Below are 140022 nucleotides of genomic sequence, written 5' to 3' on the forward strand. Positions count from 1 at the left end.
TTCATGCTACATTTTTAAATTTGCACTTCAAAATCCTTCAATGATTTAAGAATGTTTTGGTGAAGGAGTTCCAGATCCAAATGTTCGAACAGCTCTTAGATATTAGATCGGAGAAATAGATAACACCACACTTATGGGCTTTGAAGAGACTAATCGTGCCCATATAAAATTCAACAAACCAGATTTTCACACAAAAAAGTTCAGATGGTGATATCTTACCTCTGGGTATCTGAATAAAAGTCTCAGCAGGACTCTTCTCCCTTTCCAGTAGCAGCCTGAGGTTAATGGGTAACTATGATGGCAGTAGTGGTAGAATCCTGGGTGTCCTCTCACTAACATGCCACCGGAAAGAATACTTAATATAATAGTCAGTATTGTCTTATTTTATCAGTCCAAAGTGGACTCAGCATGCAAAGTTGAGCTTGTACAGCTTCCAGTCAACTGGACGTGCTTGGTCATTTCAACATTAACATGCTCATTCAGGATTCCAAGCTTCTTTATCAGAACTTGCATAGCCTGTAAACAGCTTTTCCATGCTCTATTACATCGATAACATTAACTTGATCAATCTGGAGTCTGAGCTGGTGAATTGTGTCTTGACCACATCCACAATTCATCAAAGAACAGCAATGATGCTGATCTTCCCTTCAAATGGCTTTAGCACATGGTAGCTTGGTATATAAGGTGACCCCACTTAAGTTTTTGGTTGAATTTCTGCAGTCGTTCTTCTCTTCTCAAAGGCTCTTGCCACTCTCATTTTGAATTGAAAAAGAGGATAAATTAGCATAGACTAAGGGAGAAAGGCAGCAGAGAAAAAAAATCAAAGTTAATATAATTGTCTGTGGATGTGAATGGAAAAGATAATACACTCCCTTTCTAGGAAGTATTTACAATTATGATATATTTTTATTTTATGATGTCAAATACTTGTCCTATTGATTCTGCTCCCGAATAATAATGGGGTGGTAACACCACAAAAATGGTGCAGAATGATTCACCATCCTATTCCCGCCAGAGTTCCTGCCTGAGTCAGCCAGTAAGCCCCTTTAATATACAGGTTAGATGTGACCCATATCAGACTGAGATTTCCATTGATAGTCCTAAAATGAACTGAACCCTGTGGCTAATATCACTGTGTCCAAAATGTAAGCGGGATGTTAGATATTTGCCTGACAGTCACTGTGATCTCCTGAATTAATTCTGATTGTCTTCAGAAATCAGAGAGGAATTTCTCATTTTTTGTTCCTTGAATTGACCTGGAGTTTTAAAAAATCTGCTTTTTTTGCCTTTCCCAGGAGATTACATGACTGCAGGATTGGGGGGAACATAAAGGGAGGCATGATACTTAGTTACGCCATGACTGTTCGAGACATGTTTGATGGACCAATCTCTCTTTTTCGGTTCATCTTTTTGTGTGAATCATAGAATAGTACTGCACAGAAGGAAGAAATTTGGCCCATTGAGTCTGTGCCAGCTCTTTCAAAGATCAGCCCAGTCAGTCAGACAGTCCCCCACTCTTTCCCCAGATCCATGCAATTTTTTTCTCCTTTAAGTATTTATCCAATTCCCTTTTGAAGGCTACTATATAATCTGTATCCACCACCCCATTCCAGTGCATTCCAAATCCTAACCACTCATTCTGTAAAAGTTTTCCTCATGTTGCCTCTAGTTTTTTGCCAATCCCCTTAAATCTGTGCCCGCTGTTTATCAACCCTTCGGCCATTGGAAACAGTATCTTTATCTACTCTATCTAAATCCTTCATGTTTTTAAACATCTCTATCAAATCCCCCCTTAGCCTTCTCTGCTCTAAAGTGAACAACCCCAGTTTTTCCAGTCTATCCATGTAACTGTAAATCCCTCATCCCTGGAACCATTCTAGTAAATCTCTTTTGTATGCATGTTCCTTCCTATTTATCTCATTTCTTTTATTATTTCACTGCTATTGGTTTCCTTCACTATGGGCCTTGGCCTTATACCTGGGTTTTCCAATAAATAGATTAAAAACGAGTGTTGCTTTTGCCAAAAATCCTACATGTATTGTTTCCAGTACTGGATGCAAAACTGCAATTGCTTGCAATGCACATCTTTGGCATCATACTCTCTGGTCCACAATTCATTGGCATCACAAGATGGTGATACCTGTCCATTTCAATTCATGCCTTCACTGTATGCCAACCTTGTTTGGCATTTATGGCATGGCTCAGATTTGAAGCTGTTTCCACTCATCTGTGCTCAACAGGTATATTCTAGATCCTTCAACAAAATTTGTTGCAGATATAGTTCAACATCTCAATGAAAGAAATAAAACAGAGGGAAGACTATAATTTAAGCCTGCTAACTTTTGGAATACTCTTTATTTATAATACAGTTGTGTGGAACTTGTCTATTGTCACTTTTTCTTTGTTTCCACCTCTGCAAAATAAATTCCTAAAAATCATCTGCAATAACCCACAGTTTGATACTGCACCTAAGAGCAAGTCAATGGGACTGAATCTGAGGGAATTGGCCATATACTTTATAAGAAAGAAATTGTAGGGCTATGAGGAAAGAGCAGACGAGTGGGACTAATTGGATAGCTCTTTGAAAGAGCCAGCACAGATATGATGGGCCAAATGGCCTCCTTCTGTGCTGTATGATTCTATGGCAATCTCAGTTTTACCAGAGGATGAAAACTAACATATTTCAAAAATAATTATTTTGGACGTGGCTATTCGGGGATTTTATTCTTAATGATGAAGATTTAAAAATGCTACCTTTCTTGTTCTGCTTGGTTGATGCTTAAACAAACGACCTAACAAAGAAATCAATATAAAATGAAATGAGCGCATTATTATTCTTCACTGTAATATTTCGATATTGCTTTAAATGTGTAATTTTTATGTTTATTAAATTAAGTTTATTGTTTGGTCATTTGTGCAACTTATAATTCCCTCAAGGGCATTTTTTCCACATGGGCAATGGATAGTTCAGAAACCAGTACTAGTTCAAATAGAAACTTTTTCTTTTACTTGAAGACAACAATTTTAACATTCCCATTTACTTTTAAGTTTTTTCTAATCAAAACACTTATTTTCTTTTGGAGTACAGATATTGGTATATTTTCAAATATTCCAGAAATAACCAGGGGCATAGGTTTAAAATAATTGGCAGGAGGATTAGGGGGGAATTGAGGTGTTTATTTTCATGCAGAGGGTGGTGGGGGTCTGGAACTCAATGCATGAAAGGGTAGTAGAGTCAGAAACCCTCACTACACTTAAAATATACTTGGATATGCACTTGAAGTGCCGTAACCTAAGGATCAAGAGCTGGAATGTGGGATCTGGCTGGATAACTCTTTTTTGGCCAGCACAGATTCAATGGGCAACATGGCCTCCTTCTGTGCTAAAAGGTTTCTATGTTTTTTAATAGTTTTCTTGAAATGTTTCCTTTCTCTGCTGAGATTTGGCCATGCGTGAGCCTCAGCTGTATATCTGCAGTCATATTTGGGATGACTCTGTAATTGTTATTCCTTCAGATTAATTTTTCACTTATATTCCCTTCCCACTCCCAGGGCTGGATTTTGTTCTCCCCCAGGTGTCGGGTTCCGTGGCGGGCGGCCTGAAGATGGCTGCGGATGAGGCCTACCAGGCTTCACGATGCCATGAGGGCCCAGCCCGATCCTCCCAGCGGCGGCGAGGCTCCGTGGTGGCCCCCTTCACAGCTGGGCGACAGAACCTCAATTAAAATATTCAAATCAATAACATGAATACATTTAAATAGATGTACCTGCGATCTTGAGGGCACGCCGCGATCTTCGGTGTGGCGGCCGGTACATCTACGCCTTCAAATTCCCGTCCGGGGAAACGCAGCGCCACACTGATGGGGAGGGGGGAGGAGGTAAGATTTTCGGTGCGGGGGTTGGGGGAACCAGGCCAAATAAATGTACTGGGTATCGGGGATGATGGAAGGGTTGACCTTTAAACTTTGTGCAGTTTGGGGTGGGAAGGTCAGATGTAAAAGGTAAGTGTTTTTGGGGGGAAGGGAAAATAGTTACTGTAGTTGTTATTGAGGCGTGAGAAAGGGGCGTTATAAATTTATTTATTTAATTTTGGGGTGTTACTTCTTCGAAAATTAAATGTGCCGGCAGGGCGGACTGCCTTTTAAAAATGGCACCAGCACCTGCGCACAGGCAGCTGGCGCCATTGCCGCGATGGACAGCCTGCTCCCTCCACGTGATTGGGTGGGGCAGGCTGCCTCGGTTATTTCAATGAGCCACCGCGCGGGAGATTGTGGCGGCTCTTTGTCGTGCAGACCGCACAGATGGGCCGCCATTTTTTGAGCTCACTGCCAAGATTGGTGGCGGGCTCTTAAAATCCAGCCCCCAGTTAATCCAGCCCTATCCTTAATCTACAATAATTAGCATCCATCAATGAGCAGACCTTCCTGACCTATAATAATCAGCATGCATTTTAGTTTAGTTTAGAGATACAGCACTGAAACAGGCCCTTCGGCCCACCGAGTCTGTGCCGACCATCAACCACCCATTTATACTAATCCTGCACTAATTCCATATTCCTACCACATCCCCACCTGTCCCTATATTTCCCTACCACCTACCTATACTAGGGGCAATTGCTAATGGCCAATTCACCTATCAACCTGCAAGTCTTTGGCATGTGGGAGGAAACCGGAGCACCCGGAGGAAACCCACGCAGACACAGGGAGAACTTGCAAACTCCACACAGGCAGTACCCAGAATTGAACCCGGGTCGCTGGAGCTGTGAGGCTGCGGTGCTAACCACTGCGCCACTGTGCCGCCCACGGATGCTGCCAGACCTGCTGAGTATTTCCAGCATTTCTTGTTTTTATTCTGTCATTCTTCTGTTTCTTTTTTAAATCCTTAATCTCATCAGTTAAGGAGATAGACTGCTGACCCTGTCATTCATCAGGGTCCCAGAAGCCCTGTAAAATAGTTCGCACTTCCAACAACTTGCAGGGCACAAAATGTTCGAGTTGAAGGGTGAAGGAAAAAATCTAACAAACAGGGTATGCAACTAAATGCCCCACTCCAGCAAGTTCTGGGTCATTGATCCATCAACAGCTCTTCTCAATTCTCTTCCATTTTCTTGCTTTCTCATTCCGAAATCGGTCTTTCGTCTTCTGTCTCTTTAGCATTTCAAGTAAAAGCATGTGGATTTCAGCAGATGCAAAATATGTAACTGTTTGATTTCCATTCACATATCTGGCATGGGCCTTGGATAACAACATGCAAATTGAAGCCTGTTAAAGAAGGCATGGATAATGTTTTGCAAAGTGTTACTCTTGCCTGTATTGTCTGTTGCTTCTTGCTATACATTTTAGTGTAATTTTTCTCACAGAAAGTTATCCTTCATTTTCATTTTCTTTCCCTCAGAAGGTAGGCAACCAAAAACATGCCTAACGATGAGGAACTAGCTAGTAATATGGTAATTTCCCAAACAATTTTGATGCACTGCCATAGAACTATTCTCATTCATGTACTCATCAACATGTATTGATTGAAATGAGATTTTAAGAGATAACTATCAGTATATGGAGTATGGAGCAAAAATGAAACCCCCACTGTTAGCTGTCAACACAGTAATGTCTTTACATGAATATTTATATGAGCAGTAACTCATGACTTAACCATACATTTCTAAAAGAATCTTTCGAGGTGTTAGAAATTGGTATCTGGTGATATATGATAGTTCTTTGGCAAGCAGATCAAAGGATCTCGACAAAACATGTCAGATAATCTTTAAAAGGATTGGAAAATATTCAATCATTGGACTTAATAACTAGTTTAGATCACATGGGGAGATTTCCTTTGTGTGCTAAGTATAGCAATATAGTAGACATGTCCTTTATAAAGAGATTTCTGGTTTTGTTACATATGATGTACAAAGGAACTCTTCTCCCTGTGGGATCAGGGAGATTAAACTGTCTCAAAATGTATGTCATAGATTTTCCAGAAACTTTTGAGGGCAATAAACTAAACTGCAAATAGCTTAAGTTTTGTGATTTTTAATCATTTTAACTAGCTACAAAACGTTGACCACTTCACAGTTTGACAGGAGGCAGAAGGAATTCCATATTACATGCTATAATGACATTTATCTCAACAGTTTCGCTACTTATGTTTAGTCATTTCATTAATACACAGTCCAGCCATTTCCTGTGCATAGCTCTAAAGCAACAACAAACTTTACAAAACACACAGGGTAATAACAAACAAAATACAATTTCTTTATAAAAACTACATATCTTTCATAAATATTCAGGCCTATGTACACAACTACTTTTCCCTATTAGTGCAATCTTTCCATCAGTTATAATTGCCATTAGCAGCATCTAAACCTTGTGGATAGAATGTATAACCACTACCAATATGTTTTGCTTCAGCATTAAGTTTTCTCATTTTGAGCCAACTGTATACTGATTACACAAATTGTTCATTTAGTAAATGCTTTATCCTTATTTTACACCATGTTCACAGCTTTGTTACTAGAACATAAAATGTGGCACTACTGTAGACTTGCAGATATAACCTAGTATCAACTGTGTCCCAATACTGAGCATGCTTTTCCAAGGCGCTACTGCCATGTAAAGATCATTTTAGCAGTAGGTCTTACAGTTAATATCATGCATAATTGTATGAGTACATCACCTCAGTGCAAGGACGATAACAGTTACATACACCACACTTCCTTGACGTTAAGTTAGAATGGTTCTGTGAAATGAACATAAGACAACAGGTTTTTTTTTTACTATGCGTTTTTACCGTCACGATACCCTTTGGAACATGGCAGTAGCTTAGTGTAATGACACAGTTCACAAGGGCAATACTGTATATCCTGCATTAAAAAAAAACAGCTTATGTCACGTTCCTACTTTATCGAGCAAATTTTGTATATAAAAAAAGGAAAACAAGTTGCCAACATCAAGAGTGAGCTAAAGCCATCAATCCAGCCCTATATACATCCTTTGGAAAGAGATTTATCTAGAAATAAATAATTACAAGTACTCTGGTTAAAAATATGACAAGCTACACAGGGCAACTTTTACACTGGGTCTGTCGTGTGCATGTGTGCAAACCTAGTCAGTAAATACCACAATAAAATCAAATTGTACGCTGCTTTCTGAACAGTGCCAGGGAGTAATGCACTTTTCTGTAGGGCCTAGCCACTTCCCAGCATTTTTGTTGCACGTTGGTTAGCTTCATCAATCCTGGTTTTATTGGATTCAGCCTAAAATTTTAAAAGAAAGCACACAATAATTTTGTAAAGGAGGAAAGGCAAATGAACTGTACATCACCTAAGGACAAAATATTGATATAAAAAATAATTAAACTGCAAGACACTGACACAAAATACCATTAGGATACATCAGAGCATAAGAAATAGGAACAGGAGGTAGGCACCCTCTTCGATTCAATGAGATCATCGCTAATCTTCTACCTTAACTCCACCCTACTGCACTATCAGCATATCCCTTAATTCTCCAAGTGCCAAAAATTTTATCGACCTCTGTGTTGAATATACTCAATGGCTGAACATCCACAGCTCTCTGGGCTAGAGAATTCCAAAGGTTCACAACCCTTTGAGTGGAGAAATTTCTCCTCATCTCAGTCCTAAATGGCCAACTCCTTATTCTGAGTCTGTGACCCCATGTTCTAGATTCCCCAGCTAGTGGGGACTTTCTCTCAGCATCTACCCAACACTCGCTATTAAAAGAATTCAATCTCAACCTTTTCACAATGCACCCAAGTCTTCCTATACAGCAGAGGTATGCTGATAAAAGCAAAATATCCAATTCACTCAATCTTTCCCAAAAAGCCAACACTGCAGAGTATATGAAGATTAAATCTGTGCCAAAACAAATGCTTTATGCAAACAACTGATTCCCAAGTAAGCGCTAGATAGAAAATGTTCAACTAACAGAATATAAGTGCTTCTAATGCTAATGTAATGGTAAGTCTCAGAGGTGCAGCACACTGGAGGACTCCTGGGTAGCATTATTGAGCAGTGAGGGACATAGCATTTGTCCCTATGCAAGTGTGCAGATGTTTCACTGTTCCTTGCTGCAGGCCAAGGGTTGCTAACCCTCCAGGGTTGTCCTGGTGTCTCCAGGAATTAAAGATTAATCTCCTGAACACTGCTACGAGAAACCTCAGGAGAAAAAAAAACATAGGAACATTAACAAATGGTGTGGATTTTTAAAATTCTCTTTTTGTTTATTAGTTACAAAAATATTGGAAATGATGGGGGGTGGGGGGCGGAATCAAGGCTGTTTGACTGGGTAGGGAGGTCGGTCATGTTATGAAACCTCCAATAAGTCCAACCAAAGTTGGCAACGCTACTGCACACACCCACATGTGTGGTTTTAGTAGCTTTAATAACGTGGGGTCATCTGGGTTACAGGGCCATGCTAATACAATATGCTAGGTCAGGACCCAAAGAGTAGAGGGACTATCACCTCCAGACAGCTGAAATTTAGGAGCAGACAGGTAAATGATGACAGGAATATTCCCATTTCTTGTTAGTTTGTGTTTCTGATTGGCATTTCCTGTGTATGGGTCTGATCAAAAGAACCCATTGTTCCATAGTTCAGCTATTGAGCATTCAGTTCCCTTTCAATTCAGAGATTAGGCAAATTGTTGCTTGTTCATCAGGGATTAAAGGGATCAGCAACAAAACCATTATGGAGATAACAGAAGTCTAATCTAAGGAAGTGGGGTGGTGGCAGGGGGCGGGTGGCGTGGGGGCGATGTGATTAATAATAAAATGGTTTCTAAACATTAAAATTGTCAAATGTTAACAAACTTTGGGAGTGATAGTCGCCCTGCGATAATTTCAGTGAGAAAGTCAGTGTGGATTTTGTGTTTTGTACTCGCACTAAACTTTTCACTAATGTTATCAACCGGGGACTTTCACTCCTCTGTTCTTCCAATAACTATATATTACACATCCTGTTTAAGCACCTAGAGGCATTGAATCAGGAGGTCTAGTTATGCAATTGCGTCAGCATGGCTATTTATGGAGTGCGAATGATGGAAATAGTGCCTTTATCTCCTAGATGATCTCACGTGTCATGATTTTCCTATCTTCATTGGAATTAGGTTATTTTAAACTCTCTACAAATCAGCTGACAATATATCCAGCAACATTTATAATCTAAATACAGGAAGAATCATCTGCCACATGATTTAGGTAGATTCCCACAGTTGAAAATTCATACAATATACATTTTACTATAGGTTGTAAGTGCAAATAGGTTCAAAACAAATTTTTTTTGTTTTCAACTGTATTTTTCTTGTGAAAGTTACTTGTTGCCACGGACCTTCCTTTGGAAATTGGGAAAGTTGACAGGTCACGACTCCAACTCCTGCTGTCCATGGGGCTTAATGAACAACCCACAGGGGGTTAAAATGAACCAATGTCTTTGTTTCTGTCTTCTCATCACCACCTCCGTCCAATATTGTAACTCGCCACAGAATGGGGTGCCATTTACTGGTTTGGCATAGGACTGGTAATATTTGTGAATGGTGTCTGGTAACATGATTTCAAACTGGCCAAATGTGAGGGAGGTTTTCTCTTGTGGGCGCTACTTCCTACCTTATTTACAGTGTTAACATGGGATGACACATCTATTTATTACTTAATAATAGGACAGTATGAATTTCCAAACTTTAAGTCTAACACATTATAACATTTATCAGAAAATAGTTTCACAAATATGCCAAAATACATTTTAAACCAAAGAACACCGATAGTTCAGAAATAGTAATAGAATGTAATATTCACCCCAAATATCTTAAAAATTGATTTGCTAATAATCTTACCTTCTCCATAATCCTATCAATCTGGCGGTTCTGTGTATCAATTTCATTGCCCATGTCAAGTGCCATGTGGCGAAGATTGCCAATGATACCACCAACTTGCTCTAAATTGTCATCCATCTCATTTTCTCGGGCATCATTTGTTACCCTGTGTCAGAGGAAGATTTCTTTAAAAAATATTATTTGATTCATTTGCTATAGTCTGGACTATACAACATAGAAATTAAATTAAACAGCAAAACACCTCTATTAAGATTGGACAGAGGAATGCAATATCTGTTTGTTAGGTAAACTTTCACTGTTAACAGTAGTTTCTATTTTACCAAACTGAATGAAATTAAACATTACACAGCCCTTGTTTAGGCATTTCCAAGGGGGGGAAACTGCATACCAATGCTCCCAGTCAGGTATGACATTCGCAAATAATGCACCTTGGGAACTGTAGACACAGTTTTCCGTCCATTTGACACTGGGGTTGGCAACAGCTCCAACCTTTATCGGCTGGTTCTCAGACAACTCTGCAAATTTTAAACTGAAGTAAACGGTCAATACTCAGATCTTATTCTTCAAAATAAAGTACGTTGACTATCTAGAGGAAATGTTTTAGCTCGATTTGCAGCATGTATAGAAGAAATTAAGATATTATTGCTTGGAAAAGAATGTGAACCTGAAGAAGCAACAGATCCTTATTGGTTACAAAAGTTTTATTTCATAGTTGATATCACTGTCTATTTAAATATCTTGAACAGATAGCTACAAGGACAGGGAACCATAGTCCTCCTAATTTTTGAAGAAGGGCTCTCTTTCAAGTGAAAATTGGAGTTATTTGAAAAAGGTTCAGGGAGGTTGTTTTGGCACATTTTTCCACTGCTTAAAGAATTACGAAAAAGACAAATCATCAATTCAATAGATTTTTTAAAAATGCAATACCTAAAATGAAAGAAGCCTTTGCTAGTTGATTTCAAGAATTTAGAAAGGCAAAAGAAACACTAAATTTTATATTAAGACCTTTTGAGTCAGATCCACGTCATTGAAATTTTCAGCATTTATGTTTTATATTCTTAAAGACGCCAGAAAAAGTTAGACAATTGTCTGTCTACAGCATCAGATAGCTGCATAATGCTCATTAGATTCTTGATAAATAATGTTATCACATTAATTTGTGCTATTCCTCTACTCCATCTTTTAAAATTTTATCTTTTTTTGTCTTGCGGCTCCAGTTTGTATTTTAGGTAAATTTCTTAATAAAGGCTCTTCATGTAAAAAGGGTTGCCGACTCCTGCTTTAATGTAATATGTCACACTTATTCTATGTCATTCTCAAGATGAAGAGTCGTGACTGGTTTGCAATACAGTGGAATGAAAGCTGGAAAACTATGAGTTCATTGCTGCCCTCAGAGATCTGTGAACCTGGGTTCTCTGAGGTCGCATAAGCAATATGTCTTGACCTTGACCTCATTAGAATTTACACGGTAACATTTCAGGGAGCACAGAAAACCATATCATGTTGGTGTTTAAGGCAACTCAGTCTGCTGTCAGAAATTTATGTTCAGTGATGCTATCACCTCACCAGCCTCTCAACTTCCATGCACACCAATTCTTCCAAAATTCCACTCCTGTCCCTTACTAAGTCCTGCTTCCCATTGCCCTTGTCCTCACCAACTTCCACTGTTCCTTGTCACCAATGCATTGAATCCTATTCTTATCTACAACCAACTCCTCCCCACCCCACCCCCCACCCCACCCAACCCTGTCATGGTCTGGTCCCTCCATGCCTCTGCTTTCTCCTCCAGACTGAAATATCAACACTTGTTTCAGCTCCAGCCTCATGGGAAGACTCGCTCCCGCACCAGTATAGTTTATTTTCCACCTCAATTTCTCACAGCAGACATTGGACGAGTTACCAGCGCCAATTGAACCATACTCCATGAGTTACTACCTTCAAGATAAAGAACAAGAGAAAACGCTTCAGAGATCAAACTCCTGAAATAGCAGAAACATCTGGGGTTTACCCGCCGTACTGAATATGATTTCCCCCTTCCATCTGTCATCGTAATTAGCCAAAATACTACTACTAGCTACAACATAATTTGTCCTAATGTTAGTGTTAACTGTACAGTTACCCCCGCGACTTTTAAGATTATAAATCTCCTATACTTACTGGTATTGTTTGCATATCTTTTTGTATATAAAAGAAATGTACTTCAGTGGCTATGATCTCTAATTCCATTGTATTGCTTTGGTGTCCTTGTGAAAATTGTAGATGTTATTTCACAGGCATGCAGTGACACACAACAGTCAGTAGACGCATCAAATACTGGAAAAGCTACCAGTGGGCAACAGGATATCTCAATAGTGATAATGAGTTCTAAGCTTTCTGCTCCCTGTGCACAGCTACAAGTCTTTTCCATTGGTAAAAAGTCACAGCTCACATTCACAGACAAGCTTTCCCCTTCGTCTAATGACCAAAATTTTGTATCTCATGACTTAGGGCTGTGGTAGAAATCCAATTAATAACACATCTTTAGACTTGCGAATTCTGTGTTCAAACAGCTGATCTCACCTGCGAATAAATCCCCCACTGATAGCCATCTGCTCACGCTCATCCATCACGCGAGCAGGCTGACTGGCCACGACCCCATCTTGGTTATTTCCCCAGGCCTTTTTGTAAGCATCACTCGACTTGAGTCTGCACAAGTAGAACAGCACATCATAAGGCAGATACCAAAACTGTGGTGCAAAGCAGAATATCTTACATTCAAATTTGTAACTGCATCAGGCAGATGAATATTTTTAGAAATAATAATATACCGATATATCATCGTTCAGAAAAAATGTCTCCATGGCTGCAGCAAACACACATTACACTTTCCAGTGCACAACAGTTCACATAAGAATAATTGTCTCCATTATTATTAGCATGGAGATTAATGAAACTTTGGATTATTACACAAAACAACACATACAACACAAGCAGACAGAAAAAAAGACTGCCAAATTCAGCATGGACATAACATGACAGAATTCGGACTGTCCTGTTGAGAATACTTTAGGGTGAGCATGAAGTTTTTTTTAAGTACTAAAATGTAACCCCCCTCCCCTCGATCATTAAAAACAATGGAGGTATTTGATATCAGGAACCAGGTGGCCAGTAGCTATCAAAATAGCTTGACAAGCAGTAAGATCAGAAACATGATGTCGCTTATATTTTTTTTCCGACCAAATCTACCAATGTCATGTTGAAAGTTTTGTATTATGTTTAAAATCCTGGCTGCATTTCGGAATAATATATCGGTACTTGTACTACATTAGCCACATATCAATGCCTGATGTACACGCCCTTGTGAACGAACACACAAACTGAGGACACACGTACAGTGGAACAAATGCAAGAGCAAAAGAGAAAGCAATCAGTGGAATGTCAGGATCAGAAGGGAAAGCATGGGATAAATCCTTGCACCTTGTTCATGCTTTGGACCCGAGGCATGAAAAGGAAATAGGAAGCACATTCAGGCAGCTCCTCTACCATATTGATTTATTTGCATACAATGCACCAGCAGTAAGGGCACTAATGATTGGCTAAGCACACAGTTAGAATGGATCTCTGATAGTCAAATAATAGTGGGAAGTTCTAAAATCTGAACCAAAGAAATTAGTCGATAGCAAGCTGTAAAAGAAAATCAGGATTCGCAAAATTAGTGCGCATTCTATATGAATGTAAAGACCCATTCTCATCCGTGCAGTCTATAACATATAAATCACGGCATTGCTGCAGTGTCAGGCCTCTGAGATGTGCAGTATGTACTGTATTAATCACGTGAGAAAGTGACCCTATGTATAAAATCCTTTTTAATTCTTCTCAGCCATCTAAGCAGAGATTCTGACAGCAAAGGGACTATTCATGCTTGAATACTATTGGGCTGAAATTGAACTTGGGAGGGCACACAAAACAGGTAATATTGCATCTGTCACCTGTTGAAGAGGAGAAAATCAGTAGCAAGTCATCCAGGAGACTCCCTTGGCTTCCTAAAGCAGGCAGCTGAAGAATTGTTAATCGGATCGATGGAGCTAACTGTTAAATATTTCCTTCAGCAGTCAGTGAACTTGTTTTTCACATTAATGTGTTTTCATGGAACTTAAAAAAAAAGACCCCACTTTTACTTTGACAAGACAATGCTGTACCTCTATCATGTAATGTACAGTAGGCTGATTCTAAGTTTGCAGGTCAAACTTGTGTTTATGCCACAATGCATTTAAAAGTGGTGCCACCCCATAACTGGTGGACACTTTCAAAATCATTCACCACTGCGCCAAATCAGGGACACTGAATTTCCCACTAAACCTGCAACTTCTATTCTGAAACCACCATGGAGAGTAACAAATGGCAACTGTATTCACCAAGGAAGTGATCAAAATCTGGAATGAGTTGCCATGAAGGGTGGCTGAGGACAGCACCCAGGACTCATTTATCGAACAAATGCTGGACTGGGAAGACAGTGGGGATTAGCATTTCGGAGGGATGGAGTGAAGGGCTTTTATCAGTTCAACCAATTGTATGGATCTTGTGAAATTTTGTTTAAATAGAAATTAATTGGTGACTGCTGATTCTGGGTCTATAATTTATGTTTTGTGACGTGACTTGTTTTTATAATAGTATACAAATGTTAATAAAACATTTTTTTAATTAAATTTTATAATGCCAATGCTTGATTTTCATTTTCCACAACAGCTAAAATGGATTAAAACTGTTGCAGTTAGTTATGGAAGTGACCATAGCTATTTACCATGCAAAGAAGATCTCTTTTGAAAAGTTTTAACATCTATTTTTGAACCTTATTGCTGCAAATATCGAAAATGGGCAAAAGCAAAATACTGTGGATACTGGAAATCTGAAATAAAAACAGGAAATGCTGCAAATACTCAGCAGGTCAGGCAGCTTCTGTGGAGAGAGAAACAGAGTTAATGTTTCAGGCTAATGACCTTTCATCAGAACTGGAAAAAGTTAGAGAGGTGTTGAATGATTTTGAAAAGTTAGGGGCGGCACAGTGGCGCAGTGATTAGCACCGCTGCCTCACAGCTCCAGTGGCTCAGGTTCAATTCTGGGTACTGCCTGTGTGGAGTTTGCAAGTTCCCCCCGTGTCTGCGTGGGTTTTTGCCGGGTACTCCGGTTTCCTCCCACCACCAAAAGACTTGCAGGTTGATTGGTAAATTGGCCATTATAAATTGCCTCTAGTATAGGTAGGTGGTAGGGGAATATAGGGACAGGTGGGGATGTGGTAGGAATATGGTATTAGTGTAGGATTAGTATAAACGGGTGGTTGATGGTCGGCACAGACTCGGTGGGCTGAAGGGCCTGTTTCAGTGCTGTATCTCTAAATAAATAAATAAAGGTGACAGGTTTAAAGCAAGTACAGAAACGAACAGGGAAACATACACTCCACAGATACTGCCAGACTTGCTGAGTATTTACAAAATTTTCTGCTTTTATTTCAAATTTCCAGCATCTGCAGTATTTTGCTTTTACATCAGTGTTTAATTCAGTGCCACTTCTTTTCCAGCAGTGCCCACCTTGAAGAGGTTCTGCTGTCCTTTCTGACGAGATTTCCATTTGTCTCTTTTATCTTGTTCACCTTCATTGCTTTCTGTTTCCCTTCTCATGTTTGCATTTAATCTCTCCTGTTTTCCACCCTATCACAGGCCCTCCCTTTTGTTCCATCTTCCTCTCCCTCGCTTTCCCTACCTCTGTACTTGTTTTAAACCTGTCACATCTCCAACTTGTTCCAGCTCTGATGCAAGGTCAACAACCTGAAACGTCAACTCTGTTTCTCTCCCCACAGATGCTGCCTGACCTGCTGAGTATTTCCAGCATTTTTGTTTTGATTCAAAAACGGACATGTTTTGTTAAAAAGTAAACCACTGGAAGTAACATGGTGTAAGTACAAGCCTTTTGAAAATGGGCCCTTTCTTCATCAGCATTGAAATAATGTCAGTGGGAATTGTGCTGTTGGTATACAGCAAGCATCATCATCAAGCAAAAGTGGCACAGAAATGGTGCATTTTATTTTAAAGAATTATGCAACATTAACTTTTTGCACTTCTAAAGGGGCCACTGGAATGGCCACAAACAAGGCCAAGACCCAAATATGCCTTTCACTGGCGCTTCCAGGATAGACTTGTGTAAGCGGAGCCCCTTCCCACTCCTACAAGCCCCCTAACATAAGTCAGCAGAGATCCCACTAAGGCAAGAGTGCCTACATCCATTCCTCAGTCGGGACCTGGCATAGCGTCAGCTGAGGAATGCCTGATCAGAACGGACAGGCTTCCCTGACACTGAAAAGAAGTGGGATCCCACCTGGGTTCGGATCAGGGCCTGGACTCCCAAAGATCAGGTCGGGAAAAACATCTTTAATACTGCTGGCAAACTTTGAAAAAGATGAAAAATGCAAATTTGTTGCTGTTGTTATTGCATATATTTCGGGATTTGTGTTTGGAAGTTACAAACTTTCCGACTGATCCACAGCTTACTGCACATGCTCAGACCCTGTATCATCACCTGCTGTTAAGTCTGCTGCATTACATACATACAAGAACACACTCAGGCATTAAACAAATTAGTCTAATATACATGCTGGGGGAACAAGATTATTGTTTCACAAAATGGTGCTGAATACTGACTACAAAAGAACGCACGTTGACTGATTTATGTCAAAATTTCTGCCTGTGCTTGGCTAAAATCATGTTCAGACTGTTTCATATTATATCATGCTTTCAGGGAGGTTGAATTAACCATATTCTTTTCACATGCTTTTGTTTTTGATTTTCCCCCAAAGCAACAGGTGACGTTTAATAGCAATAATGAACCCAGTTGTGTTACGCATTAAAATGGATCTCAACATGCTGAAAATCCATAACAGCACACAATTCATTCATTACTGCTTAACTGAACATGTTGACATCACACACTATCACCCACATCACATGACACATAAAATAGGTCATTGTTGAACAGATCTGTCGACTGATAACAAGCTGAGTGTGTTCTGGTAATACGCTATTATTTAGATATTAACATCTTTAGATTATAGCTTGATATCTGTACAATGAGCATGCTTGGGCATCGCTTACATAGGTGACATCAAGAGTGGAGGGTTTCCACTGCAGCATACCTGATTTCTCTATGCGTTAAATTGTTCGGATAGTCTACACTATGAAATGGATGCCTTTAAACTGTATCATTTCTCTGCATGCCACACACTCATCCTGCCACTAATGCCAAGCGTGGATGAGCTGTACAAGGCTTAATTTGAGCCTTGGATGCCCAGATGCTTAGGCAGGCAGGCAGGCAGGCAAGCAGACACCACCTACTTGTTACATGGACAGGCACAAAGACCACAGAATTTTCCTAGATCTGTCAAATTCTTTTCTGCTTCTTTCATGTCCTTATTGATTTGGTCCATTCCTTCCTCGATGCGTTCCAGTTGTTCTGATTAAACACAAGATTTTTTTTTTGTTTATAAATCCCCACACAATGAAGCAGATGAGAAAGAAAGGACAAAAAAAAAAGAAAGACAATTCAAAAGGAACACTTCAGACATTCACTTTGACAGCTGGACACCACACATCAGAGCCAGCACCCAGTACCTACTTGTTACAAGGACATATGAAAAGGCCACAGCATTTCCCTAAATCTTTTAAAGTTTTCTCAGCTTCCTTCATGTCTTGGTTGATATGGTTCATGCCATCTTCCACACGATCAAGTTGTTCTGGTCAGGATAAAGGGATGATAGCAGTGGAATGAATTTTGGTTTGCATTGACCATGAATAATGACCATGTAGACTAAGTTATGAAGGCAGAGAAAAGTTTGCTAATTTGATGCATTGCTACTGTTGTATGCATACTGAATGCTGGACCAAAATATTTCTTTTTGATACACCTAGAAAGGAAAGTAATTATCCCATCATTTGATGTCATGATGGTATTGAATTGTCGATGGTAACAGTCTAAAACCTAAACATACCGGCAGAGGGAAAAAAAATCAAATCTTCAAAAAATGTCTTTACTCTTCAATAAGGAACTATACTTTCCCTCTCCTCTTGATAGATGTCAGCTGTAGCTCAGTGGGTAGCCCTCTTGCCTCTGAGTCAGAAGGTCGTGGGGTACGAGTCCCACTCTGGAGACTTGAGTACAATATCTGGGCTGACACTCCAGTACTGAGGAAGTGCTGCACTGTCATAGGTGCTGTCTTTTGGATGAGAGGTTAAACCGAGGCCCCATGTGCTCTCTCAAGTGGATGTAAAAGATCCCATGGCACTATTCGAAGAAGAGCAGGGGAGTTAATCCCCAGTCTCTGGACCAATAATTATCCCTAAACCATCATCACAAAAACAGATTATCTGGCCATTATCACATTGCTGTTTGTCTGACCTTGCTGCGTGCAAATTGGCTGCTGCATTTCCTACATTACAACAGTGATTACATTTTAGAAGCATTATATTGGTGATAAAGCACTTTGGGACATCCTGAGGTTGCTTATATAAATGCAACTCTTTCTTTTAAAAAATACACTATTAAGGAGTGGTTTTCAAACTTAACTGTGTAGGAGGGGTCACTGCAAATATTGACACATGCCTAGGATTGACCTCTCCTATTTTCTAAAATACAGAGTCAGCTATTAAAAGGGAAACTGCACTGTCATTATGGAAAATCTTTTTCTTACACAGTAACAGAAATAATGTCAACAAATCCAGGAAAATACAGTACTCCGAGAAACTTCTGGACTCACTCAGATCACCTCAAAAGCCCCTTGCAGTTTGAAACCTATGATGTTAGGTGATGGAAATTTTACAGAAAAGTGGAGCAATCGCAAGATATGACCAACTCTCCCAGTGCTCCAAATGAAAGGGGTATTCTTTCCAATTGATTTTCTTTATGGCTGTTAACAAAAGTATTCCTCAATAGTAAATATCTGGAAGATGAAAATAAAACAGAAATGCAAATAGCCAAATGGATCTGTAGTTAGCTGAGCATCTGAGATCGCTCAGTTAGACCATTCTAACTGAGGAACACAAAACCCAAGTTTACCCACCGTCAGCAGAGCTGAGAAGTATTTTCAAAACGAACTCTTTGTAACAAATTTAACCATCAGCGGTTCATTGAAGCACAAGAAAGTATGATAACAGAACACATTGGCTATGTTGATCGATCAGCCAATGGGTGTCTTGATTTCTTAGCTTAATGAGTTGCAAGTGCCCGGGCAATCACCTGATACATGTATTTAAAAAGTCGTAACAGTCTGTGCAAGCAATGTGCAGACTAAAGGAGATTAAATCCACTGATCCCGAGTGCAGTAAATCTATAAGCACCTCTTGTATTCATTGCAGAAAGGAACAGAGCAGAAGTGGCTGGATGGGAGCAAGATTAAATCTTACAATAATGATCAGCATCCTTCCTCAAAATCTATTATTCTTGCAAAATTATTCTAGAGAACACTATGCTATGTAGTACTGAAACATATTTAAAACTGAATGGGTATTTACTTCATTATCAGATTAGTTTCAAAAAGCTATAAAATGAGTCCCCAATAAATAAAAATGAATTGCACCTCTACCAGAATCAAAGTCCCATCGAAGGTTACTCAGCATGTTTAATTTTTTTTATCTTGCAACACACAATAATGCCAAAGCTGCACCAGAACATTGAACTGTACATTCAATAATTTTTGTTGACATTTCAGGTTTACGCTGCACAAATTTTTACTCCCTTATCTCAACAAAAAATATGATTGTCTTTGTGATTGTGATAATGGAATTTTACGCAATGCAGCTTTAATATTTCTGTAACTGTTATTCCTTCTAGTTCTTTCTTCCTCCCACTCCATTTCCTTGCCTCTGCACTTGCTTAAAACCTGTCACTTCCTGAATTTTATCCAGTTCTTACAAAAGGTCATAGAGTCGTAATCATTACAGCACTGAGGGACGTCATTCAGCCCAATGACCTGACACGTTAACTCTGTTTCTCTCTCCGCAGATGCTGCCTGACCTGCTGAGCATTTTCTGTTTTTATTTACTATTGGACAGCTTGTTTCCTTACATTACCAAAGTTACTACACTTTAAAAGAATTTAATTAGCTAGGAATCACTTTGGGATATCATGAGGAAACTAAAGGTGGTCTATAAATGTTCTCTTTCTTTCTTTCCTGTGCTCTCTCTCAACAGGACCTTTAATTACTTTATTTTTTTTAATTTTTAATTTTAGAGATACAGCACTGAAACAGGCCCTTCGGTCCACCGAGTCTGTGCCGACCAACAAGCACCCATTTATACTAACCCTACAGTAATCCCATATTCCCTACCACCTACCTACACTAGGGGCAATTTACAACGGCCAATTTACCTATCACCTGCAAGTCTTTGGCTGTGGGAGGAAACCGGAGCACCCGGCAAAAACCCACGCGGTCACAGGGAGAACTTGCAAACTCCGCACAGGCAGTACCCAGAATCGAACCCGGATCCCTGGAGCTGTGAGGCTGCGCTGCTAACCACTGCGCCACTGTGCTGCCCATTAAATTAAATAATTTCATTTATTAATTAATTGAATTCAAATTCCACCAGCTGCCATGGTGGGATTTGAACCCAAGTCCCCAGGGCTTTAGCCTGGGCTACTGCTTTACTAGTTCAGTGACATTACCACTACACCACCATTCTCCCCAACTCTGAACTCTGAACTGTAAATTACAATGTGAAACAAGTATTTTACCAGTTTTGAAAAATTAGAAATGTATGGCTTAATAATGTCATATCAAATCAACTTGTTAAAAAAAATTAGCTCTGCCTTATTCATTCCTAAGAACACGATGCATGTTTTGTGATTAAGTATCTTCTTTGAATTAGACTCAGGTCGAATAGTTTCATGAAAAAGTTTAACAGCTGTAGACTGGAGTTACTGCCTTAAATTATTCCCATTTTGCATTCTGCATGATAATTGATCTGGCACATTTTGCCTTTACTGCTGCAAGGCTTGCTCACTGGGTGTCAATGACACCATTGGGTTTAGAGTGCTATTTGCATTGCTGAGTGATGAGGTGTTACAGTTTCATACACACACTTGACATTTGGTTTCATTGTTGTGGGTGCTTGGTGCTGGACTAGATTTGCTTTTATAATTGGTACTATTTTCATTTGAATTCTGGTGAGTCCAACTCCTTCACCTTCACCAACTGTACTGCATTCATTGGGTGACTACATGCCATTACAGCCACTCATAACTCCTTTGCAGAATTAGAGAGCTCAACATGAGGGAGCAAGAGAGAGAGAACAGGAGGTGGTCCTTCACTGATTTCCCAGCTAACAACTGTAGGGGAGGAAGTGCTGAAGATCAGTGACGTTTCGGTCTCTCTTGCCATCGGAGATGGGGACCTCCCAGCTACCTATTGACAATTAAATACCAGCAACCCATATTTCATACAACACTCAGTCACGTTGACTTGATTTCCATAGCGAGTGAAATACGATCATCCTCATAATAATAGGTTGCAATATACTTACCTTGCAAGTACTAATTCCTGTCTTTTCTCTCTGCCAGGACCTTCAGGCATTAAGCAGGCCTTCATGGACCTTGCAGATGACAATTCCTCAGAGCAGCTGATTCCTTCTGAGGGTGCACTGTCAAAGGATTCATGCTTACCATGCACCAGCTCAGATACCCGCACTTTGATGGGACTGTAAGGCAGGTAGTTGGGTTTTCACTTGGTGACTCACAATTCACAAGTGAGTAAGAGCAGACGGTAAAGCTCTGGAGACTCTGTCCGAGGGCACAGCCCTCTCCAAGCTCTGCTCAGATAGACCCAGATACTGTTCGCGGGGGTCTTTCCATGAAAAGCATATTCATTGAGCAGCAGCAGAGAATCTAATCTACTGACAGGCCTTCCAAGGGCACCCCTGATCTGTCCACACAAACTGAAACACAGCTTCAGTATGCTGATGGCTTGCTTGATCACACATCTGGTGGTCATATGGCATTCATTATAGTGCTATGGGCTTCACTGTTAGGGTTTCAGACAGGTGTCATCAACCAAGTTTAAAGTATGTATCCCTTGTCTCGTAATAGCCATCCCTTAAGTCACTTGCAGGTGCAAAGGCATCAAAGAGCTTGCATCTGCTACAGGATGAATGCAACATGGCAGCTCCACACACACCTGCATAAATATTTATTTGTAGTTGCACACCAGCAGCACATTGATGGAGTGAAAGCCCCTGTGGGTTGATGAATACTCCCGGGTGATCTGGTAGTGCTCAGATTGCCAACGTGTGCACTTAATGATGCACCTGTGGGAAGCCAGCCAGAGATACAAACTCAAATGTCCGCTCATTCTGACTGGTGTCATCGCAGGCAAAGATCAGATAATTGCTGGCCCTGGCACACAACCCATCAGTCACCTGCCTTATGCATTTGCACGTCGCCAGCTGGAAGATCTGGGATATGTCTCTGGCAGAGTTCTGGAAGGACCCGGAGGCAAAACAATGTTGAGGGCAGTGGTCACTTTGACAATCAGTGGTATCCATGGCCACCAGGTCCAGCAGGCAGCAGATCTTTTTCTAGCAGGCTTCAGGCATCTGCCACAACCTGAAGAGACACCTCCTGAGGCACTGTTGTCAGAGTCATAGAGTTATACAGCACAGAAACAGGCCCTTCAGCCCATCGTGTCCATGCTGGCCATCAAGCACCTATCTATTCTAATCCCATTTTCCAGCACTTAGCCCATAACCTTATATGCTATGGCATTTCAAGTGCTCATCTAAATATTTGTTAAATGTTGTGAGGGTTTCTGCCTCTACCACCCCTTCAGTCAGTGTGTTCCAGATTTCAACCACCCTCTGGGTGAAAATTTTTTTCCTCAAATCCCCTCTAAACCTCCTGCCCCTTACCTTAAATCTGTGCCCCCTGGTTATTGACCTCTCCACTAAGGGAAAAGTTTCTTCCTATCTATCCTATCAATGCCCCTCATAATTTTGTATACCTCAATCAAGTCCCACCTCAACCTTCTCTGCTCTAAGGAAAGCAACCCTAGCCTATCCAGTCTCTCTTCAGAGCTGAAATGCTCCAGCCCAAGAAACATCCTGGTGAATCTCCTCTGCACCCTCTCCAGTGCAATCACATCCTTCCTATCGTGTGGCGACCAGAACTGTACACAGTGCTTCAGCTGTGGCCTATCTAGCATTTTCTACAGCTCCATCATAACCTCCCTGCCCTTATATTCTATGCCTCGGCTAATAAAGGCAAGTATCGCATATGCCTTCCTAACCACTTTATCTACCTTGCTGCTGCTGCCAGTACAGAATGGACAAGTACACCAAGGTCCCACTGATCCTCTGTACTTCCTTGGATCCTACCATCCATTGTATATTCCCTTGCCTTGTTCACACTTCTCAGGATTAAACTCCATTTGCCACTGCTCCGCCCATCTTACCAGCCCATCTATATCGTCCTGTAATCTAAAGCTTTCCTCCTCACTATCTACGACACCACCAATTTTCATGTTGCAATATGTCATGTAGAAAGTAACCTCTCAGCAAAAGAATTGTGAACAAACCTTTTCCTACTAGTAGGTAAGAATGCAGCCGTGAGTACTAAGTATTTCTTGTAGTATTTCCTTGAGTTTTAATGTGCCAACACCCACACCCTCCAATTTCCATTGTGTTCCCAACTTACCTTCACTGGCAAGTTTCAAGAATCCTCGGAAACCCATGGAAAGGATGATAAAATTAAAACTGTGTTGAAAAATCCCTCCGATTACCATCTGTTCATAGGCAAACCACCTCTCCCAAAGGGCTTGTGCGCAACCAGCCTAAGGTGCTCGAGTTAAAATATGGAAGTCATTGGGCTGCAACTGACTTCCCAACATGCTCACATTGTTGCCAGGTTTAACTGCACCCTAAACTCATTTGCTCCTCCAGGTTAAAATTCCCCTCAATGTCTTTCAGAAGTTCGGACAAGGAGTCCTGGGAGTGTGTTAATATTTGGAGAGGCTCTTCTGATTGTGTTAATATTTGCAGTGGGTCCTCCACACAATTAAGTTTGAAATTCACCGTTGTAACCACCAATCACAAACAAACCAAGAGTTCTGTATTTCTTCCTCGTTACCCTTTGAAATTTCTTCTTTATCTCATTTAACAGAAAGAAAATATTCAGTTACTTGAGGTGCTCAAAAGTTGAAAGACAATGGGCTGGACTTTCCCTCTAGGGGCAGGAAACAGAGGTTGGGCCTGTTTTTTTAAAAATTCATTTGTGGGATGTGGGTGTCACTGACTAGGCCAGCAATTATTGCCCATCCCTAAATTCCCTTGAACTGAGTGGCTTGCTAGGCCATTTCAGAGGGCTATTAAGAGTCAACCACATTGCTGTGGGTCTGGAGTCACATGTAGGCCAGACCAGGTAAGGATGTCAGATTTCCTTCCCTAAAGGACATCATGGAACCAGATGGGTTTTTACAACAATCAACAATGGTCTCATGGTCAGACTAGCTTTTTAATTACAGATTTATTTATTGAATTCAAATTTCACCATCTGCCATGATGGGATTCGAACACATGTCCCCAGAGCGTTAGCCTGGGCTCTGAATTACTAGTCCAGTGACACTAACACCATGCCACTGCCTCCCTTTTCCGGGTGCCGAACCTGCCCCTGGGGGTGGGGCAACAGTCACACGCTGTGATTGTCATGGGGGAGCCCCCTTAATTGGCCTGGAGACAGGTTAAGGACAGTAGGGGAGCTCTTGAAGCTAGAGGGCCAATCAAAGGCTTTCCAGCTTGAGAGGAACAGCAGGCTGTAATGGAAGGACATCGATGACTGAGGTCATCTTGGTTTTGGATTGAAGTCGGCATAGGTTGGAACAGCAGGCATCTCAAAGCACTGGAGAAGTACCTCCAGTGCTGCATCTGTGAGATCATCCAAATCCGGTGGCAAGAAAGGCGGTCTAACAGCAGCATCCTCTCCCAAGCCAACCTGCCCAGCATTGGGGCACTAATAACCCAAAACCATCTCCGCCGGGCAGGACATTTCGTTCGCATGTCCAACATCAGACTCCCAAAGCAGCTGTTCTACTCAGAACTGAGTCGCGGCAGGAGACTCCCGGGAGGACTGTGGAAACAATTCAGAGATGTCCTCAAAGAAGAGATCAAACATGCTCGTCAACTCGTGTGTGTCCCTGGCCCGTGACCATCCTAGATGGTGAAAGCTCATTTGGGAAGGCATTGAACGCCTCGAGGGACTTTGTCAGGAACGTGCGGAGGTGAAGTCGAGGCATTGGAGGGAGGGTACAAACCTCCAAACTACTCATCTACCTGACCCTGCAAGTATCACCTGCCCCTCAGAGTCTGCAGATCACGCATTGGACTTATCAGCCATCTCAGAACCCATCGAACCAGAGTGGAAGCACATCATCCTTAATCCCGAGGAACTGCCTTAGAAGGTGAATGGTAGGTAAGTAAGAGAGAAGGCGCTTCAAGGTGGAGACGCCCTCTCTCCAACTTTTTTATATCTTTAATTAAAAAATGGCTTTTGCAGCCTGGCCACCACTGGGAGGAGGTGGGGAGCTTCTCTACAGGGTGGCCTGTGACTGCTCCTGCACCCAAGAAGGCAGGGAGGGCCTCTAGGCCTGTCTGGAACGCTATCCCACCACCCCCCCTCCACCACCACCTCCCCCCCCACCCCACCCCCACCCCCCGGCAGTTAAATTGTTCCCCACTGTCTCCGGGAACCTTGAGGCCAACTGAAAAATCCCAGTCAGTCTCCTGTAATTGGCCTCAATTAGGCTCTTAATGAGCCTGATCGGATAACCACTGCATGTGGGCAAGTAGCCCACTGGCTGGCAGGGATGTCTCAAGCTCCGGCCCTCACCCCCCTTGACCCCCTCAGATCCTGGCCCATTTATTTTGAAAATGTACTCTACAGGCTCACAGTGCTTTATCTGGGAGTTTGATAGTTTGGTGATTGTTGCCAATAATCACTCCAACTTGCTGCAAATGTAAGAGTTTGTAAGGGAGTGGGTTGGCGATATGATATGAGTCTTGCACACTGAGTGTTATCCAACTCTGTTGTCTCCTGCTTGAACAAAAGCCATTTGAAATCCATGCAAGTCTTCAGAAAAGAAAATACAGTCTTGGAAGCTGTTCTCTTTTTAATGTGACAGATTGTGATGCCATAAAAAAAAACATTCCAAGATACAGAATATACAGTGCAGGTCACAGGAAGGCAAAATAAGAAACAACATTGGTTCAAAGAAAAAAGCTATGAAACACCAGAAATAACACTTTGGTTCCTGTTGCACCTGAAATTTTGGGTGCAAATTTACACCTTTTCAGTCATGGTGTTCTGTGGTATTTAGCATGGGCGCCAATGAGTGTTAATGAGAGAGGTGGCATTTCGGTGGGTGTAGCTCAGGGATGTATGCAGTAGGAAGTGAGGTTGAAAGCGGGTGGGAGGTGTATGTTGCAAGAGATACAAGCAAGCGGTTGCAGATGGCCTCATGCATGATCAAGACAGATGAGAGTAGAGAGGCCATGAGAGATGGGGAGGTTGAGTAGGTGACCGTGAACATGGGTAAGGGAGTTTATATGAAGGGAACAATTTAGTCAGGACAGGAGAACAGTGAACTCAGAAGAGAGAGCAGGGAGGGTTGACATGGGTATCGCTACCAGCAACTATAAGTGGGAAAGCCGCTTTGATTCCCCCCCCACTTAAAATGCAATTGGGATCTCATTGAACTGTTCAAGTTCATGATACTCCACCAGTGTTTGGGTGATTGCCTCACCAGCCCTGAAGAACCATGCAGATTAAAATCCAAAATGGTATGAATGGGTCAGGATCTGAACAGGTAATTAACCTCTGGTTTTTAAATGCCCACATGCCCAGTTTTTGGGTAAAGTGAACATTGACCCATTATTCTTGCATCAACTGCCCCGCCTTCTAGACCCTTTCTGCTGCTGGAAGCTAAAAGCAAAATACTGTGGATGTTGGAGATCTGAAATATTTGTATTTCCTCATATTAGTGAATCTGCAGTGTACCCTCTCTCAAGCCTTAATATCCTTCCTACAGTCTGGAGCCCGATAGTTTGATGTTTCCTGAGAATGACCTGCGATGACTGATTTGAACATTCGAACTGTTGGCTTCAACTTGGTCTGTCTCTGCAGCAGTAGATTTTTAAGTTTCCCCTTGGGAGATATCTCCTGGAAAACTTGATACTCACCCCTTTACCTATACATTGCAAGAGATGGGATGCTGGTGTTCTTCCATTTGGCTGCTGGAAATTTGGCAGAGAAAGCTATAGAAATTTTCAGAAAAATTATGTTTTTCCGCAGGTTATCTGCCAAAGTTATTTCGGACGAGTTGAAGAACCCGCTCAGTGTGAATAATTTTATTAGTATTGGTAACACTGCCTAACAACTTGTACTGCACAGACACTTTAGGCCTGATTTTAGCCCATTCACTTACACAGAGTTAAAATTGAGCTCACTTCATGGGTTTGAATTTAAGGGAATAATTTTGACTTTGTGCAATAGTGTAAAACAGATGATAGTGAATCAGCAGCCTGTTTTACATCTTTCCTGCTTTTTACTACTCAATTGCATAAAGTTAAAATTACCCCCTCAAGTAGTTGGTCTTTTAAAAAAAATAAATGCTTTACAGATTTCAAGAGAATTCAAAACATAAAATTTCAAAGGACCCATTGCAGGATTTAATATCACACATTGAAATGTTTCAAGCTTACCTCCTTGTTCGTCCAACATAACCAAAGTCCTGATACCAGCATCTTTACTCTATTCTCCAAACAATTGGATCAAGGTGGAGGAAAGGATAGAAAGAGAAAATCAGTTAGCCAACAAAAATGTTTCAGAACGTCAAAAGGCCAATAGAAAATCTTGGTTAAAAAGCAGAGTTTGTGGTTTAAACCCTGAAATGAATGATGGAGACATACCATGTTATAATGCATTTAATATTAGGTATCTTTACTTAACTACATTTATGACATTGGCCGGAATTTTACGCCTACCCCCAAAGAGCGGGAAGGTAGTGGGGGTGGGGGAGGGACCTAAAATGGAGCGGGACACTCGGGGGCCCCTTCCTGACCCACTCCTGCCTCCGCCACCACCCTATGCAGGGCGGCGGTGGCGGAAAATGGCTCGCCCGTCCCAGTTCAATCAAGGCCCTTAAGTGGCCACTTAACAGCCACTTTAAGGCCTCCGCCCGCTGCCACGGGGACTTTACCCGTGGCTGGTCAGGTGGCCCAGACCTGAGAGGAGCAGCCTGACAAAAGCAGGCGGCTCTCTGACAGCCTGGGGGGGCCCTCATCATCTGGCACCCTGTGCCCAATGGAGGGCCACCCCCGCTGCCCCAACCACCCCCTCCCCCCCCCCTCTCCGTCCTCTCCAATCGACCACTCTTGCCTCGCCGGGCCCCAACCGATCGCCTCTGGCGAGGCATCAAAAACTTACCTTCGTTCCGGGCTCGCCGACATCTTCTTTACAGTGGCTGGGTTGCAGTCCCAGCAGTGGCCACTGCTCCCGGTAGCGCTGCTGGGACTAAGAGCTGCCGGCCCGCTGATTGGCCAGCAGCCCCATTAGGCGAGACTTCCTGCCTCAAGCGGGTGGGAGTCCCGCCTCAGACCAATTAAAAGCTGGGGAACCGCAAAATGCGGATCGGATCACCAGGCCATGCGGAGGTGGGTTCGCCACTGACTTTTCAGTCGGTGGACAGTTCCCGTCCGCCGAGGGAAAAATCCCGGCCACTGTCTTGTTGAGTCTGAAAGAGATTTGTAATGCAGTTGCTCTGATTATGACTTTATAATTATGTTACCAAACTTACATAGAATAAAGAAATGGAAAGATTGACAAAGCTGTAATAGGAACAATTTCTGATCATATACATAAAAAAATCCACGTAATATAAGAATTTATCTTACAATTAATAAAGTGACATCGATTTTGAAAGATAAACCAAGGAAAAACTAGGCATTTTGAAATTCATGGGACGCAGCACTGATGTATATTTATAATATTACGAGTATCCTTCATTTAGTTATACATTTGCGTTAATGAGAATTAAAAGGATAAGTTGCAGACAGATTTGCAACACAAGCATTTAAAATACAACAGCAATAGTTGTTATTATTTGAAGCATAATGCTCTTGGGGAACAGATTCAAACGGAACTGCGCTGGACACTATACTGGGTTGGGCAACTTTTTGCCAATGAGGGTGTCCACTTGAAATAGGCATTGAGTTCTTTAAATGTGCAGAATCCTGAATGTGAAATTCAGATATAAAATGGTGGATTCTGAACCGTGCATGCCCCGCTTAGATGTACCAGGCATTTGAGTAGCCTAACCTATGGCCCTTAAAGGACTGCTAGAGAACAGTCAAGAAAAAAGGCCCAGGAAAGTTTCAGTTTTTATTTATGCTAGGTCCACCAGCAAACCTCTGGCCCGTTGCCAGCACATTTGTGTTCCCCGCCCTCTCCCCGTCTGGAATCCTATCCCCGCTAACCTCCTCCCCCGCCGAGACCTGGCAGGCAGCTCAGCACAGGACTAGGACGATTTCCTGCCCTCCCTGGTCGATAAGCTGCAGCGGGGCACCCAACTGGAAGCTATAGGTTGCCAGAAGCATTTATAGATCAAATTTGTAGCACAGAATTTTACATCACAGAAACAGTCCGTGCAATTCAACAAGTTTGCACCAGTGTTTTTCCCCCAAATCTGATCTGACTCCCTTCATCACTTCCCCATATCCTGTAATAGTCCTCCATTCCAAGCAATTATTTCATTCCCTTTTCAAAGGATTTGTTCAAATTTGCTTCAACAATAATTTGTAGCAATGAATTCCAGACTTATGTCCCCTTAATTTCTTTTTGTGATCGTCTTAAATTTGTGCCCTTTCATTACAGGTATCAGGGGAACATGACTATTTCATTTTCATTTCCACACCAAGTGATTCATAATGTCCTTGTGAATGTCCCTAAGGATATTAGGACATCTCCCCTAACATTACTCACGGGAAGACACAAGCTCACCTGTGCAGGCTTGCTCGTGCATTTATGAAATTAGATGTCTGTTGAAGTGTTACAGCTCTGCTGAATGAAAGAATACTATTGAAAATGATTCCTAAACCATCACTTTACAGTTTAAAATATAAGAACAGTAGTAGCTAACATTTCGTGTAGCAACTCGGCATCATAGAATCATAGAATGTTACAGCACAGGAGGCCATTCAGCCCCTCCTGCCTGTGCTGGAAAGAGCTATCCAGTTAGTCCCATTCCCCTGCTCTATCACGAAAGCCCTGCAATTTTCAACCCTTCAAGTATTTCCAATTCCCTTTTGAAAGTTACTATTGAACCTGCCCTTTCAGGCAGTGCATTTCACCTCATAATATCCAGCTGTATAAAAAACCTCTCCTCATCTTACCGTTAGGTCTTTTGTCAATTACCTTAAATCTGTGTCCTCTGGTGACTGACCCTTCTTCAAATGGAAATTGCTTCTCCTTACTTACTCTAAAGAAACCCTTCATGATTTTGAACACTATTTTCTTAATGGCAACCAAATATTGAGGGACTACAATGCTATTAATTTGCCTCATTTTTTAAAACTACGGAGCAGTAAGCAATATTTTCAATCATTTAATATGTTACGTTAAAATAAAATTTGAGAGCACTGAGATTTAACTTGAATCACATGATCTGATTGTAGCAGCTTTGACACCCGTTGCTGGCAGAAATTAAAATAAAATGCTCCTAAACAGATTAAAACCAACAGTATGAATCAATGGTACATATTAGGATTATCATGTGTTTCAGTGTTTTAAAAACTTAGGGGGCAATTTTCTTCAGGTACCTCAGGCACGAAAGAGTCTACAAGGTGGCAAAGATGGGTCTTGAGCTGAAATGGCAGTTTAACCCATGTTTCGCGCAAGATAAAGGCCTGCTCAGGTCAGGAAAAAAAAACCCAACCCGAACCTGACAGAACCACATCGGACTCAAGCCCGAACCGGCCCGAGTCCCTCCATTTTTTCCCGCGCTCGACCCGGCCCGAGCCCGACCCGACCACCGGAATATTCATTTTACCTACCTTCCGATTCCGAATCTGTTTTTCACTTTTTCAGTTTGTGCAGACAAGCAACAAAAGAGTCGTTCACTGCGCAGACTCAGATTGTCCCTCCTTGACGTCCCGGACTCCCAGCTCAGGTAGGCTTTTCAACTTTTGACACTTATGAAACTCAACTTCCCAGCAGAGCAAAAGGTAATGCTGTGGGACTGTGTCCGACCCAGACCCAGTCCGAGCCCAACCCGAGCCCGAAATCCAGACCCAGAAGAACGACGCGACCCGACCAGACCCCGACACATGTCATCGGGTCCTGTCGGATTCGGGTCGGGTAGCAGGCCTTTAGCGCAAGATATCATCTTGGTAAAGGATTTGGTAAAGGAACAGCCACCCAGAAGATCATTAAGGGGCTGATTTTCGCATAAATTGCCTGCTAACTCTCGTTAAGGAGGCTGCACGGCATTTTGGTGGCAAACACTTGACCTAATGCAATCTCCTAACAGCTGATTGGGAGTAAGCCGGTCATTGCTGAGGATATTGTGTGCTACTTAAAGATATATCACCTTTCACTGTTTTCTGCTGGAGGTTTTAAGAGGATTTTGAAGTACATCTGGAGACTTTCTGGGACACTTTGTCAAGACGTCACCAACATTCTGTCAACATATTTTCTGAAAATTTGCTGAGGACTTCACCTAAAATGCGTAAGTGCTGAGCTACTCTCCCTTATTGGACAACTTATCGGGATCACCAGGCAAAAGGGAGTGCTTGGTCATGGGCATCTTGCTAGGGGCCTCCCTTGGTCTGGACAAGGAAGGCGAGGAGGAGATGAGGCCAGGCAGAGCAGCTCTAGCTGCTGCAGGAGTTAGGGACAGGAGGGTAAGGTAGACTCCTTCTGCCCTCCAGGTATGGGATATTCTTCCTCCTCTCGACATCCTCCACTAGAATCTCCAGTGCTCCATATGAGAACCTGTCCACCCTCTCACTCAGTCCCTGAGCCATCCCGAAACCTGACACTGTACATCAGCCAGACCACTCCACTTCTTCAGTGGAAGTGGGTAAGTAGAGCCCACAATGACTATGCCTAATTAGAGTTAATGTTTCAGGTCAGTGACCCTTCTTCAGAAGGGTCCAGTTCTGAAGAAGGGTCACTGACCTGAAACGTTAACTCTGCTTCTCTCTCCACAGATGCTGCCAGACCTGCTGAGTATTTCCAGCAATTCTTGTTTTTATTTCAGATTTCCAGCATCCGCAGTATTTTGCTTTTATTAACCCTTTTAAACTGGACACAATGCTCCAAATATCCTTTCACAGATGAGGTGGTACCAATATTTGCCTAGTTTTACACAGAACAGCATCCCATTAACTTCTTCAATAATTGGTCTTTAAATTTTACCCAAATGCTTTCCTTATTCATGCTACCTAAATGTCAGAATTTTAATGTACATACCCTTACATTTATGTCTATCAAGATTCATTAACAACTTACCTCATTCACTTAATTGGTCAAGATCCTTTGGAATTCAATCAATTTGACTTAACCCCATCTTCAGGCAACTTAGCTCAGTGTCACAGTTAATCTGATAATATTATTCCATAGCAAGTACCTTCTATATATTATTCATGAACAGCAGAATAAACTCTTGAAAAGCTCTAATAGATCCACTCAGAGCTTTCCCATTTACTGCCATCTTTTGTGCTTTTTAATTATTTTCCGCCTCCTCTATCATTTTCAACCAATATTCTTCCTCTCCTCTGCTGAAGGCATTGCCTCTTTGCTGTGTTAAGCCTCAATCAGCATTGATCATCCGCCAGGCACCTTGTCCAAGGGGTTATTGTTCATGTGTAAGTCAAGTGAGTGCTGGCAGTCTATTTACCCATGAAGGGCTTCACAACTGAATCTGGTCCTCTCCTTGTCCTCACTCACCCAGAGCTCACACCTCTAGCAGGGGCTAGTAGACAGTGATCAGTAGCCGGGATTTTGTCTGATATGACTTTCTCTAACCCAGGGTTATGCCAGTTGTAGACCCCCTACCACTAACTTGACTGATTTAGCTAACTTAACACAGACCAGGAATTGAACATGGAACCTCCCAGGCCTACATGACTCAGTTACTCACTGGCGTGAGATACTGTGCCAATGGGGAGTCCAGCTTCTGTTGCTGACTAAGTTTTCAATCATAATTGTGTAAAATGCATTTGAGCTGTTTCTTTCTACTGTCGACAGCAACCCCTAAACCCGAGACCTCCACCACCTAGAATGACAAAGGTGGCAGGTGCATGGGGGACACCATCACCTCCAAGTTCCCCTCCAAGTCACACACTATCCTGACTTGGACATGTATCTGCTATTCTTTTGTAGTCACTGGGTCAAACTCCTGGAACTCCCAACCTAACAGTATTGCATCAGCACTTTCACCACACGGACTAAACTGGTTCAAGAAGGAGGCCCACCACATTTCTAAGAGCAACTGGGGATGGGCAATAAATGTCAGTCTTGCCAGTGACACCTGCATCCCAAAGAATGATTTGAAAAAATGCCTCACTCTATTTTCTAACATTTAGATAACATCCAGTATAATAGGTATAATTCCTCTATTTATAGTGTTTTAAAAATATTACCCACTGCGCTTTTAAAAAAATTTCCTTCCTCATTTCATTAAGGATTGTAGACTGTATACCATCTAGAAGAGTGAGGGGAGACTTGATTGAAGTCTATGATTTTATATAAGATCCTGAACGATCTTGACAAGGTGAATGTGGAAAGGATGTTTCCTCTTGTGGGTGAGTCCAGAACTAGGGGGCACCGTTTTAAAATTAGGGGTCGCCCTTTTAGGACAGAGATGAGGAGAAATTTTTTCTCTCAGAGGGTTCTGCGACTTTGGAACTCTTTGTCTCAGAAGGTGGTGGATGCGGGGTTATTGAATATTCTTAAGGCGGAGGTAGATAGATTCTTGTTAGGTAAGAGAATCAAAGGTTATCGGGGGTAGATCGGAGTGTGGAATTCGAGGCACAAAAAGATCAGCCATGATCTTATTGAATGGTGGAGCAGGCCTGAGGGGCCGAATGGCCTAATTCTGCTCCTTGGTATGTTCATATGTACATATCGATGTTCGTAGTTCAAGTACCCTGTAGACAGTTATGAACACATTTTCCAGTTTGGGCCCTGAGGTGAACGGCCACCTCATTTACTCACTTTGGGAGGAATATATTTAGCTGAGGAATGGGTATATACTGTAAATAGTTAAAAAAAACACGCAGCTGCCTCAATATAACTGAAATATGCCCACTGACAGCATCGATACCCTTTAAAAGATCACAAGACAGATCTAGATGAAGAAGGTTCCGCAGCCATCATGACCACTCGTGCTAGTTTCTCATTACAGTATCCAGCTGTTTTCTTTAAATGAAGGCAGTGCCCTGGGCTCATCCTCCCTCTTTGGAAATCCACTGCAGCTATTGATCATTCTCTGTCTCTAAAACACAGGATGTCTGCCTTAAATTTTATCTTCAGATCTCTGAACCCCTAGCCTCTTGTCCTGCTGCCTGGCATACCTCCAAGTATTGATTCAGGTTTGCTTCCTGTATCCCATGAAGTGTTTTGTATAATAAGGTACCCTCAGTGACATCTCTTCAAAAGGAGGCACTGCAGAGGGTACCTTATTACAGAGGTATATCAAATAATTAATAGGATACAGAAAGAAAACCTGGAACAATAGCTTAACAACTCATTTCTCATAGCTCTTTGATTTGAACCCAGTTGGTTTTGAAATATAATCTGACATTCTATTTGCTATCTTTATTGCCACCTTAAGCTGTTTAAACATAGTGAGCAATGAGTTAACTAACACCACTAGGTCCTCTTCAACATCTTCCTTGGCAAGTCCTAGCCCACCCGTAGAGTATAGGTACCTCCTGCGATTACCTCTAGCCTTGCACGTGTCCATAACAAATTTATTTGGCACTCATGGGGCCCAGGTGCAAACCTTCTCAAGCTTTCTTTGTATGATGTTAACTTTTGAGTCTACAGCCAAACCTGCCCCCTCACCACCCCACAACTATCCACCCCACCCAACTTGTGACTTTAACCACCTTGCACAGAGATTGTGATCCCAAGCCCTTTCAGTGGCATCTTATCATTGTTCTAAATGACTGACATGCTATTTTAGTGTAAATCATCAATAAGCGACAGGAATGTTGATTTTCTAAGTGACAGCTGGCATGTTAGCATACAAACAGATGAGGTTGCTGACAATCTGTGAAGTCAGTTCACACCCTTCAAGCAATTGTGTGGCTCTTTATCAATTTCTTTGAAGGAACATTCCAGGGAACAAATAGACATTGCCTATCTCTCATGTTTGGAAAGGATAGCTAATACCTGTACATTCAAAAGACATTCCAGATACCTAATGCCTTCAAAGCAAACGGATAAAGAATTTTTGATTTCCGACAGCTGGTTCTATCTTACTTTCAACTTGCCGGTTACTCTTGATTCATGCAGTAATTCAAGATTGTGAAGGTTATTTACCACAATTACGACGTTATTCCTGTTTATTTATAAGATTGTCCTTATTGAAAAGCTCAATATTGAAATTGTCTGGGTGCTCTTACATCAAATAGAAATGCATTTATAAGCTTTGGAATTCCAGGGTCCTTCAGGCACTCCGGTGGGAGTGCGTTGCTCCAGGCAAGAAACCTGGCTGGGATCTGGATATGCCGGGCTCCAGCCTGCAGTGCCAGTATGCATGCGGGCCTTGTAAAAGGACAGAACTTTCCTAAGCTTGGAGTTGCGGCATCCCCAGGCTCAGACGGACCCAGCGTAACGTTGTGGGCTGGTGCACCGAATAAGAAGAGACTTCAAGGGCAATTAGGGATGGGCAATAAATGCTGGCCTAGCCAGCGATGCCCACATCCCACGAATGAATAAAAAAAAAAATCACTGGTCTCCTGAATGGCAGAGATGGGCTTGCGAGAGTTTTTGTTTAATATATGTAAGTGACCCTGTCCCCACCTTAGTAAAGGGCAGGTCGTGCAGAACTATCTGGCCCGTTGGACAAGGCAAGCACCCAAGATATGCCCCTATTGGCATGGGTTTTGTGAATGGCAGCAGGAGGGAACCAATGAATAAGTGCTGGGATTGTAGTTTGGTGAAATTTCAGGGCTGTGGAGACCAACAGAACACTGGAAATGTTTAAAGGGATGTAGGGCACATTCAACAGTGAGCATCATCGACTGAACAAGTGAGTAACTGATGAATGCTACTTATATTATGACTGTTCCTGCCATGAAAAATATATCCATTTTTCTATTGTCTCCCCTCCTTTCCTTCCACCTAAATTACCTGAAGGAAAATCGGGCGGGTTCCTTTACAGACATATGTTCCAATCCAGCTGATTTTCTGATATTTGCTGCAACCAGGCAATCCAGATCCAGAAAACTCTCCCCATTAGATGATGAGGTGAATTTTCCTCGCAAGTTGTGATGTCCCACTTCTGGGACTGAAAGTGGGGAGTCGACGCCATTCCGGTGGGTAGCGGGACCCTGGAGTGGCATTTTACCAGCGGTGGCCAATTAAAATGCCACTTGAGAATGTAAGCCTGCTGCCCAGAGCTGGCAATCAGAGGGTTGGCAGCTCAGCAGCTTTGGCAGTGCCACCTCTAGCAGTGCCCACTGCTGAGGCTGCAGCATGAAGGAGATGGCGCCTCAGTGCCAAGGAACCCGCAAAGACGGATAAGTTTTGCTGAGCAAGTCGAGAAAGGGCAGTGAATTTTGCAACGGTGGCATCTCGACCATGGGAGGCCCCCTGGGCTAAGGGGCAGCCATAAAGGAGAGTGCAGCAGCGGAATCCACTGGGAGGCCAAGGTTTACCTGGCAGTCTCCCCACATGGCAGTAAAATGCTGGTGAGGGTGGGAAGTGGCCCTTAATTAGGCACTTAAGTGGCTCAATTGGCCACCAAGTGGGTAGTCAGACTGCTGAGGCTTCCGCTGCTGCTAATATGCCACAGTGTTGAGAGGACGTCAGGCTCCCCTCGCGATACCTTGCCTCACCATATTACCAGCCGTCCTGCCTCCCAACCTGTCGCCATAGGGCTGGGAAAATTCAGCACAATGTTTTTAATTTTAGCTACAATATATTTCAGAGTGCCACGATGTTCTGTATATGCTGTCTTAGATGCAACAGGAAAATACACAACAGAGGTTGCTCCTTTAAGATCGCAATTCTTCCCTACAATCTATTTCAACAACTGGATTGCTCTTTGACATTGTTGAATTAAACCAGAGACAAAGAGATTGCACAGAGGGCAGAATTTAAGTCAAAGATGGCTGCAAATCTATGAGGCTGCTGATACTTTGACTGACAGTCACTCAGCATGTTAACATCTGATGAGTTTAGAATCACAAAATTGAACACACAACTCTCTCACTTAGACATTTTAATATCTGTGTGCAAGGATGTGATCATATTAACAACTAGCCCCAGCTTCCTCATTTACACTATCATTTTTATATGAACCTTCTGTCAGAGTCAGTGCAAAAGCAATCAAGGATAAGCATCTGAAATCATTAGCTGCAATGAAGCTCTACCCAAGCAGAAGGCTGCTTGCATTCCATGGCTGGAACTAACTATCCTGTATTGGGTAGAGCTCCTTGTAGGCCTGGACTCGGGTTACCAACCCTCCAGGATTACCCTGGATACTCCAGGAATGAAATATTAATCTCCAGGACACAGCTGTGAGCAACACAAGGGAAAAATCATTGGGGCATTCAAATGAATTTTGCTTTTTTAAAATGTCTTTGAGTATTTGATAGAGGTGTTCAAAATCATGAGAGGTCTAGACAGAGTAGCTAGGCAGAAACTGTTCGGTAGGGTTGAGAACCAGAGGGCACCAATTTAAGGTGAATGGCAAAGGAACCAATGGTGAGATGAAGAAAAGCGTTTTTACGCAGTGAGTGGTTAGGATCTGCAAATGCACTGCCTGAGGAGGCAGATTCAATCGTGGCTTTTAAAAGGGAATTGGATCCGCACCTGAAGAGAAAAGATTTGCAGAGCTACAGAGAAAGGGCTGGGCAGTGGGACCAGCTGAGTTGCTCATGCAGATCTGGCATGGGCAGGACAGGCAGAATGGCCTCCTTTTGTGCTGTAACCATTCAATGATTCCATTCACTTTTGTTCACTAAATATAAAAACATCAGACATGGGAGAAAAGGATGTGTGACTGGCAGTCAAGAATCATCCAGTTGAGGTAATGCTGAGTCTGTTTGCTTTCCTATGGGCTGGGAAGGTGTAGCAAAATCCAGGCCACTGTCTATTCTCCTTTAAAGCTACAGCACTGTTTTCTTGTGTATTGTAAGTTACAAGCTCCTCACCCCTCCTTCCCCTAATACCATCTGTAGGATTTGGCCTACAAGAAGGATTTGAGCTGAAACAAAATCTTCATTATCCTGGACAGAAGATTGTGTTCACTCCCAGTAATTCTTTTTATTTAGTCCTTGCAGAATTTAATCTGGCTGCTCAAATCCCTCAAGGTATTTAATGTAGTTCCTGCGGTTGCATCTAATCGAGAGGTAGGAAGTTCATCAAAATTGGGAAGGATTTGTCTCCATTGTCATTGCTGGTTATTTGTAATCAAGCTTCAGGAACACAGAAATCTGCATGTTTTTATTAAACACAGCGGGATTTTACAGTAAAATGTTTAGCCAGCATTATGTGAAACAGATACTATTTTCAGAAACTGGATAAATGAATTTCTCTTGAGAAGAGTGAGCCTGATTCACTGTTTCTTCATCTTGGAGCTGAGAAAAAAATTTAGAATTCTGCAGTATTAACAAAAAAAAAACAACTGCGAAAATCAGCAAAATTCCACATAACCTGCAGAAAATCAGCAGCCAGAAATCTATTGCTCCCACTCATCTGGAATAATAACAACTTCCACAGCCAGTAAAAACAGAAAATGCTGGAAATACTCAGCTGGTCAGCCAACATCTGTGGAGAGAGAAACAGAGTTAACATTCCAGGTTGATAACCTTTTGTCAGAACCTTTCATCAACCCGAAATGTTAACTCTGCTTCTCTCTGCACAGATGCTGCCAGACCTGCTGAGCATTTCCAGCATTTTCTGTTTTCATTTCAGGTTTCCAGCATCTGCAGTATTTTGCTTCTGTCTTCCCCAGCTAGTGTTCTGCCCTTCCTCATGATAACCAGCGGGTTCAGCTGAAAGAAATACCACTCACATTTAGCTGGCATGTTTAATGTAGTCAAACATTCCATGGTGCTTTATAGGGAAGAACTAAACACTGAACTGTAAGGGGAAAGTTTGAAGAGATGACCAAAGGCATACTTTAAATGATAGATTTTGAAAGCTGGAAGAGAAGAAGCACAATTTCTATATTTAAATGAAGCATGTCAATAATGTATTGTTGGCACAATGAAGGGTATTTGTATCTAACATTAGTCCTTACTCAGGATTCTGAAGGTCCACCCTCTCTGGCTTTTAGATATCCAAATGCAGAATCTACAAGTGGGAAGGTAGACAATCAGGCAAGAAATCTCTTTTACAAAGTTCTCGGCAAATTCGTGTGACTGATGGAATCACCTGGGCAAGTTTTTTGAGTCGATTTTAAGTATCAAAATGAATGAATGTACTTTGAACATTAATGAGTGCTGAGATGATTGCAGGATTGTTTTGTGGGGATTGGCTTACCTGTGTAAATTAAGTGAAAACCATCAAGCATGTTTAAAGGCATTTTTCACAGCAGCATTTTTGATTGTGCGCATTTACTTTTAAGTTTTGTGAGCTCTCAAGGTGCTTGCTTTGTTTCTGTTACATTTATTTTTCTAGGTTTTTGATATCAAGATTTTTAGCTGTTATAATTAAGAATTGAGATATGGTAATTTTTTCACTATAACTTTTTTATTCTATAAGGGGGCAGAGGAAGAAGATGATGCCAGAGGAATGCGAGTCAGATTCATTTACCCATAACATTACACACCCATATAATCCATGTCTGCACACCCTGTCATGCCTATCTAACCACAATGCCTTTGCAGGCTCTACTTCACCAGGGAGGAAATGTGCCATCTAGCCTGCAGAGAGCCTCTATTGCAGGAATGGCACTGCCAGTTCAAGTCACCAGAGCCCTGAACTTGTAAGCCTTAGATTCAGTACAGGCTACCACAGGGGACAGCAACAATACCAATCAATCTGCAGTGCACAGAGGTATCATGTGCTATTCACATGGCAAATATCCTTCATCACTTTCCCTATGGAAAAACCAGCAGCAGAATGAGTTGGCCCTGCTTTGCAGGATTCCCCCCAAGCCTAAGGCATTATTAACGGCACTGAGATGGCCATCTGGACCTACACACAGTGCCGTGTCCTTCATGAACTGCAAGGGGTTCTGTTCCACCCATGTGCAGATGTTCAGTGATTAGTCACACAGGATTATACAAGTGAACATCTGCCTCTTGGGCAGCAGGACCCACACTTTCATTTTAGGACAGTTTTATAATGGTGCCAGTGATCCTTATTCTCAGCACTTTTCTATCTTTCAACATGTAAAAAGGCCATAACTTGTTATTGGCAATAGATTCTCTGCTGCTGGAGCTGATAGATGTTTGTATAGTGCAGTCATGGCAAGTATACTGGCATAGTCCTTTAAGAATTTTATTGTAAAGTCAGACCACAGTTGGCAGCTCTATTTTCAGAGTTTCCTCAGAGCTAGTGATGAACTTAACTGAAGTGATTCTGTATCACTGCTGACTTGTGCCTGCTGGCCTTCCTTCAGAATAAAATCTGGAGACAGCAGTGATCATTATTTCCTGTAAGGTCATCTCCTATCGCACGTCACTGCTAATGATAGGCATGTCTCTTCCCTAACGACTATTCAGCTCCATCTTTAAGAATATGTACTAATTACATAAAGCAAGAGAATAATGGTCTAAAACTATATATACATTGAGGTTGCTCACATAGAAACAGCTGGCTTACTGATATATTGAGACTGCCTGCTAAAATTAAGCAACCTTACCCTAACTAACTAAAACAAACTGCTGTGCTAGATTCAAGATTTGCTCTATTAGAGATAAGCATTAACAACGTTTTCTTTAAAGAATGGCACTAAATATACTTATGCATCAACATAGGCAGATTAGAGTTCCAAGGGGCAAAGCTCATTTTCATCATCAACATATGTTTGCATATTAATGTCATCCTGACTGATTCTTGAAAGTTCAGTTGCATGGTAGCCATCAATGCTCCTGCACAATGTGTACTCAGTTTTGGAACTGAGCTAATTTTTATGTCAATCGTACTTGTCTGTCTCTGTCAATGAAGAGAAAGAGCAGGGTCCATTGACTGTCTAGCCTTATTCTTACTTGCATATCTGCCTCTTTTTTGAGGCCATTCATGGCAACACAGTTTTTGTTGCGTTGAAAAAAGCATAGGTCCATGCTTTATTCAGGCCAGTTTCCTGTATGCAATGTACCTGCCATGTTGCCCAACTGTCCTCTTGAACACTTGAGAAGGGGAAGAAAACAGAAGGAGAATGGTATCCTCAGTATTTGAACAGCAGCGCTAACTCTCAACCACAGGTAACTATAGGAGGTGCTCGTCATTGCTTGACAGCTTTCTGACAAGGAGGAAAACCTATATCATTTATTCACTCATAATTCCTGTCAGCAAGCTTTCAATGCCAGGTGTGGAGCTGTCAAGGGTTCTGGACAGTTCCACTTCTCCCAGATGAAGGAAACCCAATGGAAGCAAGAGGTCTTTGGGGCAAAAAGGAGAGAGAAATCGAAGGAAATGGAAAAAAAAATATATTAATTTTAAATCTGAGATTGATAGATTTTTGCTAGGCAAGAGTATAAAGGGATATGGAGCCAAGCCAGGTGGATGGAGTTGAGATACAGATCAGTCATGATCTCACTGAATGGCGCAGATTCAAGGGACTAAATGGCCCCCTCCCATATAAATGAGTAGTGTTAATTAAAGTAGGATGATAAAGGGTAGAATTTACAGGATTAGTCTCATTCCTTTAGGACTGAGTGGGATTAGAGTCTTACTGGAGACATTTGCTGCCCAGATTCCTCTTGACCAAAGATATAAAAATGATTTGTAAGGACTTTAAAATGAGAAAATTAAAAGAAAAGGAATTTTTAATAAATTAATCTATGTGACAAAAACCTATTGCCGTTTAAATACTTTTCATAAAATAATAAAAGAATGTAGTTCACATCTAAGTATAAAGTCCTTACCTCTTCAACAAGCTGAAGCATACGACGGGTGCTTTCCAATGACTGTAACCAGGAAGAAAGATCGAAAATAAGTGAAAATGAAACACAATCAGAAACCAAGAAGGAGCAGCTTAATCATTTGTACTAATTACATGAAGAATCATAAAATAGAATCACAGAATCATACAGCATAGAAGGTGTCCCTTCACGCCTGTGCCAGCTTGTTGAAAGAGCTATCCAATTAGTCTCACTCCCTTGCCCTTTCCCCATAGCCCTGCAAATCTCTCCCTTCAGGTATTTATCCTAGTCCCATCTGAAAACTATTATTGAATTCCACTACCCTTTCAGGTCTTTGAGGGTACCGTAACATACTGGTCATGTTACTGGATGAGTAATCTGGAAATGTGAGTTCAAATGCCATCTCAAAGATTGGGAAATTTAAGTTCAGTTAATTAAATAACTTTGGAATAAAAATCTCATGTCAATAATGGTCACCATGAAACTATCGGATAGCTGTAAAAATCCATCTGGTTCACTAGTGTCCTTTAGGGAAGGAAATCTGCTGTCCTTACCCAGTCTGGCCTACATGTGACTCCAGACCCACAACAATGTGGTTGACTCTTGACTGCCCTCTGAAATGGCCTAGCAAGCCACTCAGTTGTATCAAAATCATTACGAGAAAAGCTATAATCTACACAGACTACAGCAGCTCAAGGTGACGGCTCACCACCAACATCTCAAGGGCGATTAGGGATGGGAAATAAATGCTGGCCTTGCAGCCATGCCCATGTTCTGTGAATGAATTAAAAAAACCCTTTCAGGCAGTGCATTCTAGAGCATAACAACTGACTATGTGAAATGAAGAAATAAAAACTACTGTATTCAGCTTGATATTAAATAATTGTTAGTCTCTGTTCTTCAGTATACAGCTGGAATTTTTTTTTAATATGTGTTGCTCAGAAATTAAATCTAATTTTATCAAATCAAATTACATAGTGCAGAGTTAGTGTTGCTGCAATGATAATAGGACAATGGGATATATACATCCAGATATTGTTTTATTCCTTGTAATAGAGAAGCCCAAAGGGCTGTAGCAATGCTAATTAAATAGTTAACCCGAGATCTGCCATTTTCCCCTTGAAATTTAAAAACCTTGAGGACACATACGTTGGAATCTCATTTGTTCTCTTTTTATTTTAGTCGAAACAGTGCAGCAGATGCACTGCAGTGATGCCGGGCAAAGGGAATCAGTAGACACAAGCTCCCCTTTCATTATGAGACTGATGCATTTTTGCTGCATTTTCTACATTTAGAAAAATCTCGGCAGAGTCAGTGGCAGTGGGGACTGTTCTGAAGAAGATGAGGAAATTCCCGGGGCGGATGTTGTGAACATTAGGGATTTATCCTCACAAGCCACCTGTACTTTCTTTCGCACACATTCTGAGTGCACTAACACTGTTATCAGAATGAAAAAGCATTCTAAGGGAACCTCCTTTGTTACATCTTGTGATATTTTGCACTGATCAGCATATCCACAACATGCTGATTGGGTGAGATGAAACGGAGTGGGAGGAGGCTTGTGTAGAGTATAAACTAGTTGGGCCAAATGGCCTGTTCCTGTGCCGTATACTGAGTGTAATTTTATGAACAAATAGAGTACAAGCAAAGCTCAAATGTTGTTAAATAGACTTTTTTTAAAGAGTGATGAGGCAAACAATTGCATAATGATGCATTTAGCAGACTAAATGTATGAATAGCACTTACTCCTTCAGCATTCTTCTCCTTTAAGATAATTTAGCTTCTAGCAAGGTCAGCACAGGCTCTTGATATTGTCTGTTGCCAGCATGTCAACTACTGAACTTCAATGAGTCACATTATTTTCAGTAGAGCAGTTGTATTGCATGAAAAGATATTTGCTTTTTTTAATTGCCTTGTTACAGATTACCCATACTTGAAATGTATTGGATAATCTTGTAAATGAGTGGATAAAGCCTCAAATAATGACATTAATTATACAATGCAAGATGACTAATGCCAGATGTGTATAAATAACCTAAATGTGGTGCAAGAAATGTGGCTCACCACAAATATTCACAAAATCAAAAATTTGGCTTGAATGTAATAGCTTCTGTTAATATAAGAGGTTCTTTGCGATTTTTTTAAAGACATTAATGGTGAGGCTACACCATTAGATCAACATTTCTACTGAACAAAAGTGCCCAGAATGACCTCCCTCTGGTGGAAAAACTTGCAGCATGGGTAGAAAAGAGAAGGAGCAAAAAAGGAGGCAGGAGGCAAAAAGGGATAAAGAGAAAGACAAGGGTGACAAGGGACAGGTGGACTGACAGAACTCTGACAATTAAAATCTAAATCCAGCGAGATACATAAAGAAATAAGATCTAGCTGTATCATGCCTTAACATTCCAACAAACTTCACATATGTGAGAACAGATGCTGTGTGTCAGGAGAAGGACATTAAGTAGAGGTGACCAAAGGCATGATGGAAGGGGTAGGCTTTGAGGAGGCTTATAACGATTGAGGTAGCAAGGGAGAGAGATTTAGGGTGAGATCTCAGGGTGTTCAGCTGAGGTTAATTTTTTTTATTCATTCATGGGATGTGGGCACCACTGGCTAGGGCAACATTTATTGCCCATCCATAATTGCCCTTGAGAAGGTGGTGGTGAGCCACCTTCTTGAACCGCTGCAGTCCATGTGTGGTAGGTACACCCACATTGCCATTACGAAGGGAGTTCCAGGATTTTGACCCAGCAACAGTGAAGGAACGGCGATTATAGTTCCAAGTCAGGATGGTGTGTGGCTTGGAGAGGAACATGCAGGTGGTGGTGTTTCCAAGCATTTGCTGCCCTTGTCCGTCTAGTTGGTAAAGGTCACGGGTTTGGTGCATTGCTGCAGTGCATCTTGTAGATGGTACACACTGCTGCCACTGTGCATTGGTGGTTGAGGGAGTGAATGTGTGTGGATGGGGTACCAATCTGTTATTGAAGGTGAAGCAGGGAGAGGAGGAATGCAGAGGACACTAGAGTTGAATAGCGAAGAGCTTGGGCATTGAGAGTGAAGCAGACTGGAAAGGTAGGGTCAGCTGAGGCCATGCAGACATTGGTTCTACTCTTGGCCAGCTCCTTTCCCTCATTTACGCCTTTGTTGTTGTCATCTACAGACAAGGGGTCAACTTCCACATGTACGCTGATGGCACCCAGTTCTACCTCTCCACTGCCTTCATCCAGTGCTTTTTTTTGCGTTAATGTATGACTGAAGCAGCTGAATCTGCCAATGCAGTGAATCGAATTCTGAAATCGGTGGGAATTAAAAGGTGTTAGAATCCAGTGCTTTTGTGCAATAAGACTCACCTCATCAGCCACCTGGTCGGCGCGTTGTTGCATATTCTCCAGTTCATTGCGCATGTCTGCATCATCAGCCATGATGAATTAGTGCTGCCAATGGAAGCTGCAATCCCAGCAAATACGGCACCAATTAGGCCTATAGATAAATAAAGATGGGTGAATTAAAGTGGCGTGTTTCAACACAAAGATGAAACATTCTTCTTTACTATAGTTTTCACTGCAGAGAAGTCAGAAGTTGATAACCTCAAAACATGATTATTTATTATTACAATTTAATAAAGAGCAACGTCCAGTCTTACTAATACTGCAGTGAGACCAGTTTGATTAACAACTGTTCTGATGAAAAGTCATCGACCTGAGACGTTAACTCTGCTTCTCTCTCCACAGATGCTGCCAGACCTGCTGAGTATTTCCAACATTTCAGATTTCTAGCATCTGCAGTCTTCTGCTTTTGATTAACAATCTGCCAAGCGTTCACAACTAGTTATGGTTCATTCCTACTTTGACTGACCGATTACATTATACATTCTGTCATGCAAATCACTGCTCCAATAAGACAAGGTTAAAGCTGGCAGGAGAAAATATTAAGCTATTGGGGGAGGGGAGCGTTACATAGCTACCTCCTTATTCTAAATGATACCAAAAAACTAAGAGTCCATACTCAATGTTGTGTCTTCACTGAGCTAATGTTTTACAATGAGCAACAGCCAAATGCAGAGACTTGTTTTGAGCTCCAGGTGTCAAATAAAGCCGTGTGCTGAAAAAGTATTTCAAATGATGGCAATGCATTTCTGAAGTCGTAGATTCAGATCACGAAAAACAAAACTGCATGAATAATAATATTGGGAGTAACAGAATGGTCATCAGTTTAAAAAAAAGACAGTCTATTTATTCAGTCTTTGTGAATGTTATAACTCATATGCTGTGTCATATATATTTCCTTTATTTCCTTTTCCTGATATCCTACACCACCTCTACTTGATAAGAATGCTTAGTATGTTGGCTGGGCAACAATAGCTACACAAATAAAAAATTAAATCAATTCTATATGTATAAAATAAAGAATTACGAGTAGCTGGCAGAGAATTGAAAAATGTAATTCAATCTACTGATATTCATAAACCATGCAGCTTCCTTCTCAGAATCCAAATGATATTAATTTTAATGAAAGGATTATGCTCTAATAAGATCTGGCAGGAAATCAATGTGGAGCATTTCAACGATCTGTTATCAACTTGAACACAGCTGGTTTGTTTCAAGACTGATTGAGATCCCTTTTAACACAGTCCTCCCTCTGCTGCTACCTGACATTAGTCAGAGAATCATGGAACAGGATAGCACAGAAGGAGGCCATTCGGCCCATCAAGTCTGCACTGGGCTCTTTCATGGAGTAATCCAGTTAGTCCACTCCACCCCACTCTTTCTCCATACCTTGCACTTTAATTCTACTTCAAGTATTTGTCTAATTCCCTTTTGAAGGCTATTATTGAATCTGCAGCTATTCCCCTTTGAGGCAGTGCACCCCAAATCCTAATCACTCATTGCACATAAAAGTTTTTCCTCATGCTGCCTCTGGTTCTTTTGCTAATCACCTTAAATCTCTGCCCACTAATTATTGGGCCTTCAGCCACGGGAAACAGTTTCTCTTTATTTATTGGGCTGGATTTTACAGCACCACCCCCCGACATCGAGGGTCATGGGGTGGGGGTGTGGGGGGGGGTGGGGTGGTGGCGGGGAATGCTCCGGCAAAGGCTCACCATGGGCCTTGAGGCCCGGGAAAGTCCGGCCTGATATTGTCAGCGGCGGCGAGGTCTCGTGGTGGCCCCTTCCGCTGCTCGGCAATTGGGTGGCCAATTTATTTAAATCAATAAATTAAGTACTTACCTGCTCCCGCTGTCCATTCCGGAGCCATATTGGTGCCAGTGGCCGGCACTCGCATGCCTTTGGATACCCATCCGGGGATCCAATGCAGGACACTGGTGGGGAGGGGGGAGCAGGTACGTATCTTGGAGGGGAGGGGAGGAAGCAGGATCAAACTCCTCCGATTGGTATAGGGGATAGTAGGAAGGGGTAAAGTGCATAGTTTATGAACTGCAGGGGGGGTGGTGGGCGGTGGTGGGGGAGGCTCAGGTGCACCAGGTAAGTATTTTTGGGGAGAAATGGCAAAGGATGAATTGTAAGGTTATTGGGGGGATGGGAGGGGGGCTAGAAACATTTATTTCACTTTTTTCTTTTTTTCTTCTTTGGCCTCCTTATCTCGAGAGACAATGGGTAAGCGCCTGGAGGTGGACAGTGGTTTGTGGAGCAGCACCTGGAGTGGCTATAAAGGCCAATTCTAGAGTGACAGACTCTTCCACAGGTGCTGCAGATAAAATTGGTTGTTGCGGCTGTTACACAGTTGGCTCTCTCCTTGCGCTTCTGTCTTTTTTCCTGCCAACTGCTAAGTCTCTTCGACTCGCCACTCTTTAGCCCCGCCTTTATGGCTGCCCGCCAGCTCTGGCGATCACTGGCAACTAACTTCCACAACTTGTGGTCAATGTCACAGGACTTTATGTCGCGTTTGCAGATGTCTTTAAAGTGGAGACATGGACAGCCGGTGGGTCTGATACCAGTGACGAGCTCGCTGTACAATGCTTCCTTGGGGATCCTGCCATCTTCCATGTGGCTCACATGGCCAAGCCATCTCAAGCACTGCTGACTCAGTAGGGTGTATATGCTGGGGATGTTGGCCGCCTCGAGGGCTTCTGCGTTGGAGATACGGTCCTGCCACCTGATGCCAAGGATTCTCCGGAGGTAGCAAAGATGGAATGAGTTGAGACGCCGCTCTTGGCTGACATATGTTGTCCAGGCCTTGCTGCCGTAGAGCAAGGTACTGAGGACACAGGCTTGAAACACTTGGACTTTTTTGTTCTGTGCCAGTGCGCCATTTTCCCACACCCTTTTGGCCAGTCTGGACATAGCAGCGGAAGCCTTTCCCATGTGCTTGTTGATTTCTGCATTGAGAGACAGGTTACTGGTGATAGTTGAGCCTAGGTAGGTGAACTCTTGAACCAATTCCAGAGCGTGGTCACCGATAATGATGGATGGAGCATTTCTGACATCCTGTCCCATAATGTTCATTTTCTTGAGGCTGATGGTTAGGCCAAATTCATCGTAGGCAGCCACAATCCTGTCGATGAGTCTCTGCAGACACACTTCTGTGTGGGATGTTAATGCAGCATTGTCAGCAAAGTGGAGTTCTCTGATGAGGACTTTCCATACTTTGGTCTTCGCTCTAAGACAGGCAAGGTTGAACAACCTGCCATCTGATCTTGTGCGGAGGAAAATTCCTTCTTCTGAAGACTTGAACACATGTGAGAGCAGCAGGGAGAAGATCCCAAACAGTGCAGGTGCGAGAACACAGCCCTGTTTCACGCCACTCAGGATAGGAAAGGGGTCTGATGAGGCACCGCTATGCTGAATTGTGCCTTTCATATTGTCATGGAATGAGGTGATGATACTCAGTAGCTTTGGTGGATATCCGATCTTTTCTAGTAGTCTGAAGAGACCACGTCTGCTGACGAGGTCAAAGGCTTTGGCGAGATCTATGAAAGCAACGTAGAGGGGCATCTGTTGTTCGCGGCATTTCTCCTGTAGCTGGCGAAGGGAGAACAGCATGTCAATGGTGGATCTCTCTGCTCGAAAGCCACACTGTGCCTCAGGGTAGACACACTCAGCCAGCTTCTGGAGTATGTTTAAAATGACTCGAGCGAAGACTTTCCCCACTATGCTGAGCAGGGAGATTCCACTGTAGCTGTTGCAGTCACCGTGGTCACCCATGTTCTATTCGAGGGTGATGATATTGGCATTGTGCATGTCCTGTGGTACTGCTCCCTCATCCCAGCACAGGCAAAGCAGTTCATGGAGCGCTGAGAGTATAGCAGGCTTGGCACTCTTGATTATATCAGGGGCCATGCCGTCCTTTCCAGGGGCTTTTCCACTGGCTAGAGAATCAATGGCATCACTGAGTTCAGATTTTGTTGGCTCTTCGCCCAGCTCATCCATGACTGGCAGAGACTGGGCTGCATTGAGGGCGGTCTCAGTGACAACATTCTCCCTGGAGTACAGTTCTAGGTAGAGCTCCACCCAGCGGTCCATTTGCTTGCGTTGGTCAGTGATCATTGCCCCTAATTGAGACTCAGGGGGGCGATCTTCTTGATGGTTGGCCCAAAAGCTCTCTTAATGCCATCATCCATTCCTTTGATGTTTCCGGTGTCGGAAGCCAGCTGAATATGACTGCATATCTGTTGCCAGTAGTCATTTGCACAGCGCCTGGCTGTTCTTTGTGCAGCGCTTCTGGCTACTTTAAGTGCTACGGATGCTAACTCGCTGGGGGCTTTCTTGTAGTTCAGCAGTGCAATGCGCTTAGCGGCTATGACAGGTTCCAGCTCTTCAAAGTGAGATTGAAACCAGTCTGCATTCTGCTTCTCACGTTTGCCATAGGTGGTCATTGCTGAGTCATAGATAGCTTCTCTGATGTGGGCCCACTTGGTCTCTGCATCTCCTGTGGGAGTGTTTTGAAGGGCTTTTTCAAGTGAATTTAGAAACAGCTGTGGATAAGAAATTCTGTTAGTGTTGATGAGCAGGCTGCCCTTCTGCTTGGAGTGATGTAGCTTCTTTGGTTTGAGTCTAACTTTGCTGCACACCAGGGAGTGGTCAGTGTCGCAGTCCGCACTGTGGAAGCTGCGTGTGATTTGGACACTGTTTATAGAGGCTCGCCTTGTGACGATGAGGTCCAGCTGGTGCTAATGATGTGATCTTGGGTGTCTCCATGAAACCTGGTGACAAGGTTTATTGTGAAAGAACGAGTTGGTGATGCAGAGGTTGTGATAGGTACACAACTCCAGCAATCTCTGTCCATTCTCATTTTTTCACTTTTTTGAACTAACTATATCTTTAAATATTTAAATGAAATGGAAGGGCTCTATGCCCTTTAAAAATGGTGCCTGCGTAAAAGCACCTGACGCCATAGACAGGGACGGACCACATGCACCCTCCATGTCATCAGGCAGGGGTGGGGGGAATGTTCAGTCCGCCCCGGCCATTTAAATGAGCCGCCGCAGTACCGCGACATGCGGTCCGCACAGGCGGACCTCCGTTTTTGAAGCCTAGCTTATAAATTCCAGCCAATTGTCTGTAAACCCTTCATGATTTTAAACAACTCTATCAAATCTCCTCTTAGCCTTTCGTGCTGTAAGGAGAGTTGATGTGCTAACATGTCTGAGTTCAGGGAAGAGCAATTTCCAGTGCAGACATGATGGGCTAAATGGCCTCCTTCTGTGACATAACTTTTCTTTCGTTCTATGGTTTATTAGCCTATTCAAGGGGCCTAATGCCTATTTCACACAGCCATCAGGGACACCTCTACATCATCCGAACCAATGTCGCATTGGACATGTTCCCACCACCTGCTGGTCCCCTGAACTGGATCTCTGGAAAACGGATGCAACAAGGTCCAATTTCACCCCGACTAAATCCTTAAACCTAGTAGGTCATAAAATTGCCTTTTGCAAAATCTGCTGGTTCATTTAACGGCATAGATCTTCTCTTCTCTAAGAGGAGCAGCCCCAGCTTTGCCAATCTATCCAAATAACTGAAGGCTCTCATCCCTGGAACGATGCTCATAAATCTTTTCTGCACCCTGTCTAATGCCTTCATCTCCTTCCTGAAGTGTGGTACCCAGAACTGGACACAATACTCCAGTTGAGACTGCACCAGTGTTTTATAAAGGTTCCTTGCTTTTGTACTCTATGCCTCTATTTATAAAGCTCAGGTTCCCATTTGCCATATTAACCACTTTCTCAACCTTCCCTGTCACCTTCAACAATTTGTGCACATACACCCCCAGGTCTCTTTGTCCCTGCACCCACTTTAGAATTGTGCCCTTTATTTTATACTTTGAAGTGCCTCAATTAGTCAAATTCAGGTAAACGTGAATTGAAAATTTGATCTTGCCCTCAGCCTTTGATTCCTGGCTGCACTGACTTACCTGAACTCAGCCAATGAAATGTTAAGGATTCTACAACAGTAGTTAAGAACGGTAAATCGATGGACAAATTCTCTGTTTGTCTATGTGAAAGGTACATCATTGAAGTTGGAACTATAACACTCAGGCCGTACTAGGTCAACACACATCACATGAGAACCAGGTAGAAAAGGACTGGAGAAATTTTTATCCTGTGAAGGAATTTGGTGAACATGTGACAGAGATTCAATCACGGGAGTTGCAGTTTTTACCCCAATACTGCAACAATAACAACATTGAGGCAAGAAGTGGGGGAAAATGATAAAGGATTTAATAATTTTCATTTTATAAAATCCTGTTTCAGGCACTCAGAGCAGCCCAATTTCTTCCAGGAGGCCAGAACAAGCATTAGGCCCCTCATTAGCATATGCAAGGGGCCTAATCCTTGCTTTAGGTGGAAACCCCAGATGCCTGAAATCGTCTGAGGCTGATATGGCATTGGACGTTATTCAGATGTCCTTGGGGTGTTGCTCATAGCCTTGCGAATGGTCATTTTACCCCCATTTTCCATTCAGCAAATGAGAGCAAAGATGATCAATGTCTATCCCATTAGATAAAAATTGGCTTTTCTCAAAGTTCCTGAAGAGATATGCGCACCAGGGTTGGAGTAGCGTGTTTATGAGGTGCTTTGGTGCTGGTCTTAAATATTGTGAAAGGATTAGTTAGGCCCAGACCATGGGAATGACCACCTTATTTGATGCTGGTTTTTGGAGGCAAGAGAGTAAGCATCAAATTTTCTCGTCAGTGGTTTTTCAACAACAGCTTCAGCAAGAATTAGAATCATACTCGCTGCCTAAAAGGGTGGTGAAGTGAAGACAATGAATGATTTCAAAAGGAAATTTGCTAGGCATTTGAGGGAAATAAACTTGCAGGGCCAAGGGGATAGAGCGGGAGAATGGGACTGACTGGATTGCTCTACAGAGAGCTGGCATGGACTCGATGGGCTGAATGGCCTCATTCTGTGCCATAATGAACCTATAACTCTAGGACTCTGTCGAATCAAGTTTGGTGTTAGGAAGTTTGCCTTTTTGTAGAGGGTTATTCACCTCTAGAACAAGTTCCTGGCTCAAGCAGTGAGAGAATTGGATAAGTTATGAGCTGTGGTTTCCTTGAACTAGTCGGAGAGGAATTTCCCAGATTTTAGTTCCCCTGAATTGACCAAGGGTTTTTTTTTCTTTCTTTATTTTACTACCCCCAGTAGATTACATGGCTATTGGTACATTACCTCAATAAATTTGCTGCAATGCACCTGGCGCTACATTTAAAGAGGAACCACCGTAAACATTAAAGAATGCACTCTGAGATTCCACTCTTATCCAGATAGCAGGCATAGGTCTTATCTGTGGCTCAGTGAGTAATACTCTTGCCTGCTGAGTTAGGAGGCTGTGGGTTCAAGATCCATTCCAGAGACTTGAACACAAAATCCAGACCAACACTCCCGTGCAGTACTGAGGGGGTGCTGCAGTGTCAGAGGTGCCATCTTTCAGATAAGATCAAGGGCCCTGTCTGTCCTCTCAAGTGGACATAAAAGATACAATGGTGCAATTCTGTACAAGGGTGGGGGGATTCTCCCCAGCATCCTGCTCAATATTTATCCCTCAATCAAAATCACAAGAACAGATTATCTGGTTATTATCACATTGCTCTTTGGGGGATCTTGCTGTGTGCAAATTGACCACCAGATTTCCTACAACAGTGACTACACTTCAAAAGTTCTTAACTGGCACTTTGGGACGTACTGAGGTTGTGAAAGGCGCTATCGAAATACAAGTCTATCTTTCTTTTCATTCAGCCATGAGCAAATTCATATGAAATGTGCTGGTAAACATACAGAAGCCTTAATTCTCCCGCACATTTCGTTCACCATACTTCCTGTGCCACGTTTGAAGTTGCACGGCAGCCTCCTGGCAGGATTCCCACTGGCAAGCGGGAGCCCGCCTACGCTCAGACATAAAGTCCCAGTTGTGCATTTAAAGAGGCAGAAAAGCCCATGAAGATTAGGGAACTGGCAGCCTTGTAGGCCTCAGGGGGGACTCAGTCCTACACAGGAACGTGAGTGACAGCTTGTAGGGACAGGAAGATGCTGCAAGTCTCTCTGAATTAGTTGGGGGATCTCAGGGCTGTTAGTGCTGCATCCTGAGGCCTGCCACCACCACCTACCAAATCTCAATCCCAAAAAGCAGCAGTACGTTGGACAGCTCAGTCCCTATTTCCGGCTACCATTTACATGAGGGGGCCAGTGATGGAGCAGCCAGCCAGGGGATCGTGGGAGGAAACTCTAAGTCGGTGCAGTGAGGCAGCAGTCAGCCTCACCGACGCTACCGCAACGCTAGATATTGCCTCGTTTTCTGATGCTATCCCATCCCAATTCACAGAGCAGATCCAGCCACAGTGTCCAGAGAAATTCCTCACCTTCACTCTCGTGATGGTTTTGCTATTACTAAACATTGCTAGAATACTAAACAGCTTTGCAGATGTCTTTTTTTATTCAATACAGTAGGCTCTTTTTGGACAGTGTATCAACCATGGCTCAGTTATTAGCACTCTTAACTCTGAGTCACATGGTTCCTGGTTCAAGTCCCACTTCAGGACTTGAGCACAAGAATCAAGGCCGCCACTCCAGTGCAGTACAGAGGGAGTGCTGCACTGTTGGAGGTGCCGTCTCCTGGATGAGATGTTAAACTTTCAGAGCATGACGGGCCCCCCATTTTACTTTAATTTTTAGTTATTTTTTTCTTTTTTCCTTTTTTTTTTCTTTTTCCTTTTTTTTATTATGTTTTTTGTGTTTATTTTATGTTATTTCATCTTAGTTTGTTCAGTTTCATTACCCACTGATTTTTTTTCATGTTTGTACTTACAGCTATTCAATTTTCAGTCCGTTAACACCCTATCTGTCCTAATGCTTTGTCTTTCAACACACCATTAACGTATTGTTTGCCTTTGCTCCACGACCTTCTGGTCAGCTATTCTGTGACCTTGTCCTATCTACGCCTTCTCCATTGTTATCTCTTGCCCCACCCCCGCTTTACTTGCTTATAACCTTTTACATTTCTGATATTTGAAGAAGGGTCACTGACCTGAAACGTTAACTCTGCTTCTTTCTCCACAGATGCTGCCAGACCTGCTGAGTATTTCAAGCATTTCTTGTTTTTATTTATGTTAAACTGAGGCCCCGTCTGCCTGCTCAGGTGGATGTAAAAGATCCCATGGCAGTATTTTGAAGAAGGGCAGGGGAGTACTCCCCAGTGGCCTAACCAATATTTATCCTTCAATCAACATCACAAAAACAGATTGGTCATTATCAGATTGCTGTTTGTGGGAGTTTGCTGTGTGCAACTTGGCTGCCATGTTTCCTACATTACAACAGTGACTTCACTTCAAAAGTGCATTGGCTCTAAAGTGCTTTGAGATGTTTGGTGGTCTTGAAAAGCTCTTTCGAAATGCTTACTTTTTTTCTTTTCTTTCTTTGCTCTCCATTAAGCGAGCATTGCCTGCAAAGTTGAGTGCATCATGGAAATCTTGGCAACGTGTGACAATGATGGGAAATTAATGGAACTTAAAGTTGACAAATCACTTGGACCTGATGGCCTGCATCTCCAAGGGTTTTAAAAGAGGTGCCAACAGAGATAGTGGATGCATTGCATTTGATCTTCCAGAATTCACTTCATTCTAAAACATGGATTGGAAGGTAGCAAACATAACCCCACTATTCAAAAAAGGAGGGAGAGAGAAAGCCGGGAACTAGAGGCCAGTTAGTCTGACATCACTAGTGGGGAAAATGCTAGAATTCATTATTAGAGACAGACCAGGATTTTACAGGCCCCCCGAGGTGCGATCAGAGGTGGGGGTGAGGGGGGTGTGGGGTGGGGAAGGATGTGACGGTGGGGCAGAGGGCCCATTGCCTCCCCGTCGCCCAGTGACCTTCCCGGGGATGGAATAGGCTGACAACAGCCTTCCTGCCCAGAGGCCGTTTGAGGCCCTTATGATTAGGTAGAGTCAACACAGATTTATGAAGGGGAAATCGTTTTTGACAAATCTTTTAGAGTCTTTTTGTGAGTGTAACTAGTAAGATGGATAAGGGGGACCCAATGGATTTGGATTGTCAAAAAAATTCAATAAGCTTCCAAACTGGAGGTTATTACCCAAAATTATATAATTCATGGGATTGGGGTGAATATATTACCATGGACTGAGGATTGGTTAATGGAGAGAAAATAGAATTGGAATAAACGGGTCATTTTCGGGTTGGCAAGCTGTAACCAGTGGTATACTGTAAGGGTCAGTCCTCGAGCCTCAGCCATTTACAATCTATTTCAATGACTTAGATGAAGACACCAAGTGTAATTTATCCAAGTTTGCTGATGATATAAAGCTGAGTGGGAAAGTAAACTGTGAGGATGACACAAAGTGACTGCAAAGAAAGATAGACCAGATAAGTGAGTGGGCAAGAACATGGCAGATGGAATATAATGTGGGGAAGTGTGAAGTGATACACTTTGGAAGGAAAAATAGAAAAGCAGAATATTTTTTAAATGGTGAAAGACTGGGAAACATTAGGATTCAGAGAGACCCGAGTGTCCTTGTACACAAATCACAGAAAGTTAACATACAGGTACAACAAATTAGAAAAGCAAATGGTGTCTCAACCTTTATTACAAAAGGATTGAAGTGTAAGAGTGAAGAAGTCTTATTGCAATTAAGACTAAGACTTCTTTATTGCAATTGTATAGGGTCTTGTGAAACCACACCTGGAGTACTGTGTACAGTTTTGTTTTCCTTACCGAAGGGAGGATCTACTTGCCTGGAGGGAATACAATGGAAGTTTACTCGACTGGTTCTTGGGATGAGGGGATTGTCCTTTGAGGAGCGATTGAGTAGTCTAAGCCTGTATTCCCTAGAATGTAGAGGAATGAGAGGTGATCTCTTTGAAATATATAAAATTTTTATGGGGCTTGACAGGGTAGATGCTGGGAGGATGTTTCGCCTGGCTGGAGAATCTAGAACTAGGGGCCACAGTTTCAGAATAAGGGGTTTGCCATTTAGGACTGAGATGAGGAGAAATTTCTTCACTCAAAATGTTGTGAATTTTTGGAATTCTCTACCTCGGAGAGCTGTGGATGTTCAGATGTTCAAGACAGAGATCGCTAGATTTTCCGGCGCTAAGGGAATTAAGGCATATACGGGTATTGTGGGAGGGTGGAGTTGAGGTAGAAGATCTTATTAAATGGAAAAGCAGGCTCGAAGGGCCAAATGGCCTCCTTCAGCTCCTATTTCTAATGTTTTTATGGTGTTGTGACCATTGTGACCATGAACTTCGGATCTGTGCCCTCAACAACGGAGGCTCCCCGCTAGAGGTGAACAGTTGGAACATGATCCCAACAGTTTCTACATATAACGGCAAAATACTATTTATTTTTATGAACAGTAACAAAGCTCACACCAGCTGCATTCATTACATACAGTTGTTACTTGTAGATTAGCTTAATGTTTTAATTCATCGGCGTGATACTATAATTTTGTAACCTAGCAATTATTTAATACTGAGAAGAACTGCAGGGGTGGCAATGAAATTTGTAACACTTCCAAGAATGCCACAAGAGTCACTGGAAGTCAAATCAGACTTCACCCCTGTTCATAGCTAGCAACCATGCATATTTTGCACAGCAACATGTTTACACCCCTCTGTTCCCTTGTCTGCATTTGCGGATGAAAGCCAGAAGTTTCAAACTATTGTTGATCCTCCCCATCATTTCCTATTAGTTTATAACATGCATGCTCTTGCTGCACGTGCTCCCATGCTTGGTTTACTCTCAGGATGTGGCATTGCTGGTAATTGCCAGCATTTATCGCACATCTCTGATTGCCCTGAAAAGGTGGTAAGCAGCCTCCTTCATAACTGAGTGGCTTGCGAGGCCACTTCAGAAAGCAGTAAAGACTCAATCACGTTGCCGTGGGACTGGAGTGTAGGCCAGGACTGGGTAAGGATGGCAGGTTTCCTTCCCTAAAGGGCATTAATGAACCAGCATTTACAACAATCTGACAGCTACATGATCACCTTTATTGACACCAGAACCTTATTTCCAGATTTTACATTAAATTCTAAAACTGGTTTGATTTAAACTCGCATTCTCTGGTTTATTAATCCAGGCCTCTGAAATACCAGATCAGTAACATAACCAATACACTAATCTCGCAAAAGGGTGAAGTAAAGGATGGAACCCTATGAGCAAGTAGCACCGAAATGAAAAGCTATATAAAGACTTGAAGAAGAAAATTTGCAGGGCTATGGGGAAGGGCAGCGCAATGTGACTAATTGTATAGCTCTTTCAAAGAGCCGACACAAGTATGATGGGCTGAATGGTCTCTTTTTGTGCTGTATTCTAATCACTTCAAATCTCTCCCTGGCCTTGCGCTGCTCGTGCACCCACTCCCGCCATGCCCCCATCTCTGTTACCTCCGCCAGCCCCATTATCCTCCAAGATCTCTGCTCTCCTCCAATTCCGGCCTCTAGCACATCCCCAATTTTCATTGCTCCACCATTAGTGGCTGTGCCTTCAGCTGCCAAGGCCCTATGCTCTGGAATAACCCTCTAAACCTCTCTGCCTCGCTACCTATCTCTCCTCTTGTAAGATGCTTCTTAAAATTTAGCTCTTTGATCAAGTATTTGGTCACTTGTCCTGAAATTTCCTTACATAATTCGGTGACAAATTTTGTTTGATAGTGCTCCTGAGAAGTGTCTTTGGACATTTTATTTCTTTAAAGCTGCTAAATAAATGCAAGTTGTTGTTGTTCTATCATTCTATGATAATGGGAGGCATGCCGAAGAGAGATCCTGATGGGAGAGGAGGCTAGATGACGGAGAGAGGAGCAGGCCAGGACAGAACTGCAGACAAAGTGTCAGAGGATTCTAAGTGGGAGTGGTTGAGTAGATATCCAGAGTGCACCTTAATAATGGCAGGATAAACAGAGCAGAATCAAGACAAGGTAACACATGTGAACCAAGGGATGATGAATCAGAGTTTAAAGGAAGGAGACTTGTGGAACATGAGGGGAGACATCAGTTATGATGGAAAGAGTGGGCCAACACGGTGATAATTAAACCCCAAAAGGGCTGCAGAGGAAGATGAAGTGACATTAATGGGGATTCAATCAAAAAGCATAATAAAAGAATACAAAATTCTTTAAAAAAAAATTCTTATACAAATGGAATTTTCTCTTTTTTTAACCTTTTATTTAAAAAGAAAACTCTAATGGCAGAGGGGGGACTGGAATGATTCTCTAACCAATTAGACTACGATTGGATGATTTGCTCCGAGGCAATTTTATTTAATGAAAGAAAATTAATTAAAACTTTCTCTCAGTAATAATTTAATTGCCGTTACTGGGCGAAAAAAGTTTCAAAATGTGAATAAAAGATAATTAATTCCCAAATGGCAAGTGAAGAGCAGTAATAAAATTTAATGTATATACACTCATTAGATTTTTAAAAATCAGATGTCTATACTCATTGTAGATTCAACAAGCTGGAAAAAGCATGAGATAAAATGTCCTGTAATCAATATTTCCTTGGGGAGATGTTTCCGTAACCCTGCTAGAAATTTGATCTTGTTCTATCAGCATTTGTATCCCCCTTTCCTACACTTATTTCTGACAAGACAAATGACAGAAAGGGGAGAATCTTGCTGCAAACATAACAGCGTGTTAATGAAGCACGCTGTTATTAACACGCAAATCAGCCAGCAGTTTCAGGGGATTAAGAGAAACATCATGAAGTGCGAATCTCCAGAACTTGCTGGTTGATTTATACTGTCCTGTCATTGGCTTTGCACAAATACCCTTTTAAGAACCTGATAGGTTAATGCAATGCAATTGCTCTCTCTGGCCCTGAAAGGGAACAATTTAAATGGTTACATTCCGACAAGTAGTCATTGCTGTTAGATAATTTAAAAATGCAAAATTTTTAATTTTAATTTATTTTTAAATTTTCCTTTCTGTCCAGCTTTTTCTCTTTCTTAATTCAATTTTTCTTTTCCTCTTAATTTCTCTTCCTGTACCTGATTTGACTCTAATTCACCCTCCATCTTCATCATTCCTCTCTTTCTTTCTCAACCCTTAAACCGCATTGGTTTAAGGAGATACATTGTTGGCCCCGTCATTCGTGAAAGTGCCAGATGTTCCGTTGCCCTCAACGTGCTGTTATCAGCTCACACTTCCAGCAAGGTGGGTGCAAATTATATTCAAGCTGTAGGGTATAGGAAAAAGTCTACCTAACAGGGGCACGCCACGCATGCTCCATCTCAGTAAGATTTGGTCCAATGTTTTGTATATAAATAGCTTACATTACAGGCTTATGGCCCACTGCACATTCAGTGTAATTATTTGTTTTGACATTGGGTTCATATTCAGGGTTTTTTTGTTGGAGTTAAGTCAGATGCTTTTGAGACTGTGGGATCTAAATTGCAGTATAGACCAAGACACAAGGCTAAGACAATGGGGTAGAAATTGAACTTCGTTGTGTCGATTTCTGGATGTACAATGGATGCAATGAGGGCCAAATTCGAGACAATGTCCCACACCCACTAAACACCTGAAAAGCATTCAATCCAATATTGGGTCAGCCAGTTTTCCAAGTGGCCCTGGCAGCTGCTTACAACAGGCATTAGGTTCCTAACATATGTAAATGATGTCCTAATGCCTGTTTTAGGCTTGAGGTTGAACAGGAGCTGAGCCTGCTCCTTTCAGGAATCCTAAGCAGTGGGTGGGCAAAAGGTATGTTGTTCTTGAAAAAGATACAAAATAGTTATTGCTGTGGAGTTATTGCTGAGATCTCCCAACTCCTGAATATGTTGACCGCTTCCCTGTTCCTGCTGTACATATCCCAACCACCCACCTTCCAGGATTTGCTTCTGGGCTACTCTCGGAGGGGAGGTTGAGAAGTCATTCGAGGGTCTACCTTCACTGGGGCTCCGTGCCATTGCCCGTTCTTTCTTGGCCATTTAAGTAAACTATAAGATAACCCACATTATATTTTCCTAGTTCAACATAAATAACATTTTTGGTGAGATGGTAAGATAAGAGATATCTGCACAGCTGCTGGGTGAGGGAGAGCATCCCACTTCAGCTTTACACAGCCAATTAAGAAATTAAATCTTATTCAAAGCTGCAATTGCTTCCATATGGTTTGTGGGTTGTCCTGTTACCTGTTTACATAACTGCAATCTGTGATCCTCTTTACACACCATCCTCTGAAATATATCAGCATTAGCTGCAGTAACAAAACTTCACCCAGTTTAATTTTTTACCTTTACTCTGAAATGAGAATCTACGATTTGAATCTTTGAGATTCCACCTTTTCATAGCTTGTGTGCAGATTGAAAATTACAGGGCAACTCTGTAATCAAATGGAACAGATTTTGTGTATAAAGGAAATAAGATGGTGAGATGGTTATGTTCAGTTGTTTTTGTAAGATGTCCCAATTCCTTCCAAGGACTACCAAAATCAGAAGTTGCACAATTGGCCTGGCACGCTCATCATGCAATTTGATTAACTGTCCATTTGGCTTGGCAAATATGGCCAATATTCTGCTGCTAAATACAAAGGGGCAATTTTCATGTGGATTATCAATCAGGGAGGTGGTGAGTGGGGTATGTGAAACACCCGCCCAGAGCAGCTGGTGGAAGACCCGAAGCATTTTGGATCAGGGTCCTCGTTAGAATGTGGTCAGCAAGCCGCCAGTGTAAGACGCATTCCCCAGTTGACAGCTGATTGACATGTAGGGTGAAAATTGGGTGGAGGCAGTTTAATTTGGTTGGCCTGCAGTAGAACCTTTAAAGAGGAAGGGGTAGAAGCATTAGGAGTGAAAAGAAGCAGCACTTTAGAGCAGTGGGCAAAATGTTTGCAGCGGACACAGCATCAACATTAAAAAATTTTTTTATTCGTTTGTGGGATGTGGGTGTCGCTGACTAGGCCCGCACTTAGTGCCCATCCCTAATTGCCCTTGAACTGAGCGGCTTGCTAGGCCATTTCAGAGTCAACCACATTGCTGTGGGTCTGGAGTCACATGTGGGCCAGGCATGCAGTATTGCAGATTTTTACTTGCACTGCGAGACCCATTTTCTAGTGCCAAAGCTGTCATGCTTTCAAAATACATCAATTGTTTTAAGCGACCATTATAAACATTAAATTGAGTTGTGAAAAGTAGTGTTGGGTGCTACTTAACAGCAGTTGCCATAAACTGCTTTATTCAGTCCTTTATTTGTGACTTCTGAGAGATTTACGCAACCGCCTACAAATTCCCCACTTTCCAGCACACAGTAATATTTTAATAAGGCATTATCTTGCAGGAGGGTTTATCAGGTTTCTAAACAGACAGGCACAATGATGTGAATAGTGGCGTAAGGACAGCAGATTTCCTTCCCTAAAGGACATTCGTAAACCAGATGGGTTTTTACAACAACCAACAATGGTTTCATGGTCACCATTAGACTAGCTTTTAATTCCAGATTTATTAATTGAATTCAAATTTCACCATTTGCCATGGTGGGATTCGAACCCATTTCCCCAGATCATTAGCCTGGCTTCTGGATTACTGTCCAGTGACATTACCACTACGCCACCGCCTCCCCAAATTAAATGCAAAAGCCTTTGAGGCTCGAACCCCATTTTTACCTTCAGTAAAAATGGGAACCAAACCTACATTCCACTTTCCTTGACTGCAGCTGAGGATCACTTTAATAGGCACTGAAAATGTTTGCCTTCTGCTTGGGGCCGTCCATGTTTGATGGGTGGGGGTCATCCAGGCAGAGGTGAACATGACCTTGAGGGCCATACATTTGTGAGGTTCCCATCTGTTTTTGGCAGCAAAACCTGGCCACTTGTCTTTTTGGGCACTAAGTGAATCAAGGGATACGAGGATAGGGCGGGAATGCAGAGCTGAGGTAGAAGATCAGACATGATCTCACTGAATGGCGAAGCAGTCCCGAAGGGCCGTATGGCCTACTCCTGCTCCTATTTCTTACGTTCTTATTAAGATTCACCCAAAAGTTGAATAAGCAGGAACCCAACAGTAAGTTGGTGCTTTGGTTCTTTATCTTGCACCATTTTTAAGCAAGAACGCATTGGTAGCGATATAATAATCTCTTAGGGTTCTCCCAGAAGTGCTCAAAAGCCCTAACAGGGCGTCTGTAGATGATTATGTTCCATATGCTAAAGGGGAAGCCATGATGTAGCCCAAGGTTAGTGCTCTGTTCTACAGAGGTCGATGGAAGGTTGGCATCCACTACCAATATCCAAGTCCTGCTGCAAAGGAAATAGGGCACCAGTTATTACATTATGCTTAGTTGGGTTGTATTTGGCTTTGAATAGTGTGCTATTTGTACAGATATGTTAAAACTAAATTACTGCCATCAGCTGGCAATTACCTATTAATAATTTCTTTCACTTCTGTGTTGTCAGCTCCAAACAACACTTTATTCGCCCCTATTTTTTGTTGCAACATGCCATCTTAGTTTCCAAAGAAAATTTTTAATTGATAGCTCAAAGTGCAATGCATGGATCATTATGCCACTATTCACATCATTGTGCCTGTCTGTTTAGAGACCTGGTAAACCATCCTGCAAGATAATGCCTTATTAAAAAAATTACTGTGCGCTGGAAAGTGTGGAATTTGTAGGCGGCTGCATAAATGGAGCTGAAGAATAAATCTCTCAGAGGTCACAAATGAAGGGCTGAATAAAGCAGTTTATGGCAACTACTGTTAAGTAGCACCCAACACTACTTTTCAGAACTCAATTTAATGCTTATAATGGTCGCTTAAAAGAACTGATGTATTTTGAAAGCATAACAGCTTTGGCAATAGAAAATGGGGCTCGCAGTGCAAGTAAAAATCTGCAATACTTCAGAGACTGGCTCTGCAGTCACTTAACAAGTCAACTGCTACAATTTGTGTGTTAGGCACCACTTGCAGCAGCTATTAGACTCTACTGTAATCAGTACAATACTTTAATCCCGGTTTTTGTAAAAGACAAACAAGTAAAGTTCAGCCACGTAAGTTCCAAGCCTATTGAGGATAAGTGCTTAAATTAAGAGTGATCGTCAAGCATTGCTGAATGTATTATTCATATTCCTATCTTTCCATTTTATATCTACTCATTTCTGGCTGTGGGATGAAATTAAATGCCATTGCCACTTTGTTTGCAATGTAAGCAACTTAATGGGAACCTTAGCTTCAAGTTCATGGGTTCGAATTTCTGTGAGGCTGAGGGGGAGGGGAGGTGTGATTTCCCTAGCACCCATTGGAACTTCAGCAGAGGAATGGCAGAAACCTTGGAGAAAACAATAAGAACCCTCACAGAAATTCCAGGTGTATAAAAAAAATGAAATTCTTATATTTATATACGCCTTCCATCACCACAGGACATCCCAAAGAAATTTACAGCGAACGAAGTACTTTTTGAAGTGTAGTCACTGTTGCAATGAAGGAAACACTGGAGCTAATTGGTGCACAGCAAGATCCCACAAACAGCCATGTGATAATGGCCAGATCATCTGTTTTTGTGATGTTGATTGAGGGATAAATATTGGACAGGATGCTGGGGATAACTCCCCTGCCCTTCTCCAAAATAATACCATAAGATCTTTTATATCCATCTGAGAAGGCAGACGGGGCCCTGGTTTATAATCTCGTCCACAAGCTGGCACCTCCAAAAGTGCAGTTTCCTTTGTATTAGACTGAAGTATCAGCCTAGATTGTTGCACTTAAGTCCTGGAGCAGGACTTAAACCCACAACCTTCTGACTCCAAGACAAGAATGCTTCCAACTGAGCCACAGCTGACACTCAAGTAGCCTGCTAAGGAAAAAAGCTTGGTTCAGAAGATTTATTTGCCTGAGTTCTCCTTCCAAATCTTGGCCCTGATAATCTACAGCTGGTCCTGCATATTCCTGCTGTAAAATTGGCAGGAATCCACCTATATAAATGGAAACTAGGCTGGGACTCAGATATGTACCTAACCTGTTTGTACGAGTCCTGACAACTTAGGTGCACTGAATAATATTGACTTTGTCGTGTCGCCCAGCTAGACTTAACCGCATGATAGACACTGTCTTCCTTTAGAATTGTATTGGCTCTTCGTGTCATGCTGGATTCAGCAAAATATTACTTCACCATAAATGACTCCATCAACGCTGCCTGCGGAAGATCCTACATATTAAGTGGGAGGACAGGCGGACCAACATCAGTGTCCTCTCACAAGAAGGCACCACAAACATCGAGGATATGATTATCCACCACCAGCTTCATTGGGTTGGCCATATAGTTCAGATGTCAGATACCAGGCTCAAAAAGCAGGTCTTCTTCTCCCAGCTCAGTCAGGGAAGACGCACCAGAGGAGGACAAAAGAAGCACTTCAAGGATGTGCTGAAAACCAACATTGAAGAAATGCAACATTGACATCAACTCCTGGGAGACCATCGCCCTAAACCGATTCAGATGGAGGCAGAATCTGTGGGAATGATCCGAGCATTTTGAGACCCAACGGTGACAAAATGAAGAAGAAAAGCAAGAACGGCGAAACGAACAAGCCATGACCTGAAGTAATAATACACGAACAGACATCCCACATGCCAACACATGCCCTATGTGGCATAAAGTCTGTAGACCCCAAATTGGCCTCATCAGCCATCTCCGGACTCACAGAAGACAATCATCCTCACCTGCGAGGGATAGCCAATAATACTTCACCATAAAGCATTCACAAAAACTTGTACTTATAAAACCCCCGAAATGAAGAAACACATCCCAAGGGCCGTCACAGAAGCATAATCAGATAATAATGGATGCTGAGCCAAAGAAAGAGATAGTAGGAGAGGTTACCAAAAGATTGGTCAAACAGGAAGATTTTAAGAAGGGTCTTAAAGGAGGAAAGATGGAGAGATGAAAGGGTTTAGTGAGTATGGGTTTTAAATGACTGAAGGTGTGGTTACCAATGCTGGAACAAAGGGAGGTGCAGGGGGCAGGGGGTGCTTGCACAAGAGGCCATCTGTCAGGTCGAATGATGCAAGAACATCCTATATTTTATCCTCCGTGCAGTAAATCAGCATGTTCACTTTTCTAACTTACAATCCCTTTGCCAATCCTGATGCAATTAGACATTCTTTCCAATGTTTTGAATTGGAAAACTGGAAGACCTATAGCAGTATCGGCATCTGCCACACTTACTTCTGCTTGACACTTAACTTACATTTAAGGGCGTCCTAACAGTTTTTTTACCCACAGGCTTTGGAATTATTTCGCTAACTTTTTTTCTCTTGCTCACTGAGAGCAGTTCAGCCGCTTCGATTAAAAGTTTCCATTCAGCTTGCATGGATTTCTGATATTGTGGGATGTATAGAGATTCACACGGCACATGTTTCAACTTGAAGTCATCAGCAAAAATGGCTTTACTACAACGAAAACCAATCAATCAATCATTCAGACGAGTGGAAAACAGGGTAAATAAGATACAGAAAGTGAAATAAAGAGAGGGAAAGAAATATTGGAATAACGGAAATAATAATAAAAGGAAAAGCAAGAAAAATGTAAACAATTAAAAAAAATTACTTTCAAAAATCTCTAAGAACAATTTACTAGCTGTAGGAATCAAACTCCGTAGTTGCAACCGTTCCCTTTCTGGGCCAGAGAGGTCGAGTGGCATTGCAGAAATATAAATCTCACCATTAAAAGGGTCCTTACACTGTTAAGTACCAACCTTAACTTTCTGCAGCAAGTTCAATTTTTTTTAACAGCGTAAATGCAGAAATATTTTGACACTCAAAGGGAGGTTTTGAGCACAGAATGTTGTTTTAGCGAGGATAATGGTGGAGCAGCGCAAATCGTTCAGCAATTCATGGCAATTCACACTTCACGGGATATCTCTTCCCCACTACAAGTTGCTGTAAAATTTACACACTAATAGCGGCGAGCACCATTAAACTCAGCTATGAGGAAAGATTGGTTGGGTTGGGGTTGTTCTCCTTGGAACAGAAAGGCTGAGGGGAGATATGATTGAAATATACAAAATGTTGAGGGGCCTGAAGAGAGTGGAGGTGAAGGGTCTATTCACCTTAGTAGAGAGCTCTGTGACGAGGGGGCATAGATTTGAAGTGATTGGTAGAAAGATTAGAGGGGAGATGAGGAAAATCAATTTCACCCAGAGGGTGGTGGGGGTCTGTAACTCACTGCCTAAAAGGGTAGTTGAGGCAGAAACCCGCAATTCATTCAAAAGGAGTCTGGATATGCATCTCAAGTGCCGTACGCTGTAGGGCTGTGGACCAAATGCTGGAAGGTGGGATTAGAATGGGTCGATCGTTTTTCGGCCGGCACAGCAACGATGGGCCAAATGGCCTCTTTGTGTGCCTTAAACTTTCTATGATTCTAAACTCGTCATTATTTTACCAGCAAATTCTGGGCTAATATATTTTGAGAGACTTAACCTGGATGACTTGCCTTTTAGTTCCCACGAATTGAAGGTTAAAGTCTGATATTTGGAAGCTTTATAAAATGCAGAATTCATGCGAATCTGAAAAGTCTCTATAATTGTATAATGAAGAAGTGTCATTGTTCGTCACAAATAATGGTTATGCCTTGGCTTTTTTCCTGTTTCTGCTCCTAGTGTTATTGGGGGATGTGAGTTCTCTCTTGGAGGACATGACAGTGCTATGGAGCTAAATTAATATAAACATTCAAACTGACAGGATCACTAAAGCATCCTGGGTTAATGATTTATCTCCACGGATGTCAATTCAGCTTCCTTACACTGATAGGCTCAGTAACGCCTCTGAGCTCATTCACTCAGCAATGCAATTACCATGTACCATTCAGAAAGGCAAAAGAAAAAGTTACGTCGAAGTGAATTATAATTGTTTGTACTAATTTGACTTTTAAAAAGGGGCGACTGATGGTAACACTCACACTCTGAAACACAAAACACCTAGACGATAGGGAATTAGGTCCTCAGAAATGGCCTGGCAAATCACTCAGTTCAAGGGCAATTAGGGATGGGCAATAAATGCTGGCCTAGCCAACGACGCCCACATCCCACGAATGAATGAATGAATGAAATAATTATATACTTCCAAAGGAAAAATTTGTGGGGCTATGGGGAAAGAGCAAGGGAGTGGGACTAATTGGCTGTCTCTTTCAAAGAGCCAGCAGAGGCTCGATGGACCAAATTGCCTAATTATGTGCTGTCCCATTCTACGAGTCCCTAGGAGAATTGCACAGACAGGTTTGAAAACCACTGTGGGAGCAACATACGGGAGCTGGCTGACTTTTGCCCATGTGTACGCAGGATAAGTATGTACACAGCGAAACAGTTCTGTATTTTTTTCAAATTGTTATTTAAGGGTGTTGGCTGCCTTTGGAAATGGGAAGTAGTGACACACAGAACAAGGAAAAGGATTTCTGTGCTTTATGATTTTATGATAATCTGCATGCCTTACAAACCATAAGGAAAATATTGCACTGGCGTTAAGGCAACTCCCCAGCATTACTCCAGTAGATGTGGGCGGGATATACTGCGCAATGAGCAATGTCACCTCTCCACTTCTCATCTGCCACTTCTGCAATTTTCTACAAGTCTCAGGAAATGTAAAATGCATCCATCCAAATATGGTCAGGGTTATTCTAAGGACATGCAAATGACATGAACACAATATCCAGTGAGTTCCAGCACATTGCACTCTTACATGTTCCTGGCATCCAAAGTTGCTGGAACTGGGGATGAAGGGACAGTGGTTGGGGTATAGAAGGAGGACTATGGAATCAATCGTGAAGACTAATGCAGTAGTGGTTTGCAAAAAGAAGTGAATTTGGACCAGCAGCAGAGAGTGTCAGCCATACCACACTGCTTCTCCACCCTCATTGGCTCCAAGGAGGAGAGGAGTCCACCTAAGATATATAAAATGGTCAGAATAGACACAAAACAAAACATAAACTCACAGCTTATAACTTTGAACTCTGTGCTATCAGTAATTCATTTTAATAATTTCCCTCCCCAAGCAGGTTTTAAAATCTGCAATACTAAGGATATAATATGCAGCTTATCATTTGAAGATTTGTGATTAAAAATAGTAAATTTCTTTCTTAAAATGGTACACTACATTTTTGCAAACTACTAATACTGAGAAGTACAAAATATAAAATAGATACAGAAATCAAAATGAAGTGGGAGCTGCTGCTCAGTTATAAAAAGGAAATACCATATGAATGACATTTATTTAAACATGAAAGGAAGAATGTTATACCCATTGGCCTCAAAAAAATATTAATTCTCAGATTGGGCATTGTTGGCAAGGCCGATATTTATTGTCCATTCTTAGATGTCGTTGATAAGGGAGATGTTGTGCCTCTTCTTGAACCACTGTGTCTGTGCAGTGAAGGTACTCCCATACTGCTGTTAGGTAGGGAGTTCCAGGATTTGGACCAATGATGAAGGAACGGCAATATATGTCCAACTCGGGATGGTGCGTGACTTGGTGGGGGCCTAGGAGCTGATGGTGTTCTCATGCAACCTGCTACCTTTGTCCTTTTAGGTGGTGAGCATACACATTTGGGAGGTGCAGCCAAAGAAGCCTTGGTTACTTGCTGCAGTGCATCCTGTGGCAAGTACATACTACAGCCACAGTCGTCAGTGGTGGACATTTAGACTAATGGATGAGCTGCTGATCATACTGACGGTTTTGGCCTGGATGGCATCAAACGTCTTGAGCGTTGTTGTAGATCTTCTCCCCTCCAACCTTCAGCCTGAGCAACCTAGGATCCCAGAAAGGAGCAAGTGGAGAGTATTCCATTGCACTCCTGACCCATACCTTGCAGATGGCAGAAGCCTTTAGTGAGTCAGAAGGTAAGACACTTGCCTTTGACCTCCTGTAAGCATGGATATTAATGAATGGATGCTTAATGTGTTCATTGGAAATTCCTTTCTCTGCTGTTTTAGTGGAAACATTATTCTATCTAAATTAAATGGGTTAACACCTCCACTAGAACAGTGGAGAGAGGAATTTCAAAAGAACATGTCAAGCATTTGTATGCTAGTATCCCATATCGTAATTTCAGGACCATTGTATTACTACTAAATGGAATCACGGTGTTATTATGTGCTACTGGAGAAATGTATGTTATTCAACCCTTATACCACAATAAGATGTATTGAGTATTTATCTATTTTATCTGGTGCCACACTGACTTGGCAATGTTGCCATTAGTAACAGCATCTGAGCTAAATTAACCCCAAAATAAAAACAGTGCCAAGATTCCTGACTCTGACTAGTAGAAATCATGATGTTTCTCAATAAATAATTCTCCCAGTCAAAGAAATAGCACCTTTAATGCTCACTCTTGTGTGTGGCTACTTCACCTTGTCACTTCAGCACATTAATGGCTAAGTGCACTGGATGGATGTTCAATTTAAAACTGCCACTATAACAGTCATCAATTTAAACCTTTCACTGAGAGTGAGGAAAGCAGTCTGAAGAAATTTCTTTACTCAACAAGTTGCTGAAGCGTGCAATTCTTTGCCGCAGGTAATTGGTGAGAAACTACAATTGCACCTTTTAAGGGACTACAGGATGAATACTTCAGCAGAGTAACATACAGGGCCATGGGGAGTCAGTAGAGAATTGGGATCAAATATGGATCCTCTGGCAAAGATTCAGTGCAGCCATGATTGGCCAAATGTCCCCCTCCTGTACTTTAACGTACTGTGGTGCTATGTTAGGAATCAAACAACCACCGACACAGCACAGCTGAATAAGTTGCATTTCTCATAATAATAGATTATGAATCGCTCACATGGCCGCTGAAGATAGCGCCATTAAAACCACGAGCAAAAGATGAAGAACAATTTTAGAGTCAAAAATATTGGATGTGTTAAAAAAAAATCCAATTTTAAAAAATTGGGCTGCAAAATTGCTATCAGTTTAATTAATATTTGGAATAAACATAAATTTAATGGTGAAAAATTAGATTTTTTTTTAACTTTGTGGTAGAGTACTTGTTTGACTTTAATAAACCAATTATGTACAAGGCACAAAGTCTCCTGGCATTGTATTTCTGACTTTAAAATCTCGACTATAAATGTCAGGAAATAACTTGGGCTAATGAGCTCGTGCTTTTAAAATATTGTTAAAAGGAATTGTAGGATGACGGTGGTGAAGAGATGTAAAATGCCTTTTCACTCATAAAGTTGAGAACTGGAAGAGTCTAATGCCTGGCTGTGCTCAGTCATCCCAACTCATAATTAGTTTCTGCTCTTGATGAGATTCAACTTGGGGAATCCTCGCCTCTCACCAAATCATATTTTAGTCACCAGATTTAATTTAAACCTTTACAGTTCTCCATTGTTGGCCCACTCAAGCTGCACTATGTAAAAGATTAAACAGATCCACAAAAGAGGATTTACTTTTCATGCAAATATAGAAAGCCAGACCCGTTCTATTTATTTCTAGCCAATCAACCAAACCCAATCAATTGTGCCCCTCAAGGGATTTCACGCCTAGGGACCAAACCACAAATGACATCATCTGCAAAAACAACAGCACTCAGGCTATTCAATCAGCTCGGGTATGTGCACGTTTCGTCTTTATTTAAAATGTTATTTTTCTGCAAGGAGAGTGCATTCATCAAAGTAATGACTGCCATTATTAACCGAGCATTTCAGCAAAAGATTAGCGTTTTGACCCAACAGAACACACGGCAGCATTTTAAAACGAATTTCAATCAAATTAGTCCTGAGCCTCAGAAATTTACAATCTTTTAGACAAAATGTAAGGGTATTTTGTCCTTTAGTTCAGATGAAACAGGATTTCAAATTCTTTGCAGTGATCATATTCATAATTTACATGCAACGATCTGAGGCAGCAAAATGCATGCAAGCAAATTATGAGAACATCAGCAATCAAGATAATATGCAAATTGCACTAAAGTTAAAAATCACAGCAAAACACTGAAAATATCAGCAGCATGATCAAATCCCTTGAGGTTTTTTTAAGGCATTCATTCTGACAGGTACTTTTCTTTTAAAAACTTGCTTCCATTTGGAGGAGGGGAGGGGGAGAGGAGAGGGGGTGGGAAGAGGAATGGGAAGAGCAAGGAGAGGGAGAGGAAGGGGAGAGGAGGATGATGGAAGGAGAGGGAGGGGAACGAAAAGGAGGCGGAGGGGAGAGAGGGGAGAGGAGGGGAGGGGAGGGGAGAAAGGAGAGGAGAGGAATGGGAAGGAGGAGAGGAGAGGAGGGGGAGGGAGGGGAGAAAGGTGTGGAAGAGGAAGGGGAGAGGAGAGGGGGGAGGGGAGGTGGAGGGGAAGAGGAGAGGAAGGGGAGAGGAGAGGGGGGAGAAAGGAGAAGGAAAGGACAAGGAGGAGGAAGAGAAAGATGATGAAAGGAGAGGGAGGAATGCGGGGGTTAACACTTAAACTGTTCACTTCTGGAATTTGCCTTTATGCCTAAAAGAACTGGATGTCTGTTTTTTTTTGTGAGAATCCAATGCAAAATGAGCCTGGGCAGTCCAGTCCATAATGGATGTATACTGACCAGACAAAGCACCTACAGTCAAGTGCAAAATAACACTAAACTTCAAACAGATGATGGAGATTGTCATGTGGGGATTTTTCATTGATGCAGTAGGGGCAGTATCCTCAGGTTGTAGTTAAAGCATGTTACTGCTACAAAATAGATACTCAAGGCACGATTTTCAACTGACAACCATCTAGAAAAAAGGCAACTAGCATTTCAAATTCATCTGGGGTACCTCGCCAGACCCACTGATGCCAAAGGCCCGAAAATATTCAAACTGGAGTCCTACATCTGTTGCACGGAGCCCGATTGCTACCTCGTTTGAGCCCTACCCTCATCCTGCAATTGCCTCCCCAAACCCCAGGCTTGGAAAGAGCCTGATTTCCCATGATAGAAGGGCAGAGAATGGCCCACTTCTCTGATAGGGCATGAGAATTCTGCTGAATGAGTGGAAGGAGGGCCCTCATTAGGTGCAAGTGCTGCAGTTTTTAAGAAGAACAGCCCATAGAGGAATGGGTGAAGGTGGCCATCAGTGTGGTAGCCATCTCTACCAGCCTGAGTGCCAAATGTATTACATAGCACATCTGAAAGCAGTGCAGAAAGAAGTTTAATGACCTTTCCTGGTCAGTCAAGGTAAAATAATTCACGTCAACCTACCATTAACATGGTAAGTTTAGGACTGAGATCAGGAGAAAGTTCTTTACTCAAGAGGTTGTGAATCTTTGGAATTCCCTACCCCAGAGGGCTGTGGATGCTCATTCGTTGAGTATATTCAAGACTGAAATTGATAAATGAAAGGTCATCAATCTGAAACATTAACTGTGTTTCTCTCTCAGCAGATGCTGCCAGACCTGCTCTGTATTTCCAGCATTTTCAGTTTCTATTCCTGTTCCTGGTCCTTAGGTTCATCTTTGACAAGTGCAGTTACCTTTCCCTCAGTCTGTCATTAACTACTTTCAAACCTTGCCATGAACGTCAATGACTGGAGTAGTGTTTGGTTGATCTGGGTTGGATTTTATGAGTCTGTCCACCTATCTGTGTACTCTGTGTTTGATTGCTTAATCCTATGGGTGGAGCTTAAGAATTAAAACTGAAACTAGAAGGCTCTACAGCAAAAGAAACATACTGCTTTGAGGAGACATTGTACTGAGATCATGTAAGAAATAATATATTTTAAAATGCTGTAAATAAACCAGTTGGTGATTTAATACAAGCGTGATATCTGCATTGTTCTGAGATAAATCAGATATACATACTATATCCAGCAACCCAGCGTAAACCTAACAACTGGTGTACTGAGTATATGTACCATTCAATTATAACTATTCTTCAGTTACTGTCTTAGATACATTCAGCCCAAAAGAATCCAGCTATCTCCTGTAGCTGCATGTTACATGTACATATCTTTACTCCCTCTATGGGCTGCATGTGAGTTTTACTGCATGTCATCTTTATGGTTAGAAACTCCCACTTCTACTCTGTAGACAAAGCCATAACAGTACAGGACCCTCAAACTTTGACCTCTAACCTCATATGAGGAGGAAGCCCAGAAACTCTGAGAAGGCAGAGCACTGAGGTTGTAGGAGATGAAATGGAGTCACAATAACCTTCTGTTGCTCTTCCTACTCATCCTATTCTTTCTTTCAGCATAGCGTATACTGAATCCTTCTGCCAGTTCACTCTTTGTACTGAATTCAATCTACAATAATTACGCAGTTTTTGGCTGCCCACACTTTTTTTTGATTGGTCGGGTTGTTTGATTTGGCTGGGGGCATGCAGGGGTCTGGAGCATGTGAGGCATGTGCGGCTGCCAACGATTGATGGCAGCGGTGGAGTGAGGGGTTGTTGGTGGAGAAAAAGAAGAGTGCAAGGTAAGGGGAGCCATACAGCAAAGTTACTCTGCTGGAGGGATTACAGAGGGTGTTGGGGGGGGGGGGGGGTCGGTGGGGGAGAGGGCATGGGAAGGTAGGGGCAGCATGGGAGGTGGGGGGAGTGCATGACAGGGATGGAATGGAGTATGGGGATGGCATAGGAAGAAGGGGTGGGATGAGAGATTGGATGGGGATGATTTCAAAGGGATGAAAGGAATGAGATGGGTATGGCATGAGAAGGATAGCATGGGAAGGATGGAATGGCATGGGTGGGGATTTAAAGAAGTACTGTTGCAATAAAGATATTAATTTCACCATAAATGTTTTGCGGATCTCTGCTCGTAAAGGAATAAAAGAAGGTTTCTCAGAAGTACACCATTGTAAACCCTTCATCCACATCTCATTCTCCTGAGTATGCACAGGACCTAGTAAGTCAAACTGCAGCACCACTTCAGGCTCACACCATCTCAGCCTCTCCCTTGTAAGCGCCAGCTCAGATATATCACCCAAAGGGATTTACAGAATAAACTGGCAGGGAGTGCACTGGGTGTCACACACAGCACACAGTGAGCATCAGCATTGTGTGCGTGAGTGCACGGGAACAACCTGTAAACACCTGGGCCTTTGGGAACCCTGCTTGTCATGGTGCTGTTGGTTGCCTATAGGGAAGTTGAAATTGCTTGCTCAAGCAAACAGGCTGCTTGCTTGATACATCTATGAACAGCTGACTAACTTTATGTTGCTGATGCCTCCAGTAGCAGCCTGAAATGATCTAGAAGCATAAATGTTAAAGGTGTTACTGAGAGCATAATGCTGGTGAAATGTTCAATTTCTGATCAGTCGCATCTCTCAACTTGACGAGCAAAACAATGTATAGAAAATGCATTTTTAATAAACAACAAATGTAAGTGAAAAAGCTGAATTGCAATCATTCAAAGAACCTTTTTTAGATTAACTGACATATTTGTTTGTTCTTAACAAGTCTGTTTTGTGCACTGTTATTACATACTGTACAGGTTAACTGTTCATGTATAAATCTTTTGCTGGGTAGGGGGTAGGTTTTGCTGGAGGCATATGTATTTTGTTATGTTGGCAATACATTAACACACCAAGCCCAAGTATTCAGTCTCTATTAACATTGTAACTGTACCAAGGGCTACCTTTATACATTTTATGAGCAGGATTATTAAAATTTGTTATTATTCATATAGGTTTGCAAGACTTTATTAGGGAAAAATGCTATCACTCTTCAGTTTCAACACTGCAGATGTATCAGCCCTCCCTTCTCTGCTTATTGATGTCAATTCATTCAATTCATGAATTTGAAGTCAGTGACACCGCACATACAGTAATATAAAAGCAAAATACTGCAGATGCTGGAAATCTGAAATAAAAACAAGAAATGCTGGAAATACTCAGCAGGTCTGGCAGCATCTGTGGATAGAGAAGAAGAGTTAACGTTTCAGGACAGTGACCCTTCTTCAGAACTGGGGTTCTGAAGAAGGGTCACTGACCTGAAACGTTAACTCTGCTTCACACCTCACATACGGGCAGTGGTACAGAACCATAGTCACTGACCCGAAACGTTAACTCTGCTTCTCTTTCCACAGATGCTGCCAGACCTGCTGAGTGGTTCCAGCATTTCTTGTTTTTATTGTCACAAGTCCACTGTTTCTTTCCCTAAAGTGGCTGATAGTAAATTTGATGACATGTTCAAATTCCTTGCCTTTTTTTGTAGAGTCACAGAATTAAATACTGACACAAGCTCCATGAATGACTCATGAAGAACAGAATTATTGCAGCTGAGGGACCCAGCGTGGTTTTCAATAATGCACTATCACCTTTGAACACATATTGACCTGATTAATGCTCAAATTTGAGTTTTGGTCCAACTGTGCCTCTGTCTTCTCCCATCAACCCATATTCTTACTGAAACAAGCCCCTTGGGATGGTTTACTATGTTAACAATGCTATATAAATGCAAGTTGTTATTGCTGTTCTTGAAAGTGAAGTCAACTGACCACTTTGCTATCATCCCCTATTGGCCAAATGAATCATGCAGCCAACTGGTCAAGAGACACCCTTCTCTCCCTGAGCCACCCTTCGCCCCCATGACTAGGCATTGCCCCCTCTGAACTACCCCTCCCCAAAGAAGCCACTTTCCTCCTCAGATGCCGGATCCCCTATGAGAGGCTACACAATAGAGAACCATGTGTACCCAGCTTAGCCTGTTCATAAGGAATACTTTCCTGACTGACTTACTGTCCACTTGGTTTGCCTTGTTTACGGATATTCCATTGTTTCCCACTGTACTTCTCTTACTTTCCACCTCCATAACAATATCTTTTGAACCATGTTTGTATATCCTATTTCATTAAAATATTGCATTTATATAACACCTTTCATGACCATAAGACATACGAAAGCACCTTACAGCCAATGAGATACTTTTGAACTTCAGTCACTGTAGTCATGTACAAAAAAGTGGCAGCCAATTTGTGCATAGCAAGCTCCCACAAACAGCAATGAGATAATGACCAGCTAATCTGTTTCTCTTTGTGATGTTGACTGAGGGATAAATATTGACCAGGACACATGGGATAACTCCCCTGCTCTTCTTCTGATTCATATCTGCATTGTGCAAATATCTATAATATTGCATTTTATTGCATCTTCTTTAATACCCCGCAGTAATGCTTGACTTTGGGTAACAATATTTTAAAATCAATGTGGTTTTATGTATAACAAAACTCAGCTTTTCAAATCCCTACGAAAGAAAACTTGCAATCCAATTGCATTCATCTGGTAGCAGAGGGGCCTCTAGGCGATTTCCAGCACATTTGTGGCAGTTTGTGAAAATTTACAATCCTACAAAACACACCACACAAATGTGGCATCCACAGTACAGCCTGGGAATGCTGCAAGTGATCAGTAACTTGCGGGTGTTGTAAGTAGCTAACCTGAGCCCTGGAAGATTTTTTAAAAAAAAGAGTGTCAAGAGTTTGTTGCACTCAGCTGATCCCAGGAGGCCCATGCGCAATGGTCACATTAAAGGGCAAAATTGGCAAGCCTCATGACATTCGCAGGCAAATTCTAGCAGTTGTTTGCTTGTCACCTGCAAACGGATACAGTGGATAGTGCTGGGTGTGAGGAATTGGCTGCCGGTCCCGTCAGTAGTATGGTGCCTCCATCTTGTGCCGCCCTCTCCTTCACTCACCCCAGCAACACACAGAATTCACCATGGGTCTGCTGGCCGCCCTTCACTTTGGGCGCCCTGATTGGTCCTGCCATATCCTCAGGCCACCCGCCATCCCTAATTGGATGGCGCTTCTACAGGTGGCTTCTTAATTGGCCTTCTCTGGGAATATCGTGCCCAATGTCCTGCCACGGGCACATCCGGGTTTGAGACCCAGAAATCAGTCTGACATCAGGCTCGTGACTCAACCAGGAAAATTTAGCTCCCGCTAACAAAACTGTGAGAGTGTGCAACTTTGAAACGTAACTGCATTAGCAGGTTACTAATTACAGATGGAAGTAGCTATTTTCCTGTCTTTTGTTAAAAGAGGAACATGAAAACAACCAACAGGACTAAGGATATTTAAAAATGCTTCAGTGAAAATGATTCTGAATTAAATCACACCAGGTTTACAGAAACATAATGCGTGAAAATTTTCCAGAAGTGTCAAGCCATAATTTTAGTGGGCAACACTGTTTGCATCCCCCTACTTGTTTTTAAATTAATGAGCAGAGCACCAATCAGTATAGTTTAAATCTTAGCTAATCTGTATTGCCATATGTCAAAAATTATGTTCGGCTTGATTGAGTTACTGCCATTAACTCAATGAATCATACTCCAGTGTATAATACTATACAGTACCATTAATTCAATGAGTAATATCAGAGTACATAATGATACACAATATCAATAATTCAATGAATAATACTAGAGTACATAATGATATAGAGTACCATTAAATCAATGAGTAATATCTTTGGAGAGATGTGGACATATCCGAAGATGTTCCACAAATCCTACAAAGTGTTACGAAAGTGCTTCCATTTTTAAATATTTTTTGAGAACTCGTGTTTTAGAATTGTGAAGATGGATTCATTGGAGGACTGAAGTGTTTCCATAAATGCTGGACATTTTTTTAAAAGGGTCACCAAAAGGACTCTGTGTTTAAAAACAACATTTACTGGATGTCACATGTCTTCAGCTAAGTAAACAACAGGTGCCTTCTGACTATGGGAGTTGTTTACAAGAGAAGTGACTTGTCAAGATTTATGGTGCTCAAGAGTGGGTTTCATTTTTGAATACTGTTTTGAGTCAGTTGGGTTTGTAGCCTGCTGAAAGAAACACCCAGCTCATCTTTTCTCTGTGAAACCCTGGAAAAAATCCAGTGTGTGATAGCTCAAACGCCTAATGCCGCATTTCTCCTGAGAAGCTTTTGGAAGACTTCTCGTCATCTCCTGAATGAGCTGCCTCTGAAAAGATCCCAGTGACCTGTCTACATGTACTCAGATGCCAGACTGTATGCCATCTGGAACACAGCATATCTTATCATTTTTCTTCATGGAGGGAGGATTGGTTAGTGGACAAGAAGCAGAGACTTGGGATAAAGGGGGTATTTTCAAGTTAGCAGGCTGTAACTATTCGAGTGCCGCAAGGTTCAATGCTGGAGCCACAGCTATTCACAATCTATATTAATGACTTAGATGAAGAGACCTGAGAGTAATGTATTGGAGTTTGCTGACGAAACAAAGCTATATGGGAATGTAAACTAGGAGGAGCTCAAAAAGAAGCTGCAAAGAGACATAAACAGTGGGCAACAAGGTGGCAGATGGAGTATAATGTGGGGAAGTCTAAAGCTATTCACTTGGATAGTAAGAATAGAAAAACAGAATATTTGTTTAAAGGCATGAAAATCTTAAATGTTGATGTCCAATGTTGGGTGTACTTGTACAAGGAACACAGAAAGTTAGCATGCAGGTACAGCAAGCAATTAAGAAGAAAAATTGCATGTTGCCCTTTAATTCAAGGGAATTGGAGTACAAGAATAAAGAAGTCTTGCTACAATTGTATAGGGCTTTGGTGGGCTACACCTGGAGTACTGTGTGCAGTTTTGGTCTCCATATCTAAGGAAGGATATACTTGCCTTGGAGGCAGTGCAGCGAAGGTTCACTAGATTGGTTCAGGTTCAGGGGTCAATCATTTAGGACTGAGATGAGGAGAATTGTCTTCACTCAGAGGGTTGTGAATCTTTGGAATTGTCTCCCTGGAGAGTTGTGAATGCTCCATCGTTGAGTATATTCATGGCTGAGATTGATGGAATTAAGATCCCTTAGGGAATCAAGAGATATGGGGAACAGGCAGGAGGGTGCAGTTGAGATAAAAGATCAGCCATGATTGTATTGCATGGCAGAGCAGGCTCGAGGGACCGAATGGTCTACTCCTGCTTCTATTTCTTACGTTCCTCATATATATCATGCTGAAGGCTCTCATCCAATCTATGTGTTGTCCCAGTTCTGCAGCACACAGCAAAGCACAATCATATGGGACACTCTTTCTGAGCTGTAATAAGTCACCAGACCTGTCCAAGCAGTGCAATGTTTGTTTGTGGACTCCAATGCTCTGCTCCATTAGGGTGCCAGCTGACCAATAAATGTGATTGTAGCAGAGTTCTGAAACCAAATATGGGTTCCTAACAGGAGTCATGAGCCCAGTGTGCAGGGGTCTCCAAGCAGCTAACCTTTGGCTGTGCAGAGGCAGATATTCTGGGATGGATGATTGATCCACTATGAAAGCATCATGACAGCTGCCAGGAAACTGGGCACAGAACTTCATGATATGCTGCTGCCAGTCATCACACACTAGCTGGACATTAATAGAGTGGAACACACACTTTGGTATTATGAAGACTGTCACATTGTGTGCAGGATTCCACAGTACAACATGGCCCGGAGAATTACGCCATTGGCAGGAGGAAGCAGACATTTCATTTTCAAATTGTTGTCAATTTCTCAGACTATGTTTTCCTATATTTGACCCAGAATCACTTGGCTTAGCATTAAATGTCATGGATCTCAACTACGAACTTTTTTTTTTACACAGAACTTCACCAAACTCACTGCAAAGTCTTGATATGTACCTGCTCGACGATATATTATTAATAATAACTTGTTTTCTTCAGATATTTTACAGCTGATCTGGGTATTCTTTGACCAATATGTGCCAAGAATGATGTGATTCCTGTCATCTTTAAGGTTATTTCTTAAATATCTAGTTCCTGTTCTTTAGCTTACACTATATGCATTGGATCTGTGAGCCCATTAGACCAGTCAGTGCCTTTCACCCCAGTACCCAGGACAAGGCACTGCTGTGTCTTTTTCCCTTTTATCATGATAGAGCCTGCAAAGTCACCTCTTCAAGTCAGTGACTCAAATATCCTATTTCAATGCAAGGACAGTGAATCTATGTAGCACATTTACTAACACTACTGGCGATAGTCACACATTTATTTGTAACAGCAGATAAGAATTAATTTCTTTGTTCCAATTAAAGAGATGAATATATGAAAAATATACAAGATATTATCACTACTTAGATATCATTTTACCCTTTTGTCTTCAGCAGTTGCTAATTTAAGCCCTAGCTTTAAAGATTGCATAAAAAAAGACATGGCAAAATTGGTGCTCAAAATAACAGAATTTAAAAAAACTCACAAAAGTGTGTCTATGATCGAACTTGCAAATGCTGTAAAATTATTCCAATAGATTTTTTTTAAATTTGTTTATGGGATGCAAATGTCATGGGCAAGGCAAGCATTTATTGCCCATCCCTTATTGCCTTTGAGAAGGTAGTGGTGAGCCACCTTCTTGAACTTCTGCCACCCATGCTGTGTAGATGCACCCACAGTGCTGTTAGGAAGGGAGTTCCAGGATTTTGATCCAGCGACAATGAAGGAACGGTGATATAGTTCCAGGTCAGGATGGTGTGTGGCTTGGAGGGGAACTTGCAGGTGGTGATGTTCCCATGCATCTGATGCCCTTGTCCTTCTAGGTGGTAGAGGTCACGGGTTTGGAAGCTGATGTCGAAGGCCCCTTAGCAAGTTGCTGCAGTGCATCTTGTAGATGGTACACACTGCTGCCACTGAGCGCCAGTGGTGAAGGGAGTGAATGTTTAAGGTGGTGGACGGGGTGCCATTCAAGCAGGTTGCTTTGTCATGGATGGTGTTGAGCTTCTTGAGTGTTGTTGGAGCTGCACCCATCCAGGCAAGTGGAGAGTATTCCATCACACTCCTGACTTGTGCCTTGTAGATGGTGGACAGGCTTTGGGGAGTCAGGAGGTGAGTTACTCGCTGCAGAATTCCCAGCCTCTGACCTGCCTTTGTATTTATATGGCCACTGCAGTCTTACTATAGATCATGGAGAAAATAGCAAAAGTAATGAATTGATAAATAACTATTGATAGATCTTTTGTTCAATACTCTGACTTACAATGAAAACCGTGCAACTGAAGTATTTCAAACAAACCTCCCAGTCTGCCATTCAACTGAACAAGAATGGGTTCTTACAAATTTCCTAACATCCATTCATGTCACTCACTGCAACAGAGATGCTTTCAATAAATTGGGAAAAGGCACATATATATGTGAACCATATTGATAATCATTTTTAGAATATACTTGTCATAAATGAATCTTCTATTTTTATTTAGTGAGTGGTACAATTGCCCCAGACACCCAAAGATCATTTTTGTGAGGCCTGAGCCAATTCTTAGGATAAAGTATCACCAGCGTCCTGAATTGTACATCAATTGATTATTGCCAAACTGAGTGAACTGCTTGACTAAAAGCTAAAATCTGATTAAACATTTTTCAGTGGCCCTTTGACTATTTTCCAGTAGCACCTTAAATTCTATAACTATCATGGCAATGTTCTAATTCCAGCAGTTTTTAATAAAACCAAAACTTTATAAATCAAAATCGACTCCCAGAAAGTATGATTTGTGTGAATATTGCGCTGGTGAAATGTTATGTCTGTGATATATGCTCATTTCATTTGAGTCACCTTCACTCAATTGCCTGTCATAATGCCTGCTCTGAAGGAGCAACTTAGACACTATAGGGCCAATTTTCAACTCACCACCACTCCACCTTTAGGTGTAATTGGGGGTATTAGCCGGAAGATTTTTTAATAATTGCCAATTTACCACTTGAGGGTCTGTCTGTTCTGATTTTTGGGGTGACCTCAATTTAGGTGGCGAGCAGTCCTGTTGAAAACAAGCAGGGGCCTCATTATTACGTTTAAATAGGGGCCAAATGATGCAGTTAGGACCACAATGCAACCTTGGTGTAAATCAGCGCTACCATGACTGCTTTCTCAATCACACCACTCGCCACCTGCCCCCACCACCCCCCTCCCCCTGCCCCCACCCTGCACCCCCCCCCCCTGCCCCCCCACCCCACAGCCCAACACAAGCCTTGCACAGTATAAAAACAAAAAGTGCTGAAAATACTCAGCAGGTCTGGCAGCACCTGTGGAGGGAGAAGCGGAGTTAACGTTTCAGGTCTGTGACCTTTCATCAGAACTCATGCACAGTATAGGACGGGAGGTGACCATTAGCAATACTATTTAAAGAGATCACAAGCTGCACTGGGGGTGATACTTGTTGGGATTTTTAAGCCTTAAAGGGGCCCTTAAGTTTGACTTTTTGCTGTTCTGTTCACCCCCTGATGCTTTTAGTCCTTCCCTTTAAGGTAGCCACAAGCCCACGTCAGTCTATCCCCCACAGTTTTTCACCCTCCCAAACGGCAAGCTGCCAATAACAGCATCATCAGCACTAGCAGCTCGTCTGTTCTATGTGAATGAGCCCACAAGCATTATCAGGCCTCCCATCTGCATCGTCAGGCAGATAGAACATGTAAAGCCAGGTACAAAAATTGATCCCCCATTTTTGTGGTGTGAAAGACACCAAAGCCCTAGTAAATATTTCAAACTTTCACCTCTATCCACCTGCCTTCCTGACCCTTTAATTCAATAACTACTAAACTAATTTAATAAAACTGAATAAATGTTCCTACAAAGGAAAAGCTAAGGAAGTAGAATTCCGATACAAAAATATGTGCAAGACAAGCATTGTTCTACCATAAGAAAGCAAGCCTTGCATTTATGTAGCACCTTTCAGGTCCTTAGGATGTGCCAATACAATTTACAGTCAGTGAAGTACTTTTGAAGTGCAGTCACTGTTGTAATGTAGGAAACACAGCAGCTAATTTGCACACAGCAAGCTCCCACAAACAAGGAGGGTCACTAACCCGAAACGTTAACTCTGCTTCTCTTTTCACAGATGCTGCCAGACCTGCTGAGTGGTTCCAGCATTTCTTGTTTTTATTTCAGATTTCCAGCATCCGCAGTATTTTGCTTTTATAACAATTTGATAATGCCTGGATTATCTGTTTTTTAGTGATGTTGATTGAGGGATAAATATGGCCAGGACTGCTCTTCAAAATAGTGCCATGGAATCTTTTATGTCCATCTGAGACGGCAGATGTCAGCCTAGAATTTTGTGGCCAAGTATCTGGAGTGGAACTTGAACCCACAACCTTCGAACTCAGAAGTGAGAGTGTACCAAATGAGTCACAGTGAACACCTTTTATTTATGATGTAGACTGTGCCCACTGCACTACCTTGGGATTCAGGTCCAGAACCTCTTCATCTGAAGCTCAAAGAAATTTTAACAAGCATGTGGTGAGAATCAGAGCTGAATTGACTCCTTTGACCTTGAACTAATAATAGCCACTCCAGACCCCTGCCAGACCATGTCATGTTTTAAATGCAATTATTTTTTCCAGCACTGTCTGTCTTCAGCATGCCCTAGAAAGATCTACGTGAACATACAACATTCATTGGTGCTCACAATTTTCTTAGTCTACAGTGTTCTAACATTGACCCTGTTTCTAGCTTTAGAATAATTCAGCTGCAAGAGATTCCTAAGGATTAAGTACAGCAAAGGTACTCTGTAAAGCAGAGTAGGTTGGCAGCTACGGTCAACTGCTAACAATCCTATGCTCTAACAAGCTATGAAATAAGGAACTGTAGAAATTTTAAAAAGGCTTGCTTTTCATCTGCCACGTATTCGTAGCAATCGTGTTAAAATAAAACGTTGTTTTACTCTAATCTACTGCTGTTTCGAAAGTCAGTTCCAATAGTCTTTGCAGTTACCAAGGCCAAGATCAGTGATAGATGCAACAGTGAACTTACTCTTGACATTGCATATTATCTGGGGGAACAGGATCATGCGATGATAAATCCCAAAGCAGACACAGTCCAAAAAGTGTTGGACATCATGCTTTTTTGGATATTTTACTTTAACTAGTTGTTCCTTTGGCGTTATTCCCAATGTTTTGTTAAATTAGATTTAAGTCACTCCTAACAGATGACACTTTGACTGCTAGCTTGATGCCTCAATCTCTCCTGGTCCCACTGGGTCTCGTTAAGCTTCAATAAATAATTAGTCTTTGGCTTTGAGAAGTGACAGAAAAATAAACGTACTTTAGTACATTAAAATAGTTTAGAACGAGTGAAGAGCAATTAAAAAAAATCACCTTATACCTAAGGAGTTTTTCTTTTCTTCAGTTTCTAATTGGAATGGACAGCTGCAATTCCTGTGTCATGTGAGAACTTCACGATGCTTCATGTGTCCCGGAGGCTCATGTGTGTAGGAACAGCCTCCAGCTACTCAAACTCAGGCTGAGGGCTTCTTAGGTTGAGGGGCAGCTGGATTCGCTGCAGGGGTATATGGGTGGCTGAATGTTTCCTGGATCACAGGGTCCAGGATGTGCTCACTCCACAGCCAGAGTTCAGAAGTGTGAGGCCACCTGGAAGGGTAGGAAGAGGTAGGAATCCTCCAGGTGTGCGGCATTCTCAAACCGACATTCAGCAATGAATACCAGCGAGGGTGACGACACCTCAAAGGAGTGCGCTCCTGAGCCTGTTACCACGAGTCAAAAAACTGTACAGTGGGTTACCGCAAAGTGTAGGAAAGCAGTAATACTAGGGGATTCAATAATCAGGGGAACAGACAGGCTATTCAACTACCACTGAGTTAAGACCCATACAGTATGTTGCCTACCAGGTGCCAGGGTAAGGGACATCACAGAGGGGGTGCAGAACATTCTGCTGGGAGAAGGGGAAGAGGCAGAAATTGTGGGTCCAAGTCAGAACCAATGAGATAGGGAGGAAGAGGTTTGAGGTCCTTCAGCCAAAGTTTAAGGAGCTAGGGAGGAAATTAATGAGCAGACCTCAAAGATTGTAAACTCTGGATTTCTCCCAGTGCCACACACTACTGAGAGTAGAAATAGGAGAATATGGCAGGTTCATGCACAGATAGAGACGTGCGCCTGAATTTTGCCACTGGCGTCGGGACCCTGATGTCACGTTGAAAAGCGGATCCTGAGCCCACACTTGCTGGCAGAGGGACCTGTTCAGCAATTTTATCTCTGGCGGTCTCCTAATTAGCTGCCTGTGGGCCCACTGATCAATTAAGGTCAGCAGGCAGGTTCTCCACGCTGCCAGGTCAATCAGAGGGACGGCAGCTCCAAAGCCTCAGTAGCACCACCAAGAGAGGACCTCAGGGCACCTTCAGGTAAGTACGTAAAAAGTGAAAAATTCAGGGGGCCAAGGATCAGAGGGGAAGCCCCTCCGGAGAGATCACTGGGGCCGCAAGGAATGCCTTCCCTGCCCACAACCCCTTCGACCAAGCCGTGGCCCCTGGGCTGCCACAGGGAGACAGCCTCCATTTAGCTGGCAGCCTCTCCACACAGCGGGGTGGGGTGTGGGGGGGGGTGGGTGTTGCCCTCCTGTCGCAGAATGCTGATGGTCCCATAAATTGCCCCCTAATTGGGCCTTTTGTTATGCTAATTGGCTGCCCGCCTCCCCGGAGCAGGCAGTCAAACCACATCTGGTCCCGCCGCAGGTAAAATGCCCCCACGGTGGAACCGTGTTTCCCAGTGATTTTACTGTTCCCCCTCCCCCCCTCCTGCCTCTCAACCCACCTCCCAGGGGCTGGTAAAATTCCATCCATTGTGCAAGAGGGAGGACTTCAGATTCCTGGGACATTGGGACCAGTTCCATGGTGGGTGATACGTGTTCAAGATAGACATCTTGCACCTGAACAGAACTGGGACCAACATCCTTGCAGCCAGGTTGCCGAGTGCTGTGAGGGAAGGTTTAAACTGATTCAGTAGGGGGCTGGGCAGCAAGATGTAGCATTAAAAAGTAGAAACAAGGTGAACAGAGAGGTGCAAGATCTATAGATGAGTGATAATGGGACACTTTAACTCTACCAAAATTGAATGGGGAAGTGATTGTGTTAAGGGAAAAGGAAATGAATTTCTGAACTGTGTTTAGGGGAATCAGCATATTTCCTGCCCAACGAGGAAGGAGGTATTACTAGATTTAGTCTCAGACATTGAAGTGGGTCAAGTGGAGAATGTCACAATGGGGGAGCACCTTGGGAGTAGTGATCATAATATCATAAGGTTTATATTAGATATGGAGAAGAACAAGGAACTGTCTAGAATAAAGATATTTAACTGCAAGATGGCTAATTTCAGAGAATTGAAGAGTGATCAGGTCCGGATGAACTGAAATCAAAGAATGGTCTGCACAAATATAACGGAGAAATGGGTGGCCTTCAAAGTGGAGATGGTTTAGATACTGTCTAGGTACATTCCCACATGGAGGGTAGGGAGAGCAACCAGAGCGCCCTGAATGACGAAGGGGCTAGAGAGTAGGATGAAGCAGAAAAAGGGGGCATATGGAAGCTTGATAATACAAGGCAGAATCAATCTGAATATAAAATACAGAGACGTGAAAAAGGAAAGAAGAGGGGCATAGAGACAATAATTCAATAGATTGACAGCTGACATAAAAGGGAATCCAAAGAGCTTTTATAGGCATATTAACAGTAAAAGGGTTGTCAGGGGAGCAGTGGGGCTAATTAACAATGACAGCAACTTACATTTATCTAGCACCTTAATGCAGTAAAACATCCCAAGGTGCTTCACAGGAGTGCAATTAAACAAAACTTGACACCGAGTCATGTAAAGAGATAATTAAGGCAAATGACCAACAGCTTGGTCAAAGAGTTAGGTTTTAGGGAATGTTTTAAAGGAGTTAAAAGTAGAGAGGCAGAGACATTTAGGGAGGGAATTCCAGAGCTTAGGGCCTTGACAGCTGAAGACACGACTGCCAGTGGTGGAGTAACTAAAATCAGGGATGCTCAAGAGGCCAGAATTGGAGCAGTGCAGGTAACTTGGAGGGATGAAGAGCTGGAGGAGGTTACAGAGATAGGGAGGGGTGAGGCCATGGAGGATTTGAAAACAAGGATGAAAGTTTTAAGAACAAAGAACAAAGAAAATTACAGCACAGGAACAGGCCCTTCGGCCCTCCAAGCCTACGCCGATCCAGATCCTCTATCTCAACCTGTCGCCTATTTTCTAAGGGTCTGTATCTCTTTACTTCCTGCCCATTCATGTATCTGTCTAGATACATCTTAAAAGACGCTATCGTGCCCGCGTCTACCACCTCCGCTGGCAACGTGTTCCAGGCACCCACCACCCTCTGCGTAAAGAACTTTCCACGCATATCCCCCCTAAACTTTTCCCCTTTCACTTTGAACTCGTGTCCCCTTGTAATTGAATCCCCCACTCTGGGAAAAAGCTTCTTGCTATCCAACCTGTCTATACCTCTCATGATTTTGTACACCTCAACCAGGTCCCCCCTCAACCTCCGTCTTTCTAATGATAATAATCCTAATCTACTCAACCTCTCTTCATGGCTAGCGCCCTCCATACCAGACAACATCCTGGTGAACCTCCTCTGCACCCTCTCCAAAGCATCCACATCCTTTTGGTAATGTGGCGACCAGAACTGCACGCAGTATTCCAAATGTGGCCGAACCAAAGTCCTATACAACTGTAACATGACCTGCCAACTCTTGTACTCAATACCCCGTCCGATGAAGGAAAGCATGCCGTATGCCTTCTTGACCACTCTATTGACCTGCGTTGCCACCTTCAGGGAACAATGGACCTGAACACCCAAATCTCTCTGTACATCAATTTTCCCCAAAACTTTTCCATTTACTGTATAGTTCACTCTTGAATTGGATCTTCCAAAATGCATCACCTCGCATTTGCCCTGACTGAACTCCATCTGCCATTTCTCTGCCCAACTCTCCAATCTATCTATATTCTGCTGTATTCTCTGACAGTCCCCTTCACTATCTGCTACTCCACCAATCTTAGTGTCGTCTGCAAACTTGCTAATCAGACCACCGATACTTTCCTCCAAATCATTTATGTATATCACAAACAACAGTGGTCCCAGCACGGATCCCTGTGGAACACCACTGGTTACACGTCTCCATTTTGAGAAACTCCCTTCCACTGCTACTCTCTGTCTCCTGTTGCCCAGCCAGTTCTTTATCCATCTAGCTAGTACACCTTGGACCCCATGCTTAACCAGTGCCAATGTAGGTCAGCAAGCACAGGGACTTGGTAACAGTTGTGATACAGGCAACAGAGTTTTGGATGGCCTCAAGTTTGCAGAGGATGGAAGATGAGAGGCTAGCCGGGAGTGGAATAGCCAAGTCTAGAGGTATCAAAACCAAAGGATAAGGATTTCAACAGCAAATGAGCTGAGGCAGAGATGGAGTCGAGAGATGTTACAGAGGCGGAAATAGGCGGCCTTAGTGATGGTGCTAATATGTGGTCGAAAGCTCATCTCAGGGCCAAATAAGATATCAAGATTATGAACAGTCTGGTTCAGCCTCAATTGACAAGGAGAGGGATGGAGTCGGTGGCTAGAGAATGGAGTTTGTGGCAGGGACTGAATGCAATGGCTTTGGTCTTCCCAATATTTAGCTGAAGAAAATTTCTGCTCATCCTGCACTGGATGTCAGACAAGAGGACATAGGCTGGTTGAATGGGTGAACACATGGCAGATGAAATTCACTGCAATAAAGTATGAGGTGATAGATTTTGGTAGGAGGAATGTGGACAGACAATACAAACTACAGGGAACAATTTCAAACGGGTTGCAAGAACAGAGAGACCGGGGGGGGGGGGGGGGGGGTGGTGGGGGGGAGTTTGTGCACAAATCTTTGAAGGTTGCAGGACAAGTTAATAATAATAATGGGACCCTGAGCTTTATAAATATAGGCATAGAATACCACGATGTTTTGCAAAATTTATATAAAACATTAGTTTGACCCCAGCTGAAGCAGTGTCCAATTCTGGGCACCACACTTTAGTAAGGATGCGAGGCTTTGGAGAGGGTACAGAAGAGATTTACTAGAATGATTCCAGGGATGAGGGATTACAATTTTGTGGATAGACTGGAGAAGCTGGGGTTGTTCTCCTTAAAGCAGAGAAGGCTAAGAGGAGATTTGATAGAGGTGTTGAAAACCATGAAGGATTTAGATAGAGTAAATAAAGAGAAACTGTTTCCAACAGCTGAAGGGTTGATGAACAGAGGGCACAGATTTAAGGTGATTGGCAAAAGTATCAGATGGGAAAAGAGGAAAAATGTTTTCATGCAATAAGTGGTTAGGATTCAGAATGCACTGCCTGGATTGGATGATTGATATGGATTCATTAGTAGCCTTCAAAAGTGAATTGGATACACACTTGCAGGGGTACAGGGAAAGAGCAGGGTAGGGGGACTAACTAGATTGCTTTTCAAAAGAACCAGGCAGATGTGATGGGCTGAATGGCCTCCTTCTGTGCTATACTGTTCTATGATTCTTTGACAAAACCTTTGGTTACCTGTCCTAGTATCGCCTTATGTGGCTCGGTGTCAAATATTCTTTAACACTTCTGCCTTGGGATGTTTTACTATGTTAAAGGTGCTTTATAAATTCAAGTTGTTGAGCTACATAGGATATCAAGCAAGGTGGATAAAGAGGAACCTGTGGATGTAGATGTGGTGCACTTGGATTTCCAAAAGACATTCAATAAGGTGCCACATCAAAGGTTACTACACAAAATGAGAGCTCATGGTGTAGGGGTAACATATTAGCATGGATAGAAGATTAGCGAGCTAACAGGAAGCAGAGAGTAGCGCTAAATGGAGCATTTTCAGGTTGGCAAGCTGTAACTAGTGGAGTGCCACAGGGACCAGTACAGGGACCTCAACTGTTAACAATCTATATCATTGATTTGGACAAAGGGACCGAATGTCTGGTTGCTAAATTTGCTGATGACAGAAAGATAGGTAGGAGAGTAAGTTGTGAAGAGGACAGAATCTGCAAAGGGATATAGACAGGTGAAGTGAATGGGCAAAAATTTGGCAGATGCATAATAATGTGGGAAAGTGTGAACTTGACCACTTGCTGGGTAGAACAGAAAAGTAGTATATTATTTAAATGGAGAAAGATTTCAGAACTTGGTACAAGAGGGATCTGGGTGTCCTGGTATATGATTCACAAAAAGTATGGAGGTACAGTAAGTAACTGGGAAGGAAAATTGGATGCTGTCATTTATTGCAAGGGGAATGTAATGTAAAAGTAGAGGAGTATTTCTACAGCTGTACAGGGCATTAGTGAGACCACACCTGGAGTACTGTGTACAGTTTCAGTCTTCTTTCTTAAGAAAGGATATAATTGTATTTGAAAGGTCACAGACCTGAAACATTAACTCTGTTTCTCTCTCAGCAGATGTTGGCCAGACCTGCTGAGTATTTCCAGCACTTTCTGTTTTTTTTTTATAATTGCATTAGAGGTAGTTCAGAGAAGGTTCACTCAACTGATTCCTGGGAATGAGGGGTTATCTTATTCAGAAAGGTTGGACATGTTGGGCCTGTATCCATTGGAGTTTAGAAGAATGACAGGTGATCTTACTGAAACATGTAAGATCCTGAGAGGACTTGACAGGGTGGATGCTGAGAGGATGTTTCCTCTTATGGGAGAAACTAGAACTGGAGGACACAGTTTAAAAATTAGGGGTCTCCCATTTAAGATGGTGATGAGGAGAAACTTTTTCTCTCCGACAGTTAGTCTGTGGAATCCTCTTTCCCAGAGAGCAGTGGAGGCTGGGTCATTGAATATTCTTAAGGCTAAGTTAGATAGATTCTTGATTGACAAGGGAGTCACAGATTACAGCAGGTAGACAGGAAAGTAGAGTTGAGGCCGCAATCAGATCAGCCATGGTCTTATCGAATGGTGAGGTAGGCTTGAGGGGCCGAATGGCCTACTCCTGCTCCTAATCATATGTTCGTATATTGTTGTTTATTCGTAATATGGTCAGGGATTCATGAATGTGAATATACGGTGCATTCCTGCAGGCTCAACAGTGTCGCTTTTGAATGTGCATTTCTGGTTTAAAGCTTAAATTTAGGCAAGCATACGGTAGATGTAATTATTTTTTAGAGCTTTGGGACTAACATGGTGCAGCTGTGCTTTTAAGAACATCAAGGTCCCAGTTATATTAAATCATAGCAAACAACATTCTGAAAGTTGACCCTTTTGCAATGGGGAAATAAAAATCTCTTTTCCAATGAAATGTTGCACAAATTAAGATTTCCAATAGATTTTGTTTAGCTTGTGACAATATCCCTGCACAATAATGCAATTTTAATTGTAGTGTTTAACTAAAAGTAATTAAAATTCACAAGCTGTAATGCCTTTGAGGATGGTGTTGTTTTACCTGCAATAGTAGACTTCTGCCAACAAATATTACTTGTAAACACATCAGTACCATCTGGTGCCAGTAATCAAATTCTACACCACAGCAATACAAAACCATTCAACATCACTGAAGTCCCCAAGAAAATGGGCCACCAGTAGGCAAGGTGAGGCTGATATTCCAGAGCTCAGGAGTATAAGAAGGAGCAGCAATTGCTTGTCAAATTTACCAGATAAGGAAATTATTAGGTTCACAGGGGTGATTACAACAACAACTAGCATTTATACGGTACCTTTAATGCAGTAAAACACCTCAAGGCACTTCACAACAGAGATTATCAGACAAAATTTGACTCCGAGCCACATAAGGTGATATTAGGACAGGTGAACAAAAAGTCAGTCAAAGATGTAGGTGTTATTGAATGTCTTAAAGGAGGAGAGATAGGTAGAGAGGTGCAAAGGTTTAGAGAGAGATTTCCAGAGCTTAGGACCCAGCAGTGAAGACATGACTGTCAATGGTGGAGCGATGGAAATCGGGGGTGTGGAAGAGGCACACCTTTCCAAACCATATGTCGAACAAATCATAGTGATGGATGTATGGGAATATTTTAATGATATCTATACGGCCTTCCTCGTAGCTCTGAGCAAAGCTCTATTTTCTGTTTCGCACAGGATTTACATATTCAATAGGTTTACTAATTAGCTTTTCTAATCCTTAGGTTTTTCGTTAATTATTGAGCTTGACAAACCTGTTACTGGCCCTATAGTCATTCTCCCTCAGACCACATTTCCAGTTGCACATTTTACTTTTATCTCTGTCCCGACAGTTGAAGAATCGACAAGTTTACACAGAGCTAGAAGGTGGGATTAAACTGGATAGCTCTTTTACAGCCAGCACAGACACAATGGGCCAAATGACCTACTTTTGTGCCGTAAATATTTGTGTGTTTCTTTCTATGTTTCTATATAGTGTTACGCAGTGTGCTTTGTTGAACGACAATTTTCTTTAATCCACTGACTGTAAATCTAAATTTCTATTTTTCCAAAAGATATGTTTTTAAAAACCAGCTGAAACCACCGAACCAGTCATCTACCTCTTCAAACTAAAAGCCTCAGGACCACTGAATTCAGCTAGACACCAGCCGAATCACCAAACCCCACAGACTGTATACCTTTTTTATGGACTTTGACTCAACCCATCTACCCTTCCCCACTCTGTAACCTATTTGTATGTATGTAAACATCCTGAGTGTGTGCGTGAGTGAAATTGGCAGGTTATTTATTATTTTTATTAGTTCGGTTTAGCTACAATAAAGTTAACCTCTTTCTTTGTAAATTCAAAAAAACCTGTCCCATTGGTTCGTGTTATCATGTTGATCATAGCAAGTAAGTAATCAAACACCTACTGAATTGGTCAATACATCCACTTTAAAAAAAGAATTAAACCTGTTGTGGTCAAACAAGGAAAGGGAAAAGAGAGAAGCCCTTCGACCCCTCCTCACTTAACTGTAACAATAGGCAACACCACCTCTCTCTTTCTCCAACTCAACTACTGCTACAGCTTTTATTTGTGAGGTGAGTGCAAATTTAACATATTATAAATAGTCACTGGGTTATTAATGCAGAATTCTGCACCAAGTGCCTTCTGCATTAATAGATGTAAACTGGGTGTCGTAAGCCACATCTGCAGGAATTAGCAGCTTTTCAATGATAATATCACACTTTCAATCCTATCTGATTTTAAAGCAGAGACACTGAATCACGAGAGCAACAGAGAAACCAACTGACGTACACTCAACTTCTCAGTCATAAAAATAAATAGAATTCATATATTCAAAAGGTTATTCTTAATATTAATCTTCATGAAATACTCTGATGGGATTAAAATAACTGCTTGAACCTCAGAAGTAACACAGACTTAATTAGTTTGAAGCAGTTTTTCAGTCACATTGGATTTTTTAAAAAGCCCAAATTTTTCTTTGATAGCACTCCTGTGAAGCAGCTTGAGAAGCTATACTATATTAAAGGTGCTATATAATTGCAAGTTGCTGTTATTGTTTATAGCCATAATTTTTAATACTACCAGTTCAGTTGTTGCAGCATTGCTCATGAATTAACTCTCTCAACATGTCTTCCACTCTTTGCCTTTTTATTACGCTTGCACTTTTTATTTATGTCTCCGTCTTTATGTCTCTCACTCAATTGCTTCTACTGCCTTCTTTGTATCTCTGGGTTTTCTTCCATTACACTTCTCACCTGGTCCACTTTATGCCTCTCTTTATGCAGAGAGGTTGTGTCCCCTGGCTGGAGAGTCTAGAACTTGGGAGCATAGTCTAAAGATAAAGGGTCAGCCATTTTGGATTGAGAAGAGGATAAAGGTCTTCACTGAATGGGTTGTGGATCTTTGGAATTCTCCACCCTAGAGGGCTGTGGATGCTCAATCATTGTGTATACGCAAGGTTGAGATCAATAGATTTTTTGACGCTGTGATTGGACAGGAAAGTGGAGTTGAGGTCGAAGGTCAGCCATGGTCTTATTGAATGGCGGAGCAGGCTCGAGGAGCCATGTGGCCTATTCCTGTTCCTATTTCTTATTTTCTTAGGCTTTTTCTTTCTGTCTGCTTACTTTTTACTTTTTCTGTATGCTTGTTAACACACTTTCTATCCATGTATGTTTCTCTCTCTCCGTTTGTCTCAATGCATCTTCCTTTCTCTCTTTCCATGCAATGGGTTGAACGTAACAGTCTGAGGAACATTCCTCAGGCACTTTATTTTTCTGGCACAGGCACAAAATCCAGCCAAAGAAAGGGAATTTGAGAATAATGAGATCTCTGTGCACGTGTGCCTCCTTGAATGTTGGTCCTCAGCTGGGCAGGCTGAACCATGAAATGTCGGGAAGCAGTATCCCCAAGGTTGGGGATATTCATGAGGCCTTTAGAGTGCATCAGACCAAGTGGGAAAAACTGGGGTATTCAGAAGATGCGATGGAAAATTAATTAGCTTTATTTAAGCCCTGCAACTACAGGCCAGTCAGTTTAACTTCGGTGGTGGGAAAACTTCTAGAAAAAATAATTTGGGACAAAATCAATAGTCACATGGACAAATGCGAGTTAATTAAGGAAAGCCAACATGGATTTTTCAAGGGAAAATCATGTTTAATGAACTTGCTGGAGTTTTTTGAGGAGGTAACAGAAAGGGTTGATGAGGGCAATGCTGTTGATGTGGTGTACATGGATTTTCAAAAGGAATTTGATACAGTGCCACAGAACAGACTTGTGAGCAAAGTTAAAGCTCATGGAATAAAAGGGACAGTAGCAACATGGATACGAAATTGGCCGAGTGACAGGAAACAGACAGTAGTGGTTAATGGATGTTTTTTGGGCTGGAGGAAGGTTTGTAGTGGATTCCTCAGGGATCTGTGTTGGGACCCTTGCTTTTCCTTATACATATTAACGACCAAGCCCTTGGTGTACAGGGCACAATTTCAAAGTTTGTAGATGATACAAAACTTGGAACAACTGTGAACTGTGAGGAGGATAGTGTAGAACTTCAAAAGGACATGGACAAGTTGTTGGAATGGGCAGGTAGGTGGCAGATGAACTTCAATGCAGAGAAATGTGAAGTGATTCATTTTGGTAGGAAGAACATGGAGAGACAATATAGAATAAAGGGTACAATTCTACAGGGGATGCAGGAGCAGAGAGACCTAGGTGTATATGTGCATAAGTCATTGAAGGTGGCAGGATAGGTTGAGAGAGCAGTTAATAAAGCATACAATATTCTGGGCTTTATTAATAGAGGCATAGAGTACAAGAGCAAGGAAGTTATGTTGAACTTGTAAAAGACACTAGTTTGGCCTCAGCTGGAGTATTGCGTTCAATTCTGGGTGTTGCACTTGAGGAAAGACATGAGGGCATTGGAGAGAGTACAGAAGAGATTCACGAGAATAGTTTCAGGGATGAGGAATTTCAGTTATGAAGATAGATTGGAGAAGTTAGGACTGTTTTCCTTGGAGAAGAGAAGGCTGAGAGGTGATTTGATAGAGGTATTCAAAATCATGAGGGGTCTGGACAGAGTAGAGAGAGAAACTGTTCCACTCATGAAAGGATAGAGAATGAGAGGGCACAGATTTAAAGTATTTGTTAAGAGAAGCAAAAGTGAGGGAAAACTTTTTCACGCAGCGAGTGGTTAAGGCCTGGAATAAGTGGTGGAGGCAGGTTCAATTGAAGCACTGAAAAGGGAATTAGATATATGAAAAGGAAAAATGTGCAGGGTTACGGGGAGAAGGCGGGGAAATGGAACGGAGGACATTTCTCGTTCAGAGAGCCAGTGCAGACATGATGGGCCGAATGGCCTCCTTCTGCGCTGTAACAATTCTGTGATTCTGTGATTTCAATTTCAATTTTTAAAAGCATTTATTATGTTACAAAGTTAATTTTAGGCATTTGTGCAAAAGGTCAGTGAAGATCTGTCACGATTACTACATTCTGGATTCTTTTTTCATAAAACAATTAAACACAATTTTTGCGGCAACCTGGCTGGGCAGAAATTTTAGTGGAATGTCACTGGGGAGAGTGGGAGGGGGCAGAATTGAAACTGGGCCAAAAGGTTTTCTGCAATATGGCTGCTTCAGAAAGTAGAATAAATCTACTTAAGGGAAAATAGACCCAAGACTTTACCATTGAGTGAAGGAAAGGAAAATTGACAGAGATGGCAATCAAGTTATAGACTGGATAATTATGGTGGATGCAAAATACTTATAAAGATCCCATTTTGAACAAAATCCGGAGATAAATGATAAGGGACGAGATCTATCGTCATCTGTGCACCAGCCTCAATATTTCCTTGAGAGTAAAATGGCTAATATTTATACTTTTCCTTTTTTACTCACCAATTTTTCCTTTTTTTAATTTCCTTTTCCCTTTTTCTATTTCCTCAAAGCCTTTGACTCTAGGCTGGGGTACAGTTTCATGGCTGGGCATTGGGTATCATCTAGAAACTCATTTAAGTTACGACTATTCATATGTGTGCCAAGACAATGAAAGCTGATGGGCCATTTTACTGCAGGAGCAGCACATCCAAGCTCAATCCTGTCCTCAATCAATGCGCAACAACCTCAATTCACCAGATCTACTTGCTGAGCTGCCATCACATACTTAAAAATAAATGCCTAAAATGTCTGTGGTGCGTCTCTGGCAGGAGATAGGCGGAACCCCCAAAAGGAACGGCGTGAACAGCTAAGCACTGACGTTTACATCATTTCTGAAGGGTTTCTGCTGATCGCTCACTGAAGTTATGGCGGGTATTTGGGAGAACACGACGGAAGTGAATCCCCAATGCATTTCGCTTTCTGCCAAACTGTTACAGAAAATGCAACTCCCTGCAAAGAAAATGTTTTGCGCTACAGTTATAGACAAAATGGATAAATCAATGCATTATATCTGACAAGCCTTCGGGAGCTGAAAGCAAGTATACAAATAGCATCTTTATCAGACAAACTTTATCAGATACGGGTAACAAGTCAGAATTCATATCCTTACACATCTGATACCCAAGGGTTGGCCAACAGTGAATGCCAATCATCACAGCACAAAACGTTAGTAGCTGAGGTGCAGGGATTTGTCCCAACTGTAAAATAACAAAGGATAAAGATGACTATGTACAACGCTTTTTCCTCGAGACAAAAATTTGAAGATCAAATATATTAAGGCACTTTTGCACTAAAATGAACTTGCGCATTATTATGCTACGAAGGATGTGACTGACATGAAAGAAATGTGCCAAGATGTTAATCAGGATCAAAAATAATAGCTTGAATCATAAATAAATCAGTATTCCTGATTTGTATCCATTGAGCCTGAGAATCCCCAACCTATGCAGGGTAAAATCAGTCGTATAATTTCTTCCATCACAAAACAACTGGGGAACAATAAAACAAATGGGCAGCCTTTAACTTTCTACCTCTCCATTATTTTCCAATCAAGGAATTTCCGCAATTGGAATACAGTATGTGCGAGCACAAGGTATAGAATGTATCAGCCCTGCAATGAAACTTGCTGAACTTACTCAACTTCAAGACATGCAAAACTACAAGACACAAAGTACACATATCATACACAGATAAGGGCTGTTTCAGCCATCCCACCTGGCTAAAACTCCACTGAATCTGTTGTGAGGTCCAAGGTGTGCACCAATATATAGCGATGAGTATATGATTTAAATATGCTACCTGCGCAATTTAGACCTGTGTAGGGAATGAGATGAAGATTGCAAAATACAGATACAAACATACAAATTGGCAGCAGGAGTAGGCCACTCGGCCCATCGAGCCTGCTCCGCCATTCAATAAGTTCATAGCTGAACTGATTCCTCCACATTTCCACCTATCTCCGATAACCTTCCACCCCCTTGCTCATCAAGAATCTATCAATCTCTGCCTTAAAAATATTTAAATATTCTGCTTCCACCACCTTTTGAGGAAGAGAATTCCAAAGACTCATGACCCTCTGAGAGAAAAAATTTCTCCTCAACTCTGTCTTAAATGGGAGATCCCTTATTTTTAAACAGTGACCCCTAGTTCGAGATTCTCCCACAAGGGGAAACAGCCTTTCCACATCCAACCTCTCAAGACCCCTCAGGATCTTATCTGTTTCAATCAAGTTGCCTCTTACTCTTCTAAATTCCAGCCGATACAAGCCTCGCCTGTCCAATCTTCCCTCATTAGACAGCCCACCCATTCCAGATATTAGTCGAGTAAACTTTCTTTGCACTGCCTCCAATGCATTTACATCCTTCCTTAAATAAGGAGACAGTACTCCAGATGTGGTCTCACCAATGTCCTATATAGCTGAAGCATAACCTCCCTACTTTTGTATTCAATTCCCCTTGCGATAAACAATAACATTCTATTAGCTTTCCTAATTATGTGCTGTACCTGCATACTAACCTTTTGTGATTCATGCACTAGGACACCCAGATCTCTCTGCATCTCAGACCTCTGCAATCTCTCACCATTTAGATAACATGCTTCTTTTTTATTCTTCCCGCCAAAGTGGACAATTTCACACTTTCCAACATTATATTCCATTTTCCAGGTCTTTGCCCACTCACTTAACCCATCTATATCCCTTTGTAGCCCCCTTATGTCCTCTTCACAAGTTACTTTCCTACCTATCTTTGTATCATCAGCAAATTCAGCAACCGTACCTTCGGTCCCTTCATCTAAGTCATTTATATAAATTGTAAAAAGTTGAGGCCCCAGCACAGATCCCTGTGGCACATCACTCGCTACATCTTGCCAACCAGAAAATGACCCATTTATGCCTACTCTGTTTCCTGTTAACTAGCCAATCTTCTATCCATGCCAATATGTTACCCCCTACACCATGAGCTTTTATTTTCTGCAATAATCTTTGATGTGGCACCTTAGCAACTGCCTTTTGGAAATCTAAGTACAGTACATCCACCAGTTCCCTTTATCCACAGCACATGTAACTCCCTCAAAGAACTCCAATAAATAGGTTAAACATGATTTCCCTTTCACAAAAACCTGTTGACTCTGCCTGATTATCTTGAATTTTTCTAAATGCCCTGCTATAACATCTTCAATAATAGATTCTAACATTTTCCCTACGACAGATGTTAAGCTAACTGGCCTGTCATTTCCTGCTTTCTGTCTCCCTCCCTTTTTGAATGAAGGAGTTACATTTGCTATTTTCCGATCTAATGGAACCTTCCCTCAATCTACGGAATTTTGGAAAATTAAAACTATCGCATCAACTATCTCACTAACCACGTCTTTTAACACCCTAGGATGAAGTCCATCAGTAACATTCGCGCCACACAAGTTCCAGGCAATGACCATCTCCAACAAGACAGAATCTAACCATCTCCCCTTGACATTCAACGGCATTACCATCACTGAATCCCCCACTAGCAACATCCTCGGGGTTACTATTGACTAGAAACTGAACAGGAGTAGCCATATAAATATCATGGCTATAGCAGGTCAGAGGCTAGGAATCCTGAGGCGAGTAACTCACCTCCTGACTCCCCAATGCCTGTCCAGCATCTACAAGGCACAAGTCAGGAGTGTGATGGAATACTCTCCACTTGACTGGATGGGTGCAGCTCCAACAACACTCAAGAAGCTCAACACCATCCAGGACAAAGCAGCCCGCTTGATTGGCACACCATCTACAAACATTCACTCCCTCCACCACTGACGCACAGTGGCAGCAGTGTGTACCATCTACAAGATGCACTGCAGCAATGCACCAAGGCTCCTTAGACAGCACCTTACAAACCGGCGACCTCTACCAACTAGAAGGACAAGGGCAGCAAATACATGGGAACACCACCACCTGCAAGTTCACCTCCAAGTCGCACATCATCCTGACTTGGAACTATATCGCCGTTCCTTTACTGTCGCTGGGTCAAAATCCTGGAACTCCCTTCCTAACAGCACTGTGGGTGTACCTACCCCACATGGTCTGCAGCGGTTCAAGAAGGCAGCTCACCACCACCTTCTCAAGGGCAATTAGGGATGGGCAATAAATGCTGGCCTGGCCAGCGACGCCCACATTCCATGAATGAATAAAAAAAAAACCCGGGGACTTGCCAGTACCACTTCCCTGGTGATTGTAATTTTCTTGAGTTCCTCCCTCCCTTCCATTTCCTGACTTACAGCTAATACTGAGATGTTACTTGTATCCTCAATAGTGAAGACCGATGCAAAATATCTGTTCAATTCATCTGCCATCTCCTTATTATCCATTATTAATTCCTCAGACTCACTTTCTATAGGACCAATGCTCACTTTGTTAACTTTTCTTTTTTAAATTTCTATAGAAACTCTTACTATCTGTCTTTATATTTCTAGCTAGCTATCTCTCGTACTCTAATTTTACCTTCCTTATCAATCTCTTAGTCATTCTTTGCTGTTTTCTATATTCTGTCCAAGCTGATCCCCCTCTAAAGAATTATAAAATGTGGCCACTTAAAGCCTGGCTGTGGTCATATAATATGTTGGAACATTTTTATAGGCTGAAAAATGATTCAGACAAGTTTTCAGCAGTTGTATGAGGAGCAGAAATAGCGATTGAGAGTGAATGCACGGAAAACCCAATGTGGAAACGAACTGGAGCCTGTGGGCGAATGGAAGTCTTGGACTGCTCTCAATCCCTGTTTGATGGCTGGTGAAGTGGGTGTGCTCCTGGATGGAGAGAGTTGCTCTGTTGTAAGTAGTTTCCCTAATGGATGCCAGTGCACCATCTTTGGCAGAAAAGGCAGCCAGGCTCAAAGATACCTGCGAGACATGAGTACAGGTGTGGGAAAGGATAGTGCACTTAAAGGAATCTGGTAAGATAACTCACCAACAGTACCATATACCAGGTAGACAACCCAAGAGTCAATGCCACAAGTTTACTCCCCACTTCCCAAAACCCCCCTCCCCCAACCCATGCTAGGACCCTAAATAATCTTACAGTTCTAGCATTGTATTGCATACATTTTCAGACTTCAGTAAAACGCACAATCAAGAGGCAATGTGCAAGAGAAAGCTTTATCACATTCACATCTCTCAGTATTATTTCTGTTTTGCTTGTTGGCTGCAACTCTCCTTGCTGCACATAACAAAACACCACCCTGCTAATCCACAGTAAGTTGAGACAGTTGTTCTTGGTTATTAGCGGGCAAATACACTACGTTTCTGCAGATATATTCTCCAGCTTGCAGATCTCCTTGGCATGTCTTCATAAATTTTAGCAAGTTGGGGTTCTACTAATGTCAATGGGTCCGTGATGCAGTTTTAAACAGGATCTGAGAGGGGAAGCTGCAGCTTACTTCCCACTGGACAGAAGTGGGTCTGGCAACAGGTCGGTTAAGTCTGAAACGTTTCTTTTTGGGTCAAGGAGAGGCAGGAATACTCCGTGGACCACACAAGGCAAGTCATGGCCCCCTCTGACTTGCACTACACTCCCCACGCTTCACTCCCACAAGATCTTCCTCAAATCTCTTCATCGCCACTTATCCGAAAACCAAGGGCTACCCAATCCCCTCCTGCTGACAGCCACTCTGAACCTTCTGCATCCCTGTTCCAGGTGGGAAGTGGACTAGTGGCATTTAAATGAGGCCTGGGAGTTAAAATATCCTGGCCCTGAAATTTAGGGCAACATTTCACACTCATCTCATCCCTTCCCCCCAGTTAAAATTGACCCCATTATTTTTTTTTCCTGCAAACCAGTGAAATTCAGAATCTATGACTAACTTACAAATAGACATCTCAATTGCAATAATGTAAACATATCATGTGGCTTCACCTCAACGTTTCTGAAACCAGTCAAAAAGGCACAGCCTTTATAAATTAAAATAAACTTTAACAACTCAATCAAATTACTTTCTGTTTATTTAATTGCTTGCAGAATCAATCAATTTTATTTACTGTTGAGTTGTTTACACTCTTGTTTGCACATAAAAGACGTTATATAATTTTGCATGAGCAGAAGCATGCCACTGAAGGCTGCTTCATCAAAGCTTGAGGGAAGCTCTCATGCAGACTCCCCCCTCCCCGCCTGCCAAGATGGAGGCACATTAATTTTGTCATATGAACATTGATTTGAAAACTGTTGCTGAAGTGAAGAAAGGACTTGTTTAAAAAGAAAATCACCAGGCCCTAGGCTGGAAAGACATTTGCATATTAACAGACAGCGCTTGTGGACACAAAGGGGTTACTTTCCTCATCCAATTTAACCCACAATGGACTTTGAGCACCAGACATTGAAGGTGAGGGAGCTCAAATTTCAGGACGACTGCTGGGATGGCCGAATCCACAAACAGACGTGGTCAGACCAGCTGGTCATGTGACTAGCCTGCTTGGCAACCTGTTTTTCTGAATTGTACGAACAGTTTTGAACAGAGAGACTGCAGTATGTTCCTGGACTGAAGAAGACCTCTCCTGTCTGGCTCTCCCTCTCTTTCTCATGGAACTCCAAATCCACTGAAGACACATGAACCCCAAGAGAGAAAGGTCTCCTACAGCGAACAAGTTTTAAGAAGAATACGGGGCCCCAACGAAGAGCAAGATCTACCTACAATCAAGGACTCGACAGTGAGCTCGAAGAATCGTAACAAAAACCCTGTTCAGAGATTGCCTCAAACTTTTCGACTTCATTTTACTTCTGCTCTTTTCTGTCTCTATCTGCATGTGTGTCTCGCATATGCATGCTAGCATGGGCTCATTGCATATCCGTAGGCAGTAACCAAATTAGAGTTTAAGTTTAATAAAGTTCAACCTTTTTTATTTAAACCTAAGAAAACCTGTTTGGCTTGTTTCTTTGCCTTATACTTGGAAGTTAGTGAACAAGGATTCACAAAGGGGAAGCTAAAAAAAGGGTGTGTTTAAAATTAAACCCTCTTACGGTAAGACCAAGTGAAGGCTGAGAGGGAACCCTAGACCCCTTTCTCACCTGGTCACAACAGAAGCTAATACACTTAACCCATCATGTTGGACAAACTGTACCACATAATGATTTCCCTAGTCTTATCCATAAGAAACACATGATATAAGTCTTTGTTTGATGGCAAAGTCCCTCACCCAACATCAATTCACTGCTATGTTTATAAAGAGAACAGTGGTGATGGGTCTACTATCTCTTTAGCATCAGGCTCATTTTTAGTATGTACAGCCATATCAAGTGCCAGCATGGCAAGCCAGTAACATCAAAAAAGTGAGAACACAGAGTCAGACTACTTCAAATTGTAAAATTTCTGAATCGAAAAACTTGACTGGGTGAAATGAGTATTTTCAATATATATGTAAGACTGTTCCAAAAATCATGTGGATACTGGGGCATGTAATCATCAACCAGGCAGACAACTGAACAAGCAGCAGAATGCACCTCAGCTTAAAGAAACATTTTTTTTTTGTACACTGCCTATGCATAGCTGAGCAGAGGTGGAAGAAACTCCATCAACTTCTGTTATGAATCCTGACAAAGCACAGCTTACTACAGGAAATAGCAGCAGGAGTAGACCATTCGGCCCCTCGAGCCTGCTTCGCCATTCAACTAGATCATGGCTGATCTTCTACCTCAAAGCCATTTTCCCGCACTATCCCCATATCCCTTGATATCTTTAATATCTAAAAATCTATTGATCTCTGTCTTGAATATACTCAATGACCGAACCTCCACAGCCCTCTGGGGTAGAGAATTCCACAGATTCATCACACTCTGAGTAAAGAAATTCCTCCTCATCTCAGTCCTGAATGGCCAACCTCTTATTTTGAGATTGTGTCCCCTGGTTCTAGACCTCCCAGCCAGAGGAAACATCCTTCTTGTATCCACTCTGGTGAGCCCGGTGAGAATTTTGTATGCTCCAATAAGATCACCTCTTATTCATCTAAACTCTGGAAAATATAGGCACACTCTCCTCAATCTCTCCTCATAGGATAATCCCATCATCGCAGGGATCAGTCTGGTGAACCTTTGTTGCACTCCCTCTATGGCAAGTATCTCCTTCCTTAAGTAAGGAGACCAAAACTGTACACAATATTCCAGGTGCAATCTCACCAAGGCTCTATACAATTTATTCTTGTACTCGAATCCTCTTGCAATAAATACCAACATACCATTTGACTTCCTAATTGCTTGCTGCACCTGCATATTAGCTTTCTGTGACTTATGTACAAGGACACACAAGTCCCTTTGGACATCAACACTTCCCAATCTCTCACCATTTAAGAAATACTCTACATTTCTGTTTTTCCTACCAAAGTGGATAACTTCACATTTTTCCACATTATATTCCATCTGCCATGTTCTTGCCCACTCACTTACCCTGTCTAAATCCCCTTGAAGCTTCTTTGCCTCATCCTCACAACTCACCTAGTTTTGTGTCATCAGCAAACTTGGAAATATTACATTTGGTCCCCACATCCAAATCATTGATATAGATTGTGAATAGCTGGGGCCCAAGCACTGATCCTTGCAGCACCCTATTCGTCACAGCCTGCTAATCTGTACATTTATCCTACTCTCTGTTTTGTCTGTTAACCAATTCTCAATCCATGCCAGTATATTACCCCCAATCCCATGTGCTCTAATTTTGCTTACTAACCTCCTGTGTGGGACCTTATCGAAAGCCTTCTGAAAACCCAAACCCACTGGTTCTCCCTAATCTATTCTGCTAGTAACATCCTCAAAAAACTACAACAGGTTTGTCAAACATGATTTCCCTTTCAATAATCCATGTTGACTCTGCCCAATCCTACCATTATTTTCTAAGTGTCAGTTATCACATCCTTTATAATAGATTTTAGCATTTCCCCTGCTACGAATATCAGGCTAACAGGTCTGTAGTTCCATGTTTTCTCTCTCCCTTCTTTCTTAAATAGTGGGGTTACATTTGCTACCTTCCCATCTGCAGGTATCATTCCAGAATCTATAGAATTTTGGAAGATGACCACCAATGCATCTACAATCTCTACGGCCACCTCTTGCAACACTCTGGGATGTAGATTATCAAGTCCAGGGCATTTATCAACTTTCAGTTCCATTAATTTCTCTACTACTACTTTTTTATTAATACTATTGTATTGCGGCACAGTGACGCAGTGGTTAGCACCGCAGCCTCACAGCTCCAGTGATCCGGGTTCAATTCTGGGTACTGCCTGTGTGGAGTTTTCAAGTTCTCCCTGTGTCTGCGTGGGTTTCCTCCGGGCGCTCCGGTTTCCTCCCACATGCCAAAGACTTGCTGGTTGATAGGTAAATCGGTCATTATAAATTTTCCTAGTATAGGTAGGTGGTAGGGGAATATAGGGACAGGTGGGGATGTGGTAGGAATATGGAATTAGTGTAGGATTAGTATAAATGGGTGGTTGATGGTTGGCACAGACTCGGTGGGCCGAAGGGCCTGTTTCAGTGCTGTATCTCTAAAACTAAAACTAAAACTAATTTCTTTCAGTTCCTCATTCTCGCTCATCCCTTGGTTCTCTAGTATTCCTAGGAGATTTTTTGTATCTTTCTCTATGAAGACAGACACAAAATATTTGTTTAGTTTCTCTGACCTTTCCTTATTCCCCATTATAAATTCTCCTGTCTCTGCTTGTAGTGGTCCCACATTTGTCTTTGCTAATCCTTTCCTTTTTACATACCTATAGAAGCTTTTACTGTATGATTTTATGTTTCACGCTAGTTTACTTTCATATTTTCTCTTTCTTTATCAGTTTCTTGGTCCTTCTCTGCTGAATTCTAAAATGCTCCCAATCCTCAGGCTTATTATTTTTTAATTGGCAACTTTATAAGCCTCTTCCTTTGACCTCATACAATCTTTAACTTTTCTTGTTAGCCATGGTTGGATCGCCTTTCCTGCTGGGTTTTAGTGCCTCAAAGGAATGTAAATTTGTTGCAAACCACGTATTAATTCTTTAAATGCTAGCCGTTGCCTGTCTACTGTCAGACCTTTTAATGTAGTTTCCCAATCTACCACAGCCAATTTGCCCCTCATACCTTCATAGTTTTCTTTGCTCCGAAGGGAACTAAGACAAACCATGTTTACAAATTAGGGTTTAGACTCACAAAAGATTCTCAGATAGAATTCCAGCCGAGACCCAGCACTGTCCCTAAGATAGCACACTTCCAACCTTTCTCCAATTTGTGCAACCCCCATTTACCCTAATCCTTTGTTTTCCCACCTTGAATGCAGTTGAAACTAATTCTGTCTGCTGGCTGTAAAAAATCCTAACTAAAATGTATTTGGGAACTTTCAGCTCCATTCTGAGTGCATGTGGGTCCATTTTCAAAAACTGGCCATGATTTGGGACAAAATGCATGAAACTTGGTAATTTTACTTTGAGTAACCTCAAGGATCTCTGTCATGAAAAGTGAAAACATTCGTACTAATACACGTGTCCCTTTCCTAAGTTGAGGTTGATTTATTGGGTAGAATAGACAAGGGTTTACTCTGCACCAATCTGTGCTGTACCTGACCCGAAAACATTTGCTGTCGACGCTGGGCACTCAAAGTAGAAAATTGTTCACATCCTCATCACTAAGATTTATGTTGAGAAAAAAAATGTATTGTATAATCTACTACTTACCCAGGGGTGAACTAGTCCATCACCAAAGCACATCCCTCCAGAAAGGATATGCCAAGACATGTCAAACTGTGCTCTGAGGCTCATAAGGCAAATAAGATTTCTCCTGTCAGGTTGACAAAAATAATTGAATATGTAGCAATTATACACTGAGACAAGCATTTGCTTCAGCACCTTCTAAAGAGCATGTTTCTCAATAGCAGAGTTAATTTCTGTTATGTGAATGTCGGAAATGTAATTAGTGTGAAATTGGCAACTGCATTCAGACAAACCATAAGGATAACTGGTGTGAAATGGAAAGTTCACAATGTTGCAATTGAGATTGTCTGGAGGTTGAGCTACAAACACTTAGGAGAGTATATTCTGCTTTATTCTGCAGCTTACTGTGCTTGATACATTTTTTTGAATTCTTTCATGGGATTTGGGCATCACTGGCAAAGCCAGCATTTATCCCCAACCCTAATTACCCTTGACAACTAAGTGGCCCGCTCAGCCATTTCCGAGGGCAGTTAAGAGAAAACCACATTTAGGCTAGACCAGGTAAGGACAGCAGATTTCCTTCCCTAAACAGCATTAGTGAACTACATACGTTTTTACGACAATCAATGATAGTTTCATTACTGAGACTAGATTTCAATTCCAGATTCTTATTAATTAATTGAATTTAAATTCCACCAACTGCTGTGGTGGGAATTGTAACCGTGTCCCCGGGCATTAGTTCAGTGACATTACCATCTCCCTAACTAACAAAGTGCACAAAAAAGAAAATTGTTCTCTTTCCCAACACTAACACCATGGATAAGCATAAAAAAGTGGCGGGGACCCAGAGTTGGCAACTCCCTCAGGAGAGGCGGGCTGTCAATTTCAATATGTCAGTCGTGCAATTACAGCAATATTAACATGGTTTTGGCTATTTAACTGTGGATTCATGAGTTTCCCAGGCTTCCTGGAACTCGCCAGTGAACGCAAGGCCACAAGAACACAGTAACAACTGAGGGCACTGAAGACATAACTTGGAAATATACCAATAAGTACTGAGACCTGAGAGCTGCTTTCTTGCCTGATTGTGTGAAAAGATTTGTTCACAGTACTTGTGCTGAGAGGTTACTTTTACAACTTTGGAGGTGTCTTCTACACTTTGGAAGTCTTTGCATCTGATCTGCACTTTGGAGCTTTGATCTATCAGATTAGCATGGGTGCTGCTTATGTCATTTTTCTTTCGATCTCAGGTGGAGACCAAGATGATCAGCAGTAGTACCAGGAACACCAGCAACAGCAGAACAAGAATAGCAGGAGCAGCAACAGCCAGCTGCTCACATACCTGCAGCTCCACAGGAGAGAGGGGATCAGCAGAGAGGTGCAGCTTGCAAGAGGGCACACCTGCCACACAGAGTCTACAGGCAGAGGATAAGCTTCCTTGACATGTCAGAACACTAGTGTCACAGGAAGCTCAGGGTATCCCATCACATTTGCAGTCTGCTGGCAACACCTGTGAACCTGATGGCCACATTTGACCAGTGTCAAAGTGACCAGTGTCCTCAACTTTTTTGTCTCTGGATCCTTTGCGGGCTGTTCAGAGACATTTGCAGGATCTCAAAGTCTGCGATGCACAAATGTGTAACATAGGTAACTGACAGCTTGTTGCCAAGGGCCAGAAATTATGTACACTTTTCCTATGATGATGCCAGTCAGAATGAATGGGCGCTCAGGTCTATGGCTGTGGCTGGCTTCCTACAAGAACAGGGCATCATTGACTGCACTTGTGCGGCAATCCGCACACCCCCAGATCATCCAAGAGTGTTCATCAACCGTAAGGGCTTCCACTCCATTAATGGCGTGGCACCACAAAAAGATGTTTATGCAGGCGTGCAAGATTCCCAGGCAGCTGCCTTGATGCTTTTGACCTGCAACAGTCCACCCTTTCTGATCTTTGAGTTGAGTCCCCACTTCCATGGCCCCTTTCTCCATCTTCACTCTCATGACCCACCTGCTCTTCCCTGCTAGCAATGAGCTGGAAAACACTTTGCTGCAGATCAGTCAGGCAATGAATGGCCAAGCCTAGGCTATCAGTCATCCTATTTAAGGTTGTATTCATAGAACGCAAGCCATTGGTGAGGGGCTGCATGAATTTGTTTGATTGCCATGTTCATGCACATTCAGGTGACCATGCTTTCCATGGATGAAGACGTCATTGCAAAGGCCTGTGATATCATACCACTCATGCTTGAGACAAATTCCTCCAATGTCTCTGCACAGTGTGGCTGAAATGCCTGTCAGTCCATCACACATTCTTTGCTGCTGCTCTAAAAGTATCCTGTTCATCAAGCTGAGCAGAGTTTGAAGCATCCTGCACCTTCTGACCCAGACTTTTCCCTGCTGTCCCTATCTCCACCCTCTGCTCTAGCTCACTCGTGATGTGTGAGTAGCCAGGTGAAAACCCAACTATCTGCCTTACTGATTCCACAGAAATGTGAGTATCTGAACTGGTGCATGGTCTGCATGAGTCCTGTGGCATTGCACCCTCAGAGAGAGCGATTTCATCTGAGGAGTTGTCATCATCTTCCAGCACCACCTCCTGGGAATTCTTAAAGGCCCTGTGGGAGATTAAAGACATGAATTTGAATGGTAAAGGTAACAATGTTTTTAGCGATCATTATGCACATGGTCATATTTCACTCACTGCTGACATCAAGTCAATATGCCATGTGGCTGTCTGATTTCTAATTCTATCACCAGGTAGTTGAGGGCCCCATCTCAGCACCTCCAATGGCCAAGCACACTGAGACTCCACTGATGTCCAGCACTTCCTCCTCTACAGCTGCCAGTTGCGAGACGGTTGGAGAGCCATCTCCAGTTCTCTGCCTCTCCCTCGAGTTCTGTGCTCTCTTCTCCTGCAAGGAGGGAAAGGAGAGACCAATGAGTAAGAGTAATGGAATGTGTTGAATGAATGAATGGAGAGCATTTGTTGAAGGTGACTATGTAGGAGAGGCATGCAAGGATGAAGGTGTCATTGGTGGATGGACAGATGGGGTTGTGAGGAAGTGCATAGACAGAGAGGGATGGGCACACCTGCAAGGCAAGTGGGTGTGAGGAGTGATGTGCTGGATTAGGCTTGCAAAGGTAGACTGAGGCTGTTGGGGTGATACACACATCAGTTGAAGGTGCCACTGTACTCACCTTCCCTCCCCTGCTTGGATCATTAAACCGTTTTCAGTATTGAATTCATGAGCGTGGCACCACACTTCCCCTGATGACCAAATGGGCAACCATCGGCCCGCTTTCTTGGTTTCACCTGCAGCCTTCTTCCTCCTATCAGTAGGGAAGAATATTTCCCTGTGGGCCCTTACAAACCCCAGCAGCACATTTAGAGAAGTGTTGCTAAAACCAGGTGTAGCCTTTGAATGTCTGCTCTCCATTCTGTTGTGTGCCCAAACACAAAACTCAATCAAATTGCATGATTGGAGTCTCCCTTCAAATACTCGAGTTGAAATTCCCTCTTGTGGGTTGTCATCACGCCCAAATTCACTAATTGGTCAGGAAACCTGGAAAAAATATGGTAATGCACTGTCTGGATTAAAAAGCCTCTGACAGATGGTACATTTACTCCTGGGTTTCCCACAGTTACTGGACACCCCCCCCGCCCCCCCCACCCGCAGGATCCCACCACTCTCAGTGTTTTGTAAAGTTAATATCCAGTCTATTGGTGAATCACAACTTTGTTCCCATGTCCTAAAATCATTTATCAGAAAAACTAGAAAATGTCTCAATCGTATCATAAAGCTGCATTTTCCAATTTACTTTGCTGGTAATTTCCCACCAAGAAGTGCTGAAACAAAACTTTTCCATATCTTAAATTTCACAGATGTAATTTAACCTGCTAAAATTCCTAAACTATATTAAGAAAGAAGAGTTACAGTAACCTTTAAACAGTGTATTTAAAAATATTCAGAACAGATATTTTGTCTCTCAACATTATACTTTTCGTCAGAAGTTCTGCCCCTATTTTCTCCATCCCCATTCTCGTTTTAGGAGGGCAAGATGGTCTAGTCGCTGGACATCACTACTGATGCTATCAATATCATTTCATTTCACAATTGACCTTTCAAGAGGCGTATTCACTCAGGTACATCAGCTCCATCAAGCTCAGCTGCAATAGGAAACTTGAGTGTGAAAGTCACTTAAAACCAACTCAGGTTGCAGAATTCAAAATTGTAATCACAACAGGGTCTCCTTATAGTCATCCCACTAACATCAAGCAGTCAATCTAGATTATGGGCAGAATTTTATGCCGCCCCCACACCCACCCAACCATTCCCCCCCCCCCACCCCCCCCAACACTCCAGCCACAGGAGTGGGCTGGAGGCGGCGGGGGTCATAAAATTGAGTGGGAGGCTGGGGTGCTGTTCCCGTCGCCTTCCTGCCCCTGCTGCAATTTTACATGGGCAGTGGCGGCCAGAAACAGCATGCTCACCCCAGGCCAATTAAGGCCCTTAAGTAGCCAATTAATTGCCGCTTATGGGCCTCTTCCCACCACCACTGGTATTTTACCAGAGGCGGGCAGGTGGTTCACACCCCCCAGGAGGCCGGCCAATAAAACATGGCAGTCTCCTTGCGGGCTGGGGGTGGGGCCTCCTGAACAGGCATTCAGTGCCCCACAGAGGGCTCCCCCCATGGCCCAACTGCCCTCACTGAAATACATTCCTCCCTCCCCAATCAACCCCCCTTCCTCTCTGGGGCCCGGCTGATGGTCCCCAGCAAGGCCCCACAAACGTACCTTTTTTCTGGGGCGGGATTCCCTCTTACTCCACACCCTAGCTACAGTCCCAACAGTGACCACTGCTCCCTTGGCACTGAGAGCTGCCGGCCTGCCGATTGGCTGGCAGTTCTTAAGAGGTGGGCCTTACTGCCTCAGAGGGGCAGATGTCTTGCCCGAGGGCAATTAAGGGCCTGGGCCACGTAAAATCTTAGCGTGGATTCCAGGCCCAGCGGAGGAGGACTCGCCCATGACATTTTAGCTGGTGCCCCCCATAAAATTCCAGCCTATGAAATGCTACATATAAAGGAGAATTTTAACCCCCCCCCCCCCCCCCCCCCCACACACACACACAAAAATAGGCAGGTTTGTGTTGGATGGAATGTTAAAATGCTAAATATCTGAATTCCAACCCTAAAACCCACTTCCAGTTTTAATGGAGGTATGATGGCAGGGCCAGGAAACCAACCCACACATAGGAGACGGGCTGGCAATTTAAATATTATAGGGCTGCATGCCTTGCATTTAAGCACAATTTTAAATTCAACCCTGGCTTGCCAAGTTTTCTGGACTTCAGAAAACCCAGAAGCTAAAGGAAGGCGAAACCCACTGGATCCATTGTACCTGCTTCACCCACCCCTACAATTGGACACTACCACCACTTCTCAAGCCTTGCAATCTCCGCCACAATGCCGCCAATCTCATTCCTTCTCCAGCTTCCAAACTTCCCTCTAACCTCCAATCTACCCCCTGTCCTGGACTCTCATCCTGCTTCTGGCTGCCGATCTCCCCGCTGCTCCAGACCCCAATCTACCCTCTGGTCTCCGACCAACCCCATCTCCTGGTCTTTCCAATCCCTCTCTCCCTCCTCTCCACTCCCCATCTGTGGCCTGGTGCTGGAGGCCTACCTTCCTGCCAGCCTTTCAATCTGGCTGGCTGTGGCCCGGAAATGGAAACAGTAATCAGTGGAAAGACCTGCATGGAAACCTGTACGTCTGGGTTTCCCAGGGTTACAAAGCAGATGACCCTACCACCCCTCCACCCACCTGCTCCCCCTCTACCTCCATGTTCATATCCAGTCCATAGACTTCAAAACTCACTTCACAGAGCCACCTAGTGGTAAGAGTATGCAGCTACACTGTGACAGTTGAGGTAATAAAATTAATTGGAAAATGTTGACACAACCATTTAGAATTGAAAATGCTGTCGCCAAGAGTGACCAACCATTGTGACAACAGGCAGTATGATTTCTGGACTGGAAATTTGTGCGCCAGGCAACATTTTTAACATACAGACATTCTTGGTTCTGTAAATTAAATTGAGATTCTGGAATCCATCAAATCCATTACTTGTTTAATTTCATGCTATCTTTCATTAATGCTCGTCTCTGGGATCTTTAAAATCGTCTTCAGTCCTGTAAAAAGTGAAACCCGTTGCTTTCCCCAAGCAGCTTTCCTTCTTAAAAGCCAACCTTTGACCATTGCTCTCCTGCATTTCACAGGTTAACTGCATCTTCCTGGTTGGCCATTGCTTCGCTGCTCTGCACGCTTGAGTGCCTCCACAAACTTTTATTCCTAAATGAGGCTTCCAGCTCTAACTTCCTGAATCTAGAATGTTTATTTGCAATCGAATCTACCCCAGACATTTCTGGAAGATAACAACCCTAGATGACGCTGGAGACAGCGCTCCTTAATAAAAAAAACTTGCATATCGCACTAATATAGAAAACACGATGAAAACAAAAACATAGGAAAACACCTAAGCCAGTAACTCCTCCCTTCCACTTATACCCAGCCACGTAGATTTTTCCCCTCCGAGCCACGTGGAAGGATTTCATTTGACGCAATCACGTAAAGATCGGTACGTGGATCAGAAGGGCATGTTCATGGAAGTTTTACAATCACCAAAAAAAAAAGCCAAATCGCCCAGAGACATACACCAGGTGCTCGCACAGAACGGAGCGAAAACTCGAAATGTCTTTAAACCACTGCGTTTCCTGCAGCATAGAGAAATAAAACCCACACTGTCGACACAATTGAACCGGGGTTGCAATAGGTAATTTAATAGAACACAGCTCCAGAAATGACCAGGTTCAATTTGTCCCATTTCCAACTGCCTGACTGAGGCAAGAACAGGCAGGTAATTGAATGCCTCTCCTTGCTCCAAAACCTCCTAGCTCCTTCTCTTGTACGTGGTCAAAATAAACGTCGGACGTGTCTTTAGTAAACCGACTAGCTCTGAGAATGGGTTTTCTTAGAAATATATAGCCACATTGCTTGTTATTTCCAGGAAACCGATTGATTGATCAGCACCGCCTGGTACAGACAGCGGGCGAGCGCTGTCCAAGGTACTGAAACCGCCCAGCGGCAGGACAGCAGCTCCCCTCCGAGAAATTAAACCATGAAGCAAAACAGGGAAGGGGTGGCGACTCACCACAAGTCCCCTTAATGCCCAATTCATGCAACAACAACAACAACAACAACAAAAAACAAATTTAAATAGCTGGCGATTTAACTAAAACATAACAATACCCGCGCACATCTGCTGGGCGCTTGCTCGCCAGGGGATCTTCTGCTGGAAGAGCGTGAGAGTAAGGAAGTACTGCACAGTTTGGCTGGATTTCTCACCTGGTCTGTAAAAAGAAGAATCAAAAATGTGGATGGCAGCTCCCAACTTCTGCTAGCTTCGCCCGGTGTGAAGACTAGGGGAGAGAGGCGGGTATCCACGTCCAGGGTAGACACACTGATGCTACTGCTCCTTCGCTGGTGTCGCCGCTCTGTATGTGTGAGTGTGTGTGAATGTAACAAGTGCTAGCCTCTTCCCTCCCCACTCTCTCTCTCTCTCTCTCTCTCTCTTTCTTCAATGGCAACAGCTCTGGTCCCCATCGAGCATGTCCGCCTTTGACGTCAGCGCTTTATATAGACCTTACTGAGGGACAAACATCAGACACTGGCTTTGAGTCATCAACAGCTGCTCTCAGGATTTCTCCCTTCCCTTGTCATAATTATTACAGACTGTGTCAGCCCGTCGCTTCGTGGCAGCGCCTTCAACTCGATAAACTGTAGCGGTTCAAGAAGGCAGCTCACCACCACCTTCTTAAGGGCAACTGGGGATGGGCAATAAATGCTGGCATAGCCAGCGACGCCCACATCCAAGAAACGATTTTTTTTTAAAAAATGAACTTGTTAAAGATTTTTAATATTCCCTATCGATCCTGCTTTTTGCGTGTGATCTAAAAGCAGAGTGTCCGATATTTTGAAGCAACGCTGCTGAGTTCTCAGTAAGTTGGTGCATGAGAATTTAACACCTACTGTAGCATCATTTCTGTATTTCGCCATTGGGAAGGTCTGAGTGGGATTGCCCCGAACGTCACCCACACACCTTAAAATAAATATTTGGACCTGCATAAGGTGCATTTATTCAGCTAATTTTCCCAGAATTTGCAGGAAGTTGTTGTAAAGCGTAAATTATTTGCTGGGGAAAAAAACCCTTGCCTTACTGCCTTTCTTTTCTAAAAAAAAATGTTAATTTTGCTCCAGTGTCGCCTTGGGGCAGTGTTCTATGTTATAGAAATGCAAGGTGTTGTTGTATTCTAACACTGTTTTCAAATATAGCCGCTATGCAGTGCTGGGCAATATTCCAAACACAAATACAGAATCGAATATAAAAGCAGAAAGTGCTGGACACACTCAGCGGGCCAGGCGGCATCTGTGGTGAGAGAAACTGCGTTAACATTTCAGGTCCATGACCCTTCACTAACATGAGACATTAACTCCGCTTCTCTCCCCACAGATGCTGCCTGATCTGCTGAGTATTTCGAGCACTTTCTCTTTATTTCACATTTTCAGCATCCGCAGCATTTTGCTTCTGCTGTCACTAAAGACCACCTGTTCCAAAACGAATTGTACCCGCTGAATCTTATCATGTCAACTGTCTGATAGATATATACATTTTAACTACAATACTTTGAGATGGGGGAGAGGCGGAGAGATCTGTCCTCCTTGAGTGTACATATCTTACAATCCTTTCAGACAGAAGGAGTACGAGGTTATCCAACAACTAAACTAAATTAAAAGGTTTTATTATGTTTGTTATTAAATTGAACGTCATATTTCAACAACGCAACAATGAACCATAATAAAATCCCGTTTGATGTTCTGGACACTCAAAAGCAAGTTAACTGGACCTGGTGCAAAGTTGGGGGTTCGGGAATAATTCACCTGCAAAAATATTGCGTGGACTCAGTTTTGAACTGGAGCTCTCTCCACGGACAGGGGCAGTTGCTATTTGGCAATCAACTTCCTTTCTTCTAATCGAGGTAAGATATGATACGTTTTCAGGAAGTGACGTGTTTGCTCCATTTTTGGAAGTGCGTGAAAGCCTTAAATGGGCAGTCAATTTCTCCATTCTGAGTATTGTGAAATAATCTTTTTTTTAAAAAACCAGCCAGTAGTCCTAGTTTAAACTCTTGCCCAACCCTCCTGCACACAATGCGCCTCGGCCAATGCTTTGCAAGTACCTGCCCCATCGGGGTCAGACTTCACTGGAAATCCCACACTTCAGCATCGGATGTATTTGTGCATCTATCGGTGCTCAGTATGATTGCACTGTGAAGAGTATATTGTTCAATAAGAGGCATCAGAAGAAACGAAGTGGAAGTGATCATTTTAAAAATTGCCAGGCAGATATTACCAAGGCAAACAGACTACAAATTATGGGCAGACGCACATAATACATTCAAGCTTCCGAGACCAGCATTGGAAAGATTTCAGCTCACACACCATTGCACAAACGCAATATGAGAGTATTAAGGCTCCTCAGATGTCGGGAGTAGCTTTAACATTGTATGTTATATTTAATGTCACGAAGCGAGCTATAAATGTGCAAAAACTGCAGTTACCCTGAGCTTACTGGTATTTTAAAGGTTAACCTTATGCAATTAAACCGAATTTACAATCCTAAGTCAAAATTGCATGCTTTCCTACTTTTCATCTTATTTTGTCTTCTTCCCCATTCTTCTGAATTTTTATTTTAACATTTACTTTATTTCTAACTTTTCTATGACTTTTTTGACAAATAGCTTAAAACTGTGACATCTATGCTGCCCAGGTCCCACAATTCAGTTTGGGTAGTCTTTTTGGCTGTTAGAATTTAGTTTGTTAATTAATCTGACAGGGAGATTATATTTGGGAATAAACATATGGAAATGTTTACTGAAGTTAAAAAAAAAAGTCAATCGTAGAATTCTGGAAAGTTACTTAAAATGTTGTATACTGCTTAGATGCAGAAACGTGATGCAGGAAAAATGACCAGCATTTATTATGAAATCATTGCATATTTTATCTTACCTCGATTGGAGGAAAGGAAGTTGATTGCCATACAGCAACTCCCCCTGTCTCTGTTCTTTCTTAAAAACAGTCAACCATATTTTAAAAATGTATTTCTTTATTATGTGCATGTCACTGGCTAGGCCCATCCCTATTTGCCCTCATGAATGTCGTGTTGAGCGCCTTCTTGAACTCCCGCAGACCATGTGGTGAAGGTACACCCACAGTGCTGTTAGATAGAGTTCCAGGATTTTGACCCAGCAACAATAAAAGAACAGCGATATAGTTCGGAGTCAGGATGGTGTGTGCCATTGAATGTCAAGGGTAGGTGATTATACTCTTGTCTTGTTGGAGATGATCATTGCCTGGCACTAGTGTGACATACATGTTACTTTCCACTTATCGTCCCACACCTGGATATTGTCCCGATCTTTATGCATGCGGGCATGGACTGCTTCATTATCTGAGGAATTGCAAATGGAACTGAACACTGAACATCAGCGAACATCCCCACGTCTGTCTTTACGGTGGAGGGAAGGTCGTTGATGAAGCAGCTAAAGATGGTTGGGCCTAGATACTAGCCTGAGGAACTCCTGTAGTGATGTCCTGAGGCTGAGATGATCGGTCTCCAACAACCACAACCATCTTCCTTTGTGCTAAGTATGACTCCAACCAGTGGAGTCTAACTCCTCTAACTTCATCCAGTCCTGGCGAACTATCATTGACCTGAAAAGCTAACCCCTCTTCTCGCTCCAGAGATGCTGAGTACTTACAGTATTTTCTGTTTTTATTTCAGACTTCCAGCATCTACAGTATTTTGCTTTAGTTTTAATGAACAAATTAAACACTTGTCAGAAGCGCCACCCAGTGGCCAGAGCCTGAACCTGAGTGAAGACTCAGAGCAGTTATTTGAAGAATTTCAGTGAGAGGTCTGGATTTTCCCAGTGACGTGGAGAGGGGGTTAGAGGTGGAGTGGGGGAGTGAGGGCAGTGGGCAAATGGAAGGGAGCAGCATCGGTATGGTTCCCTAATGCATTCCAGCCTCCGGGGAACTTTCCCAGCGTTGGGCTGCTAACTGGATCTCCTGTCTGCTCCATGGAGGCAGGCAGCAGTTACGTTGGTTAAGGCCCCAATTCGCGACGATTTTGCAGCATTGCTGGAACTGTCCCACCAGTGGAGCAGCCCCCACCCCACATTGTGTGCGGAGGTGGCCAGTTGATTGGAGGTTGCTACCCTGCGGCAGGTTGGGGAGCCACTGGAGTCGGAGGCTCCATAGTGCAATGATCGGACTGCATGGTTGAAAAGCCGCAATCACTGCCACGTCTGACCCTGCGGACGGGTTTCCCTTCCAGCATGATGTCGCTACCAGCTTTAGGAGTCTTCAGTGCGGTCCTATATTAGCCAACGAGAACTCCTCCATGTTGAGATATCCTCGTAGACCCTGACCTGCCTCAGCCATGCTCACCTCTCTCAGTGGGTGTGCCTAGTCTCCAGAGCTGCCGACCCTTGGACTGGGCCCGTGGCATCAGGGGCCCGCCCATCCACCATCCCTAATATGAGGGCAAGTGTGGAGATGGCCGATTAGGAGGCCGCCTCCCAGAAGATTGCACCGCCAGTCGCACTGCCGGCAAGTGCAGGCTTGGGACCCCCATTTGGTCTCGGCATTATGGTCCTGAAACCTGTGGTAAAATCCAGCCCAGAGTGTTCCATTAGCATTGGAAAATCCTATGAAACATCACAGGTCTCACGAGAAAAGGGTGACACACGACACGGCAAGTAGTTGTTTTTTTTATGCAGTCATGGGATGTGGGCGTCGCTGGCTAGGCCAGCATTTATTGCCCATCCCAAATTGCCCTTGCGAAGGTGGTGGTGAGCTGCCTTCTTGAACCGCCGCAGTCCATGTGGAGTAGGTACACCCACAGTGCTGGTAGGAAGGGAGTTCCAGGATTTTGACCCAGCGACAGTGAAGGAACTTGCAGGTGGTGTTGTTCCCATGTCCCAGGATGCCAATTCACACTTGGAGGGTGTTGGTTATTTCAAAGTTAATGTGTGAGGATTGACTTGACCGTTGTGCTAATGAAGCCATTTTAGGTAATTCGATCACTTAGAGCAAGCCATTGTTCTGGCTGGGCCTCTTGTTAGACTTTCTGTCTCCAGTTAAATCTCCTGCTATTTCAGATGTAAATTGCAGTGGCCATCTTGGTTGTTAGTTTTTAAAAAGTTATTGTAGGATTATTCCCTGTTAAAAGTCTAATGTAAGTTTCCAACCGATGAAATTAATATTTCTCATTTGGCATATATGGTTTTCTTGACAGAATGTAGGCATCACTGGGAAGGCCAGCATTTGTTGCCACCCCTAATTGCCCTTGAGAAGGTGATGGTGGGCTGCCTTCTTGAACTATTGTAGTTCGTGTGATGTAGGTGCACCCGTAGTGCTGTTAGGGTGTTCCAAGGTTTTGACCCAGCGACAATGAAGGAATGGTGATATAGTTCCAAGTCAGGGTGCAGTGTGGCTTGGACGGGAACTTGCAGGTGGTGGTGTTCCCATGCTCTTGCTGCCCTTGGCCTTCTAGGTGGTCGAGGTCACGGGTTTGGAAGGTGCTGTTGAAAAAGCCTTGGTGAGTTGCTGCAGTGCATCTTGTAGATGGTACACACTGTAGCCATGGTGCGACAGGGGTGGAGGGGGTGAATGTTTAAGATAATGGATGGGGTTCCCACCAAGTAGGCTGCTTTGTCCTGGATGTTGTCAAGCTTCTTGAGTGTTTTTGGCACTGCACTCATCCAGGCAAATGGACAGTATTCCATCACACTCCTGATTTATGCCTAGTTGATGGTGGACAGTCTTTGGGGAGTCAAAAGGTGAGTTGCTCACCACAGAACCCCAGCCTCTGACCTGCTTTTGTAGCCACAGTATTTATATGGCTGCTCCAGTTAAGGTTCTGGTCAATGGTGACCCCTAGGATGTTGATGGTTGGGAATTTGATGATGGTAATTTCGTTGGATGTCAAGGGAAGGTGATTAGACTTTTTTTATTGGAGATGGTCATTACCTGGCAGTTGTGTGGTGCTAATGTCAGTTGCCACTTATCAGCCCAAGACTGAATGTTGTCCAGGTCTGGCTGCATGCGGTCATGAATTGCTTCATTATCTGAGGAGTTGTGAATGGTACTGAACACTGTAATCATCTGTGAACATCCCCACTTCTGACATTATGATGGTGGGAAGGTCATTGATGAAGCAGCTGAAGATGGTTGGGCCTACGATACTACCCTGAGGAACTCCTACTGTGATGTCCTAAATTGAGATAATTAGCCTTCAATAACTACCACCATCTTCCTTTGTGCTAGGTATGGCTCCAGCCAGTGAAGTCCCATTGATTTCAATTTTACTTGTACTCCTTGATTCCACACTCAGTCAAATGCTACCTTAATATCAAGAGCAGTCACTCTCACCTTACCTCTTGAATTCATCTCATTTGTCCATTATTAGACCAAGACTGTAAGAAGGTCTGGAGCCAAGTGGTCCTGGTGGACCCCAAACTGAACATTGGTGAGCAGGTAATTGGTGAGTAAGTACCCCTTGATAGCACAGTATCTGACACCTCCCATCACTTTGTTGTTCATTGAGAGTAAACTGTTGGGACAGTAATTAGCCAAATTGGATTTGTCTTGCTTTTTGTGGACAAGACATATTTGGGCATTTTTTTCTTTGTCAGGCAGATGCCAGTATTGTAGCTGTACTGGAACAGCTCGACTAGGGACAGGGCTACTTCTGGAGTGCAAGTCTTCAGCAATACAGCTAGGTTATTGTCAGGGCTCAAAGTCTTTGCTGTGTCCAGTGCACTCAACTGATATCATACAGAGTGAATTGAATTGACTTAGGTCTGGCATACGTGATGATGGGGTGTCAGAAAGAGGCTGAGATGGATCATCCACTTGGCACTTCTGGCTGGAGATGTCGCAAACACTTCAGCCTTGTCTTTTGCACTGATGTGCTGGGCTCCCCTATCATTGAGGATGAGAATGTTTGTGGAGCCTCCTCCTCCAACATTCGTTGCTTAATTGTCCACCACCATTCAGGACTGGATGTGGCAGGACTACAGAGCATTGATCTGATCCCTTGGTTGTGGAATTGCTTAGCTCTGTCTATCACATGCTGCTTCTAGTGCTCAGGATGCATACAGACCTGTGTTATAGCTTCACCAGGTATGTCTGGAACTCCTCCTGGTATGCTCTCCTACATTGCTCTTGAACTAGGATTAGGCTTTTAGCTTGATGGTACTGGTAGAGTGAGGAATTTACCAAGCCATGAGTTTATAGATTGCAGTGGAATACAATTCTGCTGCTGTTGATGGCCCACAGCAACTCATGTATGCCCAGTTTTGTGCTGCTAGATCTGTTTGGAATCTATCCCATTTAACAAGGTGCCAGTGCAACTCAGCACAATGAAGGATGCCCTCAGAGTGAAGATGGGACTTTGTCTGCACAAGGACTGTGCAATGGTCACTCGTGCCAATACTGTCATGGACAGATACATCTGTGACAGATAGATTGGTGAGGGCCAGGTCAAGTAGATTTTCCCCTCGTTTTGGCTCTCTCGTCACCTACCGCAGGCAAATATGTCCTTCAGGGCTCAGCCAGCTTTGTCAGGAGTGATGCTACCAAGACAGTCTTGGTGATAGTCATTGAAGTCCCTCACCCAGAGTATATTCTGTGCCCTTGCTACCCTCAGTGCTTCTTCCAAGTGCTGTTCAACACAGAAGAGTATTGATTTAGTAGATGGTAATCAGGTTCTGATGAAAGGTCATCAACCTGAAATGTTAGCTCCTCCGGACACATCTTTTATCTCTTGTCCAATTATTACTCCCTTTGGCTCTGGCCCACCACCTCTTTTCTCATTTAATGTCTCCCGATTCTGTCCTATCACAGACGTTCCCTTTTATTCTTTTCTCACTCTCCCCCATTTAACCTACTTAAAACCTATTACATTTCTAACTGTTCCCAGTTCTGCTAGCCATTGGTCTGAAACATTAACTCTGTTTCTCTCTCCACTGATGCTGCCTGACCTGCTGAGTATTTCCAGCATTTTTTGTTTTTATTTGTCATCAGGAGGAGGTTTCGTTGCTCAGGTTTGATTTGATGCGATGAGACTTCATGGGTTCCAGAGTCAATGTCCCAGGGCCAGTCCCTCCTGACTGTATACCGCTGTGCCGCCACCTCTGGTGGATCAGTGCTGCCAGAGGGACAGGACATACTCAGGGATGGTGATGGAGAAGTCTGCGTTGTTGGTTAAAAGGTATGATTCTTTGAGTATGGCTATGTCAGGATGTTGCTTGACTAACCTGTGGCACAGCTCTATTTAATATGCAAAACTCCAGTGGAAATGTTTACATAGTAGCTTACAAAGTACAATGTGACCTACATGCCAAAAAAAAATAGATATTAGGTGATAAATATGTGAAATCATTTCCCAAGTGAGGCATTTAAGAATTAGTCTGTATACTTGGTAACAAACAAAAACAGTTCTTGGTGAGTATATCCAAGAATTCTTTATTTTGTCATATAGAAGTCTGGACTTTTTTAAAATTAGGACTGCCTGACAGAAAACACACTGTGATTTCTATCAAGCAAGTGAGTCAACATTTAGTAACTGCATTTTAGTTTGGTGACACCATTTAATCTGCTCAATAGGCTAAAGTGTTTTTGTTGTGTTTCTGCTTTGATTTTACTATAATGGTTCCAGGGATGAGGGGTTACAGATACGTGGATTGACTGGAGAAGATGAGGTTGTTTTCTTTACAGCAGAGAAGGCTAAGAGGAGATAGGTGTTTAAAATCATGAATGGTTTTGTGAGAGAAACTGTATCCAATCAATGAAGGGTCAACAACCAGAGGACACAGATTTAAGGTGATTTGCGAGAGAGCCAGAGACGGTATGAGGAAAACCTTTTTTATGATCTGGAATGCACTACCTGATAGGGTGGTGGATACAGATTCAAAAGTAACTTTCAAAAGGGAATTGGATAAATACTTAAAGGAAAAAAAGTGCAGGGATATGGGAAAGAGCAAGGGGATGGGACTAACTGGATTGTTCTTCGAAAGTCCTGGCACAGACTCAATGGGCTGAATGGTCTCCTCCTGTGCTGTACCATTCTATGATTCTAAGACTCCTGGAAGATTCACACAACGAGTACAGTGCTCCAGTAAGACAGGTTGATCTTCAGGCTATTTTCTTATTGCATTATTGTCTTAACATTATTCTCTTTAAAAATAATTTACACATTGGGAGATGTGAAGAAAAGAAGAATTCTGTTAACTACTGGTAACATCAAGCATTCTGGTCAGGTTTAGTCAGGTTGCATCTATGCTTCACCAATGTACCAGTGATTAATACCAGACTCAAAAAGCACCCTATTGCATCAGTGGGACATTTTTCATTTTCCAGCACAGCTATCCTCTTGGTCTCTCTGAATGAAACTGCCAAGTTGGTGCTGAATTATAGGAAATTATGCACTGTGTTCAATAATAGCTGTATCGAGACAATGCAAATGCTTTTCACTTTTGGAGATTTATAGCTGCCAGGTCGAGCATTTTGTCCTTTCAATGTGACCAACACTCAAAAGCAAATTGCAGAGGTGATCGGAAGTGTTCAGACTCATTGTGACATGTGTCTACATGACTAATTCTTTGCCTGTGACTACTATAAATATATTGCCTGAAAGACAATTTTCTTGCAGTGATTTAATGCAGATTACAGGATGTTAATTCATTGTTGACATTGGATCATAATTGCATCAAATACAACAATAACTGACATACTGAAATATGTGATGGATGCTGGTGGGTGGGAGTCAAAACAACACTGTCATGGGGTACATGGCAAAGCAAAAATCTCCAACAGCTTTGCACTATCATAATTAATGTTTGGCAAATCACTCCAATTGTACACATAGAATAAGGCATGATACTGATATTCACCTCTCCAACCCAACGTATAAAGATTGACATTCTATTTTCTGTGAAATTAGTGAAGGAGCAGATGTGACTAGCAAGTGGTGAGATTTGTGGAAAGTGCTTATTATGCATCCATGTTTCGCAGTTCTCTGAGGATTTTATCACCTACAAAAGTAAACTAATAAACCTCAGTGAGAAGTTAGAAAAATATACACTTTAGGGCAGAGGACGTACACCTGTTTTGGTGAACCCATTGGCTTCCACTCATCCCAAACAAGTTCATTGAGGGAGCTGAACTCCTTATGGCAGGAGTGCTCAAACCCCCGGGCTTTCCAAGGCCTGGCAGCATATTATTGTATTATTGGAGCTTAGTTTTGATGATTCTGGGATGGAATGGAAGATTTGGCACCCCTCCAGCCCAGCAATCTTTGGTTACATTTTACAGCCTCCCCAGCATGGCGGGCACCATATATGCACCCCTCATGGCGCAGGCACCTGCCATTAAAATGCTAAGTAGGGACCCCGCCGCACCCGCAACCTTGAAAAGTCCACTGGGATTAACAGCAGAAATTCCCAGCAGGTCTGTGACGAGATGACTGGCCCATAGGTTTTCATCTTTTTAAAAATTCATTCATGGGAAGTGGGCATCGCTGGCTATGCCAGCATGTATTTCCCATCCCTAATTGCCCTTGAGAAGGTGGTGGTGAGCTGCCTTCTTGAACTGCTCCTTCATGTTTCTTCAGGTCTTACGAAAAGCTACTTGTGGTAAACATATGCACAATTTACATAGCATCAGAAGTCACTTTCAAATCTGTTGAGGGCAATTAAAATTGGGGATGTTCAAGAGGCCAGAATTAGATGAGCGTAAATATCTCAGGGGGCTGGGGAGCTGGAGGAGATTACAGAGCTCAAGAGGGGTGAGGCCATGGAGGGATTTGAAAAAAGGATGAAAATTTTAAAATCAAGATGTTGCTTGACCGGGAGTCAATGTAATTCAGCGAGCATAGGGGTGATAGGGGAATGGGACTTGATGCAATTTAAGACATCAGAGGCAGTAGAGTTTCGGATGACCTCAAGATTGTGGAGGGTAGAATGTGGGAGACCAGCCAGGTGTGCATTGGAATTGTCAAATCTAAAGGTAACAAAGGCATGAATGAGGGTTTCAGCAACAGATGAGCTGAGACAGGGGCGAAGTCCGGTAATGTTACAGAGGTGGAAATAGGCGGTCTTAGTAATGGCACGAATACGTAGTCAGAGCTTATCTCGGGCTCAAATATGACACCAAGGTTGAGAACAGACTGGCTTAATCTCAGACTGTTGCCAAGGAGAGGGATGGAGTCAGGAGCTAGGGAACAGAGTTTGGAGCAGGGACCGAAAACAATGACTTCAGTCTTCCCAACATTTAATTGGAGGAAATTTCTGCTCACCTAGTACTGGATGTCAGATAAGCAGTCTGATAATTTAGCAACAGTGAAAGAGTCGAGAGAGGTGGCGGTGAGGTAGGGCTGGGTGTCATCAGTGTACGTGTGAAAACTAACACTGTTAGTTTTACAGCATCAAAGGTAACTAACTACCTGAGCACATTGGATTAGCCTGTGTTTGCGTAGATTTTGGCTCAGTGGAGTGGTTGTGACTGAGGTGTACAATTGCTTAAAGATCTGTACGGGCAGTCAACCATGCACACTACATAACCAAGGCCCACTCCACAACATGAACACGTAGACTAGGCTGACACGTCAATGTGGTACTGAGTAAATGGTGCATTGTCAGAAATGTCATACTTCAGAAGAGATGTTAAACTGATGCCCAAACTGGCTGTTCCATGACGCTAAAGTTCCCAATTGGTCCTGATCAAGATTCTTCCCTCAACCACACCAGTGAACACGGATCAATTAATTGTTCATTCAGTTGTCTTTGTGGGATCTAGTCTATAAATTAGCTGCCCTGTTTGCCTACATAACAACAATCACAACATTTCAAAGTAATTTATTGTTTATGAGCTACTTTGGGATGTCTCTTAAAGATGTACTAAGGTGCTATATAAATGCAAGACTTTCTTCAAGTCTTTGTACAAATGAAAGAAGGTCTCAATAACCTTCAGTGTGTATCTCACTACCTCTACCAAGTACTCACATAAGAGGAGTCAGCTAGTTCGATGTGCACTGTTCAAATAAGGTTATCGCTAAAACTCTGTTTTGCCACCAACTAGATTGTTAACTTCCATAGGTTCATGGCATTATTGACCACATGCATGCAGCCACACATGTGCCTAACATCAAGACTATAACATCTACATGTGAGTGGTATGGGGCCATCACTAGAAAATAATGCACATCAATGCAGCAGTTCCTGGGGGCCAGCCATGTTAACTGCTGCGGCAGTCAAATTTGATCCAGCACTTTGATTGATAAGGAATGATGGACGGTTGATTCTCAAACATACGGGTTACAAATGCAATCTGACTGCCAATATCATCCACAATGATCCACATTTATGAATTTGATTCCCGAATGAGCAGACATTTGGGGCACCAAAGTAATGATTGGACATGCCAGGGAAGGCCTTACTATATGCCTGTAAGAAAATTGGCAAATTTGTTGTAGTCTTCTTCTTTGGCCTCCTTGTCTCGGGAGACAATGGGTAAGCGCCTGGAGGTGGTCAGTGGTTTGGGGAGCAGCGCCTGGAGTGGCTATAAAGGCCAATACTAGAGTGACAGACTCTTCCACAGGTGCTGCAGAAAAAATTGGTTGTCAGGGCTGTTTCGCAGTTGGCTCTCCCCTTGCGCTTCTGTCTTTTTTCCTGCCAACTGCTAAGTCTCTTCGACTCGCCACACTTTAGCCCCGCTTTTATGGCTGCCCGCCAGCTCTGGCGATCGCTGGCAACTGACTCCCACGACTTGTGATCAATGTCACAGGACTTCATGTCGCGTTTGCAGACGTCTTTAAAGTGGAGACATGGATGGCCGGTGGGTCTGATACCAGTGGCGAGCTTGCTGTACAATGTGTCTTTGGGGATCCAATAAGTATACCATTTTGGATACGGTTGCGGGGGACGACCTACCAGGGGAAATCCACAGTGGCCAGGTCTCTGGCACTGAGCCTGGCTCAGTGGCTCAGAAGGGAAGGGGGGAGAATAGGAGAGCGATAGTGATAGGAGATTCAGTGGTTAGAGGAACAGACAGGAGATTCTGTGGTCGCGAACGAGACTCCCGGATGGTATGTTGCCTCCCGGGTGCCAGGGTCAGGGATGTCTCGGATCGAGTCTACAGGATTCTTAGGGGGGAGGGGGAGCAGCCAGAGGTCGTGGTACATATCGGTACCAATGACATAGCTAGGAAAAGGGATGAGGACCTGAAAAGTGAATATAGGGAGTTAGGTTGGAAGCTGAAAGGCAGGACGAGCAGAGTAGTAATCTCAGGATTGTTACCGGTGCCACGTGCTAGTGAGGCTAGAAACAGGGAGCGAGTGCAGCTGAACACGTGGCTACAGAACTGGTGTAGGAGGGAGGGATTCAGATATGTGGATCATTGGGATACCTTCTGGGGAAGGTGGGACCTGTACAAGAAGGACGGGTTGCATCTGAACTGGAGGGGCACCAATATCCTGGGCGGGAGGTTTGCTAGAGCTCTTCGGGAGGGTTTAAACTAGTTTGGCAGGGGGATGGGAACCAGAGCTACGGATCAGTGGATGGGGTAGCTGTTGAACAGGCAGATACCGAGTGCAGAGAGTCTGTGAGGAAGGTTAGACAATTGACACGACAAAGTTGCGGCCAGTATGATGGGTTGAAGTGTGTCTATTTTAATGCAAGAAGTGTCAGGAATAAGGGTGATGAACTTAGAGCATGGATCAGTACTTGGAGCTACGATGTTGTGGCCATTACGGAGACGTGGATATCACAGGGGCAGGAATGGATGTTGGATGTTCCGGGGTTTAGATGTTTCAAAAGGAATAGGGAGGGAGGTAAAAGAGGTGGGGGAGTGGCATTGCTAATCAGGGATAGTATCACAGCTGCAGAAAGGGAGGTCATCGAGGAGGGTTTGTCTGCTGAGTCATTATGGGTGTCAGAGGTAGGTTCTGTACACAGAGAGTGGTGGGTGCGTGGAATGCGCTGCCAGCGGTGGTAGTAGAAGCAGATAAATTAGGGGCATTTAAGCGACTCTTGGATAGGTACATGGATGATAGTAGAATGAAGGGTAGGTAGTTAGTTTGATCTTAGAGTAGGTTAAAGGTTCGGCACAACATCATGGGCCGAAGGGCCTGTACTGTGCTGCACTGTTCTATGTTCTATGTTCTCACTAGATTATTGGAGCCCAGGCAACCACTCTATTATTATATTGTGGCAGTTGTGTTTCAGTTGGTAGCTGTCTCACCTCAAAGTCTGCAGGTTGTGAGTTCGTCCCACTCAAGAACTAAGCCACAAAAATTGAGGCCGTGAGCCAGTGTAGCAGTGAAGACGTATTCCAATGTCAGAGCTGCTGTCATTTGGATGAGGTGTTAAACTGAGGCCCTGTCTGTCCACTGGGCTGGATATAAATGATCCCATGGCACTATTTTGAAGAAGAGCAGAGGGGGTTCTCCCTAGTGTCCTGACAAATATTTATCCCTCAATCAACATCACAGAAAACAGATTATCTTTTCATTGTCACATTGCTGTTTGTGGGAGCTTACTGTGTACAAATTGATTGCCTCTTTTCCTACATTACAACAGTGACTACACTTCAAAAGTTCTTAATTGGCTATAAAGCACTTTGGGACTTCCTGAGGTCATGAAAGGCGCTATATAAATGCAAGTCCTTCTTTCATTCTTTTGGGAGATGGCTTCACATATTCTGATGCTGTACTCACCCAGATTAGACAGACAACCTTCCACTGTTATATGCAAAGATCTAATTCCTTCTTCAGTACAGTGCCAGTCTCATTTACAAAGCAGGTCATTATCCTTAGGCAACTCAAGAGGAACACTGGCTAGCTTCTCATCAGTTACCTCTTCATCACCAGGGCTCAGGATCTCATCTTCCTGTTCTTCCAATGCATCACTATCTTGCACAGTGTCTGTAACTGTGTTGCAGCTTAAGTGTATGTGCTAGCATTTGGTGCTCTGGTGAGTGGTGCTTTTTAGCTTCTGGTGGTGTGTGACTTTATTAATCTGGCTTTGCAAAGAGAGCAGATGGTACCTTAGAAGTAAATAAGACTCTGATCCATATGGGTACTGCATTGTCATTACGTGCTCCATCATGTGTCTGAGCTCAATCTCTGTGGGTGGAATATATGACAGATAGCAGCAGAAATGGTGAAGCTCCACTCCTGGTGCAGAGCCTAACTAGATATGAACAGAGGGTGCAGAATCGAGGCTACAATATTATCCCATACTTGCAGCTGACAACAACCTTGCAATTTCTGCCCCACTGTTTAAGTCAAAAGTTATCTGAAAGATAGCATCGAGCTTCCTGTTCTGTGCCAGTTTTGCATTTAAAGATGAAAGCAGCTTGATATGAGATGGAGAGCTGGCCTTCAAAACTGCATTGTTTCTCCGATCATGGCATGTTTAATGCATTTGGTATGACCCCACCATTTTTACTTCCAACACCTTTCTTGCTCCCGTTTTGTCAGCAATTTTTGGATCAGTACATTTCTTGATTTTACCTCACGTGCTTATAGGGTTAATTCCGCAGTTCCACTGATTCAACGAGGAAGCTATGCTTGTTTAGCAAATGCAAATGCGACTCGAGATGTGAACCGTTTTGTTTGGCAAAAGAAAGAATGTCATGATGTTGCCTGCAGATGAAATTGTACCTGACCAGGTAACCTGTTGGAACCCAGAGTGGTCATTAACCCCAATATTATCTTTCCTCCCAGAAAAGAAAAGATGGGTGCATAATCACCAACAGAGAACAGCAACTGGGGCGGGGGGGAGGTGGGAGGGAGCACCCAATACTGTTAACACAAACAGGGAGCTCTGAAAATAATAGGCGAGAAGTTGTGGGAGATGGCAAGATTGGAGGCAAAGTGGCAATGGAAGATTGGTAAAGGCACAGCCAGGCTCAACATAAGTAATGTCAACTTCCCGTGCTATATAAAGCAAAGCTGCTCTTTCTTCAATGTTGAATTTCATTGTGTACACATCTCAGCAAACTCTCCTGTGTTTCACACCATGGGCACCACACCTTAGATAAAGAAGTTAGCCACTCGATGACCTCCTAGCCACTTCCACAGCATAACCCCTGCCACTCCCGGATCTGCTATTCCTGCCATTTTTATCACCAATGATGCCAATGGCAGCTTGTCTCTGTGCTTGCAGTTGGTTCCACTTGTGCAAGCACGGAGACAACAATCTGGAGGAAGTAGCTAGTGAGGCAGAAGGGTTTTGACCAGGTGAAGTACGAAGCACTAGTGAGCAAGTACCAGGGAGTGGAAGAGAGTGAAAGTGCCATTCCCCCACTGAGGGTGGAGAAATGATCACCTTCAGATGAGGAACACAGGGGCTCAAATTTCAATGTCTATGTATAGGGAGTATCGATCTCATGTGCAGCACAGTGGGTGTACCTACACCCCAAGGACTGCAGCGGTTCAAGAAGGCAGCTCACCACCACCTTCTCAAGGGCAATTAGGAATGGGCAATAAATGCTGGCCTAACACAGGTAGTGAAGATGGTTTACATGCCATGATTGAGATGATGGAGAAGAGGAAGGAGTCCACTGCCTGCAACATTGTGCTGGAGGTCTCTCATGGCCTGCAGATCATCCTGCAGAGACGGTGAAAACCCAGGACATTTCTGCAGCAACAAAGTACCAGTACATTCAGGGCTTCTGGAGTGGCATCAACTTTTGTTTCAATAGATGTCTTGAGGACCAGCCTGAATACCCCACTTGCACAGAGCTTCCACAACCACAACCTGACTGGGACAATTCGATCAGTATTGACACCAATCAGTAGAACCCCTGAGCCTGTTCCTGGCAGCAGTGGGTGCAAAGAGTGGTCACAGATATTGCTGTCTCTCCAGAGAGTGGCATTGGAGCTGCTTCCTTAAGGCTCCTTCCCATGCCCTTAAGTCTATGTGTAATCGTTATTAACAACAGTTATCATTGTATACATACTTCCTATGTGTCAATAAGTGCCTTTGAACCCTATCTTAAGAACTTACTTACAAATGTAAAAGCACACCCATTTGTTAATGCCATTGCATCCAGAATTGCACTCATGTTGCTGTCAGAGCTCTACAAGATGAACTGGGAGCTTGTGTGAGCGGGAAGGACCTCCACTCCATCACTGTACAACCAGTGTGTGATCACCACAGAAGGATAATTCATGTGCCACTTTCGTTGGCGACTGCCATGATGCCTTCACCCTGTTTCCTGCTGCAGACAGTGAGTTTCTAACAATCCTCACCACTCACATGCCAAAACCCACTGGGAATTACTGTTGAGGCTGTGTGGTTCACAGGTGTTGTTTGTCTGTGTGTAGTTTATAACAGCAAAGCATAATTGAAAAGACTTTTATACAAGTGTCATCACTTGCCTGAAATAAAAGCTTTGAGAATAAAATCTCCAGTTTCTTTTGAAGTCTTTTGGAAAAAGCAAAGAAATGTCAAGTCTTCACAGGGTGTATAGTACCCCTAACTCTCAAATTCCAGAAATTGGGCTGATGTGCTATTTATAGTGCCAGGAGATTTTGGCTGTTACACTATGTTACATACTCTGTATTGTAATAAGGTTAATTTACTGTGACATTGCTTATAGATTAAAAAATCTGAAGGAGTGCCATCTTTCGGATGAGCTGTTGAACTGTCTGCTCTCTCAAGTGGACGTAAAAGATCCTGTAGCACTATTTCAAAGAAGAGCTGTTTAGTTGTGATTTGTCATTGCTTTCTGAATATGACATTCCGGCCATGCATATGTGGCAAGGAGTTTACATGAGTCAAGCAGCACTATCCCAAAGTGTGAAAAGGAAATAGGATGCTAAACTATGAGATGAGGAGTTGATGACACATCTCATGTACATCACTGCTGGTTGTTGCACAGGAGCTCTATGCACTTGTGCACAAACAGGCCAGACATACCAGATAATGTGAGCACAGCTGATTCACAAATTCCCTGGCAGCGCATAATATACACCAGGAGAGCCAGGAGAACAATATTGTGCATCAGGGAAAGTCTGCTACTTAACTGGAGTGCTGTAGATGCCTCAAGCCTGTTGTAGGCTTCAGGTCCCCACACACCTGCCACTATCTTATTGGCCCCAGGAAAAGTGACAGACAAAACATATGCTTGATGCAAAAATTTTATTTAATAAGATAAATGGTGACCTAATAGCAGTTTTCAATATGATGAGAAGTTCTGATAGAGTCGTGAGGGAAAAACTATTCCCTCTGGCAAGTGGGTCAAAAACCAGAGGTTTAAAAGATTTAAAATCATTGGCAAAAAATCTAGAGGGGAGAGGAGGTGAATTTTTTTCACTCAGAGAGTTGTTGGGTTCTGGATGCTCGATCTGAAAAGGTGGTGGAAGCTGATTCCATAAATAAATTTAGAAGGGAGTCGGACAGGTACCTGAGGATAGGAACTTACAGGATTGCACCAAGTCCCGTTCACCCATCACCTCTGTGCTCATTGACCTACATTGGCTGCCAATTAAGCAACATCTCAATTTTAAAAGTCTCAACTTTGTGTTCAAATTCCTCCATGTCCTCACCCCTTCCCACTTCTATAACCTCCTGCAGCTCTACAACCCAGTGAGATATCAGCACGCCACCAATTCTGGCCTCTTGAGCATCCCCGATTTTAATTGCTCCATCATTGGTGGCCGTCCCTTTAGCTGCTATGGCATTAAGCTCTGGAATTCCCTCCCTAAATCTCTCCGCCTCTCGACCTCTCTCTCCTCCTTTATGACGCTCCTTAAAGCCTACTTCTTTGACCAAACTTTTGCTCACCTGTCCTAATATCTGCTTATATGGTTTGGTGTTAAATTTTGTTTGATAATGCTCCTGTGAAACACCTTATGATGTTTTACTTTGTCAAAGGTGCTATATAAATACAAGTTGTCATTACAGAAAAACAGGTGTGGGAACTAAGCACGAGGGCTGAATGGCCTCCATCTGTACTGTAGGTTTTAATGATTCTATCAAACGTTTTCATGAACTATTGGACACCAAGAATGCATTCTTTTGTTTTCAAAATGACAATCCCCTTAATTCAGTATTACATTCTACAACCCCTTCACATGGTTGGCACAATCTAGCCTTTGGTCATTTTACAGCTGTGAGCAGTTTTACAAATAAAAGCCTGGTGGCAGTGTTTTCTTTAAACACATTGCTTTTTATCTTATGGTTGCAGTTCTGAGTTGTACCTTGAACCATCCATTCCAATTAAATTACCATTGGTGCACAGCATGGGCCGAATTTTATCCGGTCAAGCAGGAGCAGGATTGGAGATGTCGGTGGGTGGGGGGTGGGGGGGGTGTTGGTGGGGCTATAAAATCAGGGTGGGTGCAACATAGGTTATGGATTTTGTCAGCAGCAGGAAAGCTCCAAGGCAGTGTTGCCACCACGATACACCAGGACTGCAATTTAAATTGGCGAGCAGCTAGTTAGAATGCATTTGCATTGAACTGAAGCCAATTTTATGAGGGGTTTCAAATTTACTCAATGGCGCATGGGGATCACATGCCTTCAAATACCCGGCCATTAAAAGGTGGCGGCATCAAGGCAAAGCTTTGGTGCTGCTGCGGGAGGGCAGCCATGGTGAATAGTGGATTGGGGAAGGGGGGGGGAGCGGAGGCTATTGTCGGCCTGCAGTGGTGGTCTCTCTGCAAGGGTGGGTGCGATCTCGGTTGCTGGGCTGTCTACAAGGGTGGGCAATGAGGGGCATTAGTGCATCTTCAGAGGGGAGTAGCAATGGGTAGGTCCCAAGGCAAGACCATCACTAGCAAGCTAGCATGGGTCTCAATCACCCAGTCTTTGTGGACCCCCATGCTGTGCAGCAGCGGCTCAGAGGGAGGAAGAGCTAGGATCCAGCTGGGCATGCCGGTGAAGTTCGAATGGGGGAGCTGCAGCAGCTGGCTATGATAAGAAGGGCCTATCCACGTCAGAGAGTGTACCGAACTCACCTCAACAACCTGAAAATGTCCGAGTGTCAGTGTCAGCAAAGACTACAGCGCTCCAAGGAGGCCATCACCAACTTATGCAGATTGCTGCAGGACAAGCTGCAATCCATGGGCTTCAGTGGACACCCAATGCCCTTGGCCCTGAAGAATACCGTGGCACTCAACTTCTACGCGCCTGGCACTTTCCAGGGTTCCATTGGGGACATGTATGGGGTTTCCCAGGCAACAGCCCATCGCTGCATCAGGGAGGTGACCAATGCCATATTCAAAAGGGCCGGCCACTATGTGCGATACTAAACTGACCCTGACATTCAGACCGAGAGGGCCATCAGCTTCAGGAGCATCGCTAAATTCCCCCAGGTGCAAGGCGTCATTGATTGCACGCATGTGGCCATCGAGACTCCCACAGACCTGCCAGCAGCCTTCATCAACAGGAAGGGCTTCCATTCCATCAATATACAACTGCAGCTACGACGCCTACAAAGCTGAACAGTCCAAACAGGAAGCAGACATTGGGCATAAATGGGGCATTTTCAAGTTGGCAGGCAGTGAATATTGGGGTGCCGCAAGGATCAGTGCTGGGGCCTCAGAGCGAACCTGGAATTCTGTGTGCAGTTTTAGTCTCCACATTTAAGAAAGGATATACTTGCAGGAGGCGGTGCAGCGAAGATTTACTAAATTGGTCCTTGGGATGAGGGGGTTTTCCTTTGATGAGAGGCTGAGTAAATTGGGCCTATATTCTCTGGAGTTCAGAAGAATGAGAGGCGATCTAATTGAGACATACAAGATTCTGAAAGGGGCTTGATAGGGTAGAAGCTGAGAGATTGTTTCCACTGGTCGGGGAATCTAGAACACAGGAACACAGTCTCAGGATAAGGGACCAATCATTCAGGACTGAGATGAGGAGAAATTACTTCACTCAAAGCGTTGTGAATATTTGGAATTCTTTACCCCAGAGGGTTGTGGATGCTCCATCGTTGAATATATTTAAGGCTGAAATAGATAGATTTTTGTGTCTTGCAGAGAATCAAGGGATATAGGGAGCAGGCAGGAAAATGGAATTGAAGCCCAAGATCAGCCATGATCATATTGAATGGCTGAGTAGGTTCGATGGGCCATATGGTCTACTTCTGCTCCTATTTACTGTGTTCTTGTCTCCCAGTTGCCAGAGCTTTGCAGGCCTCCGTTCACCTTTAGGGATGGAGCCCCATTGAAGATATAGCTATTCATCTCTGTGAGAAACCCTCGATTGAACCAGCCCTGCAGCATGCCCCAAGGAGGGATTCACGTATCGTTGTTGTCTGCTGTTCTTCATACAATCTAGCACAGCAGAGGGGAGAGGCCTTACATGGAGAACACATGATTGATTGCCAGTCCTCATCCAACAAGGAGCTTGTGGAAGAAGCTACTGAGCAGGCAGCACTGGATCTTGACTCCCTTGCACCGGAGGCCAGGACCATTGAGAGATGCATAGGGAGGCATTGGATAATCTCATCCATACCCGATTCCTGACACCGTACTGGACTGTCAAAGTGAACTCAATAAAGACTCACCTCATTGTATTCCACATGCCTCCTCCTTCCTATCGCACTCCAGTTCCTAGTGCTCAGATCACCATGCACTCTGACATATCTGAGGCACTGATCAAACTCAGCCTGTGCCTACACTGGCAGCTCATCGAGGGAGCAAGGCTGATGGCAGCAATGAAAGCATGTGCCATTTACAACAATGATTTTGACCTCCATTTATTCACACCATTGGAGCAACCAATGACAAGGCCACAGTTAATACACCTGTGGAATCCTAAGTGCATCTAGGTGCACTTTTTGGTACACTTTGGTATGCTTCTACACTGTGCGAACCTCTGCGTTGGAAGTTGAGATGGAGGCAGGCTGCTGATTGGGCTGTCCCTTGTCTGGGATGACTTTGGCTTTCTGGCTGCGTGAAATCTGGAGGGCCCTGGCTGTCTGAGGGGTTCCTGCACAGGTGCAGCACCCACCTGAGGCATCGCGACTATTGGAGCTGCAGTCATTGGCAGAGGGGCTGAGGAGCCACTGTCCAACTCAGTGCACCCTGAGTGGAGCCTCCAGATGTGGGAGGCAGACTGTCCCCCTCCCTTTCAAGGCTCACCTGAACCTCCCTGGTAACCTGAGATGGATGAGGACCTGGCAAAGAGTCCAAGTGTCTCGTCCCTCTCTCGCCTTGCCACTGCTGCATTGAGCTCATGGCCAAGGTGATGGTGTGCAGGTCTGCATGCATCAGTGGGATCTGGGTCTTCATCAGGGTCGCCAACCTCTCGATGGAGGAAGTATGCCCTCACATGCCTGAGATATGGCTGCACTAATGGCCTGGATGGACTCTTCCATCATTCACTCATGGCAGCTTCGCCAGATGTTCCCTTACTTCTCTCTGCAACTCCAGCATGTTGTGTGCTGCCTTCACCAGAGGCTCGTCATCAGCCTGAGGCTCAGCCAGGGCCAGGTCGCCCACAGTCCTCCAACTGGTCAGTGCCCTCACCTGTCACAGCCTCTGCCAGCTGCTTGGGTGCGTGTGTGGTGCCCTCGCCAGCTTGTGATCCTGAATCTAAGCCTAAGTACATACCCACTGAGGTGAGAGTATCTGTGCTGGTAGAGGGTGCAGTGGAATAATGTGACGGTGCATCCTGTAACTGTTCCTCCTCAGAGGTTGACAGCAGGCTCTCTGTCCCAGTGGCTGAACGTACCAGCGATGTGCCACGACCTGCATGAGAGAACACAAACATTTGTTAGTTCAGTTGTTCAGACTTCCTCATGCCAACCATGCATGATATGGATCTCCAGAAGTGTGGTGGAGGATACATGAATACAATGTCTCCTCACTCTCTGGTGTGGACACTCCAGTCTCACCACTTGTAATAGCTCAGCCGCTCAGGGCCCCCTCTAGCTCTAGAGCCTCTTCCTCTGCAGGCATAAGAGCACACACATCAGGGATCCCATCAGCAGTCCTCAATGTTTCCCTGATGTTATAGGCCCATTTCTCCTGCAAACAGAAAGAGGGACATAGTTGGACTTCACATGAAGAACAACAGGAAAGCCCCATGTCCCCTGATGGAGTCTCCCAACAGGCTCCTCCTCATGTCTGCCCTCAGAGGACATAATTGGGGTGAGCTCTGAAAAAAGGTAGCCTGTCGCTAAGATACAGCTATGCATCAGAAAGGATGTGCCAATGCCTCACTCCTTTGTCACTCTCTTGCCACCTTCTGGTTGGTCACTCACTCCACATGTAGCAGCAGCAGTGGGGAGGTGGGGGAATGGGGCAGCACGGGGGTTGGGGTCGGGGTCCAGCAGTAACAGCAGTTGGGGGGGGCGTGCGGGAACAGCAGTGGGAGTGGGGGGGGGGGGGGGGTGCGGGTGGGACAGCAGATTCACTGCATCAATCAAAGGCATCAGTACCATCAGGGCTGGCAGTGCTTTAAAGATGGCGCCGGCCCCTGCATTTTTGCCAGCTGACGCCGCTATAATCGCCTCATAGCCTGCCCCCATCTTGCAATAGGACACACCTCAGTTATGTGAATTGGCTGGCTGCTGCATGATCGTGGTTGGCCAACCACACATGTGACAGACGGCGATGGCACCCACTTGCGTTCCCACCACCAGGAACCGCGCCAGGCTGAAAAAATTCAGCCCAGTGTGTGCAGCTGGTACTTGCAGTGCTATCTCCAATACTTTGTTTTGTTAAATCATCAATCGTTGGTCTTCACCTTTAATACAGAAAGGCTTTCAAAAGCACTAACAGCATTCCACAGAGGCCTAATCAAAACAAAAATGGACACCAATCAAAGGAAAAGGTATTGGGGAGGCTACCAGAAGTTTGGTTATAGAGATGGATTTATAGAGACGATTTTAAGAAGGTGAGGAAAGCAGAGGGGCTTACAGATGAAAGTCTGGATCATGGGGTCTAGGTGGTTGAAGGCACAGCTACTACTGGTGGGCTTAAGGAAAGGGTGGATATGCAAGAGGCCAGAGGAATGAAGAGTTTGGGAGCAGTTGTAGGGCTGGAGGAGGTTACAAACATGGGAAGAGGTGAGGCCATATATGGGTTTTGAACACCAGGATGTGAATTTTAAACTGGGGCATTGGGGAATTGGGAACCAATGTAAGTTAACAAAGACAGTGGTGATGGGTGAGTTGGACTTGATGCAGGATTGAATTTCAGAGATTTGGATGAGCTGAAATTTATGGAGGGTGGAGGAAGGGGAACCATTGCGAGAGCATTGAAATAGTTGAGCCAGCAAGTGACAACAGCACCGCTGAGAGTTTTAACAGAGGGTAGACAGAGCTAGGGATAGATGTGGACAATATTACGAAGAAGGGAGTACATTATCTTTGTAATGGCGAGGATATGGGGTTGAACAGGATGCCAAAGTTGTGAGCAATTTGGTTCAGCCTGAGACAATTGCTTTAGTCTTCTCAACATTTTAGCTGGAAAGCATAGAAGTTAGAGTTAACAAACTGCTTTCAATTATTATCCAGAGATCTTTGTTTTCAAAGCATCAATATAGTATTTGATAATGATAATTTTGGAGTACTATTTTATTACATGACTGTGGAAGACTCATATTTCACAAAAACATAGGAAGTTAGGATGGTCTCCCTTATGAATGGAATAAAATCGTGTTGTGTGGCACCATCACTGTGCTGATTGGGATAGATTTCGAACAGATCTAGCAATGCAAAACTGGGCATTCATGAGGCGCTGTGGGCCATCAGCAGCAGCAGAATTGTACTCAACCACAATCTATAACCTCATGGCTCGGCAGATCCCCCACTCTACCATTACCATCAAGCCAGGAGACCAACCCTGGTTCAATGAAGAGTGCAGGAGGGCATGCCAGGAGCAGCACCAGGCATACCTCAAAATGAGGTGTCAACCTGGTGAAGCTACAACACAGGACTACTTGCATGCCAAACTGCGTAAGCAGCATGCGATCGACAGAGCTAAGCGATCCCATAACCAACGGATCAGACCTAAGCTCTGCAGTCCTGCCACATCCAGCCGAGAATGGTGGTGGACAATTAAACAACTAACTGGAGGAGGTGGCTCCACAAATATCCCCATCCTCAATGATGGGGGAGCCCAGCACATCAGTGCGAAAGATAAGGCTGAAGCATTTGCAACAATCTTCAGCCAGAAGTGCCGAGTTGATGATCCATCTCGGCCTCCTCCTGAAGTCCCCAGCATCACAGATGTCAGACTTCAGCCAATTCGATTCACTCCGCGTGATATCAAGAAACGACTGAAGGCACTGGATACTGCAAAAGCTACGGGCCCTGACAATATTCCAGCAATAGTACTGAAGACCTGTGCTCCAGAACTTGCCGCGCACCTAGCCAAGCTGTTCCAGTACAGCTACAACACTGGCATCTAGCCTGCAATGTGGAAAATTGCCCAGGTATGTCCTGTACACAAAAAGCAGGACAAATCCAACCCGGCCAACTACCACCCCATTAGCCTACTCTCAATCATCAGTAAAGTGATGGAAGGTGTCATCAACAGTGCCATCAAGAGGCACTTGCTTAGCAACAACCTGCTCAGTTTGGGTTCCGCCAGGGCAACTCAGCTCCTGACCTCATTACAGCCTTGGTTCAAACATGGACAAAAGAGCTGAACTCAAGAGGTGAGGTGAGAGTGACTGCCCTTGGCATCAAGGCAGCATTTGACCGAGTATGGCATCAAGGAGCCCTCACAAAACCGAGGTCAATGGGAATCAGGGGAAAACCCTCCGCGGGTTGGAGTCATACCTAGCACAAAGGAAGATGGTTGTGGTTGTTGGAGGTCAATCATCTGAGCTCCAGGACATCACTGCAGGAGTTCTTCAGGGTAGTGTCCTCGGCCCAACCATCTTCAGCTGCTTCATCAATGACCTTCCTTCAATCATAAGGTCAGAAGTGGGGATGTTCGCTGATGATGGCACAATGTTCAGCACCATTCGTGACTCCTCAGATACTGAAGCAGTCCGTGTAGAAATGCAGCAAGACCTGTACAATATCCAGGCTTGGACTGATAAGTGGCAAGTAACATTTGCGCCACACAAGTGCCAGGCAATGACAATCTCCAACAAGACAGAATCTAACCATCTC

At 43.1% G+C, this 140022-nt stretch overlaps 1 protein-coding gene across 3 annotated transcripts; it reads right to left on the reverse strand.

Moving 5' to 3' along the window:
- Positions 1-6009: 6009 nt before the first annotated feature.
- LOC137376220 (synaptosomal-associated protein 25) lies at positions 6010-114335 on the reverse strand. 3 transcript variants are annotated; one of them, XM_068044341.1, is made up of 8 exons: positions 114160-114335; positions 45523-45652; positions 42176-42217; positions 27605-27653; positions 17204-17321; positions 12402-12527; positions 9843-9987; positions 6010-7248 (listed from the first exon to the last, which is right to left on the reverse strand). In XM_068044341.1, the coding sequence occupies exons 2-8, from the start codon at positions 45592-45594 to the stop codon at positions 7180-7182; spliced, it is 621 nt and encodes a 206-aa protein (XP_067900442.1). In that variant the 5' UTR covers positions 45595-45652; positions 114160-114335; the 3' UTR covers positions 6010-7179. The 3 variants fall into 3 exon arrangements, with proteins under 3 accessions (XP_067900442.1, XP_067900443.1, XP_067900444.1); XM_068044342.1 differs by lacking the exon at positions 17204-17321 and adding an exon at positions 17484-17601 and having other exon boundaries at positions 114160-114334; XM_068044343.1 differs by lacking the exons at positions 42176-42217; positions 45523-45652; positions 114160-114335 and adding an exon at positions 28329-28394.
- Positions 114336-140022: the final 25687 nt, after the last annotated feature.

This window comes from Heterodontus francisci, chromosome 13 (genome assembly GCF_036365525.1).
Source record: "Heterodontus francisci isolate sHetFra1 chromosome 13, sHetFra1.hap1, whole genome shotgun sequence".
Taxonomy (NCBI): domain Eukaryota; kingdom Metazoa; phylum Chordata; class Chondrichthyes; order Heterodontiformes; family Heterodontidae; genus Heterodontus; species Heterodontus francisci.

Excerpts from the sequence above, each read along its gene's own strand:
- LOC137376220 (XM_068044341.1), bottom strand. The coding sequence starts at position 45,594 with ATGGCTGATGATGCAGACATGCGCAATGAACTGGAGAATATGCAACAA. Across the intron at positions 42,218-45,522 it reads CCGACCAGGTGGCTGATGAG|TCATTGGAAAGCACCCGTCG; the intron begins GTGAGTCTTATT and ends TCCTGGTTACAG. Across the intron at positions 27,654-42,175 it reads TGCTTCAGCTTGTTGAAGAG|AGTAAAGATGCTGGTATCAG; the intron begins GTAAGGACTTTA and ends TTTGGAGAATAG.